The sequence below is a fragment of the Numenius arquata genome, chromosome 12, assembly GCF_964106895.1.
Source record: "Numenius arquata chromosome 12, bNumArq3.hap1.1, whole genome shotgun sequence".
NCBI classification, from domain to species: domain Eukaryota; kingdom Metazoa; phylum Chordata; class Aves; order Charadriiformes; family Scolopacidae; genus Numenius; species Numenius arquata.
Genome location: NC_133587.1, coordinates 27,128,323 through 27,272,501, shown reverse-complemented (window position 1 = coordinate 27,272,501; position 144,179 = coordinate 27,128,323). Strand labels below are relative to the sequence as shown.

The 144,179-nt window shown below is 42.1% G+C and overlaps 2 protein-coding genes across 2 annotated transcripts; both read right to left on the bottom strand.

Moving 5' to 3' along the window:
- Positions 1-40,974: 40,974 nt before the first annotated feature.
- GAD2 (glutamate decarboxylase 2) lies at positions 40,975-80,058 on the bottom strand. The gene is made up of 16 exons (XM_074156841.1): positions 79,983-80,058; positions 79,671-79,730; positions 79,369-79,518; positions 78,002-78,235; positions 73,022-73,112; positions 72,096-72,208; positions 68,135-68,250; positions 58,209-58,288; positions 54,461-54,515; positions 52,905-53,021; positions 51,717-51,781; positions 47,797-47,875; positions 45,562-45,711; positions 43,667-43,774; positions 41,827-41,916; positions 40,975-41,148 (listed from the first exon to the last, which is right to left on the bottom strand). The coding sequence occupies exons 1-16, from the start codon at positions 80,056-80,058 to the stop codon at positions 40,975-40,977; spliced, it is 1,758 nt and encodes a 585-aa protein (XP_074012942.1).
- A 3,105-nt stretch (positions 80,059-83,163) lies between these two features.
- On the bottom strand, positions 83,164-137,912 carry LOC141471205 (myosin-IIIa-like). Its single transcript, XM_074157626.1, has 20 exons — positions 137,836-137,912; positions 136,108-136,207; positions 133,662-133,778; positions 132,425-132,529; positions 132,257-132,340; positions 131,279-131,481; positions 128,662-128,776; positions 125,217-125,343; positions 124,015-124,225; positions 122,454-122,601; positions 115,165-115,318; positions 114,008-114,096; positions 107,382-107,587; positions 97,663-98,596; positions 96,994-97,014; positions 96,721-96,859; positions 88,781-88,890; positions 86,236-86,276; positions 85,085-85,225; positions 83,164-83,278 (listed from the first exon to the last, which is right to left on the bottom strand). Exons 1-20 carry the CDS (start codon positions 137,910-137,912, stop codon positions 83,164-83,166), a joined length of 3,237 nt encoding a protein of 1,078 aa, XP_074013727.1.
- Between the last annotated feature and the right edge of the window lie 6,267 nt (positions 137,913-144,179).

Genomic DNA, 144,179 nt, shown 5'->3' with positions numbered 1-144,179 from the left:
GATTTCAGCTATTCTGCCTTCCACCCTCTCGTCATGGTTAGCCATGGAGCTGAAAATCCACCGTTCCCACATCTCCACCCCTGACACGCACCTTTACTTCTGCTCTCAGGTTTTGCTGTGTGACTGTGGTTTGAATCATTGTTTTGTTGGATGTAGGCTTTCCTCTCACACTCACCACATTCACGCACCACTCAGTGTACGTGTAGCACCACGTACACTGAAGCACCACATACGGATGAGAGGCTTAGACATGCATAACCAGAGATTCATAGATTCATAGATTCATAGATTGGTCCAGGCGGGAAGGGACCTCCAAAGGTCATCTAGTCCGACCTCCCCGCAGTCAGCAGGGACACCTCCTACTAGACCAGGTTGCCCAGGGCCTCGTCGAGCTTCACCTTGAATATCTCAAGGGAAGGGGCCTCAACCACCTCCCTGGGCAACCTGTTCCAGTGTTCCACCACCCTCACGGTAAAGAATTTTTTCCTAATATCCAATCTAAATCTCCCCTTCTCCAGCTTAAAACCATTGCCCCTCGTCCTGTCGCTGCAGGCCTTTGTAAACAGACCCTCCCCAGCCTTCCTGTAGGCCCCCCTCAGGTACTGGAAGGCCGCTATGAGGTCTCCCCGGAGCCTCCTTTTCTCCAAGCTAAACAACCCCAGCTTCCTCAGCCTGTCCTCATAGGAGAGGTGCTCCAGCCCCCTGATCATTTTGATGGCCCTTCTCTGGACCCGCTCCATCAGGTCCATGTCCTTCCTATATTGAGGGCTCCAGACCTGCACACAGTACTACAGGTGAGGTCTCACCAGAGCAGAGTAAAGTGGCAGAATCACCTCTCTGGATCTGCTGGCAACACTTCTTTTGATGCAGCCCAGGATGTGATTGGCCTTTTGGGCTGCGAGAGCACATTGCCTGCTCATGTCCAGCTTCTCGTCAATCAGCACCCCCAAGTCCCTTTCCTCAGGGCTGCTTTCTAATACCTCATCCCCCAGTCTGTATTTATACTGAGGATTGTTTCTTCCCAGGTGCAGAATCCTGCACTTGCTTTTGTTGAACCTCATGAGGTTCATCTGGGCCCACCTCTCCAGCCTGTCCAGGTCCCTCTGAATGACATCCCGTCCCTCCGATGTATCGACAACACCACACAGCTTGGTGTCATCTGCAAACTTGCTGATGGTGCTCTCAATCCCTCTGTCTATGTCTTTGATAAAAATGTTAAACAGTACTGGTCCCAGGACGGACCCTTGAGGGACACCACTAGTCACTGCTCTCCATCTGGACTTAAAGCCATTGAGTACCACCCTCTGGGTGCGACCATTCAGCCAATTCCTTATCCACCGAACCGTCCACCCATCAAATCCGTATCCCTCCAATTTGGCAAGTAGAATGTTGTGAGGAACTGTGTCAAAGGCCTTACAGAAGTCCAGATAGATTACATCCATAGGTCGTCCCTTGTCTACTGACCTAGTCACTTTATCATAGAAGGCCACTAGGTTAGTCAGGCAGGACTTGCCCCTAGTAAAGCCATGTTGGCTGTCCTGAATCATCCCCCTGTCCTCCATGTGCCCAAGCATGGCGTCCAGAAGGATCTGTTCCATGATCTTCCCAGGCACAGAGGTGAGGCTGACAGGTCGGTAGTTCCCAGGGTCCTCCTTTCTACCCTTTTTAAAAATGGGTGTGATGTTTCCTTTCTTCCAGTCTGCAGGGACTTCACCTGACTGCCATGACTTTTCGAATATCATGGAAAGTGGTTTTGCAACTTCATCAGCCAGTTCCTTCAGGACTCTGGGATGGATTTCATCAGGTCCCATGGACTTGTATGTCTTTAGATTCCTTAGGTGATCACGTACCATGCCTTCAGTTATAGTGGGATGGACTTTGTCACCTGGATCCTCAACTTGTGGGCCATCAATACAAGAGCTAGGAGGAGAGGGGTTGCCAGTGAAGACTGAGGCAAAAAAATTATTGAGAACTTCCGCCTTCTCCTCCTCTGTTGATACAAGTTCCCCACTGCTGCTCATTAGGGGGGGTACATTTTCTTTAACCTTCCTTTTCTGGTTAATGTACTTGTAGAAGCCTTTCTTGTTTTTCTTTATGTCCCTTGCCAAGTCCAATTCTAGCTGTGCCTTGGCCTCCCTGACCTTATTCCTACACAGCTGGGCAACATCCCTATACTCTTCCCAGGTTGCCTGTCCCTTCTTCCATTTCCTGTGTAGCCCCATCTTGCCCCTTAGTTTGACCAGCAGGTCCCGGCTCAACCATGGTGGTTTCTTGCCTTCCTTACCCAATTTCCTACATGTTGGGATTGAGATCTTTTGTGCTCTATGGAGAGCATCCTTAAAGATCTGCCAGCTTTGTTCTGCTCCCTTGTCCCTAAGGGCAGTTTCCCATGGGGTCCTATTTACTAACTCCTTGAAGAGTTGGAAATTCGCTTTCTTAAGATTTAGCATCCTGATGGTGTTCCTCTTGGGCTTCAAACTTCTTAAGAGAGTGAACTGCACTAGAGCATGATCACTGCAGCCCAGACTGCCTTCAACTTTGATATCCCTGATGGCCTCACTTGCATTTGTGACCAACAAGTCCAACAATGCATCTCCTCGAGTAGGGCTGGTGATTTCTTGTCTCAAGAAGTTGTCGTCTAGGCACTCTAGAAGCTTCCTGGAGTGCCTGCAGCCAGCCGTGTTGCTTTTCCAACAGATGTCAGGGTGGTTAAAGTCACCCAGCAGGATGAGAGCCTGTGATCGTGATGCCTCTTCCAGCTGGAGTAAGAAGGCATCGTCGACAGGCTCTGCCTGGTCAGGAGGCCTGTAGTAGACTCCTACCACAAGGTTCCCTTTGTTGTCCCGATCTCTAATTCCTACCCACAAGCTTTCTACCTGCTCATGGCTATTCTTTAGCAACAACTCTTCACACTCTAGCCATTTCTTCACATAGAGGGCAACACCTCCACCCCTTCTTCCTCTCCTGTCCCTTCTGAATAGTTTGTAGCCATCAATGGCCACACTCCAGTCGTAGGACTCGTCCCACCAAGTTTCCGTAATTACTACTATGTCGTAGCTTTCCTGTAGCATGATGGCTTCCAACTCATCCTGTTTGTTTCCCATGCTGCGTGCGTTGGTGTAGAGACACTTTAGTCGGTCTGCTGGCTGTGTCTCCTTCTTAGAGGGGCACTCCACTGATCTCCCAACATGTTTTGTGCCAAATACACTTCTGTCCCCTATTGTCTCAGGGGATCTCGGTCCCTCTCTGCAAGACCATGCCTTTGTTACAGTATTTACAGCATCTCCCACTTCAAGTGAGATGGCAGGCTGAAGGCTCTCCTTAGGCTTATTTCTGCTGGACTCGTGTTTAACCCCTTCCCCCTTCGAGCCTAGTTTAAAGCCCTTTCAACAAGCCCTGCCAACTCACATGCCAGTATCTTTTTCCCCCTCTGAGAAAGATGTATTCCATCCGTTGCTAGGAGACCTGGTGCCGTATAAAGTTCCCCAAGATTAAAAAACCCAAAATTTTGTTGGTGGCACCAGTTTCTGAGCCACTTGTTAATTATGCATATTTTTTTATTCCTCTCAGCATTCCTACCTGCGACTAAGGGTACTGACAAGAAAATTATCTGTGCCCCTGATCCCTCAACCAGTTTCCCCAGTCTCTTAAAGTCCTTTTTGATTGTTTTTGAATTTCCAGTGTTGACTTCATCGCTACCCGCCTGAATAACTACTAACGGATAGTAGTCAGAGGGCTGTACCAGACTTGGCAGCCTTCTGGTAACGTCTCTGACCCGGGCCCCAGGGAGGCAGCAGACTTCCCTGTGGGAAGGATCTGGCCGACATATGGGGCCCTCTGTTCCTTTCAGAAGGGAGTCACCAATAACAATAACCTTCCTCTTTTTTTGTAGTGTAGAGGTTCTGATGCGAGGGGGAGACTGAGTTGCTTTAGGTGAGTCCCCAGATGGTGCTTCTTCTACCTTCTCGTTTGCCTCACTCTCAACCTCCAGTGCCCCATACTTGTTGTACAGGGGTAAATGGAGAGAGGAGGCGGGCTGTGAGGGTTTTCCCTTGCCTCTTCTAACAGGCACATGTATCCATTCCTCCTTCTTCCTTTGTTCACCTCCCTCTGCTACAGGGGTCTGCAGTGCCTGATACCACACATCTAGTTCTTGTTCGCATTCCCTTATGGATCTTAGTCTACTGACTTCTTCCCTTAGTTCGGCCACCATGTTAAGCAGATCGCTGATCTGCTCACACCTAACACAGATGGTGTGTCTGCCACCCTCTGTTGCAAGGTTCCAGCACTCACTGCAGCCAACTGCCTGGGTGCCTGCATGTTTGTGTAGGGCCTCAGTTTGGGTACCCACAGTTTTTTTAATAGCCTTCGGCCGAGCTCCAACCATGATTCAAAAAAATCTCTTCTGCCAAGTGACTACTTTTTTTTTTTTTCCTGTGTGTCGCGCGCCGCCTGCCAGACCGGTCGGCTGCCGCCGCCTCGCCGACCGACCGAGTGTCTGCTCTGACCGCGTTTAAATCCCCGCGGCCGCGCCCCCTCCGCGCCTGATTGGCTGACGCGGACTTCCGGGTTCCGGCTGGGGCTCGGGCTGTGAGTGGGGGGTCCCTGAGCTCGGAAACCCCTCCGTACAGCGCGATCCAACCCTCCCCGCGTGCTCACCTCAGTCCTCGTCGCCGGTGCTGCTGCCGCCGCCTCGCCGACTGACCATGAGAAATGAGACCAATATGAGATATTTTGTCTCATTTGGACCTGCCTACACCCTTGGGAGACCAGGGTGGTGGCATTTTGCAGGAATGGTGGGAGTCATAACAGCAGCATTTGTGAAGAGCACAAGGTGGTTAAAGCATGCAAACCCCCTCCTCTGGTCAAAACTGGTTTTGATATTCTGTGTTTTGACTGGCCTCAGAAGTTCCTTTCTTTGGTTAAAAATGGAGGTAAAAACTCTTATAATGCTGAGAAAAAATCCATATTTTTATCTGCCTAGCTTTTCTCCCCTTTATTTGTGTATCTCAAACTAAGGCAGCAAACAGCCTGCTTTCCTTTTGTACTTTGTGGACTTTGGTGCACCACTCACCCGTAGGCCTTGTTCTCAGTACACTCTCTAGAAGTATATACATTCACTAACAGATTCCTGGAGTTCTGGTTTTCATACCTGGAAACAATCTGGAAACAATACTCCTGTCCAACTTGACCTTGAATGTTTCCAGGGATAATGCATCTACCACCTCTCTGGGCAACCTCTGCCACTGTTTCACTACCCTCATTGTAAAAAATTTCTTCCTTATATCCAGTCTAAAATGACCCTCTTTTAGTTTAAAGCCATTACCCTTTGTCCTATCGCAACAGGCCCTGCTAAAAAGTTTGTCCCCATCTTCCCTTTAGGCCCACTTTAAGTACTGAAAGGCCACATGAAGGTCTTCCTGTAGCCTCCTCTCTCCAGGATGAACAACCCCAACTCTCTCAGCCTGTCTTCACAGGAGAGGTGCTCCAGCTCTCTGATCATCCTCGTGACGCTCCTCTGGACTCACTCCAACAGGTCCATGTCCTTCCTGCGCTGAGGACTCCAGAGCTGGACGCAGTACTCTAGATGGGGTCTCACCAGAGTGGACCAGAGGGACAGAATCACCTCCCTTGACCTGCTGGCTATGCTTCTTTTGATGCAGCCCAGGATACAGTTGTCTTTCTGGACTGTGAGCACACATTGTTGGCTCATGTCTAGCTTTTCATCCACCGGTACCCCCAAGTCCTTCTCGGCAGGGCTGGTCTCAAACCCCTCATCCCCCAGCCTGTATCGATAGTGGGGGTTGCCCCAACCCAGGTGCAGGACCTTGTACTTGGCCTTGTTGAACCTCATGAGGTTAGTCACAAATACCTTTTAAAAAAGCTATTTTGCTGAAGCCTATCATAAAGATGCTTTTTCTCCCAACCAGACTTATTTAGGTATGGGATTATTGCAGCTACAACATCTAGAACAGTTTATGGCTTTTTTGAAGTTATGCCAGAAGCCATTTTATTTCTAGTTGCTCTTAGGGCCATGAAAGTGTACAACTGGATTAAAATTTTCTTTCTAGCAACCTGCTCTGCTCCACACAGCTCATCTGGTATAAATCCAGCAGCATTATCAGGTTCTGAGTTGGATTTATATACAGTAAGAGTTCCAGTGGGCAAAATAAATGGAAGAATCCTTGATACGTGCTAACAGTGGTTGGACAGTTATTTCACACGAAATATGCTCTTAGCAAAGTTGCTTCAAGTGAACTTCATGTGATGAAGAAAATATTAAATGCATTCATTCTACAAGGAGTTTGTTTGTATAAAAGGTATTCTTATGGGTAAATCCCAGAAGTAACAGGAATATTTGTGTGCACGATAAATGTGGCTGATAGGACCTGGGAGACTTGGGTTTTTTTTAACTTGAGTTCATCTTTTTACTTGAGTAAATACCAGCATTTTATATACATAAGGCAAATGTAGGAAGTGTATGATATGACTGGGTTTTGACCCTTCATCTCTTGGCTTGACACTGTAATTTGCTAAAAGACACCTTAAGTGTTAAACACTGTAAATTTGCCTGCGGACACAAGGACTAATGAATTTGGCCAGCTCTGCGGACAGTGTTTAAATCATAGCACAGGTATAAAAGTCTTTGAAGTTTTGTTTCTGACCAAGCTGGGCACTATTCTTTGACCAGAAACAGGTCAGAGAGCACTTGGAAACACCAAGTGGAGAGGTCAGGCTGGGTCTGTGAGAGGGACCCCCTGATGAAGCTCTGGTGTCTGCATGACAGAGAGTCCCTCTGCAGCCTGGCCCGCGCAGGAGCAGGAGTACATGGGACCTGACCAGCCTCCAGGAAATGCTAAGCTTTAGGTATGGCTGAGGTGTGTTGAGGCTATTTTGCTGTTGTAGCATTTTTGTTGCTGATTGCTCTACTCCTAAGGGTAAGTAATGCTTTGCTTGGAAGGTTGCCCACGTTCAGTGCTGTATCTAACTGCAACTTAAGGGAAATTTGTTCCAGGAGCCCAACCTGTTTTGAATATCTGAGCAAAATGCCTAGAAACTAAAGACACTGTAGCATGGAGATATTCCTGAAGCGGGTTGAGTTCTCACAAGTCACTAGATGCCGTGTCACTTGACAACAGAGACTTAGGCTGGAACTGTAACATATACTCGTAATTTTTGTACTGTAAAAATGCCACTCTGGTGGCTTCAGCCTTCGGTTGGTAGCTGTCTCAGGGCCACAGCATCCAGAACATACTCAAGGTCAGCTGCCGTAGCTCTGTCATTGTGTGCCTAGTGTGAATACAGCCAGTTCAGCTAGAGAAAGCTCACTTGAAGCACTAAAAAGATAAATCTATCCGCACCATTTGGTCTTGGGCTCTCTTATTTATCAGTGTAGATGCACCCTCTCAGGCTGAACAGGGTGGACAGGTAACAAGTGGATATTCTCATCCTAACTTTTTATATAGGCACTTACGTAGTGATGTGCTTGTTTACCTGTGATCTTCTTTCAGGTGCCTGAGAAACTACATCTAAAGAAAGATTTGTCCAACCTCCTGGCTGTGCCTTTGAATCTCTGTTTTTTACTGTTCTGTAAGGTGTTTTGGCAAGAGATGCTGGTGCCTTGGGCACAGCAAGCAGCATGACGTGCTAAACTATGCAAGTAAGCAGTCTGAGGTCTGTATAAGGGCTGGGGGTAATCTTGTGGGTATAGTCCTCGATCGATAAATAAAAACTCGTTCTGGCATAACTCAGTGAAGACCATTCATTCTGTGTGTGCTGCAGTTCTCCACATCTGTAGCATGTGCTACATACCATAGTTCCTCCCAGGAAACCAGCAGATATAAATTCACTGGACTTCACTCTGATGGTGAAGTGTTGAGGTCTCCTAGTCACATGCATCTAAATTTATGGGGTGAAACTTATGAAATCTCTTCTGCAATCATTATTTTCTTTCCAGCTATCTAAAAGATCCACATGGATCTGCTTGCTTCTAATAAATAACCACTTTGAAATAGGTATTTTAATTACAGTATTTTTAGTAAATTGAAAATCCTTACTTCAGTAGCACTACTGTCACTAACTGACAAGCTTCATCACTGAGGTCTTATCCTTGCTTCGACAGCTACTCGAGCTCTCAATCCAGGCTTCAAAACTAAAATACCCAGACTGATCACCAAAGTAGCCCTGTAGCCCTATTAATGACAGTGTCTTAGGAGCTGGGCAGTAGCAACGACTATCACTAAAACACCAGGAGAGCAAGCAGCTATACATGAGTGGGACCTTGCAAAGAGTAACAACCTCAACCTGAAATGTCCCCATTTAATAGCAGAAGCTCGTGCACGTGACAGCTGCCACAGCGGCCCCAGCCCATGCACAGGAAGATCTCCCCATCATCCCAGCCAGCCAGGTGGAGGGGAAAGCCAAACCAGGCTCTGCCCGCCGCCCAGTGCAGCTCCCCCTGACCCAGGGAAGGCTGCGGACAGAGGGGTTGCGGCAGCCTATTGAGAAACAGAGACAGGAAAGAAGTTTTCTGATTTCAGGGCTCTTAAGTGCTGATGGCATTCACGTTGCCCCAGAGGTGTTTCTGTACCCATGGAACCTGCCAGTAGCAGATTTGACTACTAGAGAGGATTTTTTTTTTTTTGTTCCACTGAAAACCTCTAAGCAGGGGAAGGTCTTATTTATCACTGTCTCGGCTTAGCAGTCATAAAAGTGGCAATAATAGTTAGATGATAAGGGCAGTAAAAAGGCAGGTCTCTAAGCCTGGGGAAGGTTTTGACAAATGGCCACTCACTGGATTGGAGGTGTTGCTGGCTTGGAGACAGATGGGCTCATCAGATGAATGTAGGTAATGCTACAGGTAAATGATAGAGAAATTACTGTAGGTGTAGTTGAGGTAGTTACAACAATCTCTTCATCTACTGTTGGCATCTTTTGCCTTCATAGTTAACTCATTTTTCTTTTAAAGAGGCCTTCAGAGACCAGGGATTGAGGGATGAGTGAGGTCTTTGGGCACAAAGAAAAGGATGTCTTTTGATTTTGGTGCCATACATTAAACAGCTGTGTTTGTGACAAATCTTTGCCCCAGATTGCTTTCTGCAAATTACATTGGCTTCTGATTTGCAATCAGTTCATGACAGATTTTCTTTGTAGTCCTTGCTTTTACAAATTTTTGTCTTTCTGTTTCCTTAAGTGTATCACAATGTGAATCAGCTGATATTCACTGCAATCATTTGTTAGATATTTTTGTACAGAATTAGATGAGTGCTAATTGAATGTGAAACCCCCGTACGCACTCATTTTCAAAAGGAAAGGAATGCATAGTCTTCAGTTTGCCTTGTACAATGTTTTGAGCAATACAGATTTTGTTATATTTCTCCTCTCATATTTCTGAATGATCAAATCATTGTAAAAATAAATGTTATGTTTCAGGTAGAATTTCTTTTGGACTTAAGTCTATTTCTGAATATGAACATCCATTCTAACTTGCCTCAGGTGCCCTGAGGTCAACACTGAAGTCTTCAGAGACTGAATTAATCTGATAGAAGAAAATATTCAGACACAGAGGATGTAAGAATGAAAACAGAGGAGGTCACAGTCACCCTGTTCCCTCAATTTCTGTGGATTCCAGCTAAACTCTTAACCTCACTTGATACAATGGGATGTGTTGGTCTGCTTTATTAGAAATAAAAAGTAAGTGTATGGAAAGAAATCTGGGAATTTCTACATCACAGGCCTTGAAAATATTTTGGGGATTAACCTTTCACGGAAGAAGTATTGAAGAGCATTTCTACAGGCAAATTAAATGGGATTCTGTACTCTTGACATTTATTTTTATCTGTCTTTTTGCAGCTTGATCATATTTTACATTTGAGAATAATCTGAGAAAGATATTTCTCGTGGGCAGATAATGAAGTTCCTTAAACAAAATTAGACAGTAGATATCTTCAAAGATGATTTTAGGACATGGGTATTTTCCCTTTTTGAGGATTATTGAAGTCAGGTCTGTATTAATAATGACAAAAGTATCATCTTCAACCATCTAAGTGAATTAATGCTCAGTTACCTACTTGTCCAGACCAGACAGTCTGAAAGGAAACAGTACCTTTGACAAACTAATAACCAAAGACTGGCAGAACAGGACATGCCATTCCTCCTTTCCATAGCTCGTGTTGTGGGACTGAGCCGCAGCTTAGAGAAGTCCCCTTTTTTGAAGAAAGGATGTTGCCAAGCTTTTGAAACAGGTTTTCAGGACAGGCTCTGACACAAAGAGCTTGTAACAGTGACTCTGAACCCGTTGCCCAACCTGAAATCACTACGAACTACTCTATTCACTGTGGGCCATTTAGTTTTTTTCTGGGGCTCTTGCTGCTTATCTCCAGATTTCTCAAAAGGGACTGAAAGCCTGCTACCAGGGCCTGTGTTTTCAGTGTATTCCCTGTTATCCACAGCTTACCCTGAGAGCCTTGCACTGTTTCTTCTGCACTAGGAATGTAAAAAATGCATGTCTCAGCATAGCAATTTCTACTATAAGAATAATGAGAAAGAATGATTGTTCTAATTGTTTCTTTGTTCTAATAAGAACAAAGTTTGCTGGGCATGTGATAGACTAGAAAAGAAAATTAAAATAAAGGGCAAGGAAAACACAGTCTCACCATTAGGTAAGTATATAAAATAATCTATTTACCTATGATTGGGCCATTCCTTCATCTTCCCTAAGCAGAGAAGACCTCCCATCCTTTCTTCTCTTCCAAGCTTACAGTGAGCTGGTTTGAAGGCAGAAGTGAACGGAGCATGACAAAAAATTGGGGTTTGATGGGTAATGTCTGCTCATTTCTTTATCTCTTTCTATTGAATTTTTAATAAAATTACGAGTATGCTTATGATAAGAGATTTTTTCCTACACCTTTATTTGATTCTGAAGCACAGAGCTGCAAACCACATCCATGTTTCCCTGATACATTCAGGGAAGAAAGTGTCATATATCCTTGGAAGTGAACCTGGCACCATTCCCTGGCAATGGTCTGGTGGCCAGTATCAGGAGCTGGAGTTTTTTTTTTTTTTATCTTTACATTCTTCTGTAGTAGTTTATTGTTGACCCATATCAAAGTCACGACACTGGCTGGGTGACAGCTACAGCTGCTGTGTTCTTGTTTAGATTTCAGGGGTCTGACCACAGAGTGCTGCTATGACTGGGCAGGTGGCTCAATCTATTTGCTTTCCCTCCTTTAAAAAGGGGATAAAGTGCCACTGTACTACAAGGGTGTTATGAGGGTAAACCTCCTTGTTAATGACTGTGAGGTATTCAGATGTGGTGGTAATGAGGTTCTATGAACGTCTGGAGTATGTGCTTCACTGCACATCTGAAGCAAAACATGTCTGTTTCCTTGACAACCCCTCTGCGTCTGTACCATTGTAGCTGCCTCCACCCTACCTGGAAATATCAAGCTACTGAAGCCTGCTCATGTTTTGCTCCGTTCATATTCTGCTATTAAAAAAAAAAAATCCATTTGTTGCATTGACAGTGTTGCTGCTCTGAATGGTGCAGGTCTATTCCTCTGTATTCCTTCCTCTTTTCCTCCCTCTCCCTCCCCAGGGCTGCAGTCCCCCCTTTTTCTCTGCCATCAGGATCCGGGCTCACCCCTTCCGGAGGCCGATTTGGTTCACTTGACTGCTAGCAAACTAACCTCATGCAAAAATGAAACAAAGGAATAGTTTTCTACTGAGCTGCCTTTCAGAGGGGTCAGAGCCGTGCCTGGTGCTGCGGGGGTAGCAGGGGCCAAGTGAGAGCGAAGAGAGAAGGAGAGAGGGGAGCCGTGGAGAGGGAGCTCAGCTTAGCCCCTGTCTCTGCCTACAGCAGAAGCCTGGGGGTCACCCCACCAAAGGTGGGAAGCAGCAGCGCTTCCCTAAGCGGTGCACAAGTGTGGTAATATGGAAACTCATCATGTCCATGTCCATGCACTGCCCTTGAGAAAATTAAAACAACGGGAACTTTCTGAACAACAATTAGTGCTGCCATCTGTTACTGTCAGCATACATGTGTGAGAATGTTGTGTTCGCCTCCTTGGAAAGAGCTGTGTGTATTTCACTTAACGTTATCCAGAGATGTTTTCCTTTTAGCAATGTAGAGATATGTGATATTAACTAACAGTTTTATCTTGACGTGTGTCATGGTTGTGTGAATGCCTTTACATAAAACAAGTATCAAAGAGACCTTCTGCAGTTCTGAGCCACACACTGTCAGTGTTTCTGTACAATTGAGAATTTATAGCCCAAGGACTGCTCATGTAAGAAAGTGCTTGCCACGGTGCATGACCTTAGTGCAGCCTCATCCTCCTAATGCAGCAGGTATCTCCATCCTCCTTTGAACTCCCACGTGTTAAGATGATTCGTGGCTGCCAAAGATCCAATCCTACATATAGAGAAAAGCAAGTATGGTGTGTTTAAATAGTTGTCACCAATTTCAGAATAAAAACTTCAGGTTTCAAGAGGTCAGTTCTCTCACTGTCAGTCTAGCCAGATTACCATCTAAAGATATAAAGAGAATATAGGAAACAGAGTGGTGGAAAGGCACCTGAGTTCAAACTCTGATGCTCCCCCTGTTCCCAGCACCTACGTCTCTGCAGCTGGGCGCCCCAGGGGTTCATTGCGCTGAGCAGTACTTCACTTGCTTGCACCTCTCTTCATGAACAGGTTTGCAGCTCTGTGCATTTGCACTGGGTGATGTCCCAGGAAAAAAAACGCCAAAGAAGAGGGCTAAGGTGTTGCAAAACTGAACATGAAAATCAATTTCTGGTTAAGAAATGTTTTATGATTAAAAGGAAAAGGAAGCACAGACTGTGGGCCACAAAGTCTGTCCTGTAAATCTGCCCTTTCATTCAGTGTTTATGTGAGCATGATATCACCACAATTATATTTTTAGTGTGAGATCTCCATCCATTATCTAAAAGCTGGGATGTGAATAGATGCAAAAGAAAGAAGAACGTTTCTTATTTTTGACAAGAACTAAAGACAGGTCAAGGAGACTTTTCTCTGTAAGATCTAGGAGGATTATCCTGGGAGTTCCTCCTTACAGCACATGCTCTATCTCTTTCAAGTTCATACATCTCCTTTTGCCTACGATATGTTGGTTCCTACTAAAACCTGTTTCTTCGAGTGGTATTTGTTGCAAATTAAGACATAAGGAATTGCTGTACAATATCCGGGGAGACCATTTTCTGTTTTAAAATCAGTGCTAATTAAGTGTACATACTTTAATGTTAACATAAATTGATTCCAAATTTACACACTACAAATACCTTACAAAACATCATTTTCCTTGATTCTAATGAGATTTCCCCTCTCTGTGTTTTATGCAAGTTAATTAATTAAGTGCCTTTGTTTTTACGTAAACATAAACACACAAATGTAGTATCTACACATGAAGTAGAGTGAAAAAACAATGCGGATTTAGCTTTTTTTGGGCAGATGTGGGTTGAAATACCCTTTAGGTATAGGACCCCACTGAAACCAAATCTTCTAAAACATCCTAAGTAGACTGTTGTGGAAAATGACAAATGTCCTGATGTGTGTTTGCAAGAAAGCACTGACACAGATGTCTAATTCCAGGACGGGGCTCAGAGTCGCTAATCCATACTGAAAATAGTTACTTTCTGGAGCTTTCATGTAGGAGTTAAAACTCCTGGAAGAGATGGAACTTCTCTCCTCCCCATTTCTTACTGACTGTTTCATGCAAATCCCCAGTCTTCAGGCACACTGATTTGTTTTAGGGATGTTCAGTTTCTCTGAAAATTATGAAGGACCTTGAGCACTTTCATGCCTAGCAGGTATTTTAAACAGCAGAATGTTCTTTGCATTTGACGTAGGTATCAAGAAAGCATTGGCTACGTGACAAAGAGATCTTATGGTACACATGTTTACTTTAATGAAGGGCAGGGTAGGAGAACATATATATATATCTACAGACAAAAATACACTCCAGAAATATGGAAGCCATATGGGGAAATGCAGCAATTCCCTGTACTGGGAAAAAGACTTAAGTCTGACAGAGACCTCGGTGAAAATAAACTTCAGGATTCAGTAGGCACTTCTGCAAGGGATTAACGAAGCAAATGTGGACTTGCCTCTAACAAGAATCAGAGTCCTAAATTCAATACAAACCAATTAGCCCATTGTATTTGGGTCATGGCATAACTATGAGAAGCAGGGAAGCACACCCCTTTGTATTATAGTTTGCTGTATATAGTTTGTATACAGCAAACTGTGTATAGTTTGCTGTAGCACCACGTTTCACACTGATTTGACTTCTAGATTGCCTCTAATCAATAAAAAGCCCAGGACTCTCCACCATACAGTGCCTAACAGACTGCATTTCTGTTGGAAATCAAGTCAAGCCTCTGTGCTGGCTCCACTGGGAAAGCTGGTTTAAGAAGCTCCTTCCTTTCTTCATAACAGCCATGAACAAGTGTTGCAATGCTATGCTGAAGTTCACTGCCTCCAAGTTGTGAAGTTATGACTGGTTTTGAGGCTATGCTGTAAACTAGGTCACTGAAATGTTTAAAATAGTGATCAGAGGCTCCAGGGCAGATACTTCTGAAGCCAACTTTGTTGTCACAGCCAACACTGCATAACTGCACAATAAAAATATCGTAGCTGAGTGAAACTCCATGAAAGAAACATGGAAATCCATGAAAGAACATGAAGAATGAAGAACGAAGAATGAAGAAAAATGAGGAATGAAGAATGAAATATGCAGCCTACCTGTGCCTTCCAGCTATATGATAAACAGTTACTGGCCATAGCTGCAAAGAGGAAATGGAGCAGCCTCCAGAGCTCGGTTCAGTTGTTTACAGCACGTCTGATCAAACCACACTATTGCAGCTACAGATTTGTTAGCAACCTGCAGTTGTTTCACAATTTCATCTTGACTTGTAGAACTGTTGGTGAGAAAATCCCTATGTGATTATCCTCGGGATGCTTTCTTTTGGCTCTTCCTGAATAAAATGGTTGCATTTAATTAAAATGGCTTATTTCAATTTATTTAAAATTAAGAAGAACCAGCAGCCTTAAAATGCCCCTACATCTAAAGAGGTGTTTCATTTCATCCCAGCTCATGTCCACCCTTCTGCTGATAGACTTTGGCAACTATATGGAGAAGGAAGGGCTTAAAAACAGATGTAAAATCCCTCTTGTATGGAGATCTATGATTGTTCTTTCAGAAAACTGCCTTCTTGCAAATCCAACAGCGATCTTTAATACATCGACTTATACTTCTGACCTATGATTTCGGCATCTTCTAAATAATAATCTGGAATAGCAACCTTCTTGTTGGTGAACCTCAAATGCTTCTGTAGGATTAAGGAATGTAGTCACAGTGTCTAGACTTCTGATTTTGCAGGCAACTCTGCCAAGCTCTTAGAAATGTACACTGAAAGCAACTCTGGGACACTCTCACTTGAGTTCCTGCCCCTACAAGAGGATCTGGAGGCGCATAGAAGTGAAAAATCCCTATCATCCTTCAGAGCAGGAATCACTTAGTACAAGCTCAGTGATGGGTATGCCGTAAGATATAACCTACAACCTCTGAGTATGTACATTACCCTGGAACAGAAAGAGATGCTTGATACCAAGAACATGGGGACTCTGTGTTGCTCACTAGAAGTCCACAACACTCTACACCTCAGAGGACTTTTGGTCTGCTTTAATTTAAACAAACTACACAGTCCATGACAGCTCAGTGTTAGAAGGCTGCAAAGGTGACTTAAACCTCATACATCTGTTGTGCTTTACTGTATTTCCCCCCCCTTTTTTTTTGCCTCCTGTGCTTGGTGGTTAATGATTATATTTACTTCGAATAGATGCAATCATGTTGTGGTAACACAAGTCCTTTGTTGCTGCTGGGGCTGCAAAACTCTTCATGTCTCAAAGAGATTTCAGTGGGTACAATGGAGGCAAGGTATGGACTCTTTAGGTCACTCTCCGTGAATGTGCCTGGTTACAATTTTGGGTCACCACCGGAACACTGAGAATGGAAATGTAATCATGTACTAAGGGGTATTGCCTTCAGGCTATGTTTTCCTTAAGTTCCTATAATTTTTAAGTGACTGTCAAGGGTTACAATCCATCAATTTGAAAAATATTACTCCTTTGAATCTATCCTTAAAGAGGGCTCATCCATTCCAGGAGGCTGAAAGAGATGAACATCATCAGCTGCTCTATTCCTGGATCACCACGTGTGTGTAATTGCCTGGAATCCCAGGCTTTCCCATCTGCTTTCACTAAAGGACAGTACTTTTCTGCCTTAAAGAGATTAAAACCAGACCTTGTACTTTTTTGGGGTGTGACCATCAGGCATCAGAAGGAGAGGACACTAAAATTTTGTTTGAAACAAATTAAATGTAACAGGAGCTTTCTTGGGGAGAGTTGCAGTGTCTGTGTGTATTTAACACATAAATGATGCTTTGTGCTTCACCAAAGCCAAAAGCCAAAAATATCCATAGCATTTGCACTGTTTGAAAGTGTCTCTGAAGGGGTACCCTAAAAACTTGATGGGGGAGTAAATTTTCATTTTCCAGTTTAAGAATAGAGTGAGCTTTCCAGGGTAAACTCTAAAAAATACAATCATGAAGAATTTCTGTTAGGATATTCCTTCAATTCACTTGTCTAAAATTGGTGTACAGCAATAAGGAGGCTAAATGCCCAGTCGGGTAGAGACCCTGCCAACACAGGACACAACATTCCACAGACACACACTGAGCCCTTGACTGGCAACAGAAGAGAAAGTAAAAGACACATAACAAATATTAGCTGCATCACTTGATGCACCGGTGGAAGATGTTCAGATTCTGTGGTGTTATAAGAATGCACAGAAAACAGCATGTACGTTTAACTCTTCTGTTTTGGTTTTTTTTTTTTATCACAGAAATCACATTTTCTTGTTTTTATGGGTGTGAACTTATCCTCTGTAATCTAATTCTTCTTGACTCCAGGTAGAGGCAACTATATCCACTCATCCAGAGAAAAACTACATTAGGGCACAGATGATACATAAACAGATTACTGAAATCTCTGAGTTTGGAGACTTGTACTGTGGACCAGTCCTGAGTTTCAGTCTGTCTTTGCTTCTGACTGGTCCTTTTCAGTCAGACCTCCAGGAGATATTACGTGTCTCAGAGACACAGCTCTGTGCTTGCCCACCAGCCTCCTTGCATTTGCATTTTCTGCTTTCTGAAGTTGCCTTGGGGTATCGTTGTGAAATAGTGGTGATATTCATGACAGTGATACTTTTAAAATACCATGATGCAATTCTGCTTTTATGAAAAAAAGATATTCATTGTCTTCAGTAAGCTTTGAAAGAGGTGCTAAAATAAATTGGTAATTTAGTCATTCACAAACAAGATAGTGCAACACATAAAAGCTTAATTCTGCTTCCAACAAAATTGATAGCAAAGTCCCCACTGAAGAAATTCAGTTTGTAATACAGAAAGGACTATATTGAGCTAAACACTCACCTGATTAGCTACACCAATATATAGGTCCTTCAGGGCATGCCCAGAACACCACCTAGTAGCATCCTACAGACTGGCTGTAGTGAAGACGTGTGCCTCAGAATTTCTTGTGTTTCAAGGTGGGGATGCAGAGTCTGAGGCTTTCTTGGTTGCTTTTGTGCCATGTTTCAGTTCAAAATAAGCCTCTAGCTTGCAGTGCTGCATTGGCCACAAGTGTTCCTGTTAATCTATCTACAAATTAGGGATCATACTGATGTTTTAAGAGACAAGGATTTCAAATGCTAATTGTTGTTACAACCATTAAGTGTACAAATATCACTATAACTTTTTCATAAAAACCACTGCTTACAGTTAATATCATACCATAAATATGTGGGTATGAGATGTTTTGTTTCATAAATGGGAAGCAATATGGTTCTGCAGTGATGAACCAGGATGCCTTCTTGAAGGAAAGCACTGGCCAAGCAGCTGTTGCTGGCAGGATTGTGATTGCCTTCTGGATACACAGAGCCCCTGGAGAGCCATCTGAATAAAGATAGCTTAATACAGCTTCTGGTGAGAAAGTAGAGTATTTTATATTGCCCTTTATCGTAACCTTTTCTTATCCTACATTCTTTTCATGGGTGAGAATTTCTTGGTGCCCCCCTGACTCCATCTTGCTGTTGAAGCAGCACAGGAACGCAAGCAGCGATGCCCTCCTTACGTGCACCAGTAACAACTTACAAGGGGAAAAAATCTCAGCCCAAAATATAATTTTCATAATGGTGTAATTAAGAACGATTTGCAGTGAATAATCACCCTGGGTTTTTGTATAGTTTTGGAGATTGATTTTTTTTAATGAAGCAATTACTTGCAAAATTTTGCAAAGCAAAAGCCATCAGTTTTTCCCCACCTAATTCTTCCTGTTGGTAGAAATGTATCATTACCTTTGGCAGAGCCTGAGTGTGTTGACAGTTGCCTTTGCACAGCTACTTGAGCTTTCTGCAGCAGTAGCAGGTAAGATGAGGGTCAGTAACCAGAAATTGGGGTCAGTTCTCCAGATATCACATTACATATCTCAATCGCTAGCTCTTTCTGGAATGTTTCATCTAAAGACATTAAAGTTTAGCTGCCTTTTAAAACAAGGTCACTCAGTTTCTCCAGATTCTTTCTCCATCCTGTGGCTTTTTACACAAAGACCCAAATAGGGTTTGCTCACAGCTGGTTCTTAGCACATGAGTGGGCTTAGTTTGCTGGGAGGCGGTTTGAGTATCGACAGAAAGCTGAAACAATGCTGAGTTAGTGCTCCAGCCCAGTGCCTTCTTAATTTAAAGGAGAGGGAATTGAGCCTGAAAAAAGCTGTAATATCACAGCGCTATTTCTACTGTGGGAATTTTGCATACAAGTCGCAACAAATGTGTGCGATTCGGAAAGCAGCATTTCCTGCTGCCGGATGGGAGGGATCAATGCGCGTAGTAATTGGATTACGAATGGAGCAATAGCAATGAAACACTTGTTTGCAGTGTGTGAAACTACAGGGAAAACAGAATTTTCCCTGCTGTGCCATAATGTTTGACTTTCCCCCCGGGGAAATCCCGAGCCCCAGTCCCTGGTCCCTGCAGAGGAGCACGGAAGGCTCCATAGGGAGCGGCTGTGCAGGGATCTGCTGCAGCCAGCCAGGAGTGAAAGGCACAGGCAAAAGAAGGGCTGAAATATCTGTCTGACGTGACTCAGAGGAGACCCATGTAGCCAGCTCCTGTTTATTTGCATGCTAGTCCTCAAACTAGTCGGTATTTTTCACAAAAGTTATATGATGACAAAGCCTTGAAATATAGTCATTTGGTGACATCAGAGCAGTGAGATACGGCTCCTTGCCATTGCTGTCCACATGATTTGTGCTTTTCATTATGGCAATACGATAATAAAATCAGAGTCCGGAGAAGGAAAATGACAGACAAAAGCAGACGCTTGCCAGTAGTGTGGTATAACAAAGTCCCTTGCTCTGTCTGGAAATACAAGACTTTTGCATCAATGGAAAGCTATTTAGCTCATTCTCATTAAATTTGTTGGTAGGGTGAGTTTATATAGGTTTGACACAATTCGGTAAAGCTGGCCACTGCATTTTTCTAAGTGTTTTTTCAATCACTGAAATGCCCCATCAGGCAGTAAACCTGCTTTAGTGGTCAACTTCAGCAATTAGTGGCAGAAAATATCCAGAAGATGCTGAGGTCTGCAAAGCAATTCCTTTGCCTATTTTTAATCAAACCTTATGGAGAGACACTGAAAATTTGAGAACGTGCTACTGGGAAATTCAAGCTCCAGCACTTTTCCCTGTATATGTTAGGAACTATACTAGGGAAAAAATAAACAAAAGTAAAAAATGTTTCATGATTAAATGGTTTGGGCAGAGAGGAGAGGCTTGACCTTGATTTAAAGCAGAATAGGAAAAAAATTGAAATTAAATAAGGGTCATTTTTTTGCAGTGTAAAAAAAAGCTGATGTCTAGTTCACAGCAATTTGTCACCTTCATTTGCAGGAAAGACATGGGACTGAGAATCATGGTCAGAGTAAAACCACAAGGAGGGTCTGATAATGCTTAGGAGGGATTTTTAAGGAGACGGGGGTATCTTCAGAGGCAGAAACAGAAGACAAGAAACTTGGGTAAACATTTGTAATGCAATAATGGGCTCAGGAGGGCTCAGGAGTCTGCCAGGGGCAGAGTGCCTATGGTTTTATATTGCACATGGTGGAAACACACCTTAGTATGGCATGAGTACGAGTTACGGAGGGTAGAGATGTCTGCCTTTGTGCTAAATCTCCTGTGGCTATTTAAGTGGACAGTAGCAGTTTTCACCTCCACAAGGGAATCCCCAGGGTATGGGGACCCAAACCTTTGGCACAGTGGATAAAATGAGACCATGCCTTGCTGCAGCACAGCTGGGACAACAGAGCTGCTCTGACTCCATGGTGCTCCAGCCCCCAGCAGGATGGTGCTCCAGGGAGCAGTGAGATGGTCCAGCCTCGCCTTGCTCCAGCCCTTGGCTCTTCCCACATATTGCTTTTCGTGCTCACTGGTCCATGTGTGTGTGGGACTGAGCCTGAAATACAATATCTCAGTAGGGCCTGACTTTCCAAAAAGTTGTCAAACCGATGTTTTTAGATCCACATCTGTCACTACAATGTATTTCAGTTGACATGACATTTTTCAGACTGATTTCAGTAGCTGCCTGATAGCTTTGAAATTATCGACATTTGTTTCAACAGGAAAGCCTGTACTTGTGTGAAGAAATAGCTTTTCTGATTGGTATCCTGAAAAGGGCAACAGTGCTGATGACCATGCTGGCCTAGAGAGGAAACGTAGCATGGACCCACAGCAAGACCTTCTAGAGCTCCCAGAGATACTGCAGAGGCACTCAGAAGCACCTCCAGGATACTCAGAAGCAATAAGTGAGATGAGTTAATACTGAATGATTTCTTGCTGAATATCAAGATGTCCCACTTAATTTAATGTTCAGTGTGTTGCCATTTTAGGGCTTGGAAAAGGAAAGGTGGGAGAAACATCAATAGTGTTTTGCTGTAAGGCGAGGTATGCTGCTGATTGCATTTAAACAGCCATTTGTACCTGAAGGGAAGCAGAGATTATCTCCTTCCTATTTGTAGAAGAATATTAAAGACTATGAAGCACCAGATAGAAAATGAGGGTTGGTGATCGCTTCTAAAACGTTAAGCATTATAGAGCAAATTACTATACATAGTATGCCTACACATTTTCTGCAGGTGTCAATTACATGCACAGAGTATCTATTCTCACTCGATAATTGTGGTTAATAAGTGTACTTAAGTGTTGAGTTTTGCAAGTAGATTTTGCTTCTGGCTCTTTATCCAAATAAGAAGGAGGAAAAAAAAATACACAGTAGACTTTTGTTGTAAAATAGGGGATGAATGTGAAAATAAATATTTCTCATGCACCATTTCTCAATAGTTTAGTTTACAAAGCAGATTAAACAATCTGAAATCTATTCCTGAGACCTATTACAAAAAATAGAAAACGTATGTCTGAGAAAGTAATTTCCCACACTAGAATCAGACTAAGACAATAGTTTCCATTTACAACTACATATGCAGCTAAATCCTTATAATTTTCTTAGAATTCTGAAAACTAACCCATGACCACTTCAGAAACATCCTTGTCTTCACTAGGTTTACAGAAGACTATAATGAGTTTAAAACCATCATTTAAAAACTGAGCCACATGGGTTTTTTTCAGAATTTTGGAACTGGGAGGTTGTTAAAACTACAGTTCTTTATTTTTTTTCCCCATTGCTTCTCTGTGTAGTAAGGCTTCTTGCTTACTAAACATTATGAATCAATGCAGCTGTGTTTATTTTTTTTTTTTAAACTACAGCTGTCACAGTAGCAGCTTGATTAAGAACATGTAAAACTTTCATTAGAGAAAAAGTCTTTGTTGTCTTTTAATTCACTCTTAGAAAGTGTAGCAATTTCTTTGTAGTCTTAGCAGATCATAAAAAGGAAGAAATCTATAGCATACTTTAAGAATTTTTCAAGTTATTTCTCTAAAGATACAGAAAAAGTAGCAATTAGTTACTAGCCGTGAAATGCAGCTGGCTTAATGGGGTTTGTGTAAATGCTAACAATCATTAATGCCTGTTGAATAATGGGGCATATGTGTATAATCTGCTTTTTTGTATACAGAAAGGCACAAGCTAACACAACATAGGCTAATGTGTACTTCAAAGTTTTCATCATCCCGGTTAATCTTGTCTTGATCCCTGTTCTGCTTAAAAGGTCCCAGGCACATTCCAACTAAGGCTCTTCTAATAGAAAACATCAGCTTAGGCTAGTGAATGAAAGACAATGTCTCATTGACCCTGCTAGAGTTACCTTACTTTCATTTTTCAACAAATGCTTGATGTCCATATGTGTTTTCTGTATATATATCTGAGAATGAGCGGAGCTGATGCCTATTCATGATACATTTTCAAAACACTTCTGTTATCCTTGCATTACAGATTTTTGCAGACAGTAAACCACGCTGAAGAATTAATAAAGAATGTAATCCCTGACACGGAGGTCTGTAGGATGCTTCAAAAAACATAGGCAAGATCTTGCACTCTCCTTTGACTGTTCCAGTTTCTTTGTATTTACACATCAGCGCTATATAAATAAAGTATTTTAAGTATTTTAAAGCCATTGCATGCATTCTACTCATAATCAGATAAAACACAAACACCTTGCTCAATTTTTGGTGAAGAATTGTTTTGTCATGCCACAGTCCACCCAGAATAAGGGGCAACAACTCACTGTTGTGTCCAGAATCTGCACAAACTTATACAGTTTAAATTCTTCTTTCTCTTTGATTTCCTTGGGGAGTAAATCACCATCCATCTTTTTGGAGGGTGACTGGCAGCCCTCTCTTACTACTAGCCTGGGAGGATGGACCCCCAGTTTGCCCATCTCTGTGCTAGCCTGCAAATTTCTGCCCATCACTCTGTCTGGAAGCAGCAGGTTGGAAGCGGATAATTTTACAGCCTCAGGTCCTTTCTATCCTCTGTGCATGCTCAGGGTGGCTTTGCAGTTTAGCTCAAAAAAGGCCAGATTGTCCACCTGTGGCAAGCTTGTCCTCTTGAGAAGTGCAGGGTCCAGAGAGGGTATCACCTTACCCACTGTCAAAACGCAGCCCCTCTGTCACTGTGGCTTGTGGATGCACAAAAAAGCAGCATCAAACCCAACCAGCTCTGACGGGAGCAAGAAGCAAAGATGGTCAGTGGGCTCCTGGGACTTCTGGAGTCAACAGCGTTTTCATCTCTGCCTTCAGCATGGTCAGGCTTTCAGCCACCAACTGAATTGGGTTGTAGGAACTGGAGCTAGCTCTGAAGCGCCTCCAATACTTGCAAGTTTTTTTTTTAATGTCATCTTCTGACATACACTTTCTTGATCTAGAGGGAAGCATTGCACCAACAGCCAGGTCTGTGGTGTGCTGGGATGCTCAAAGGTGCTGCAGCTCAGCCCGGCTTCGCAGCAGCAAAGCTGTAATTGCAGCAGAAAACTTGGCTGGAGGTGGTAAAATTGCAAGCAGACATCATCTCCTCATCCCAGAGCAGTGTCCTCACATCTACTTGCCTCGACTTTCAAAAAACCTTCACATTGATTTGTACTGGAGCAGGATTGAGAAATAAAAACATCAGAAAGCTCTCTGCTCTTCTTTTAGTGCCCACCAAAATCATCCCTCCTCCTATGCTTCAGCCGTTCCTTCTTAGTAGACAATTAATGCCTGAAATGTGAAAGCTTGACTTCATGCCCTGCTATAATCTCTCTGACTCACTCTTCCCCAAACCAGTCCAGGTACCCGTGCTTTGAGCTTTTCTTTTTTAAGCTGCATTATGTAAAATATCCTCCACAGAAAAAGAAATGTTTCTGGGCAGAAAGTTAACTACAAAGTACAACTAAGGTTTCTTTTATTCACAGCTTAGTAGGTTTAATTCCACGTTGCTATTCATCTCTGATGTGTGCCTCATTGATAAAAATATTATCTTTATAAACATATGGCAGTAAAAATTGGATGAAGACAAAGTATGATATAGGTATAAACATGAGAGGAAAAAGAAAAAAAAAGAAAACAAGGTACTGAGGAGAGACACAGATTCATGCATTAGAAACATAAGAAAACAAAATGAGAGGAACATTTTTATCTAAAGAATTTAAAAATGTTGTTCATTCAAATGCTTAGATGAAAATATGTGACTAGGAAAAAATTAAGAATCACTGTAATCATATATAAAATTCTGTTTAATTGTATCAGCAGCTTTCTCTAGCTTGCTAGTAATGAAGGGTAAAGTATATCCCAACTGCTACCAATGTATTATTAGTCTGTTTACAAATTTAACAATTTAATTGCACAGTCCTGGGTCAGCTTGTCTCTTTTTAAAAATACTGACATCCAAGGTGAGGACGAAACAAAACATTTCAGGTTTTTAAATTAAGCCACCGGGGAAAAACCTGTAAGGTCTCCTGAATACAACTGAGGTACAGAGATATTACAGGAAAGACTAACAAAGAAATCCATCTTCTTAATAATGGCAGTCGCTTTCACATTCAGTCGCCTCCCTGCATGGGTCCCAGCGTGTCAGGTAAATCCTTCCCCTCTTCTAGGTCAGTGGAGCTCTGCATTATTGATGTCTGATGCCCACTGCAGCTTTTTGTCCCTTCCCCCGTCAAATTCAGTTTCCTATTAAGCAGTCAAACCTGCCAGTCACTGGAGGGCTGATTCTTGTGAGAACAACCAGGTAGCAACTGTGCGATTGTAGAAAACAACTACCTACTCCGGAAACATGGTCCTTTTCATGGAGAAAACTCGATCGAGTTCAGAACACCGCAAGGATATTGGGGAAATCCTGCGATCCTTACAATAGATGGAAGTTCTACTGCTGACTGCTGCAAGGCTGGGATTTCACCTAGCAGCTGGACGGCAGAATCCCTTCCCGTAGCCAGGGTGCCACAACTCAGAATACTGTAATTTCTCATGAAAAGACAAATCTTAGCTTGGTACCTCTTTTCCCCCCTTCTAAATGGAAAGTCTTGTAGTCAATAAAAATTGCTCATTTTCCATATCATATACCATATACCAGCAATTGACCTATAGATTTAAAATATCCAGCCTGCTGTAAGGGCTGCACTTCCACTCTTTCTGTACAAATATAAGTTGCCCTTGGCTGCGGGAAAGCCAAAGATTTGCATTTGTATGAAATAAATTTCTGTGTACCTAACTCTTCTCTGCCCCTCTAACTTGACCCCCAGTCTGAAGCAAGGGGGTCTTTTCTGATGCCTTGAAGAGGTACCTACCTTTCTCCCTGAGTTTCATGAGGAATTCGGGCATTTAGGTAGTTAAATTCAAAAAAGCTGGTATTATCACATCAGAGTGGTCAAACCTCACTGCTGTTTGGTACTTAGCTGTTTTACCTTGTAAACACTGCTTGCAGACAGAAGACTGTTGGAAACCATTACATGTATAGCTGTGATAGGGCATTTATTTCCAAATTAATGACCCTGTGCTCTCTCAGGATGCCCAGAAGCAGAGATGGCATCACACCGGTTCCTTCGCTGCTTCCGAGGACAGTGAGAGAGGGAAAATGTCCCCAGAAAGGCAACTGCTGGACTCCAGAGCACGTGGTAGGCGTCTCAGCCAGCTGAAGAGACTATCGCAAGCCCCAGCGATGTGAAAAACAGGCCAGCTCTAAAACAAGGACACTTGCCAGAGCCAATGGGCCAGCAAGTGGTACCTTTCATTTCCCTCCACACCCAAGTGCTACTAGCACGCTCACATGGCAATTGCCATTGTTTGTCTCAGTGCACAGTTCAAAAACACGTTGTGGTCTGCAGTTGTAAGGGGAGAACTTTTTTCTTCCTTGGTAAATGAGTGTTCTCAGTATAATGTGATATTGCAGCATTTTCTATCAATATGAGCTTTTCCTCTTCCTACTCCTTCATCCAGATTCTTGAAAACAGTCTCAGTGGGAGATACCTGCAGAAAATCAGACATCTTCCCCCACCTGCCCTTTTCCCCATTTAGTAGAAAAAAATTACAGTAAGTTAAAAACACATTACAAGTAGCAGTACCCATGGGAACGTCTGCTGCCCTCTGAACCGCCCTGTCTCCTGCCAGCGCTTGTGTCTCTGCTGTGCATTTCAGCTTTCACCTCTGATCTCTTCCATTCTCTGATGAGAAGTTTTGACATTACCCAACAGCATTTGGTTAATTTTCTCTCATTTCTTTTCAACCCCGAGGAGCTGGGTCCGTTACCCAGTGGTCTGAGCAGAGGGAAGGCTGCACGGTCACACGATGTTTCGCTGCTTCACAAAATCCACCATTTCGTGTGGGACGGCTGCCGGGCTGCTCCCGCCTCTACGGGTACACCTTAACTGTCGCGAGGAGTGAGAAACAAATCCATGACTCGATGAGACTGAGATGAGTGAATTTACACACAGAGTAACTCTGCTTTGGTGGAAGTTTTTATTGAAGGCCAAGTTTCCAGACCGAGGGTGAGCAGGAGGAAAAGCCACATCCATTGCAGAGTACTCTGGACTCACCTCTCGTCACTGTGCAGTGGCTGGTGGGTGGTCAGGTTTAAACTGCTGCTTCCCCCCACACACCTTTGCCTTACTCTCACTGACCTGTCATGGGCAAAACGATACAGAAAGAGAGACCTGACTCACTTTATGGCAATTAATGAACTAATACGGTCCCATCAATGAACCCATCAATGAACTAATACGGTCCCCACCTGGACAGGCTGGAGAGCTGGGCAAGGAAGAACCTCATGAGGTTCAACAGGGAAAAGTGTAGGGTCCTGCACCTGGGGAAGAAGAATGTTAGGCACCAATACAGGTTAGGTGTGGACCTGCTGGAGTCAAGTTCTGAAGAGAAAGATCTGGGGGTCCTGGTAGACAGAAAAATGACAATGAGCAAACAGTGTGCTCTTGTGGCCAGGAAGGCCAATGGAATCCTGGGCTGCATAGGGAAGAGTGTGGCTAGTAGGTCAAGGGAAGTCATTCTCCCCCTCTACTCTGCACTGGTGAGGCCACAACTGGAATACTGCATCCAGTTCTGGGCTCCCCAATTCAAGAGGGATAGGGAACTACTGGAAAGAGTCCAGCAAAGGGCAACGAGGATGATTCAAGGATTGGAGCATCTCCCTTATGAAGAAAGGCTGAGAGAGCTGGGACTCTTTAGCCTGGAGAAGAGAAGGCTGAGGGGAGACCTTATCAATGCTTATAAGTATCTGAAGGGTGGGTTGAAGGAGGAGGGAGCCAGACTCTTTTCAGTGGTTCCCAGTGACAGGACGAGGGGCAACGGGCAGAAGCTGGAACATAGGAGGTTCCACTCAAATATGAGAAGAAACTTCTTTATGGTGAGGGTGACAGAGCACTGGAACAGGCTGCCCAGGGAGGTTGTGGAGTCCCCGTCTCTGGAGATTTTCAAGACCCACCTGGATGCAGTCCTGAGTAACATGCTCTGACATGCTCTGGGCAATCCTGCTTTGGCAGGGGAGTTGGACTAGATGATCTTTATGGTCCCTTCTAACTCTAAAAATTCAGTGAAATTCAGTGAAATCAAGAGGCAGTGCGAGGCCACCTCAGTCTCCAGCTACCACACAGCTGGCTGTGATGGACTCTTTCCCAATGGCTTGGCAAGTGTGGGGGGCAAAGGAAAAACTCCTCCAGAAATTAAGTGAGGTCTTGGGGGACAAAAAGATGGGCTCCAAATGTACCTTGGATCAAACTAACTTTGATCACCTAGTTATGCTGGACAGAAGCATAGTTATAATCTGAACGTGTTTGAGAAACGTAATTTCTGCATTTTTAAGCTGAAGATGTGACATTAATTTTGAAATAACAGTTTTTGTTGAAAACCTCAGCTGTGTTTAAAAAACAGTAGGTTTAAGATACTAAAAAATCCCAAAAGAAAGCACAACATTAGTTTTAACATCATTTGGTTGGCCAGAAATTAAACTGCGGAGGGACACATATATAGTTTTTGTTTCCACAATAAAAATTCATTTCAGGTCAACTTGAATAGATTTTTAAAAAAATCTTTTTCTTACCATTGAACTGAAAAATCTGTTATTCCTCCTCCAAGTCTCTTCACTCTTATTTCTTAATTTTTCCCTCTCCATTTTTTAAGGTAAATATGCTTTCTTAGTTGGATTGCCAGAGTGTAGTAGGTGTTATCCAGCTTCTGGTGCCTATTTTAATTCCCTCATGCATACAAACTGAATGTTTACCTCCAAAAAATAGGTGCAGGTCAGGAACCAGGTTGGTTTTTTTTTAATCCTGTAGACATTTCTAATGGTTTGGCAACACCTTTACCTGTCTAGAAAGCAGATGAACACCCATCACCATCCACCACCTGCCATGGGGTGTGAGGACCCGGCAGAGCGGAGTGATGTGAGGACGGTCAATCAGCTGCTTCCTCCCTCTCCGGCTGACTCTAAAGGCACCCCCTGCTCGGGTACCCCCTCGGCTGGGAGGTGAAGAGCAAGCAGGTGGGTGCTGCTCTGGGGAAGGCTCCCTGAGAAATGGCCATGTCCAAAGAGCTGCTTTGCAGCAGCAGTGACGATCCGGGTTTCCATTTGGCATTTGCCTGTCAGGCCCTGCCTAGCCCCCAGGCTCAACCAATTTGTAAGGTGTCATAAATGGGATTGAAACAGATGGACATTAGTTCAGGCAGACAAGACATCCTGTAAATTATGTGGCTCATAAACTCGGTCCAAGTCCATTTGCTGTCAGTGGGATTTTTGCCATGGACTTGGGCAGTGGCTGGATCAAGCTCAGCTTGTGTGGGTGTAGAGGAGCAGGATTTACAGCTGCCTTCCTCCAACACATATCTGTAAGTAACTAAGGCTACAGGGATATTTTATCACCTGTTCACCACTGCATAGGGTTAATTTTCAAGGCGAGTCAGGGTGAGAGATCATCCAAGATCACCCAGCTGGAAAGATGAATTAAAGAGGAAACGCCACCAGCCAGATCTGGCTTCTGTATCTCATCTGGGACTAGACCATGACTGTCCTGTGACCTGCAGCATCAGCACCTGTCCCCCTTCTCCAACCCCAAGGGAAATTGCCTTCCCCGTCCAGCCACCTTGCTCCTACACCCATCTCTCCCTTATCCCTCCACTGAAGGCACAGTAGGAGGGCTGCCAGGTCCACACATTATTTCATCTACTTAAAATCTTGTAAAATCTGTATAAACAAGTTATGAATGTGCCAGTGCATCGTGAGGTGAGAATCGTTAGGCAAAACAAGCTGACAAATGTGCAATGAACACAGAATACTGAGTTTGCTTCCCCAGTCCTGGCTTCAAGGAGTCAAGACGAGCACCCAGGTTGCTCCTCCAGCAGAGCTGGTGGGAGCGAATCCAAACTCACCTCCTTCTCTCTCTCTTCCTGTTTTTACTTTGTTACCTTCAAAATTCAGTCACAAGTGTAATCTGGATTTCTTGTTCTGACCTCTCTCACAGTATCTAGACTTGAGAATGTTTTTTAGGAATTTTCTGCCGTGTTTTTCAACAGTTAATGATTTAGGAGACAACTAACTGGATGGTTAGTGTAGGGCAGCAGCAGTCCCCATGGGGAGTTGGCAGTTCAGAAGGTCACTGCCTTTGCCAAAGGAGGATAACCAGTGCAGTTCCTTACCTCTGTTATGACACTGATTGCCTGAGATCTCTACAGCTCTCTTGCTACAGTGGATTTCCTAGAAATGAACTTCACGTTCATCCACAGCACTGACACTGTCTTGAAAAGCGTCATTGGAAGGAGTTACAGGTAGTCACAGATTAACCCAGGGCTGCTGCCTTGAGTCACAGAAAAAAACAGCAGGAAGGACTTAAGGAGGGTCCCTGGTCTGCCCCTCTGCTCCAAGCAGGATCAGCTGTTCCTTGCTTAACATTTGTCCACCCTGTTCTGAAGACCTCCACCATCCCATGATCTCCCAAGGTAAGCTGTTTTGAGGCTTTATTACCTTTACCACTGGAAAGCTATTTCTAATATTGAACTGAATATTTTCTGCTGGATTTTGAACACATTATTTCCTGTCTGAGCCTTCATGGCCACAGAGAAAAAAAAAAATCCCTTCCTCTATATAGCAAACTTCTAGATATCAGAGGACTTTCATCATAATTTTTGACATGTTTTTTAGGCAGACAGTTTGACTTTCAGTATTTCCTTGCAGATTGTACGCTTTCAGATTGCTAATAATTATTGCTGCTGTTGTCTTAATGTCTTCCGGGAAGTGTGATGCCTAAAACTGAGTATTATGTCCCCATTGAGGCTGTACCAGTCATCACTGGTGACCAGATCAGAGGGATGACTCAGACTGTGGTGCAACCCATTTTCCCACTCATATATTCCAGAATGACTACATCCTTTTTCTCTCTGATAGGATATTGTTCACTAATAATTGAGCCCCCTTTTTGAAAGGCTGCTGCATAACACACACCACCACCCCCAATCTATGACTGTGATTAGTCCTGCTTGAAGCGACACCCTTCACTTGCCTTTCCTGAGCTTTAACCTATTTTTCAGACTATTTGTCCAGGTTGTCAAGATTGATTTGAATTAAGCTGTTGCCCTTCTCCTGTTCTTCCCAGAATTCTGCCCCTCCTTGCACCATACCATCTAGGCACTTGATAGATGTAGTCTGTATTTCACTGTCCAAGTCATTAGTGAGAAGCTGAACAAAATCAGGTCTGGGACAGGCTCCTGCAGAGCCACTCTCTCTGAGACCTACAAAAAACTCCCTGGACACATTTATTAACCAGTTTTGTACCAACCCCATCATAGCTTCATCCAGACCACATGTCAGCAGAAGGGATTAAAAGCATTCCTATAAGCACCAATGAGCACTTTATTGGAGTGTGCGGGTGTGGATTCAGGTCTCATTAGACAAAATTAGAATCAGGACCTGAGACCTCATGGTGTTTTTTGAAGGTCTCAGCCACCAAATGAGAGGTGAGATCTCCTCTTCTGTGAGGCTTTCTCGATCTTCAGCCTATTTTGTCTTCTGTTTGTTGCTCTTCCTGTGGCAATCCTTCAATCAACTTTGACTTAGTTCACATGCAATGACTAGGTAGTAATACAACAAAGGATGATGAGCAACAGCCAACAGCTCATGCGTGATCCTGTGCATTGAAACTAGGAATGGATGGCCAGAAACAAGGATCCACCCTTAGTTTTCTAAATTTCTTCTTACAGAATTACTGTGGACAGTAAGAACCTTGCGGTAGGATTATATCAGCTCAAGCAGTAACAGAGACCTTTGCCTCCTCACTGGGACTTACTGCAGCTAAGAACACAGATGTTTTCATTCAATTATTTTATGGCACTGAGCTAAATCCTGGAGCCAATGACTGTATGCATTCATCTTCCTACAGAAGGGGGGAAAAGTCAACAAAGAAACAAAGTGCTGGAGTCCTTGCTGGGTGGAGAAGCAGGGGTGATTACTGCAGGACAGAGCCCTGTGCATGAGCAAAGGTCCTGTGACGAGGTGAGTAGTGCTTGGGCAGGATTAGCTCTGTCTTCCAACAACAAGGGGAGCAGGGAACTTTTTGGTTGGGCTAGAAAGCGGGAAAGCACACAGAAGGGAGCTATCTATGACGTTGCTCCAAAATGCTGTCCCTTCTGCTCTGCTCTAAATATTCACGTGCCAGGTAACAGAGTACAGCCATTTGCCTGCTACCCGTGAGGACTCCCTTGAGCAGCAACACAACAGTCTCATAAGAGATGTTGCCACCCATGAGGACAAGTCATTCCCCATTTCTAAGGACCTCTTTCCCATCAGGCCCAAGACAGCCAGAGATAAAATGAATCTACTCACCACCATCGGATACCGTATCGGATACACTTAAACAAATATACCCTGGCATGTCCTAAACCCTGCTATGAGGCTTTTGTCTGGAGCAGGAGAGTGCTTAGATTCATTTAACACATTGGTCCTGTCACTATATCTGTTGTACCTCTGTGGACTGAACTTAAAGATACCCTGAGCTGACTGGCTGGGCTGATTTGTACCCAGCCTGCTGAAGACCAGCATGTTACACACACCCACACTGCATAGCACTTCAACCAGGTCTCTTTGGGGTACCATGGGGTAGTCCTGAGGCATAATTATTACTTTGTCAACACTTCTTGAAAGACATGTAGATACGGCACTTAGGGACATGGTTTAATGGTGGACTTGGAAGGTTTACAGTTGGACTCAATGATCTTAAATGTCTTTTCCAATCAAAACAATTCTATGAGTTCTGAGAGGGCTCTGCTACAGCCTGCAGAACAATGTCTTTATTTTTTTGTGTACCCAAGAGAGAGCAGGAGTATTTTTGAAATTGCAGTGTCCCCTGTGATACAGAAGTCAAACTTGGTGCAGTCTGCATCTATGCTGTCTGCTTGGATCAGAGTCTGTGGTGACCTATCCTGTCAAACGTGCCCCGTTTCCCATAGAAAAGGATTAGTTGGTTCACTTTAAAAACAAGCCTGGGAGCAAGTGAGGCTGCCTACAATGTGAACAAAGAGCCAGACTTTCTGTGTGGGAAATATGAAAGCTAGTGATCAATAGCTACAATTTATTTGAGATTCGTACCAGAGTTACTGCAAGAAAATTGCTTTCAAGAACTGTAATACATCAATAATTTCAGCAATTGAGGCATCTACAATCAGATCCAATCACTGCAAGGTTTTTTTGAGTTTGATTATTTTTATCTCTTTTTTCATAATGACTGTAGCTGAACCAGGTGAAGAAAAGGAGAAAAGTGATTGCAAATTGTCATCTGTAGAAGACAGTCTATCACAGTGGTAAATAAAAGGCAGACTGTTTCGGAAGCAATGGCAAAGTAGTGAGATGATCCGTGCATACCCCTTGGGTTGCCAGTGTCATATCAACAATACGTGCTTTGCTTGTAGATTTTCTGCAGCACCAGCTCATAAAAACATGACACTGTGAATTAAGCGAAATGGCAAAGGGAGAAATGAATCAACGCAAATTGAACCATATTATGCACAAACAAGGCACTAAGTAAAGTGTGTGCATCAACTGACGTTTTTGAGCACTGCGGTTAATTGTATGTATTTTGTATTTCACTTTAATATGATTATTTCTTTCAACTACTGACATCTACAGAAATTTTAGTAAATGTGAGATGTAAATAGACAGATCTCGGTTTGGTTAAGCGTGGAAAACATCTCATTGCAACTCATTTGCATTGAAGGTAAAAGGACAGAGTGAGATATGGAGGCACTTCCGCTATTTCATAACCCTGCCATTTATCATTTGCCTGTTGGATACTAATTCCCAAGACAGCTTATTGGGTCTGTAGACTGCAAACAGGAAATTATTATATTTTTATCCAAAGTTATTACAGAAAATAACCCAATGATAATCTTGCAGTCTAAAAATTTCTATTGAAGCTTCTATTCAGAACTGTCATGAATCTCACTGAGTAGTAGGTGCTTACTTGAGGCACTCTGCATTTTATTAATATCATCCTTGCCAACTGTCATTAGTATCGCTATTAATACAGTTTAATTCTCAATCTCCCAAATTTAATACAGACAAGCTTGTCTGGAGTAGCAGCCCAAACTGTTGGTGCAAGTGCCATAGTCGTAGAATAAAGGATGGGGGGAAGGTATGTGGAAACAAACCTTTTCATAACTCGTCCAGACTTGTTCTGTGCCCACGTGGGACCTCAGTGTCCACTGCAGGAGGAAGGTTTACTATCCCACCTCCCCCAGGAAGGACAGCTTTATTGGCCCAGTCTCTGAGAATCCTCTTTGCAGGCACTACGCAGAAGTGTTGTCCTGGGTTCCTTGAGCTTTCTGCAGCCAAGAGGATTTATCAAACCTGCTGGTGGAAGTCAGGCATCTGGGAACTGGTGCAAGGACACTGAGCAGTTCTGAATACCCTGTGTCCCAAAGTCAAGCTCTTTGAAAGATGAATCCAAACAGAGAATTGCCTGAAAGCTTCATATTTTATTTCCAGTCTCTCCTGATCAGAAGGAAAGATTGGTGAAAGAGAAAATATAGAAGAGAAAATGGTATGAGACAATGTCCTGAGACAAGCTGTGCACCAGGTCTCTTCCATACTTTCAGATCTTGAGCTGACAGAGTTATAGCTTTTCTTGTTACAAGGCCTGGGCTTCAGCTGGTTGCTAATGTAATATAAACAGAAGTGGTTTCTCTGAATGGGGAAATTAGCTGGATTAGCTTTAGCAGAGTAAGCTGTTTGGCAGGGACTGTTGTGGAGTTGCTTCCCATGGTGGGCATTGCCTCTCAGCACAGGAGCACCTGGGGAGTTCTGCCATGCCGTCCCAGCGTGTGTGCAGCCCTCAACCACACTGCCTCATCACTCTTTATAGACTGCCTTCAAAAAGCTGCAGTCTACAGCAAAGTATTTTAACACAAGCCATTTCCTTTTAGTTTCTCAGAGCAGCAAAACCATGTTTACATCAAGTCCCAAACATCTGTACTTTCTTCCAGAACCGCTTTCATTTCCAGGACAGAGGAGGATGGGTAGGAAAATAGAGGTCCGTCAAACAGGCAGTGCAGAAGTGTGAGAAAATGGAAATTTACTGATACAGGATTATATAAAATAATAAGTTTCTAGGGTGATAGGGCAAATTATGCATAGCTATTCTTACACTCCCTGTCCTGCATGTTAGTTTAGTGCTTGTTGTGCAGAGCATCTTTCAGCTGCTATATAATGAAGATCTTGTATGCTTGTAGTGCACAGTGCAGGTCAGATGCCAGGAGTTCATGAGACCCCGTTACTTGTAATGGACAATGAAGTGTTTTAGAAAGAAAGGCTGCCTAGTTTGTGGTTTTCAAGCTCTTTTGAGTCGTGAGCCTCTAAAATCTTTCTATGGAAGGTGAGGACCCCTTTATAAGTTTCATATACTGCAGAGCAGTACATGAACTTGTTCTTCCTGGTTATTGGTCACAGACCTCTGGGAAATTATCCATAGGGGCTTATGGGTCACAGGCTGAAAGTGAGTAGTCTAGAGGACTGAGATTAAGCAATTGGAGTTCACATCATGGAAGTTTGGTACCTGAATGCCTTTGGAAGACTCGGCACCAGGCATCAGCTGGAGTGAGAACATGCACAGGGGCAGCTGTTGCAGAGGAAACTGCAGGTTTCCATTCTTGCTTGACTTGTGACTTTTCTGTCCCCTGAGAAAATAGCCTTTACTCTGTTTATGCAATGTGAATTTATAGAACAGATTTTTTCATCTTTCTTTGTAATGCGAGAATTTCAGCAACAACATACATAGGCTTTTATTCCAACACAAAAAAAGGTACGTATTCCTTTGACTCTAATCTCAGACCCAATTTCTTGCTCTGAAGTACAGTGTAAAATCTGTACACCTGCATCCTACAGTGCTGTAATGAACAGTGCCACTACCTGCAGCCGGTCTGTCTTCTCAGTGAAGGGCAAAGTCAGGTCTGTAATTCTTCCAGCTACAGCACTTGGCTTTCCCCTAAGGGCTGAATTACTCCCTTTAGTTAGGCTGGTCAGGTAGAAGCTGATAGTTCAGACACTCTAAGTCCAAGACATTAGTCCATTAAAGACAGTATCCCGTGGCTTTCTATGGGCCTCGCTCTCTACCTGGAATGATTTTCTACTTGGCAGTTAGCCTGGCTAAGTCAGATAAAAGATACACATTTCCTTGAGCTCTGCCTTGCTTTATTCCTTCCTTAACCATGTTGGAACGTGAGTTTAATACAACTAACTTGATATTTAAACTTCCCTTCCATGGAGACGTGGGCTGTAGGGGTAGGTGAGGGCTTCTCTCTGGGTCCCTCCTGGAGGCCATTTGCAGAAGAACAAGCAGCATTCGTGACTAGCCAACGTCATTGAGACCCAACCACTTCATCAGCCACGTCTTTGGGTGGTCCACCTTGTGTTGTCTGGCCCGCTGGGATGAGAACTTCTCCTGCCTCTCATCTGCCCCTCAGCCACTCTCAGGGCCAAAAATTTGCAAAAGCTGTAGGAGAACCCACATACACTCTTGCTTCTGCATTAACCTCCTCCCCGCCAGCAGCTGTTAACTACTGAGTATCGAGGTGAATATCATGTCAAGAAATTGCTTTTACATATTGTCTTGCTGCTCTTTATAGCTATGGACTTCACAATCATGTGGCAGTGTTTGTGCACCCTCCTCCCTCCCGGGAATAATCAAGAACAGAAAAAAAAACTGCAGGGTTTATGTGATGTGAGCTGTGACTTGCTTTGGTGCAGACACAGGTCTCGGTCTGCAGTTCTGCTAGCACTGGATGGTGCCTGCCTGTAACAGCTGTTTCAACAGCCGAATTTGTTTCCTAGATCCCCATAGCACATAGGCATTGCCAGTGAAATATTCTGCTGTATTGACTTGATACAGTTTTGCACTCTGTCCATTTCCCAACACCACATCCATTTAGGCAAGACCGGATGTCTTCAGAAGTGGAAAGAAGGTGTCTCTGGATGAAATTATGCACCACAGATTAAAATCCCAGAGGATACCACGTACCAGTGTGTCAAAGCTTCATGAGGCCGTGAACAGGCACCATTGGGTTTGCTCATTTGGCCAGTCTCTGCTTCACAGAAACCAGGTTTATCTAAGCTTTATGAAACCACATTTTATTAAGCCCAGTTTTAAGAAGTGAACTGCAAAACAATTTATCAAGAGCACTAAAAATAGCCAATGAACTGTGGTTGTGAGTCAACTGGGATGGCTTCAGGCAGGTTTTGAGGTCTCCCTGAGCTCTGCTGGGCTCTTCTTTGTCGCCCTGTCTCCTTTCACAGCAGACCAGTTCCAGGATGGGGTCACCCACTGATACAGTGCTTCTCGTGGGGTTAGCTTGGACTAGGACAACCCCATGATAAAGAACAACCACTTCTTGGATTGAGGGCCCCAGTCTTCTTGTGGGGTTTTAATTGAATTTGTAGGCTGCATTTCAAAGGAACCTTAATTTTTTGTCTTTAAACAAAAAAAAAAAAAAAAAAGGTCCCATCAAGTTATAAAGATGGTTAAGATGTTCACATACATATTTGAAGGTCTTTTCCAACCAAAATGATTCTGTGATTCTATGTTGTGGAAAAGGGTCAAGAGGAAAGAGAAGCATGAGAAGGTGGAGGAGGAACTGGTGTGGAGAGGCAGAAGCAGCATGGTGGAGCAGTGAGGGGGAAGATAGTGAGTTCCATGGGGACAACAGCTCCTGGGAGCTTTATGGGACTGTACAGCAGCATAGGAACCCACAAGTCACAGATGTGAGATCACTGTGCCAGTATGCTGCTGCATCGGATTAGGTCATCTCTTCTAGATCAACGATTCTCCCTGTGCAGGATGCTTTTTAGGGATTTTTGTGCTAAGCAGCAGAGAAATAGCAAACCAGAGCTTTTATTTTCCTAGGAGAATGGTAAAGGAACCAGCCTTTGTAAAGGGCAGGCACCCAGGCTGCTGTGTGAATTCCCTTTTGCTCGGCAATTTTATTTTGTCTTCCTTGAGCACAGCCAGGACTCTCTGCTCAACTTGGTTGGGCAAATCCGTTCCAGCCCCCTGTCTCTCAGGGAGACTCCATGCAGCTCTGGGTGCAATGGGTTTACAGCAAAGCCCAAGCTTCATGCACTCCCATAGGGTAGTACTCAAAAGTACTAAACCAGCGCTCCCTCTCCCAGTGCCAAATGGAGAGCGTCACTGGGGTAAGGACAATCACTTATCCCTCACATCTTCTCCCTCTCTGTATTTTCTTACAGAGCTCCTAGCCGGGCTCTGTGCCTGACATACTCAGCCTAGGCATTCATCTCAAATTCTGCTGCAGACTTGAAGAAATGACACAGAAAAATCTCATTTCAGGCATGAGCTTTCTGACCGCTGCTGCTTTCACGGCATCACTTCATTTTCTTTCTCTGCTGCTGGCACTGCGCTCGGCAGCTCTTCAGAGGGTGGAAGGAAAATAGAGCAGAGGGGTGGCAGATTTTGGAGGGATGAGGCCCGGGGCCAGAGGAAACATGAGGATTAAATTCTTAATTTTCATATTGGTTGTTTTGTCTTTTTTACTTCATGGCCCCTTTAAACTGTTGCCATTGTATAGTCTGTGTCATCCTGGAAAGTGCCCTGACTGCTTTCACTGCTGTGCTGGAGGCTGGTTAGTCTATGGTTAATTTGGGGATAAGTACTGGTGGAATAAAAAGACAAAACAAAACATAAAAAATTGTCGAGCCTGTCTGAGGAGAATAAAGCAACTAAATCTGACTTGTAAAGATAAGGTAAAGGAATACCAGATGGCAGATTTACACTTCTATGCTGGTGCCGAGTTTCACCTCGAAAAGGGTCTGGTGATGGAATTGTTTTTTTAATGCTACAATAATTAACAGAATGCACCACGACATGAAAAAAATCCAACAGGAGACATAAAGTTACAATTAAACATTCTCTTTATTGGGGCCTTGCTCCGAAAGGGCACAAGTGACAAATGCTCACAGTGCCCATCGGTGCTGCTAATGAAAAGACCCAGAGTCACGTTTTACACTTTTATTTGGATTTAGATCAACACCACAGATAAGATACTTTGGTCATACACAAGAATAGATTGCTATGCCGCTCTTTCCTGGCTGCAGTAAGTACAGTAACGTGGAAAAAAACCAAAACGCTGGTTCTCCTGGAACACTGAATGTAAATCTTGGATTGGCACACACAGCTAATAAATACGTTGTTTGCACTTAGCACTTTAAACAGAATTGCACATGCAAGGTGTAACCAGGCTACCGATCACCTTCATCATTGTCCCTCTACTGTTTTTACTTTTCATGCTCTTTGCTTGCCTTTTTCCCAGCAAGAAAAAAGAATGTAACCTGCCTCTCTACTCAGCATTGCAGTGATTAGTCTGCCGATTTTTACATGTTTAGCAAAGGTCGCACCGAAGTCCTTCCTGACAGAACTGGTGCCTCTTCTATAGCTCGACTTACATCACTATGCATCGCAGGTAGCAATGGAAGTCCACTGACGTGAGGTGAGAGGTCTGCCCAAAAGCCGACAAGGAGAGGTTCACACCAAGCAAAGATATAGTAGAGGGACCGGCATGAATGCAGCTCTTACAATATCAAGAGTCAATACTACTACCACACAAATAAATGACATTATCAATAATATATTGTACAAGCTTATACAGCAACACATGTTGATTTGCAACATTGTACAGTTTAAATCTAAAGTGCACAGCCTCAATCTGAGGTGACAAAACAGTACTATCAATATAATAAAGGCAACACAATTACAGACACAATTTATTTCCTCTTACTTCATGTCCTCGTGATATTACATTGAATCAATACTCCATTTATCTATTTTAGATGAAATTAAAACCACATTGCACTTTTTTTTTTTTTCCTCTTCAAGTATTTTAGAGACAGCAAAACAATATTGCTTTACAAACAAAAGCTGGCCATTTAGGCAAAGTTAAAACCAAAACTTTAGTAGGGTTATAAGTAGACAGGCCCGAACTGCAGAACTGTCACCAACACTTCCAGATGTTGGGGGGAAAAGAGGATAAATTTCAGTTTCCATGCCAGAGTCACTTCTAATGTTAAGGAACGATGCAGCACAAGAATTCTGCAAGAGCTGTGCTCGTGGTTTCTGAAAAGACTGTGAGGCTCCGCGGGGGCTGTTTTAGGCAGATGTGGCCTTATCTCAGTGTTTTCTGCAATTTCAAAAGCCATTGCAGACAAGGATGGAGTCCAGTGCTGGGTCCAAAGGTCCAAATGTCCAAAACCTTTGACCAAGCAGTTTGTTACTTAGACCCCATCCTTGTCACTCACATTACTGTCACATTTAATTTAGGCCTCGTCTTGCAGACCTGTACATCTGTAAGAAGTCTTTATGCTCCTAATGTAGCTATTTCTTTAATAAGAATTTCAGTCAATTTTAATTTTCAGTATAGGTTTGGACTGTTCACAGAAGAAAGGGTTACGAGATAAGCATTTATTCAGACAGGTGACTTTTTTTGGATAGGCTTTTTTACCACAGAACACAGAAACCATCCAAATACAACCTTATTTCAGTCTTGGTTAGCACTGTATATTGATTGTGCGTCTGCTTAGGTAGGCCAAGTGGGAAACCTAATTAGGAATAATAGCATCCTATTGTTGTACTGTAATTGATGTTATTAAGTGGTTTTAAGAGCTGCAGTACTCTTGAGGTTTTTCAGTAATCAAGCCTGGAAATGTACAATCCATATCACATGGAGAAATGAGGTACTGGTACCTCTTAAAAATGTGGTATGTGGGCTTATATTTTAAAATAAGCACTAATAAATATTTGAGGCACCTCCATCAAAAGAAAAAGAATCCTAGCTAATTTTCAGCTTCTGTCCTTGCAGTTTTATAACCCATATAAAATAAAAATATATAGTTTACAAAATAGGATTTTTTAATATATATATTTCCTTTTGTAAAACTATACTTATTTAAATACATTTGAAATGTTGCTATAGGTAAATTAGAAATTCTGTTCTAATACTACGAAAAAGGCAAAATACTTTCACTTTTGAACATACAGCTTGTATACTCTTCTTCTCACCGTCCCCTCCCACATCCCCTAATTTGATTTTGTCATCATTTTGGGCAAATTTGGCATCATTCAGTCTGATTGCTATTAATTTACAGTAGTTGCTGTGTTAAAATAGGGGATAAAATTGTAAGTATCTTCTGTTCTTCCTTATTTGTTTCAATGCAGCTTTTTGTGCAGCTAATTATTAAGGAGGTATTCTAAAACTCAGGAAAGGACTTTAAAGGAGCCATGTTTCTTGATTTTAAACTGTACTCTACTCCAACGCCACAATATAGAAATAGATTTACTTTGGAACAAACTACAAATACATTCGCACAGTTTGTGACAACTTAATTGTCTCCTTAGAGGTCCAGGAACAGACTTTCACACCCGATTATTATAAATCTTGTCCCAGGCGTTCTATTTCATCAATCAGGAAATCAATGTCTTGGTGAGTTGCTGCGGGGTTTGAGATGACCATCCGGAAGAAGTTCACTTTGTCTCCCAGGGGCTGATAGCTCACCATGGTTGTTCCATACTCCATCATCCTGGCTTTTATCACTGGAGCCACCTGCAATGTAACAAAAAGCAGGGGATGGTGATCATGATGATGATGATGATCAGTATTTTTATTATTTTCCTTATTACCATCATTCTTATCAATACAGAGTATGTTTTCTTTTTAAAAAAAGATGAAGAGCTAGAAGCAGCAGTTCAAATGATATTGATAAAAAAGTTAACCTCCATTAAAGAATAAATGGCTCACTGAAAAGACATTGGGTTTATCCTGTTTCTTTGTCCTGCTCTTAAAATCACTGGGGAATGTGCCACCCTCGACTTTCTCAATATTGGATATTGCTGACAACCACACAGTAGCTGTTTTTTGTTGTGCTCAAAGCATATTGTTACAATCGTTTTCCATCTTCTTTTCGTATAGCAGAGTGCCATGTTATTATCAAGCTATTGTTGCACTGGCTGGGTTTAGCAATTGCAGTCTACAGGAACTTCAGTAAATATACACAGAGTTCAAACAAGTGTTCTAGGGACCAGGCAAACCCAGGGAATACCAAACTTGGAGACCAGAGCAAGACTGTGCTAGCGGAACCTGCAGTAAAACGACCACGGAGATGTCATTTGCCAGAATATCGTGAGGCAACCTTGCCCTGTGCCCTGGGAGACCATTGCGAGGACTGCCTGCCTACAAGGATTTCACTGTTTGCTACATGATGTCCTGGAGGACGCTGCTTACCTTCATAAGGCGGCTCATTCTTTCTTCGTTGTCTTCCATACTGCGCAAGCTGGGAGGTATATACCAGAAGCAGACGTTTGTGTGCTGGGGCTAAACACAGAGTAACAATGGTTTACACTGTAAGAAATGCTCATAATATCTCAGTTGCAATTAAGTTCATGCCTTTCCTCCCTCTCATACATCATATTGTGACAGCAGTCAATGGCTTTCATTATTCTGGTCCACTGAGAGTCATCATCATTATTAATGCAGAAAAGATAATTTTAGGCAATTTATTCCCAGGGTGTCAGATGCAGAAACACATCATCCAGCTGTGCAAATTTATCTATCCCCTACTGAGAGGCTTCTAGATTTTGTAGGCACTGTCCCCTCCAGAGGCTGAAGGGATTGTGTGACTAAGGCAAGAGTCTATTACAGGTAATTTAGAGGTGAGGACCATGTCATTTACTTTAATACATGACAGAATAATACAAAATCTGTTCTGTAAACAAGAGTCACAGGTGGTACATAAGACAGTCTAAGATTTTCTTACTTTAATGAAATTCATTACTTCCCAGTTTGATTCAGCTAGCTGCCATTAATATGCATGCACCGCAGTGTCTTAGCTAGTTTAACTTATATGGGAGCACCAAGTAGAAAGGCATAAAGAAAGAACCAGTTGACATTTTGTGTATTTTTGCAGTCTCCCAGCAGCTGCCTGCCTTGCTACATTCCTGTTTGCTGGATGCTAAATGTGTGAGTTAACTCCTACTGCTGCCGGTTCCTTTACTCATCATCAGACCCAGTGGACCAAATTCACTGATGATGTGTGAGATGCAGGAAATAAATCACACAGTGGCATGTGGGTATGAGCCTGTGACCTCTGTTTGAAGAATCATGGTGACGTTTATCCTTGTGCTGCAGAGCACTTAGGCACGCACTAAGTGATTGCTACCAGGGAGCAATGTTCTGAGAGACAAAACCTTCCAAGGCAAGTACAAAGAGAAAAACCCATCACAAGTAGGAGGAAAAAAGCTAAACTGGGATTTTTTTAAACTCTTTTACAGGCAAAACACCAGTTGACTTTGCAACAGAGGTCTCTACCAGGCCTGTCCTCAACTATCACAGCTGGAGAGGGCTGCCACGAAGAGATGACCAAACACAGCTGGCCATCACAGTTGAGAGGTACAGCCACACAGCCCAGGCTGCACTACCTTGCCCTGGGCACTGTGCTCCAGCTGAACACCTGGCACCCAGGGCTCCCATCTCAGCCAGACTCAACAAAAACAACATGCCCAGAGATACCTGCACCCCACATGGTGGTGTAGCCTCAGCCACATGAGCCAGCCGGGCTCCTGAGCAACATCAGCCCCCTGCCCTGCTGTACCGTACCCCAGGGCAGCAGGGACTGCAGGGCAGAAGGCCTCCCCGGGTCACACCAGGTCCCCTGTGACTGCCCACCTTAGGATACTGATAAAACTGCTTTGCACGAACATCCTTTCAGAGTTGCACGGAGCTCTGCTAACCTCCCACTCGTAACAGACCCTCCTATAAGGAAAGTGCAACTTGTTTTTAGTACTTAAGATCTGGTTCTAATTGTGTGTGTGCTGTGTTAGCCCGGGATGCCAGTGTTTGGTTTCAGTGGGGTGAAACTGTGCAAACTGAAATCTTACTCACAGCTGCCTCATCTCCCCTGTCCCTGGATCCCATGAGGAAGAGAGATACTGGCACAACAACACGTTTTGTTACAAGGACACTGCTTTCTGTCATGTGTGGTTGGTCTGACCTGTTGGTAGCATCCCAACAAGTGACAAAGGCAGGTGCTGTTGACCAACTAAGAAAAACAAGTTGTAATACGTACCTTTCCATCAAACACCATTTGATACCCTTCTCTGTTCTTTATTTTATTGTATAGGTATTCTGCAAGTTCCAAGCACTTATCAATTTGTGCTTCAAATCCTGTGGTTCCCTTTAAAGACAGAGGGAGAAAAAAATGTTACGTGACTATCTGCTCTGTGAACCGAAGCAGCCAAAGGACCATGCAGCACTTGCCAAAGCACCAGCACAAGTCCCCTCTCAGAAGTCTCTGTGGGACACATTAAGGATCTATGAGATGAAGAACACATTGCTCATTTGTCTGTAGCTCCTGCCACTCCCCTGTAGCCACCTCTGCCAAACAAGCACCAGGTACTAACTTGGTTCTCAGCAAAATACTGCTAACACCTCCGATGAAGGGGGCCCTCGTCGGCAGATTTTACAGAGAGGCTGGGCACGGTTTCAGACAGCCTGGGCTGGCACAGAGGAGAGTCTCTAGAAGGCTTTTAGTTCCAGACATGGGGATTTTCCTCCTATTTTTAGAATAGGGGACTTTAATCTTCCAGAGGTGATGTGCTGGGGGTTTTTCCAAGAATAACTTGTATTTTTTAGTTAACACAGAATGGGCAGATATGCTTTTAGAGACCAGTCTGATGCTTGTGAAAACGTGCATTTTGTTTAGATACTGCCCTGCCTCTGTAGTGTTTTTCCCTCTTCTTTTCTAACTGACACCATATAAACTCAGAAGCTGTGTTTTTAAGAGCTGCAGCAAATCCTGCTTTTTCTTCTCGGGCAGAAGTCATAATCCTCTCTCTGTGACATCATAATTGTTCCTGCAATCACCAGCTGTGATGCCACAAACAAAAGATCCAGCTTTATGAGGGAGGAAGGGGAATAAACAGCTGGAATAGATAAACTGTTTAAGAAACACACATCCTATTTTGTAATGTTAATATTACAAGTGGAGTGTGAGAAGAGAAAAAGCAGCACAAGGCATATTGAAAAAATGGGGTTAAGAAGAAATGTCTGTGAGTAATGGATGCGTGTCCCTACTAAATCTATTCTGGCAGTGCAGAACTGACTTAAAAGCCCACGTCATTATCCCCCTGTGTAGAGAGATTTCAAAACAGGGTAGGGCCAGCACAGCCCCAGGAGAAAGGTTTGGAGTTAAAGAGACATGTGGCTAAAACTGCCTGCCACTCTGGAGACCCCAGTTCGCACAACAGCTATTGCGACCACAGAAACTTGCACCCTCCTTTACAGACTCCCACGTCTCCAGCTACATTTGATGTCTGTCTCAGAATTGTTTTCAGAGTTTTAATGAAGCACATGAGGATCTTTTAAGGCTTTCTGGAAATGAAAACAGTGATGTCATCTCCTCTGAACAAACCTGAGGCAACTTGACATAACAGATTGGATGAATATATGGAAGAACTTATTGAGCAACATTCTACAAATACAGATGAATTAGAGTCAGTGTTTTCAGATTTCCCAGAGAACAGATTTTGATGAGTTTTCCTCTGCTTCTTCAAAAGATGACTTCGTATCTACTGCATGCAATGAAATGAGGCATTCCAGTCTTGATTTGCCATGTTTAATTTCTGAATGTCATTAAAACATCTTTTTATTTCCAGAAATCTTCATAACAACATTCTTAGGTATATGATTTATGCTGTTAGACTCCTACAGTTACACAAAGCAAATGCTATGCAAAGCCATGCTATGCAAAGCCATGGAGTTGGAAGTTTCAAAATCATCTGTGCTGCTTTGAAGCTAAATTGTTAAAAGTATAAAACCCCGGAAAATAATAATGTTCTTTCTTTCATGTTATATACGGGAAATCCAGGTCAGATATTCTCTAAGATGATGATTACAGAAAAAAACCCCCATATCTGGTGTGCATTATTTTAATACAAACAAATATACTGCAGGCAGTCCTACCTTTGCCCTCCACATCAGCCATAGCTTGAAGACATCAACATGCCGTCCACATTGCAAAGCCTTGTCTCCCGTGTCGTAAGAGAGGTCATAGTGCTTGTCTTGTTGAAAGAGGTAGGAAGCATGCATTTGATTGCAGCTCTGCATCAATCCCTTATAGAAACAAAGACACAAAAAAGTGATGTAGGCACAGACGTGACTACTGGTTTGAGGGTTGCTTTGGGCAAGAAATTACAAATGTCCAAATTCAGTAGAATATGTGTCCAAGCGCAAAAGGAAGATCAAAAAATAAAAGGACAAAACCAGACTTCCTTGCTCAGTGGAATGTTTTTCATAGCCCATTCAGTGCCCAGGACACCTTGGTACCTGACCCAGCAATGTGTGATCTATTCCCAGAGCCAAGGCATTTAAAAAAACAAACCCTGGACATTGTGCTTCCTACCATCATTATGCCTAAGTTAATTTTTGGATCTCGCTCGGAACCTTGTTCTGGTTCCTCTTCCTCCTTTCCTTGGAAGGCTTCTTTTCTGTTTGAGTCAGACCAAGGCAATCTGGTGACTAATCTTAACAGCATCACACGACTCTTCTAATTGCTTTGGTGTCTAAAATTCTGATTTTCATTGTTTTCTTTCTTTGTAGGCACAGTTCTTTTCTGCAAAGCCCTCAGCTGCAGATCGGATGTTTAAGTGGTATAGAAAGCTTTGAACAGAGAGAAGAGCATATGGCCTTTAAACAGCCAGCTAGAGCTATTTCTGGGTTGCACGATACCATTTTGAGAGGCAGCTTTGTGGGAGGGCCAGAAGCCAACAAGGTGAGGAAACCTGGCTCACAAAAGCATGAGTTTTCCTTTTTAGCTTTTTAAGTGAAGTGCAGAGAGTCATGTTCTGGCCCTAGTTAAGTCCTCAACCAAGTTTAAGGTATACCTTAGGGCTGTTGCCCAAAACTGCAATTTCCAGTCCAAGAAGAAACAAAACTTGGCTGTTTATCAAGTCTAATCTTTATGTGTAACTCAAAACTGCGATAGTAAAATGAGAGGGGGAAAAAAAATTGGCTTTCTCTTAATCTGAGCCATCTGTTCTCACTAGAGGTCAAGGATGGTACTGACTTCAACCAGGCAGGATTTGTCTCGGGGAACTGACCCAGAGGGCAAATAAAAGCCATCTTCTTTCTTCCTAAGTGCAATCACTTTGTATACAATCTGTTGTACAGCTGTTAGCAAAACAGCAACCAGCTTTTTGATAGCTGGTCAAGTAAGTGGTGGTTGTATAGCAGCTGTCCCGGTAACTGATGGTTATAGGAAAATTGCAAGCTTGAAGGGTAATTCAAATTCTAGTCCTAAACACAATGTCCACTTTTTATTCCAAGTGAACTTACCCTTCCCTTTTTATATCCAAGTGCCCCAAAGAGGATATATGCATCAGAGCTGGGCTGAAATATCATAAAAGTCTAGAAAGTGTTATCATACCTAGATTCTGGACCAAATGTCATGCTGCATGTCCACCATACCATTCATCCTAAGAGGACTGGAGTTTGCCTACACTTACAATTTATATTACACAAAAACTAGAGGGGTTACGCACTCACAGCTCAACTATGGACACAAAACTCGGTAAAGACACGATTAGAGGACTAGAACATCTCTTTTACAAGGAAAGGCTGAGGGACTTGGGTCTTCTAAGTCTGGAGAAGAGAAGACTGAGGGGGGATCTGATCAACACCTATAAATATTTAAAGGGTAGGCTTCAAGAGGTGGGGCTGGTCTTTTTTCAGTGGTGCCCAGTGACAGGACAAGAGGTAACAGGCACAAACTTGAACATAAGAAGTTCCATCTAAACATGAAGAGCAACTTCTTTACTTTAAGGGTGGCAGAGCACTGGAACAGGCTGCCCACAGAGCTGGTAGAGTCTCTGTCTCTGGAGACATTCAAAACCCACCTGGACATGTTCCTGTGCAACCTGCTCTAGGAGGACCTGCTTTGGCAGGGGGGTTGGACTAGATGATCTCCAGAGGTCTCCTCCAACCCCTACCATTTTTTGATTCTGTGCCATTAGTTGGATCTATCATTTCTGCTAGACAGCTACTTTAATTTCTTTTGCAGCCACAGCCTGAGCCTGTTTATTTTCTAATCCTCATCACATTAGCAAATATTAGCTATGACACAGTTAGGAAGAAAATATCCAGGATTTTCAGAAGGAAAACGTCAGAAAGGATCAAAGAAGCAAGCATACTGGGACATACCTCTTCTCTTACTAGCAGGGCTGAACACTGCAGTGGGACGCCCATCATCTTGTGAGGGTTCCAGGTCACCGAATTGGCCCTGGGACAGCAAACCACACAAAACTCAGACATTGTACTGTTGTGGTGAAATCATGGAGACATTTAGTAATAATAAGAATAATAATGAACACGTAGCAATGTACACCTTCTTATTTTTCTGAGCAAGCAAAGCTAAAAGTAATTATGGGTAATACTAGGAAAGCAATGCCGTCATAAGGGATCTAATCCACTCTAGTTGGTTTTTGGATGACAATTCTGGCAACTTACCGCAGGATAATTGCTCTATGCACTGAACTTAATCAGTATTAAACTTTCTGGGGAGTCATCCATACTTCATAAACATAGGGCAAACTTCCTACAAGCACCCACCTGGCTGATGAACTTTCTAAAGGCACACAGCTGATGACAGTTGCAGATAGGAAGCTGACAAACTAGCACATTCCCTCATGTTGGTTCCAGTTACAGTAAGATTTTAGTAAGTAGCTCGCATAAGCATGTTTGAAAATTCCTTTAAATGCTTCTGGGTATCTCTAAATCTTTGAGTAACTTGGAAAACCTGGCTCAAAGTAATTTTTTCTCATCGCTCTGCTGATGGTAAATTTTCATAGCTCCTTAACTGTAGCTTGGCTATGAAAATTCACACAACTGGAGGGTCCAAAATTACCACAGTAATAAACATAGAACTGATCCCCCCTTCCACAAAAGAGTCTGATCCCGCCTCCCTTTAGGACACATTCACTGCAAAGACAGCTGTCAGCCCAGATCTTGTGAACGAACAGAGCGCTGTCACAACACAGCTCACAGATGAGACATTTGGGACTATGGTGAGGGCTGAATGGAAGATTGTCCAGTTGTTTGTTATTTTAATTTTGTGTTATGCTTGACTGGCTATTTGTTAATTACTATTATTACATATGATGATTAGCTGATAGATGTATACATTTGCATCCTATTTGGCGGGCTGTCAAGGATGCACAGTGCACAGGGTTTCATGTAGTGCAGTGATTTGAGTTTTGACGGTACAAATTTGCATAAATCAGTCAACTGGGGCACGTAAAATCTTAAAGGACCCAGGACACGCTTGCAGGTAACATTTACGTGAACAGAGCTGAGAATGCTGGAATCTGGCAGTATTTTCCTTTGTAGGATTTGGAGACAGCGCTACAGGTTTATGCATGTCCTTATCATTTCCTGCCAAACTGCTTCCACTCCTTCAAAGTAAGCAACTCCAAACTTCACATGGACACCGTGCAGCACTTCTGTGCTTTCTTCTTTGCTATTTAAATGGGACTGCACAAGTGCCTGATGCAAAATCTGTAGGGAACAGTCTTCCACAGGCAACATCTGGCCACTTGGCTGGGCTCTTCGAGTATCTGGCAGCTTTTAATCCGCTCGAAGTCAGTCATCTGATTACAACACCAAAACTAATGATTCTGAACATGCATTCAGGTCTATGAATTTCCTTTGATGGGATACTTTTTAATTTTTATCTGTGCTTATGCAGAATCAGGCAGAAATACTTCTAGGCAATAGTAGTGGTATGGGTTTTCTCAAGCAAAAGGATTACTTACTGACAACAGCCAGATCTTAATTATCTACCTAAAACATTTAATTTACCCTAAGGTCATTTTATTTCCCCAATTACATCCCAATTGCACACAGAATAAAATTAATTATGTAAAATAAAAATCCACCATTTTTCATTTGTTATCAGTTATTCTTGGCTTCAGCCATCAAGTATGTGCTTGAAGAAATTGCTGACCGAGACAAACAGTGAAGGAAAAAAGCTATATGGATCCACATACGTTTTTTTAAAGCTGTGAGTCACAGACAGGAAAAAAAAAAAGAGGAAAAGTTTTCCTTTAGAGATTTCAAATGGATGTCAGGAGAGATTCACAACTGGCAGAATCTGGTCCTCAGTCATCATTAAAAACACACAGAGGCACATTCACTGACCAGCGGCAGCTCTGGAAAGGATGCCCAGGCCCTGTATGGGAGTGCTCATTCAGCTGCAAACATGCTTTTCTCACATAGCTGCCACCCCCTGCCTGAGCCTCTGGGAGACTGACACCAGACTGAAACTCCTGATGGTGGCCAGACCTATCTGCTCCAGACACCAGGGGACATGCTTCCTCAGAGCAGCTTAAAATCTGCCATGTGGAGACTCAAGGGCATGGTAAAGATGGTCCTGCAACTCCTCCTGCCTTTGACCGGACTATTTTTGCTGGACTGCTTGTTAACCAGGAGGATGGAAGTACTCAGAGCACAGAGTGCTCCATTTAATGCTCCCTCCTTGTATCTTTCTCCCCTACCAAACATGAGTACCAGCTCCAGTTCTCTTCTATCCAGATCTGTGATGACTGCGCTGTACTTGAATATCTACCATAAAACAAGAACATCCATAAAAGTTGGGTCTAGTAAGTCTGCTCTAAAGGTGCCATATTTGAGATACGGACAAACTGTAATGAGCTGCTGTGTCCATCAAGCAGTAGAACAGCACTGGAAATTAAAAATGTCATTACTTCATTGCCAAACATATGGAGATGGTGCTTATCAAAGCACTAGATAAAATCCAGTGGAGTTCTGGGTCTAAAGCACATTATTTGGAAAATTCTCCAATATAGATTGAACCTGAACTTCTTATTCCAGCAGAATTTGGACAGCAATTTGGGAGGCAAACTCTTTTTTTTTCATACTCTGTCCTCACCAGCAACTGGGTAGATTATTCTAACTTGCTAGGTATTTTGATGTACGTCCTTTTAATGCACAGTATGTATGTCGGAGTGCTGAAGGCAGTCTTAACTAAATCAAACTCATAGAACTACTGGCTGCTTTCCAAATTTTGCATGTGAGATGTATGAGAAAAAAAAGTGAATCATCAAGGTATCCTCCTAATCTTCAGGAACAGGATAAGGAAGTTGTTTGTAATTTTAATTGGTGAGGAACAGCAATTCGATTTAGAGATAAAAAAGGCAGGAGTAATAATTTACTCTTGAACAGCATGAGCTTCAGAAAATACATGAATGTGAGAGTGACTCCATCTATCCCAGTATACTGCCTCTAGCCAGTGGCCTAAATAGGTGCCTTGGAAGAAGACAAAAGAGGGCAAGCATATACAACTTTCCTCCATACATTCTCTGAGCACCGAGTCACTTATGGCTCACAGAATCCCAACTAGTTTTTGTCTGTCTTCCCTTGAATGCAAATAAATCTTAACAATCCATGGCAAGGAGTTCCACAGCTTGACTAAAAGTTTCTGAATAAGTAGCTGTTTGCAAGGTTAAGTTCAGTCTTTCCAGACTTTGAACTGGACTGGCATCACTTATATTCATCTGTGTGTATGTGCAGTGTTCATGAGCTCATGCCTACAACTGTGTATCCAAGCACAGATTTACTGAGAAGTCACTAACACAGCCTGGAGAGGGATGTTCTTTCCAGAAGTGACAGAGCAGCAGCGACTACCAGGACACCTGTCCGAACTGCAGGTGCATCTACCTTTAATACTTACTTAATAAAATACTTTAATACTTAAGACTTCAGCATGAAAGATCTCCAAGATTAATTTCTTAGAGAAATGCAACTGCTAATCCACGTTGGACACTGTATCAGAGGATGCTGCAGAAACCACCCTGGAGCTGCAAATGTATGCTGGAAGGAATGAAAACGCAGACATGTCTGTTGTTTGCACTCCAAAACAAAGTGCCACACAGAACAAAGGCACTTAGCAACGGTATTTCAACTGGAAGGACAGTTTACATGATTTCTTTTTATTGTATCTTGGGAATAACATTGATTTTTTTTTTATTTGTAGACATTGCTATCGTATCACAAGTGTGTTAAAATGCATTTAATAAACGTATTTAGTTACCAATAAATCTTACCTTTCAACACCATTTAACTTCCATTTGTGTTTTCTTGACATCAGGAGCCCACCACCCCATGCTCCCTAGAAGGTAAGACACATTATCTTAGTAAGAGAACTCTGCGTTTCTCCGCAATGACATCTGTGCCTTCGCATCAGTTTGGGGCCCTTTCTTTTTCCCTGCTGATGTGGCACATTCCAAAATGACCAGGCAGATGGGGCCTGAGGCATTAGCCGTGCTAACAATTTTCTTCCAATAGCTTGGAAGCAGTGGTTTATAGCCCATGATCTGAGTGCCCACCCTTATTGTCTGCTAACCCCTCCCTTGCCACCTCCTCTGACACTGACGCACTGGGCTGCCCCACGCTGCAATTAATGACTTGCAGAGCTGCTCCTGGGTAAGCTGCCTTTTCTCTTTTAGTGACCAAGTGATGATAATAAACCAGACTGGGATCTCAGCCGCTCTGCTGAGTTTTCATCACATTCCAGACCGCTACTGCTTGCCCCCTACTCACTTGCTTTTGCTTACAGACATCTGGGACAAGCAGGCATTTCACCTGACTGAGAAGTAGGTTAAAGTAAATATGAATTCTTCCTTTGAATTGGACTGATTTTGGCTGACACAGTAATCCAAAAGTAAGATACCCAGACCTACGGAAATTCAGTTACCAAGCCTTTTCGGAGAAAGGATTTGCAAAAATGACACAAAAGCTATTCTAGGGCTGAAAGATGATCCTTCAGAAAGATTTATTGGCAAGAGCCCAGATAGAGCTAAGTAGCCAATCTGATAAATTTCTCTAGCATTTGCATTAACCTGCTCAGCAATTTACAGTGCTTTATTCCTGACAAATGTAGCGTTTTCCTTATATATTTATTTTGCAGCTGCTGCACAAGCTAAGCCAGCGCTCAGTATGGTTCTTATGTATTTCTTCTACTAACAGCATTTAGAGATAAAGCTGAAGGCCAAAAGCACTCAAACTAGGTCATTTTAAGTGTCCCAGTTGCTAGAAGTACCACACAGACACAGCTCCTAAAACGTCCCCCTGACCTGAGCCTTTCAAAGGAGTGGGAAGTCAGTGTTTTGATGCTGGACTTAATTACAGGAATCAAATACAATGGGGTTTGTACAAGATCACATGGTTCAAAATGAATAAATTAATGCTAATACATCTTGTAATCCAGGCCCCCCGCACAAGATGATACTTACATCCACGTGCATCCAGATTTTGTACTTCTTGCAGATGTCTGCAATAGCTATGAGAGGATCGAACGCCCCGTACACTGTTGTCCCAGCTGTGGCACTCACCAGAAAAGGAACGAATCCCTGCAAGAAAGCAGAGGCATTAGGCAAGGTCAGAGTGCTGCAGCCTCAGCCCGCAGCAGCCCCAACTCCTCTTGTGCTGCCTCCACAGCGAGCCCACAAGTGTCTCCTAGAGGACATCCCTGCTACTTTACACTGGTTTCCTCTTACTTCAGATGCGCGTGATGTTGTACTTTCTACCTTAAGGTGGCAGCAAACTTCCAAACCAGCATCCCCCAGTTATTAGGTAAGGGCTCAAAAGAACAATTCTGGCCCACACCACCTGCCTGAAACAAAAAGTTCTGATCTGCATGATGTTGCACAAAAAAGCTCCCATTCAGGCACCACAGTGCAAGAAACAGGTGGACTGTGCCCTGGGCTGTACTATAATCATCCATCCAGTGTCTGGTCGTGCGGTGGCCCAGTCCCCAGTGGGAGCATCTTGTCTGGGGGTGTCTCCTGGGGGCAGTGCACAGGGGAGGTGTGGGGCTCCCCTCCAGCCCTATCCCTCCTGCAGAGCAGGGAGACAGCAACCTGCGTGGAGGCCAGGGACCATCTCTCGGATTCCCTCTGCTAAATGCTGTGCCTCACAGAGGAACACTCGCTGACCGTCACGTGGCTTTTGCACTACGGGGTCTTGGGTCTGCCATAATTTATAGCAGTGTTTAATTTTAAATTCATTTGTAGTTCTGTTGATTTCATAAGCAGTTCTCACAGCAACAAAGGTAAAGAGTGGCTACGTTTTTTCCACAACTGGGGTTTCAACTACCAAAAAAGTCTAAACTTCCTTCTCCAATGGTCAGTAGGTTTGAGTGGCACTCTGTTGTCATTTTGCCTTACTTTTTATCTATTGTATTGCTTTTCTTAGAAAAAATTAAGCTTTTAATGAAGATTTGTGTTATTAATGAGCTTTGAATGCTGTATGTCTAATTACTATTTACATAAGTGTTGTTGAAGGCACAGGGCTGAGTTTCTTGCGTACTTTAAATCTTACGTTTTAATTCTAGCTTCTGCTAATGAACACATATAAAAGCAGTGCATTTTTAAAGATTTATGGATTTTAATTTATCTTCCATTGATTTGATGAGTCTATGAGGAATATTTTCAATAAATTAAAATATATACACATTCCCCAAATGATTACCCTGTTTTTGTCAATATTCAGCTGAGAAACTGTACCATGGGCTGATAATACAAGAAAGGAGGACGTTATTTAGAACAACATATTAAAAAAAAAAAAACAAGCCAAATAGCTCATAGAGATTATAAAGTAGCTCTAAACCTATTTTTGCAGCAACTCTTGCCTCACTAATTGCCAGGCTACATTTCTGAGAAATAAATCAAAACGTAATGGGCAAGCCTGTATTGTTTTACCAAGCTGAGCCAACTAGCTGTATCATTCTTGGGGTGGGTTTTGTTTTTTTTTTTCTCCGTTTTGGAAGCAGCAAAGCTAGTAAACTTACTTTTTGTTTGGCTTCAAGAATTCTTCTTTCAAGGTCTGATGGGATCATTTTCCCTCTGGAGCAAGAAAGAGTTATATCAGAAATTTGATCTTGAAATCAGCTCTTGCTGTTACTTCCTTCACAGGAAACCCAAGCAATGAACAAAGTTACTTTTTTGTCCAAGGCTTACTCAGCATTGAAGAGCACAGAAAGACTCTAACCATTAGTCTGAGTTTTTACCCTAATTATTTTGTCTACCAGTTTGCATCAATATGGTAATGGTAACTGAGAGAAGTTATCTCATGGCCACCCCCATTAAAGACTGATGCTGCTCCGTGGAGCATCCTGGTCCTGTTTGATGTTACAGCCCTGGGAATACGCTCCAGACTCGCCGGGGGGGGGGCTCAGCCCAGGGTCCCAAGAAGCTCACTGTGTGTCAAACCCAATGGTCCATTTTCAACAGGCACAGAAAATGCCAGCTGAGCTGGTGGCCTTCAGCAGCGCGACTCAGCTCTGGTGTAAACTGTTGTCTCCGTGTTTCCATCTGAGGGATGAACTCATTTCACAACAACTATTTCACGTTTGGTGCATTACATGTTTGCATTTGCTTGAAGCAGGCTATGAGAAGAAGTAACCAGTCTGGATTCATTAAATACACTGTCAGGCCCTTTGTATTGACTGTATATTGTGTTTGCAACACCTGTAGTATGAACATTTTACCTGAGTTTCAGACTCAGTGTTGTAAGGCTTGAAGGCTTATCTATGAAATCCTGTAAACTAATTAGGCACAATATGAAACAATGCTGATACTGAATACCGAGGTTAAGGTTTTCTTTGCTTTAGCCACAAGCAAGACTATCTGAGAAGAGACAGTATGCATAACAGCAATACAAACAAGACAGCTCCCCATATTGCAGGAATAAAGTCTTCACTGGCTTTGAATGTTGTCCATTTAGATTAATATTATTTTTTTAAGACTTTTCAGTTCTCAGTACAGTTGGACATATTTTTTCTTTCACTAAGCACTGATTTCCTGTTGCTGTAAAAAAGAACAACCTTTACTAAAGCTCAAAATAGTAGTTTCAGGGAAACAAATAAAACTATTAGTTTTAGTTTTGATTTTGCATATAAAGTGTTTTCATGGCATTTACATGAATGTAAATTAAAAAAAAAATGTATTATTAATTTCTTGTAATAAGATACTGCTAGGCTTCTCAAGTTTTTATCCTTACACAGTTCACAATAAGACAGTACTTCAGCAGAAATGGGTTTGTACTGCTGAGTTTTTTCAAAATCCGTCCTGCATTTTACTTATTCAAAACACTAAAAGAATACTGAAAAGAAAAAGCTCTACTGAGTCTAAAAATTATCCCTGATTTTTCTTGCAGAAGTTCAAGATCTAAGGAGTATTCAACTCATTGTGAGTTCTCACCAGTTATATGTACATGTTCAGAGAAAAGAAGTAATTGTCCTCTCTTCAAAAACTATTTCTTGGATCATTAGAGGAATAAAGAACAAAAAAGCATGCCAAAGAAAGGCAATGAGTTCTTCCTTCAAACACAGTATAGATGTTGGTCTTTTAACAGTTTCTAATTTGTTGAGCTAGTGCACAGAAACACACATGAAGCTGGGCAGACCCCTTCACTGCTAACATTTTTTTACCAAGACAAGTGATTGTGCAGCCCTCGGCCATGTTGAGTGTGTGCAGGGATTCATGGCCAGGAGAGTGCAATCCCAAGCTCTACCAAAGGACCAAGCGGCAGGTTGGCTTTCAGTATAGTCCAAACACATGCTGGAGCACACAACACCCTACTACAAATCTAGCAAACTAGCCATTGCTTAGTTGCACAGCGTTTTCATGTGTTACCACCTCTGATGACCTGCAACACTTAAAACGCATTGCAAAACAACAGGCTTCTCCTTAGACAAATCTCACCCAGATAATGAGGGAAGGGGTCACATGAGATGTGCTGGGCAGCATCAGAGGCAGGAGGGCTACTGGGGGAGGCGGAAGAGACTCAGCAGCAAAAGGACACTGAGGATGGAATGAGGGTTAGTGTCAAAGTGTTCTTGTATTACCCACATCTGTACACAGTCTTCCTTGATGCGACACCAGACTGAAGTGTTACGACCCCAAACCTACAGGTAATACACTACTGCAACCAATATGTCTGGGTGGCAGCAAAAGAGGCAATGGAAGTGTACGGTTGTCCAGTCTCGAGCATGACCAAGCACATGTTTTTCTACATATTTTCCTGGCTTGAAATTCACCACACATTTCATAGTCCCACGATGCTGCAAAACCAGGCAAACTTGGCAGGTGTGGGTCAGGGTGGGGAAGAGATGAGCCACCAAGAAGTGTGTTTGGCCATGCTGGAAACATCAAAAAGGTCCTGTGGTGCTCCCTCACACTCACACAGGTCCACGTCTTCACAGAGGGTCCTCTCCACCACACCAGCCCACCTCCTGTGCAAACAGCCTGCTTTGTCCTGGCAGCATCTGCTGGGATTTGGCGAGACACGCAGTAAACCTGCTGTTTACTCCAGGGTGGGTAGGGTAAGCATTGTAGTCTTCACAGAAAATCATCATGCTGAATTTGCCCAAGAAGAAAGACACGACTTCATTGATCCACACCTGTCTTTAGTGAATAGAAACAACTGGAGGTTTATTTTGATGTGTTGGTTGTGTTGATGTCACTAATTCCTCTTCAAAGAGTGCTCAGTCTTTTGTTAATAAAGAGATACTAAGTCCATAAGTCAATATGCAGGCACTGTGATTAGCACTGTAAATTGCTTAGTTGGTGCTCTTCTTTTAATGTGGGAGCAGATTATTTTGATAGCAGTAAAACCTTCCACTTATGCTACAGCCATAAATAATTCAATACCTTATAACAATCTCGTATTTGGGACTCAGAGCATTTTCTATTGAAAAGATTCCCTCTAGAATCAATAAGGACTGTTCTATTAATTTTTGTCCCATGGAAAGTTTTTTTTTCTCCTAAAATTGAAAAACTTCATCAGAACATGTTGATTTTGTTAATATATCTTTCTTTTTCTCAAAATTGGTTTTCACAGAGAATCAAAATCTTTTAGCTGGGCAAGTTGAACAATGTTATCTACTGCTGGTTTTGTGGTGCCTATGGGATCTGTAGGTTACGTGCCTGCTGTGTTCCTCCTTTCCATGGGCCATTTCCCTCCTTGGCTTGTGCTGCCCATGATGCTGCGAAGACCCTTCTCTGCACACCCCATTGCAAGAGTGTCCCCATCAAGGCCACTGTGGGAATGTAGTCAACACGAGAAGGATGGGGGGGGGCATGAAGTAACAGAAATACATTAGCAAATGTGCCTCAATATTTTATTCCTTTAAATGGCCCACTTCAGCTCATTTTAATGGATCAAACTGTGAGAGTATTGAAATGTTTCATTTTGACCAAAACAAGCTCCTTCCCTCATTTCTTAGCAGAACAGGTAAAGAATGATTGTTAGGTCAATACTTCGTTTCACTTCAGGATGAAAGAAGAAGTATCAGAAAAACCTGAGGAAGGGAACTTTAAGACCTTTCATGAGCTCCAAAAACTGACTCGTAAAGAAGCTACTGACAGAGCCAGTTCCTTAAGCGGGACACATTAGTGTAAGGTTGCTGGAAATGGTAGCCCTACAATGAACTACACCAACTGCTGACTGCCTCCTATACGCTCTCTCTGAGCTGAGCACCTGATGATCCTCTTTATGTACCAATAAAAAGAGCTGTATTTGGCATCTTTACTTACCTTTCATCACATCTAATCAGAATCACGCTATCTGTACCAATACCCAAGGCTGCAGCTCCTTTCTTCACAGAAAAGTGACTCTGAAAAAATACATTTATTATTATTTCTTACCCAATGTAATATAAAACACTACACTCTTGCAAGCTCTTCAGCAAGTAGTCCCACACAGGCAGTAATTCTATTCATAGATTTTTAGAAACTGATCACTGTAATCTGAGGCTTCATATCAGCCCACTATAGGCAATTAGAGAAACAGCAAACACCCTAATCTGGATTTGCTCCTGGATCATTAAATACACAACTGTGGCTGATGATGGACCCAAATTTCGTCCTTGATGTATACCTGCAGCTTCTATTGCTTGTATGGATTCAGCTATGAACTTGATTTACTGAAACAAAAAATTCTCCCCTAGAGAATTAATTTAGTTTGTGGCATCCAGAGTGATGTGCTTCTGTTATGCAACTTCTGGGCAAATAATATACTGAGAGGAATTAAGATAGGAAGCCTAATTGTGATCTCATGCCAGTGAAAGCTAGTAATAACTCCCAGTAATAAATATTACTGCAGTTTAAAATCAAAACTGGGCTATTAGTAAGACTATTAGTTAATCTGTGTGTACAGAATAAAATGTGGAAGTTAAATACTGGAGAGCAAGTGAGCCTCATTTTCTCTAGCTCATAGGACTTAACTCCTGAGCCAGTGTTGGTTTATAATTCTAATTTAAAACCTAGTGATTATGATAATGAAATAGTTTTATATCAAATTATACCACCAAGAATCTGATTTTGTATTAACTCAAACCCAGCTATAACAACATTGTCCAAAGTAATTTTAACTACAGGTGATTAAACTTTAAAAAAAATGGAAATTCTTTATGTATACTACAGTACCATTAGCTTAGGATTTAACACTATAAAAAAGATTGAGGAAATTCAAACCTAACAGGGTTTTTCAGGTGTCCATGACGTTAAAGGAGAAAGGAAGACATAGTCTGGAGAAGACCACAAAGCAGAGAAGTGAACACTATTGCACTGTCAGCGGGGCGTTTGGCTTCAACGGTAACGCAGGCAGCAGAGAGCTGCAGGGCAAGTGGTGGACACGATGGCTCCACACGACTGCTCCACTTAAAGGCCACAAAGTCAGTGGGATTTCACTGCATACTAAAGGGCTGTGTACAGAACGAACACTTTTAAGAAATGAAAATCAATTCTAAACCAACTTTATGAAAGAGAGAGGAAGAAGACTAGAACTGCAACATGCATGTTCAACTTAACAAGTGAAAAAAAAAATAAACCCTGTGTTTTAAAAATTGCTCAGGGGGTAGTTTTCGTTCAGTCCCGACTGCTATGGTTAAGGCTGCATAAGCGTTTCCCCTCCAAACTCCTTTTTTCATATGCCTGTATCTCACCATTTTGGCTGAAATGCTTCAAGTTTTCATGAGGCCCGTTGACTTTTTCAATATTCAGACATTTTGAAGAAGTTCAGATTGCTCTTGAGCCATGATTCACTGATGACACATGGACAATTTGAAAACACTTCAGGTAAATGGCATTTTTCACACTACGTTGATTTTTTTTTAAGGCAGTGGGTTGATATAGCCTCCCCCCATGGGGCATGGATGCAGTACACCAACAAAGTGCATTGAGCAGCCAGTGACCCTGTTGCCTAGACTTAAAATCAGCTTTTAAGGCCCTAGTACAGCAAACCACCCTAAGCCCCTGAACCAAGCAAGTTCTGAAATGCAAACATACGCATGTCAGACTGACTTTTTCATGATCAAATGAAACATATAGCCACGCATTTAGAGGAGCAACAAAGAATCTGTGCCTGTACTTAAGCGTTTTGCCAAACTAGACTGGGTTCATTGCAGCTAGTCTAATCAGGCTCTAGGCATCAAGAAAATTCCCTCTGCATTCTGGAGGGAGCAGGCACCTCCAGGGAAGGATTCTCATCCAGCATGAGGGTTGCTGGTTTGGAGTGGGTGCCAAGTGACATCAGGTGAGATTTCCACCCCTTCCCTGCAGACCAAGCCCTGTGGTATCTGCTGTCTGTGAGTGGGAAGCATACAGCACCTGCAGGCATCATCACTCTGGAAACTGGGAGATGGTTAACACCTTGTTATTGTCCAGCTTATTAAAACCACAGGCTAGTGGTATGCTCAGATTACACAGGGAGTTTGCCCTGCTGTTTTTCTAGTTGGAGACACAAGGCGCTAGGAAGTATTTACACATTGAACATCATGGGCCTACTCAGCACCACACTGATATTTTTCATGGCACGTTTTTTATTGCCTGAGACTGAATTTCTGAACAACTGCATTTCCATGAGCTTCATGAGATTATCCAGTGGACTCTTCCCAAGTACAAATGCACTATAGATTAAGACTTGGACTGTGTCACAAACCTCTATACATGGAAGATACTTTAGTCTCTTCCCAGCCTTGGGGGTTTGTTTCCCTGAGCTCCATGGTGCAGCAATTCAACTTTATGAGAGCAAGGAGCAGAAGAGGCCATGAGAAGGCTACTGCCATCAGGAGGCTTATAAAAATTCCCAAGTTCAGGAAGGTATCTTTGAACTTTGCAAAAACTGAAACAGTGGTAGAATATTGCTAGAACAATGTATATACTTAAAAAAAGCTAGAACTGAATGTATATACTTAAAAAAAAATTGTTCTGTTTTTTATTCATATGTTACACAAGCTGTTGTGCACATACTGGGTAGTGTAACATATATATACAGGTAGAGATATAGGAGGGAAGAGTCAGAGATATATTTCACTGGGTTTTGAGTGAATGGCATTACACTGATTAATTTTGCTTCTTATTCTATATTAGTTAAAATAGATTTACTACTGCAAATCGTTTTTCTAATAGAAAATAGAACTATTCAAAGTGCCTTAAAAAAAAGAAAATACAGATTTGAATGGTTTACTATGAGGAAGAAAATTAAGCCCATGTGCTCAAAGGCATCCACTGGAATATGGCCAAGTTCAGCTGCCTCATTGAGAAGTCTCATGGCACTGCTAAAACAGCATTGGGGAAAAAAAATGAATGTAGTGCTGATAGCTTGGTTGCCTGAAAGCTTTTTACAGACGGAAGGGATTCAGCAGTCAGGAACAAAAACACACTTAGGGATAAATCGGGAAGAAATACTGAATTCTGTGCACAGAAGGGCAAATGCAATTACGATTTCTAAACAAACTTTTAATATGAAATTGCGCAATCTGTGTATACAGTCACAGATCTATGACTGCTGTTATGTTTTTGTGTCTCTGGGTAACATCAGAAGAATTACTCCAACTGCCCGAGGGGCTCTGAAAAAGCCAGGATGAAAGTGAAAATGGAAAAAATATAGTTTCAAAAGCAAAGAAAACTTTCCTAATGATGATTAATATTAAACTTTATTTTAGTATTCCTGGGATGGTCCTGAAAATTTGGTTGCCTTTGTAATATAAAGGTATATATAGAAAAATATAAAGGTCAAAGAGAAGGAATTATTGTAGAAATAAGCCTGGTTAGACAGAACTACTGACAGATTCAGCCGGGCTAACAGGGAAGAAGGACATTAATTGTGACCTGTTTTGGAATATGGGGGCTACAGACTGTTTAGCCATGCAAGGAAATGAGCCTGAACGCCATCTTTCATGACACAGTCACGTAGCGCAGATCTGAAGTCTTATGATGGGAGAATCAGGGTCAAAAATGGAGGACAAGGCAGACTGCCTGAACCAGTCCTCCAGGAAAAACCAGGCTAGGAGAAGCCGGCACGTCCAAAGCTTCACCACTGTCCTGTGCTTGCCAGAGACAGGAGGACATGTGGGTGGGAGTGGGCTGTCACTGTGGCTTTCTCCCTCCCTCCCTTCGTGCTGCAAAAGGGTGCATGGAAGAGTACAAACACATCCCCAGTAGAGATGAACCTCAATCTGCCTCTAAGATCTGGCTACAACTCAGTGGTGAAGGAGGAGGTATAGAGTATTCATCGGCATTAGCCACAAAGGCATATTATCGGTTAGGAAAAAAAATGGTGATTTTGAGCCAGGGGTATCTTCCCTTTGTCCAAAATTTCAAATGCTGTTAGGAATAAGTTTGTCTGCCTGATAGCCAGTTTTTCATAGTTAGCTTTGTAAAGTAAAAACACACTGTAAATTTATTACAGGTGCAATATTGCAAAAAGGAAGAATTAGATAACTAAAAATGTTTTGATGCTGAAAAATACGACATTGTTATCTTAAATGAACAGTGCTTCAGTATACAGATGCTCCTATTTTCATACCTTGCTAAATGAATTGCTTATACTGTGGCATGGCTGAAGCTGTCAGAAGAACCATCCTCCTGCCATGAGCCCAAAAGGCCATGGCTGGTTTTTCAGATTGCACTTGCTCCCTGCTCACATAAATCCAGAGCGGCACAAGCTTTGTGGAGGGAGCTCATCAGGAGCGAGTTCCCAAATGCTGAGCAAGCCGAGCCATCCGGCAGCCGAAACCTCTCTGAGATCTGCAGGTTTGATCACTGGCAGCCTGACGCCCAGCAGACCTGGACCCCAGCCTCACCCCATCAGCCAAACGCCAGCACAGGAGGTGGACAAGCTTTCCTCTTCACCTCTTCTGGGCTTTAAACAATGTGGCATGTCTGGAGGTGTAGGCTGGGCTACTTCTCTCTTAATTTTAACCATCTAAGAATGTGGGGCTGGTCTAGGTTTGCTGTTTGGGCTTCCTCAATAGTGGGGAAGAAAGGGTACTTCCAGAAGCCGCCCCATTCCTGAAGTTTTGGCACTCATTTTAGACTAGGACGGGCTGTCTTCTGCAGATCCTGCTCTTTTTATTGGCTATAAAAAGTGTATAGACAAATTCAGATTAAATGTTTACACTTTAGGTGATTAAAGTTAATTGACATGAATCCTATCTTTAACATCTAATTGTAAGCTATAGCTTTTCCTTCAATTATCCACAAAAGGAGTATACTGTGTCCCACCACATTTTTAAATACACTGTAATGATATATATGTTTGCTACTGTTTCCTTTAGCTGCTGCTATTCAGTTTGTTAATGTTGGGAGAGAAATGAATATATTAACATTTCTGCACAACATACTAATATTTCCATCTTTTGCGTTTTTTGAAAAATATAACTTCATACTGCTTTTCTAAACCAGCAAGACTAACTTGTTTTTTTCCAGTGTGGGTAGTTTTACAGTATTAACTGTGGATAAGAAATTTTGCACTGAGCTCAGGAGGATCCTATGGCAGTGTAAAAGTCACGAGATATTAACCACATGAAGGATTAGACCCAAATGACGAATGTCTCCTTTGAGATAGGTTGCCCTAGAGCACTACTTTTTCTGGAAAATGGTTTTACTTTGATTTGAATGGTGTTACTTGAATTAAGTTGCTCCTCAAGTAAGATCAACTTTTCACTGTTTCCTTGTGGCTTTAAATACCACCAAAACATACCTTTCTAGTTATTGTGCATTAGGCAATGCAAAGAAAGAACGTGTGAATCTATTAGTTTGATTTTTAGTTTCCTTAGGTGATCAACTCGCTACTTACTCTGCATGCTCAAACATAAAACTTAACAGCTTTGTAATTCATGCTACCAAATGGAAAACATGATCTCCAGGCTCCTTGAGTCCTTCCCTGGAAGCCCCACCAGAGAGGCCACCCCCTGGACTGCTTCTTGCAGGTGGCAGTCCTGCAAACTGTCTCCTAAGTTGCCTGGCCAAAGGGCAACGCTATGTGCCATGGAAGTGGTGGGACTAGAGATCAGCTTTTCATCCTACACAGAAAACAACCCAAAATCTTCTGTAGGCTGTGTGAAATGGAGGGCTATCAAGCTGTCTGTGTTGAGACAGAAGTCACTTTTTCATTTCCTTCTGCCTCAGCACCAAGAACCTCCACATTAGGTTTCAGAAACTGCTCAGACAAAAACTTTGCCAAAGCCCCTCTTCTCCCACAGCTATTGGTGTAGTTTGCCATATTCCCTGCAAGTAATGGGGAAATCAGCATGCAAGAAGCTGAAGTGGTGACTGATGGCAAACTGCCTCTGATCTAGTTGCTGCGTGGATGCTGCATGTGCTATTGCTGTGAGGATGCTCCCCTACCATCGCAGACAAGCTCACAGGTGCTCCCAGAGCTCCCCCTGAGCATGAGGTCCCTCTCAGTTATGTCTGGCTGTCTACAATGCTGACACCTTATCCCTGAGCAGCCAACAGACCCACCCGTCACAATCAGTGCACGCTGGAGATGCACTATCAGTGAAGCCTTGGGCAGGAGCTAGTTCACCACAAGAGCAGTGCAGATGGGAGGACGCCAGAGGCAGGGAGAGCCTCTCTTGTGTCCTCTTGGGTCTCTAACTGGGTGCAGAGGTCCCTTACTGTCAGATCAGACTCAATCACCTCCCAGTTCTTACTCTGCATTTTCTTTTCGAAAACAATGACAGAAGTTGTATGGCTATTCCCCTGGTGAGCACCTGACAAGACGTTTCTCCTTCAGGGGCTGCTAGAGGGGTGGCAAACCGAGAAAGCTGACGTGGACTACATGAGCATAGTCTTGCTCGGTTGGAAAACAGAAGAGATGAAGAAATTTCTATGTTTTTCCAATTATGCCCAGCTTTTTTTTCATTCTCTGAACCGTGGATTGAGTCCGTACAGCCCCTAATTAAACATCAAGTCTATGGAAAAGCTGCAAGTCTCTTAAGCTATTTTTATACTACGAACTAAGAGGCCAAAAGCTGTTTTGTAACCTGAACCCAACTAGTTCTCTACATCTAAACTCTTCTCTTCTGCACCCCTTTCCTTCCCAGGGCAAGATGTCTTTGTCTTTTTTACCTGCTAAGGGTGATCCCTGCTCCACGCTATTTCCAGCTACTGTTGCATGCTGTTTAAGACAGTGCTAGTTGGCCAGGTCAAAATCACAACAGGGAAAGGGTTAAAATTCAACAGGACTTGCTTTGTAGACAAATGGATCGACTGAAGTATTCTGAGAAGGCAGCTCTGCCTTTCAGCTGCTTTCTCCATACTGAAGTAGGAATGTGCTCAGCTGAACACTCACAGCAGCCTAAAGCTGATGCACTGGGACATAGGAGGAAGACTTTTCACTGTGTTTGAAACGATAGACTAAAATAGCCTTTTACAACTGGCATTCATCACTTTTACCCCTCTGAGTCAAAGTCTCTTGCGTCATATGCAGTCCAGAACAGCTGCCCTGAAGGACATCACTCTGCTCCTGCACCAGTGCAGATGAAAGAACCACTGATGATGCACTGGTAAATACAGAGGATTGAAGTAAGTCCTGAGTGCAAGTACATCTCAGTAAAATTATACGAGGGCCAAGACTGACCAAAGCAGTGATAGTGTATTTCACCATTCCTAGTGAAACAGAAATATGCAGAAGCAGAGTGAGAGATAAGTCATGGTCCTACTGAACAGCTCAGGTTCTGCTAACCATGCATGGTTAGAATAGTCACATAACCTATTTCAGGCACCTAATGTAGGTTGCGTGTGTCAGGAGGCTGATCTCTCTGTATGGTCAACGCACAGAAGTAGGTGAACCCCTCCCAAAGGTGATTTAGAACATCTAAATTAAGGAATATTTAGGTTCCTAATTTGGATGCTCCGAGTTTCTCTCCAGAGGTGCCTCTATTCACTGGTTCTGTATACAGAGAGTGAGGCTCCTAATTTAGGAACATGAGGCACTCCTAAACTAGGAAGGAAATTACCCAGAAGCTGTGAATTACTCCTCCCTTCCCTTCTCCCCCACTGGCAGCTGAACCTATCATGGTGTCAGACTGAGGCCAGATTCTGATTACAGTAACAGTGGTGGCAATTGCGGTGTAACTTCATTCATTTATAGCAATGGAAGCTCTAGACTGGTAGAAATGAAAATAGAGTCTGGTCTGTGATGCTGAAATTCTTGTCTGAGAACTGCTGATAGTGGAATCTTTGCTTCTGAATGAAAATTTTGAGTCAAAAATCTCCACGGTTCCAAATACATACAATAACTTTAAGCTTTGTTTACTATCATGCCACACGTGCAGAGCATGTGGAAATGACAGTATCCTGTTTATACTTATGCTTGTTCCATGGCCATCGTCTTATTAGAGCATCCAACTGTGGCAGAGAGAAACTGGAATCAAACTGAGGAGTCTAAAAGTAAGTAGAAGATCAGCATGACAGGATAAATGAGACAAATGATGTTCTCATATATTAGTGTCTATTCAGGTTCTGCATGACATTTCCTATCTAAAAAACGATTATATGCCTGGGCCTCTGCAATTCCTGTACCAGCCTCTGCTATTTTGAGGGTTAAAACCTGATCCCATATCCTTTGGGCGATTAAGGGTTAAAGGTTCCTGTCTTCATGTAGTGTGGTTTCTTAACTTCCCTAGGAGATGTGCCATTACATACTTCATTAAAATCTTGATTGAGGAAGGGACAAAACTGTAATTTCAAGATATTTTTAAAATGTAACAGATTTCAGATGTTGGTCCATGGATTCTCTAGTATATTTGATTTTGGAATGTTTAATTTACTATGGGAACTGCTTCTTCCCTGGCATGAAAACACAATTATTAAAGCTCATTTCATTATTTTGAGACTGATAGCACAATTTGTTTCATTGTTTAACATTCCATCACTATGAATACAATGAAATTCTCCAATGATTAATAGGATTTGTTATTTTAAATAATCATGCTGAATCTTATTTGCAAGACTTATTAGGTCTGTAACTTCCATATGAATAATGCATCTCTAGCTATACAGCCAACTTTGGAGAGTTGCTCCTCATTTGTAGAATATCCTTCTCTTTGACTGCTTTGGGGACAATCATTCTGCAACGCGGAGCCCACAGTTGTGTATCGCATCTCATCCTATCGCCATGAAAGGCATCCTCAGAGGGATTTCCTCCCAGACATTTCTGTCTGGTTTTTAGGACACTTTGCTCTTCACACTTGCACAAAATGGAAACACGGTGTCTGAGAAGTCAAAAAAGGCAGCCAGGAAGATGTTGTTCCCTAACATAGGCGGTGTCCTGCTGAGTCTCAGCCACCAAAGAGTCCTTTCTGGCTGTGACCACACAGCTGGAAAGAAATTTAGAAGGGGACCACGGAGCCCAAAAAGACCTCACATCCCCTCCTGGATATAACCCTTTCTCTTCCCCTTCCTCCTGCACACGCATTCTCCACTATAAGCTGCAAGGAGTTTTAAACGGCCATAAAGCCAAAATACCACCCTCCCACACAATACAGACCTAAATATGACTTCTGTATGGCTCTTCAAAGAGCAAAAAACTCTGCGTTCCTCCCCTGAGGACCACTCTGATTCCTCCTGTGCCCACCTCCCCTCACCTTCCGCACTGCCAGACCGCATCGGTGCCTGTGAGGAACCACAGCGTGCGGAAGCTTTTGCTCACAGACAGAAACCCACAGCAAAGCCCCATTCCCCACCATATACCACAGCTGCTCTGCTGTACACACACGGCATTTCCACGCTACTGTCTTCATGTATGTTATCACCCTCTCATTAAATAACAGCAGGAGTGGTTTCAGCTAGAAACGTTTTGACTCCAAGTGATTTTCTGTTCTCTCTCAGTGACCCAAACAAAAGACACTCCTGGAAGAACTGAAGTCTGATGATGAGCTCTCATCATTGGATGTGGTCCTTTCCACTCACATTGACATTTATACAGACACAAGCGAGAAAAAAAATATGGCAGTGGTCTGTAGAGCCTGCTCTCTCTGGGCTTCAGCCACAGAAAACTGCACAGCTCATCCCCCTATATAGCAAAAAGCCAGCTCCTTCCCATTTTTTTTATTCCCAGTGAAGGAATAACAGAAATGAAGACAGTCGGCTACAAATTCCCGCTCATCTATCCTCTTCATCATAAATTCATACAAGCAGATGTAAACAGATAGTAAAAAACAGAAACATACATGTTCTGATGTGAAGGCAACCAGTCTGGGAATAGCTGCCATTCCTTTTTCTTTAACTTCTGGGAACATCTTGAAACGTGCAATCAACATAGCATACATGTTAGATATGGCACCACCTGGAGTCCACAGTAATATACTGTTACTTTTTCTATGCATTGTAATATTATTGCAGAACAAATGACAAGTCTTGCTATAGTTTTTCTAACTCTAATGCTAATATTTTTGCCTAATGGCAGTCTTCTTCCTGGCGCTCCTCACAGCTGGGTTGTGTAATAACAGGATCTACTACACCCAAATAACATTTATGCAAAAAGTACTGCTGCAAAAAGTGATGGGGGTTTCCCCTCATCCTCATTTTTGTTACCATTTCTCCTTTAGTCCCCAATCTTATCTTTCCGTATGCCATCAACACATAACCCCACTCTGTTCCACCTCCCAAGCGGATGCCACCACAAGGCAACTTCCTAAGTGGCTTCCGAGGGCAACCTAATCTGTGCTCTCCCCTCCCAAATTAGGGTGGTGTTTCATGCCCTGGCTGTGAGGAAACCCACACAGTGAGTCCCAACAGATACTATCTTCTGGACAACTGGAGTGGAGGGAGAGAAGAGAAAGGAATAAGGGCCACTCTAACAAATATTTTTCTTTTTGTTTGTCCTCTGATGGGAGCAAGGGGAAAAGGTTAGCTGTCCCTAGCACTAGCCTTAAAATCTCTGGCATACATTGATTTAAAATACCCTCTTCAAGATGGGTACCAGATGACAGCCCAACAGTATTCTGTTCCCGTATTTCAATTGTCGATCCATAAATTAAAAACGAGCACTTTGTTTTTCCCTTTTGAGATTGTTACAAACTGAGCCTCTGTGTCTCTGTCGAACAATGTTTGATTATACATTAATGCTGCATGAGCACTATGGGAATATAATGCAGAACCTGAGGCAGAGTCTGAGTACTTTTACATATGTACACACATAAACACACACAGAGACATGTATACATAAAATCCATCAGTTTTTTCCTGTATATATACTATATATATATACAGATTGATTATATACTGATGTTTATGCACATACATTTATATAAAGCAAAGTTGTATATTGATCATGGTTTTAGGCTTTTAAATGAGCAGGTCAGAATGCAGCTGAGGTAGAGTTCAGCTGACCCAACTTTCATCCACCTAAAAATGGGAGTGAAGAGCACAAGACAGGCACTTCCAGAAGATGGTTCAGCTAATCCTAAAGCAGCTGCTTGTGGGAGGTGGGATGACTTACCCTGCCAACGCATCCACCCTTCTACCTTCGATATATGGGAGCTGCTAACTAGCCCAGCGTAGACACCCAATTCTTGGACAGCCAAAGTGAGGCAAGATAAAATCCACCCTTTAAGCAGATCAAGGTAGCTCTGCTGAAAGCAGCGACACCACACCACGTTACACCAGCAGGGTATATATGCCAGCAAATTTAACATCGTTCTGACTTGTGTAAGATTTGTATTTATCCCACTGGAGACACATACACTGTTCCACGACCCACAGAAACTGTGCCATTCACATCTAACCAGTGTCCCCATTCTGCTCTTGCAGTGAGGCTGCCGCTGCTCTGGACTTCCCCTGACCTCACTGTCCCTCCTGCGAATCCAAGGAAAAATGCCACAGAGGAATGGCATCGCTGGCACAGGGGTCGGTACAGATCGAGCTTTTTCTTCCCCTTTCAACTACCTTGAGAGGTATGAACATATTTCTACACATCTTTTCACAAATGACAAAACAAGAAATGGAGAGACTAAGAATAAATGTTCGGATACCTGTCCCTAAAAGTTGCAGATGTCATGTAACAGCTGCTCTTGATGATTTAGGTGATTCAACTAAGTTGAAGCAATTTGGCCTATCTTGTCCAAAGTCATTGGCTCAGTGTCAAAAGAATCAAGACTGAAACATTAAAATTCTTCAATACCAGGCTTTCCTATTAGTATTTATTACCTACCCATTTAACTTTAAGCTTATTAATAAGCCCTCATTCTGCCTTTAATTTTGCAGCTGTGTTTACACCCACGGTTAATTGCAGGCAACAAAACACACCTACGGAATTTGGAGAACCTAATCAGGCCTCTATACTTTGCATGTATTGATACTCTAGATGCAGAGAGCGAGAACCTTTTCTTTGCAACAGTAAAGTGCTGAAGCCATGACAGTTTGAAATGAGAAGACAGCAGAGATGATTTTGGTTATTGCCTAATAAAGCAGAACCTGAACACTAGGTATTGCTGAGTTAGAAAGATTAGTGAATTAGAAAGATGCACTTTGCACAAACCAGAAATTGCAGAGAAAGTCAGGATGAGAGGGGGCAGTGCTGCAAAGGGCCAGGACAGGTACGTGACACCTGCCAGAGAGCCCGTCCCCATGCAGGGTTCAGCTAGACGAAGTGAGCTCCAGCATCTGGTTCTTCCTGAGGTATTCATCTTTCCTGACTCACCCTATTTGTCTCAAGCACAGTTTGCCAGATTTGGGCAGATCTGACGCTGGCACTGAGCCCTTCACCCCAGCCTGCTGCCCGTGCCCAGCCTCTGCCTACCAGGTCTGGCTGAGCAGCAGTGCTACTGCACTTTTCTCCCCACTTAGGTCCCTGACCACCCCGGTGGGGTTCCTGTGGCTCAGGCCTTGCAAGGTGAGGAACTGAAGACCAGCTGTACTGAGCCAGGCCAGGGACTGGACAGTAACCAGCCACTGTCCAGTTTCCAAAAACTTTGGCTTAGGTCCTGGGTTCGTGATTCACATTTACATGCTGCCCTCTGTGATGGAGCCATGGTTTCCATCAGGACCTCCAAGCACTACAGTAAAAGCTGTCAGAGGTTTTGCTCTCAGTGCTTTTAAAATAAGGACTCAACAAGACATAAATTCTTCTCATCTTTTTCTCCACCTCTGTGGAAAGGCCCAGGACAAAACTCCTGCACCACTTCCCATGTGTGCATTCAGATGTGAGAAGTTGAAGATGAGCCTTGTCTGACCTTCTGCACAGCATGAACTGTACCCTTCACGCCCTTGGAGGGCTGAACATCCTAGGCTGTTATCAGTGAGGCCCGTCCTTTGCTCGATAGTCCAAATGCTCTTTCCTTCTCCATTAGGTCAACGAACTTTCTTTCCAGGAGGGCTCCTTCCCCACCAGTCTGTTCTCTTTTGACAAGCCAAAATGCTATGGCCAATGTCAAGTCTTTCTAGTTTTTGCAATTTGGTGATATAGACAGGCCAAAATTTTTAGCAATGAAATTCCAGAGTAAGATAGGAGGTGACAAAGAATATAAATCAAAAGACTAAGTGTGATGATTAAAAAAAAAAAAGGTCTTAATGTAGTGTTTGTCAGGAGTCAATGATTTCTCCACAGTTAGTCACACACTATTTTTTTGCCTTATTGGCTTGCCCTGAAGGAACCAGGTTTCTGAGCCTTTAAGCACTCAGATTAACCAGCTACCCAAGTACCCCACTGACCTCAAGAGGCAGCTCAGACATGGAAAGCTAACTGCATACTGTAATGTTGGCAGGATCTCACCCACTCCACTAAAATTACTTAAAGGGATGCTATATCTTTCCCTCTGCTCCAATTTTCCCTGCGGTGATGGAGAGCATTGCTGTGTTTCTTCCCCCCATTATTAATACAAAAGTCCTTCTATTTCATGTAATCCATAAAAAGCGGAGACAAAAAGAAAATGCAAGGGAAATGTCTCTTCTGATTATGTTTCCCATGTGCCATTACAGCTGCTAATAATGCAGTGCAGTTTGCTCAAACAGACCCTTGTAATCACATCCCTGAAATTCATAAACATGCAATACTTTATCTCAAAGAGGCCACTGGTGGTTATTAGCAAGTGTCCTCTCAAACATGCATATTTAATTATGTTTACTTTTTAACTACAGGGGATGTCATATAGCATAGTCTGAAAAATAAAGAAAGCTTGAAATATCATGTACCAGGTGAAAATATCCCATCGCCACAGCCCCCTGGCCAGCCAACCATCTCTCTCATTTTCCTTAGTGTGACATATTCCAAAAGTACAAACACTGGAGCAATTTCATAGGTGAACCTGAAATGTAGTAATGTCCATATTTAATGCTTTCATCTACAACACTAACACATCTTCTTCCAATATTACATTGTATTATAGCCACAATACACTCTATCTTACACTGGGTACTGTTCTGTTTTACAATACTTTTGACAAACTTCCTTTTGATTTGATGTCAAATGTCTAGAAAGAGAAATGCTGAGAGCACTTGAGACTCCACTTCCACCCATTTCAGTGAAACAAATCTTGCCACCTCTTCCAGGCTCAAGGCTTTGCCCTGCATTCAAGAGCTGCTGGGCAAAGCCGGACCTTTGCCTTGCAAAAATCTGTGTTCGTGTCTAGCTGGATACACATTACTAGTTCTACTCATGATGACAAGACAGAGCACGAAGCCAAGCAAGTGCACAAAAATGCTTCCTAGTCCTAAAGTGAAAAAAACCCCACACTTTAAATTCTGCACCTCTTAGAGAAAGCAATGCCTTTAACTGCTCTGAGTACAGACTGTCCATAACCTCTCTACATGAATGCCTTCCATTTTACATATTTATCCATGCAAAATGCTAAAATATTTTTTTCTGTATATTTTTTGAGGGCATAGAAAAACCGACATCAGATTAGTATGATGACATCTAATAGGAGACAATCTACAAGACAATTTCGAAAGTCTTCATGTAAATAGCTATAACAACCATTTTAAAAGCAGACAACTGCTTTTCCAGCAACCTTAATGTAAAAGTATTCTTTCTTTCATTCAGCTACAGTAACTAATATTTTACAGTATAACTGTAAAATTATATTAAGTATTACTATGGAAAAAAATCTGCTACTTACATATTAGTATTTGCTGCTGATGTCAGCCAGTCTGCTGCCAATCCAACCATGTCCAATCCAGTTGAAAGCTGATTAAAATATCTAGGGTGCCCTGCATAAGATGGAAAATGTTATCAAAGGACTGATGACTCTGAATGAAACTATTCAGTGCTGAATGGTATATTTACCTCCAGATTTCTATAGAGAAGGAAGTGCTTTCAAGGTATGAAACAAAGCAAACAGCAATAAATACATTTCTCGGAAAAGGCAGGATTTCTTTTCTTTCTCATTCCAAACTCAGTAAAATCAGAGTAATTACACTGAACACAGAATAATAAATTCCAACGTTCCCTATTATCCTCTCAATATGCCGTGAAAATTAGCACGATGCTGCGTCACAAAAATAGCTGTTTGCTCCCGTTAGTGTGTCACGTGTTGCCACTGGATGTGTTTTTGCCTGGCTAGGTTTGAAAGGCACGCACGAGACACCATCTGAAGAGCTTGCCAGTACATATAACATCAGTGATGAATGGCTAATGATTATAATAGAGTGAAATGAGAAAATGGAACATTTTGGTGACTGCTTTGCACATGACTCAAAGGCTGATGATTGTTCAAAGATGGCAGGGAAGGTGGCAGTCCTTGTCATTTCGTCCCTGTCAGAGTGCAATTATCAACAGCCTGGCTGCTCGCAATTGTGACTTTAAACAAACCCCATGAAAACCAGAACCACTGCCCCAGCAGAATGGTGCACAAGAACATACTCAATGAGCTGATAGTCCATTTACCTGATTAATCTAATTGGCTCCTGATTTTTTTCTAAAATCCTGTTAAGAGGTTTTCTTAAAAATATGCCTAGAGCCATTAAATGCAGGAACCATTAAACCTCAGTATTTACTAGCCGCTCCCCACAAGCCCCTGTTAAGTGGCATAATTTCCAGTACAAATTACAGACAGTTCACAATTACTTAAATGCTGTCCGACTCAAAGGAAGGCAGCTTCTGCTTGGAAAACACCTGTCCTGACCCACAGACGATGTACTGTTACTGCTGTCACGGAAAACAAAAGATAGAGCAAGATGACTGGAGAAAATGCAGACCCAGCACCAAAAGAAAACTTATCTTTGGTCTCCGGTGGCCTCTTATCAGGCGCGGACACATGGCTGGCAGAACAGCACGGGGAATTGCTCCCCAGCTCTCACCTCGCAGCACACAAAGGCAGGGTAATTGGGATGTGTGGGCAGAGCGGAGCAGGGCAAAAGGAGACAGGGGACGGGCACAGATGCAATATCCTGCACCCCTAACCTGAGATGAGCCCCGTGCTACTGCCATCCAGCCTGTGTTCTGCACCAAGCCCTCCCCAGCAGTGATACGAACTGCCATGTTCCCCTGTCCACACTACCCAGGACACGCGGCCAAGCCCATCAGGCAGCGAGGGATGCTGCTGAGACCCGGCAGGACCAACAGGATCCAGCCCCTGCACGCTCTCGAAGGGGGCAGGTGGACCTGGGGCACATGTGCATCCTTGCCACCACTGCCAAAGCCACAGCAATCCTGCGCCACGGGCTCTGTCTGCAGAGGACAGCATCTCCCCTGACGACGGGGTTTTGAGAAAGGTTTCGGTATTTATAGCTCAGGTTCAATCTCACAGCCGGGCTCCGAGTGAGCTCCCAAATTCTGCCAGAAAGCAACAGAAAATCAGGAGCTGAAAGCCTTTGGCGAACGCGAGCCACAGGAAGAGGCCAGAAAAACTCCTGCTTTGGAAATAAATCCACACTGAAAAGCTGGGGAATAGCAGAATTCGTATCTGCAGCTGCAGTGTCTCGGCGGCTCTCCGTCAGCGCCGTACCCAGCCCCAGGCGACAGCCCTGTTGTCACTGCTTGTTTCTTCAAGGAAACCCCACACCACACCTCCTGCTTTAGGAACCGCCGCAGGAATGGGGCTGGATGCACGCGGGGGTCGGGCAGCCGTACCCCGGGGGGAGCTGCCTTGTGCCCTTTCACAGATGTGACAACAAGGAGGGCAGGAGCTGCCGCGGCGGCTGATGGCAGAGCCCCCAGCGCCTACACTACACCTGTGACACGGTCCCCTCCACCCAGTGCCCTTCCCTCCTGCAGCGTGGCTTTAACACGCCACGGCAGAGAATGTAATGCCCCGATCTGACCCCAACCTCAGCTGCAAGGGTTTGTCTGTCCAGGTGACACCCTAACAGGTGAGCGAGCTCTCTTCCCTCGGCCAGATGGCGGCCACGGAAAATTGCAGCTCTGCTTAAAACACTGGCTCTGACCGACCAGGCAAGAAGAGTTTGTGAGAGACGCTCAAAAATCACTCTGCCTGAAAGGCACATCCTTTGTCGCGGTTGTCACCGAACAAAGAGGTGACCACAAAAGAAACCGACAGGGTGCAGGGAGCAGGGGGAGGGGGTGTGTGTGTGTGTGAAAATAGGAGATTCCTGGTTGATTTAGCAATAAACAACATATTTACACATATTCCTGAGTAAATCGGGAGATGATGTGCAATTACCGGGGCTGAGGCACTGGGATGGCCAGGGCTGGGCTTTCCCTGCCGAGGACGTGCCTTTGCCCCACGCACCCTCCTCTCAGACCCGCTCCTGCCTGCACGGGGTGTCAGGCACAGACAGCCCCCAGCGCGAACACACAGCATCCACCGGCGCGACAGGCAAGCGCCGAGAAGGGCTGGGCAAAGACGGACAGCACGGATAAAGGCATGGCCTTTGGGTTTGGCCTTGCCCGCAGCCCCATGGCCTGCTGCCGGCATCAGGCCCTGCCAGGGAGCAAGGCTGGGCCAGCGCCAGCTCCTCGCACCCTTCCTGGGGCTTCCAAGCCATTTTTAAATGCTCCCATTTCAATTCCCCCAGCAAGCCTTGCACAGGAACTGAATTTCACATCCACCTCCCCCTGCATTTGCAGACGCTGCCTTTTATATTCTCTCAGACAAAATTCTGGCTGGGGCTGGATGGCGGTAGCCGGGCCAGTGAGGGGGTGGAAAACCGTGCGTGGCGCCCCCGGAGCACCCCGGCAAGCCCTGGCACTCAGGCAACACCTGGGAGCATCGCACGCCTGCCCCTCGGCCAAAAAATCAGCCAGCCGGCTCCTCGAATCCCAACCGGGGATCAGTGCTGGGACATGGGGATCCAGCTGCGAGACTAATCTAAGCAATACAATTTATTTTCCAATCAGCCTCCCGGGCCCCTGCAGCACCCCCCCCCAGCCCAGGAGGGGCCGTGTCCGAAGGGCTCCCACAGCGGGAGGGGAGGCAGACCCCCGCTGCCAGAAACCTCACTGCACTGTCCCTCCTCTGAGGGTAATTCCAGCGTTTTACTCCGAAGCACGTGCCGAAGGGCTCCGGGTGTAAATCCTGCGTGTTTCGGGAGCCCCCGCAGGCTGGGGCAGCCGCTCCAGGGGGCGGCAGCCAGGCAAGACGGCTCTGCACCCCCCGGCCGCATCTCACACACACACACACACACACACACACCCCCCCGGCACCTGTCCTTGGAAAGTGAAAACTCTAATTTCATTAAAACGAAATAAAAAATGCCCAGAAGGAAAAGCCTTACATATTTATGGGGAGGAAGGGAAATGGTAACATTGTTTTACAGGGTCTTTTTTGGATGCACAAAATGAACTAGGTCCATTATGTGAAACAGGTTATGACAATAAAAGCTGAACAAAAATCGCTTAAGAAACCCTATTCTTTGATTTTCCACATTCACAGATCCTGTGTTTCAAAGCATTCCGTGAAAATATGTTTCCTATGCCCTACCCAGACACATCACATGGATCACCGGACTGATCGACTTTGTTCCTGTGGACATCATCTATCTAACTATTTACTCCAATATTTTACAGACGTTTTGGCAGCACCCGACTCATGCATCAAAAACATTCAGCTGGGCATTTCCACCTCTAAACGAGGATTACACAGATCCCCCTCAATCTATTGGAATCAGTCTGTTCTGTTCCCAAAAGGTGACAAAACCCGGTTTTTCTTTTCCCCTCAACCTCTACTCACGAAATCACGAGCCTTTTGTCTCTGTCAGTAATTGCTAACGCGTTTGTTTTTAAGCAATTTCTCAGTAATTCAAATTCCCCCGAAGAGCTCCCCCCGCACTTCACATCGTTTTTCAATCACAGCCGTAATTATAGCTCTGCTTTTTGCCTGCTCCGCCGCCGTTTATTTAAGGTGGCCCCGGGTGCGCCCCCCCCGCCCCGGGCCTGGGCGACCCCCGGCGCTCCCCCTTATCCCCCCCCCCGCCCCCTCCTCCACGCCCACACGAAGCCTACACTGGGGCACGACAAACGGGGGTGTCCCAGACAGTCGGGAGTCAACCCATCCCTGCCCTCCCCCGTCAAAAACAACAACAAAAGGCTGTTAAAGCAATCCGGGCTTTGTTTATATTGCTCGAGCCTAAAGTTGGAAAAAAAAACCCTCCTGCGCATAGTTCTGCCAAATTCTCCTATTTTTCTGTCCTGCAGGTAAGGGGAGAGACACAGCAAATGGCCGCTCACAGCTCCCACGTACAGGATATTTATTGTCATTTTGGCTGCTAAATGGGTTTGTCCCTGATGCCCCCCTGCAGGAACGACACCCCCACCCCGACACCCCATCTCCGAGCCGGAGGCAGCCCCGGTCTGCGGGGAGCAAGGGGCAATCCCGGGGGCATCACTTGTAAAATGGATGAAAAGGAAAGGGGGGCAAGTCGGAAAGGTGGTGAAAAGGCTGCTCGTCGGCAACTCCCGACACACAGAAACATCAATTTTAAACGGGAGAGGGTGTGCGAGGCTGCACTGACAGCTACAGAGACGGGGCCGCTGGAGTATTTTATCATTTAAGAAAACGATTTCTGACTCGGCTAGAAATTGTTCGGAACTGGCAAAATACAGTCGCTGCTTCAAGCTTTAACGTTTCAAGACAAAATGAAATGACACCTTTAACGAATGGATGGGATCACATAGGGTAGAAAATGAGCATGGCTATTACCTGTTTTAATTGCATACTTCAGAGTTGTTCTGCAGTTCAATAAAATTTCTTCCAAGGTCTGTGGCTGATCTGCCAGTTCCCAGTTATATTCCTGGAGCAGCTCATTTGGGTAATGGAAATCAATAACTTTTGTTGATCTATCAAAACTTTTCGCCACATACTGAAGTAAAATGTCCACAACATCTTGTAGGAAAGACATAGTTGTTATTTCTCCATCGCATGCCGGCAGAAGATCTGGGAACGGAGAAATGGAAAGTTCACTTCGTTTTACGACCGCATACACTGAGTTCAGACAAAGGCTTCTCACGTTTATGTTTAGGAAATCTTGTCACTGCGTTCGGTACAAATAAGACTTTGTTTTCATTTACTAAGCAAATTGGTAAGACTGTATTTTAAGGAATGTTCTGAGAGATAATAGTTAGGTTTTAATATCCTATCTAAAATAGCAAATTTTGCCCACAGTGTTATTTCAGACCAATTTTTAATGAGAGCGAGCAGGGAAACAAGAAAAAAAGGAAAACGAATCTCAGGAAAAATAAAAGATCGGGGAAACAAGGGCTACAAAAAGCGCTCTAAAAACTGTCATTTGCCTTGCAATAAAATACCTTCATTGTGACTCTCCCAACGCGAGTAACTTGTTGATAATTTAATGTCTTTTCCGAGGCGATGCTACACGGTCTCTCGGGGCACGCACCGACAGCTTTTGTTTAAGCGCAACGGCTCCGGCAGAGCCGAGCTGGAGTGGAAGCCCCTGATTTGGGGTGACCCGGGAGCGGTCAGACAGGCGGCAGCACAAGCTCCCACGGCGGGGCCAGCGGGGCAGAGCCTGCCCCGGTGCCCCCGCGCAAACGGGAGCGTTTCTGGGCAGCGCATTTCTGCGGGGAGCGGGGATCTCTTTACTAGCGGAGACGCCACCTCCAAGGTCAGAAAACATGAAGCGCAAAAATACCTCGAATTAAAATCAATCGGTAAGACAGCGCTCTTTCCCCCTACTCCCCTCAAACCTTAATTACATCGCAGTGACTTCAACGAGAAGGTCGCTGCTGGCGGTGCCCCTTAGAAAGAGCAACCTGCAGGCTCCAATTTTATTCGTTTTTGGTTTTGGTTTGTTTTTTTTTTTTTAAGGGATTTTTTTTTGTTTGGGGTTTGGGCTGGGGTTGTTTTGGCGGGTTTGAGAAACGCCGGCGAGTACCGGGTGCCGGAGGAGCGGGCCGGGGCGGGGGGCGCGGAGCTCCGCGGAGCCGCCGCGCACCGTCGGGACCCACCCGGCCTCCGCGCACCGCGGGCGGAGGCAATTTCCCGACCGAACGGCGGTTTTTGTTTTTGGTTAGTTTTAGAACTGCAGCGTGGCCCGGGAGCGCCGTTACCTGTTGAGTGCAGAAAGGCGTAATTCACCTCCGCTTTTTGGCAGCCGCAGGGTTTTTTGTCGCAGGTACAGGCCGGCCGCGGCTCCGCTGCCCCCGGGGCTGCCCTGGCGCCGGTTTCCACGGGTTTCTCGGCATCTCCGTAGAGCAGGGCTTGACAGCGACACGGACACACGGCCTCAGCATCGCGGCATCAGCCCCCGTCCCGTCCCCCCCCCCGCCCGCCCGCCCCGGGGCAGGGCCCGCGGCCGCCCGTCAGCGCTCCGCGGGCGCGGAGCCTCGCCTGGGCGGCGGGCTGCCCTTACCGCAGAGTTTGTTTCCGATCCCTCCCGTGAACTTCTGGGCAACCTGACACCAGGCTCTGGCTGCAAGAGAAAATGGAGCGGAGGGTCCGTGGGGACGGGCGCGGGTCGGGGGCGCCTCGTCCCACACCCGGCACCGCTCCCCAGGAAACCCCCAGCCCAGCCCAGCGGGGCCGCGCCGGGCCAGACCCGCCGTCGTCCCCCGCCGCTCCGTCCCGATTCCACAAAGGGGTCTCCGGCGAGCGGGCGGCGCTGCTACGGCGGCTCGGCGGCTCCGTCGGGCCGGTCCCGCTCGGCGGCTCGGCGCTCCCTTACCTGTGCCGGGGCTCTCGGCGGCCGCGGAGCCCTCCTCGGCCCCGAAGGACCAGAAGCCGGAGCCGGGGCTTGCCATGGCGGTGGCGAACCGGCAGGGCGGGCGAGGAGCGGCGAGCTGCAGCCCAGGCGGCCTGAGCGAGAGTGCGTGAGTGTGAGTGTGCGGGTGTGTAAGTGCGTGCGTCTGCGCCAGGCGGCGGCAGGCGAAGGGGCGGGGGCGCCCCGGGCACGCGTGGGTGGGAGCGTCTCCCGTGGGGGCCCCCGGGGCGCGCTCCCCCGAGCGGCCGCGGTCGCTCCCCGCAGCAGTCGCGCCGCTGCCCCCGGCCTGTGACGGGGCGGGCGGCGCCGGGGGAGGTGCCCCCGCCGAGGACGATGGCGACGGCTGCCGTGAAGAGTCCCCCGCACCCTGCTCCGGAGGGGCGGGGGGGGGCGCTGGGGGCAGAGCCGAGCACTAGGTGAAGGCGAGGTGCCTTGTTCCGCCTCCACCCCACCGACGACCCGCGCCGGACGGCCCCGAGGCCCGAGTTCGGCGGGGCGGGAGCAGGGGGCCGAGCCCCGCCCGGCGCCGCCGAGCGCTGAGCGGAGGGGAAGGGTGATTTTCCGGGCCGTGGAGGGGGCGGACGCGGCGGTCCACGGTGCCCCGAGGGGAGGGCTGAGACACAGGTCCCTGGGGCTACGGGGAACCGTCCCCAATCCTGTGAGCTGCAACGCGCCGAGAAATTCACCCCCACGCCCCTCACCCCCTGCACCGGGGTACCCCCACGGCTGCGAACAGGGGACTCCCGGGCGGCGGCCCCGAGGCCGGGACAGCCCCTGCGGCAGGCGGCGAGCAGCGGGGGAGTCCCGGGGCGGGGAAGGGACAGCCCTCCCGAGCCCCCACCACCCCCCGGCCCGGCCCGGCCCTGCCCGCTGCCACCGGCGGGGCCCCCGTCGAGCCGGGCCACCCGGAGAAGGCGCTGGTGGCGAGGCCCGTACAGGATGGGGCGGCTCCTGCTCCCCGCTCCCGGGCTGGGCTGCGGGGTCCCGCCTGCGCTCCCGCGGAGGTGGCGGGAGGAGCCCTGCGCGACGCCGCGGCTGCTTGGGGGCGGCCCCTGGCTCCTGCGCCTGCCAGCCCCGGCGTCTCTCCTGGCCTCCCCGGGCCGCTCCCGGGGTCTCCCCGCAACCCCCCCGGGGATGGGGAACCCTCCGGAGCCGCCCTCCCCGCTCCAGCCCCGTGGGAGGCGGCAGGTCTCGGAGGCGAGACTGGAAGAGAAGGCAAGGAACCGCTCCCTCTCCCGCCCCGACGTCGTTTCTGAAGGCAACCAAAGCTCCCCCAGCCACCCAGCTGGTTCCCCGCGGGAGCACAGAGCCCTTCCTTGCCGTGGTTGCCTCTTCTCCATCACAGGAGGGATTTCAAGCCCTAACCCTGGAAGGGAGGCAGGCGAGGCCATGCCAGGCCAGGATTTGGCCCTGCTGAGAGCACTGGTCACCCAGGACCCCCACTGCTCCTTGCAGCCAGGCCCTGGGAGCTCCCAGGCCGTCTTCAGCCGAGGCCATCTCTCTCCGCTTTCTACACGCACCCACATGGTTACTAGGGCTGTCCCTCTCTGAAATCTCAGAGCAACGTTTTGATGTTTTTCAACACTCTCCTGGTGGGAAAGTAAAAGAAAACCAGCCCAGCCCAGGCATCTCTGGAATTACAGGTCTTTTCCAGCTCCCAGATCACATCGGCTTTAAGGAAACGCAGACGGTAATTCAGGCTCTCCACGGCGAGAGGCTGCTGTGAGCTCTTCCCCACCTCGCTCACTCACCCCCAGTCCACAGTGCTTCGTCAGTTCTGGGTGTAATTCAGACGCAGCCAACCGTACCACTGCCTTGTGCATTTTTATTTACTTTACCATCTTAATAATACATGAGAAAGCAATTTTAAAACAGATTTCAAATTTAAACAATGTATTGCAAATTTTACATTGCAGCAAATCTTAATTCGGTGCACAGCCTTATAACTACTTAAAGATCAGGAAGCAATGGTTACCTGTCTCTGGGGAAAGAGCCAAGTGTTGGGGGGAAACAGACAAAAACCCGACCCCTGTGGCTCGCTGCTGCTGCCAATCGTAGGATTTAGGAGATCTAAGCACGGGAGCAGGATCAGGCCTTTATACTGGCATCATGAAATTTGCCTTCTCTTGCTTTGCAGCTGGGAACATGCAATTACAAATCCTGAAAGGAAGCGCAGCAATTATCTGTGTGGTTTCTGTGAAATAAGGTCCTTTGAATAAGGAATCGGGGGAAAATTTTAACATGGTGGCTATTGCTTTTATTTCCACTTAATTTCTAGTGGAACTGATTAACAGTGATCATTACATTTAGGCAGCAATCAACCAGAGAGCGTATTTCTTGGCACCCCAGAGATTTAAGATTCCTAAAAATCTAATGCAAAGGAGAACAAAGCAAACATGATTTAAAAGTTCATCACTTAGTCACAAAGCTCAGAGGCAGAGGAGAGGGCTGGATATACTTCTCAAAAATGGACATCTCCAACATAAAGATTATACACACAATATTGACCTTTAAAACTGGCTACTAGCTTTAAAGTCAATAATGAAATAAACTGCCATAGTATGCTATCCAATTAATCATTTATGTTTGTTTTTATTAGAGGGACACTTGCCACAAACAGTTCATCCCAAAATTTAGGCATTGTAAACCTAAAATGGGCAGAAATTCCCCTATGGTGTTCTTGTTATATTTTTTTTCCTGTAAAACTATTTATTAGAAACAATAACTAAGGTTTTCTGAAGGTGCGTGTAGAAATTTGAAAGCTTAACTAGGGAACTAGAAACTAAATGATCTACTTTAATTGGATGAGACTCATGAAATGCAAAAAAGAAAGAAATATACATTGAGGAAAGTAAACTAGATTTAAGCTGCTTAACGTCTAATAATTTTCATATGTAGCAGTGGTATCTGAAAGAAAGCTGATTTTTGTATTAGGTATTTTTAAAGTATACGATATGTGACTGACAGTGTCCCTTTGCCACGGTGTTGGGCTGTAAACCACAGTAATTCATACTCACATGAACACACACGTTGTAAACTTGAAACATCAGAGATTAAAAAAAAAAAAAAAGGAAGCACATGGTATAAAATGATAAAAAAGATTATGCTAATAAAAGCCAAATGGCAGCAGGAACAGCAGCAGCAGCTAAAACTGCTGGATAAGGCGCCGGCGCTGTGAGGTCTTCCGCAGCAGTCGTCTGTAGTCATAGGGATTATCTTCGGTTTTACTCTCTTCCAGGGGGCTTTCTGCAACCCTCGACCTAGGGATTAAGCGCAGAAGTGTTTTAGAAATTAAAGTCAAAACATTTACCTTGGCAAACACTCCTAATCGACTGCTTAACCTCCACCCTCGGGGGGAGGAAATAAAAGGAAAAAGGAAAAAAAATCCACTGACTTCGCTAGGCCTCTTCCTGTGCTACATAAAGCAGGCACCTTGGAACAAACATATTATATACTAAAAGCAGATGAACACAGAAGAACAACATGTTCTTCTATGAAAGGGACATAATAAAAGGACATAAAACCATTGAGAACATGGGGATGTTTTGCAGTAGCATTTGCCTGATGGTTACTGAACCAGATTTTCAGTTGGCGTAAATTTGTTTGCTCTGTTTTTAACCTGCCTGTGGAGCTCACTGTATGTCCATCTCTTCTTTTTTTTTTATTTTTTTATTTTTTTTTTCAGATGGGAAGATGCATTTTGGAAGTCACCTCTTCACAGGCTGGATGGTGACCTGGTAGCAGGCGTTACCATGGAGCAAGATTAAAAATAAAACTCAGTTATTTTAAAAGTATATTACTCTGAAATAATAACTCTGAAGATAAACTGCCAAATAAAAAATACTCAGTGCTTCAGTTCTGGAGACTGAAATGACTGTATAGTCTTTAGATCCAGGTGACCCCATTTGAAAGATACTGAAGCATAGAAATGTTTATTCATTGCATTCATCTGCCCTCAGAGGCAACAGTGTAAATTTAAAAGTTACACAGATTATTTTCACTCTGGCTAGTTAGGATACAATCAGAGCAGCACACAGCAAAAGGTAAGAAATTCCTTTTAGTAAGCTCAGTGCCAAAGTTCTCATTCATCTAAACCAGACCTCAGGGTTCAGATTTGGTGTAATTAACCACCCTAGAAATGCAACATTTTCCAAGGGATGTAAACTATATGGTAATTCCCTGATACTATTATTTTTTATTCCATGCCTTCACAACACCATCCTAAAACTAATTTAGATCCTACCTGAAAAAATACCAAAAATAAAATACGTAAGGGGCACAAAATTTTCTATAAATATTTTCTCTATTTCTATGGGTACATTTTCAAATTCAGTGAATATCCCAGGCTTAGTGTTTCCCTTAAGCCTTTGACCTAGATATTTTCCAAGTTTTTCTTACATATATGAAGACACAAGAAGATGCAAATATATAAAGATATAGAAATATGTGTTTGCACGTGCAGTGTGTGTGGGGGCACTGGCAAGAGTGAGAATATCAATTCCCTTAGCCCAGCAGAGGTCACCCTCTATGAAGTCTACGTGGGAACAGAGGAGCTCGAGCAAACCCTCCTTTTAGGGTTTTTCTCCTGGCTGCCCACTTTGGTGAGGTCCCACCACAGGCTATGAACACACGTGCTGACACAGGAGAGCAGGAAAAGGAGGCAGTCAAGCTGGTGTCTTATCTGCAGAAAGCAGGCAGAAAGGTCGGCGCGCATCCACCCTATTTAAAACCTAACTGGTCAGAAATACAATTTTTAGGTTCTGCTTTAGTTTAATTTGATTTTTGATCAGAGATTTACTGCAGGATTTTTGTCCATCTCACCTGGCACTTGGGAAGCAAAAAACTAGCAGGTAGGCTGGACACCAATCGTAACAGCATTTGTCCCCGCTGCATAAAGATGGGAAATTTTCAGCTATACATTTTACAAGTTAATTTGGCAAGATTCCGTGAATAAAAAAATAGATTTATGTCTAATTTGAAAGTGTGTCTTTCTTTTTATTAATCTTCTGAATATATCAACAAGGATATACATTTATTTTTTCCTATTATTATTTTGTACGAATTACCGCTCAGTAGCTCTTAAAATTGAAGTCCTGCGCTCAACTGAGTGTCTCTTCTTTCTTGTGGTAGAACTGCTGTCCTTTGAGGTGGAATCAGTAGATGAAATTTCTTGGTAGTAGATATCTAAATCTAGCACTTTGCTCAGACTGTCAATAAATAAGTACACTAAGTTAACAGTTTCACTTTTCAACATGATATTCAACATTCAAAAATAAGGCATCAAAAGAAGAGCTGTAACAGACCAGACATGAGGGACAGGGACATTAAGTGAATCTTTCAAGCCGTGGCATAAACAAGTGCAATTCAAACTGTGGTAAAATGAAATTAGATGCTGTGAGCGCATATTATGTGCATATAATGTCACGTAATTTCCTTTAAGATACATATTTTAGATACAGAGTTTGTATTCTGCAACCTCAGCCTAGGATAGTGCTAAGGGCCCGTTCATCTTGCATCTATGACCAGGCTACCATAGCACATATGCTCTAGTACCATAGCAGCGACGCTTGGGAGCAGCAAAAAAGCTGAAGTATAGAAACACAAATAAAGTAAAGCTGTGATGTATGTCAGGAACTGCAAACCAGGTCTACAGCACATGTAAGAATCTAAGATACAGAAGGACAGACTATATCTATTGCTTCCTTTTATTTCTGCAGAGATCCATCAAAATAGTTACAAGAGACTTCTGGTTGCAATTTCAATGGCTACTCTTCTTTACCTGTTATTAATAATTATTGTTTTAATGTCTTATGATCTATTTCCAAACAGTCATATGTTTTTTTAGGAGAGAATTTTAGCAGTCTTTGTATTTTTGCTAACAAAAAAGAACTGGTTGCTCATTTGCTTTGACTGGAATTTTAAGCACCTTCAATTATTTTCTGTGTCAGAACTATCTTTGATGTGGACCTTATCTTAACTTATTATTGTGCTTGTGTTGCCATGGTAAAGGGCCATGCTGTACTAAACTGAATGACTGAATTCTATAATGGATTTTTGTTGCTGAAAATTGCATATTTTAACTTCGTATATGATGCCCTGCCTGTGAATCACCAAATTATCATGCTTTTTTTAATGCTTTATTCTCCTGGTTGAAGTACCGCTAAGAACTATTTCTAGAGTACTGAAATGACAATAGTGTGATAATGAAAAAAATTACCTTTCTTTTCTTGGTTTCCGTTTTTCATCTTGTATTGATTTCTAAGAAAATACAAAGTAATTTAAAAAATACTAAAAGGAAAGCTTATGCAAAGATACAAGTCGTCAACATGTTAGGTAGGAGTGTTGTACATTTTTTGTTAAAAGAAAATATAGAGAATCTAATTTGTGAGCAAGTGCCCCAGAAAAATCTATTTTCAGAATCTTTGAGGCTGAGAATGGGATTAGCATTGTTACTCCCAAATTTCAGTTGCCATACTGTGAAAAAAAGCTAAAGCAATCGAGATCAGAAAACAAAAAGGAGATCTAAAACTTTGAAATATCTATAGTTGTTTTAATGAAGTTGACAACACTATCTCACTGAGGGAAGGTTACCGTGATGCCATGAGAATTTCCATAAATACCCAGTGGGAGCAGGCAGAATCCTCCTCTCATTAATGTCAATGCAGTCTTGTCACAGGTTTTAGTAGAACAAAATGGACATTTAAAAAGCAGTATATACTAGGTGGCAAAAGCACCTTTAGGACACAAAACATCCAGAAAGGCAGAGGAGAAAGATTCATAGGGAATGTGAATAATTTCTTATCCCAAATAGATTTCTGTCCCTACAGCCAAAACAATGCTATGCTGCAGCATCTAAAGCATCACACTTCACAAGCAGTATTATTAAGTGCAGATGGTCTTAGTTGTGTTTCTTGCAAACAAGCGAAAACTTACTACAATTAGTGAATTGTCCCACTGCAAAATCACTGAGAATCAGAAATCCTGATGGACAGACACTTCCTATGCAGGTAAAGGCACAAGACATATAATTTCAAAATGCTAAGCTGATCTAGAAAAATAAAACCCAAAATGAACTTTTAGTGCCCTGTATGAACAGTGGGCTATTGTCAGACTTCATTTAGATCCATACACCACTTTAGCTCGGTTGATATGCAAGGAGATGAGTGAGAATGGTGTCTAATTAATATCTGTAACATACTGTGAGAGAAATATCTGGTTTTGCAGAAGACAGAGGAAATTTTTCAAAAAATGCATTCATATTGTGTGCCTTCACTTTCAGGTGATCTGGGCTTCATAATCATCTGCAAATACCTGCAGGTCACGGAGATTTTTAATAAGGTAGAAAAGTCATGATAGCTGGAAAAGCTGACTACCCTCAAGTTAGAGCTCAATGACTTGCCCAAGCTCTAAGAATTTAAGAACTAGTAGGTCCCCTTTCCAAGCTCCAGTGTATAGGTGTTTATACTGAACCTTTAACTTACCAGAGTTAGGAAGATAGGCTTCTCTTTTTCATGGCTTCTTGAAAAAATACAACTAATTGAAGGTAATATTGATTAACAACTTGAAAAACTGCTGCTAAAAATTTGTTTAAAAATTCCCCAGCATTACTGCCGTTTTTGTTCTCACTGATGTGATGGCTGTTTTCTGACAATGAGCTGGCCATGTCACAAATTAGCTTTCAGAAAATACTATGTTCCTGACTCTGTAGTCGCGGCTTTCAAAATCTGCATTTACTTCAGAATTACACTTCACCTCGGAAATTTCCTAATACAGAATTCAGTGTCATGCCTTTCATTTCAGTCCTTTATCTCACCAGTCTTGCTTTCGCAAAACAAATCTTATTCTTACGTGCCAATTTATTTTTAAGAATATCATTTTCTTTCCAGAATATCAGTGTTCCAAAGCTGTGTTATGTCAAAGCCCCCGTAATAAAACATAGCTGTGTCTTTTTTGGTATGCCAGGCACAACTCTCCCTAAAGGCCCTGGTGACACCTTCTGTTGAAAGGAGAAGCAATTGCTACGCTTAGTTTATTAGCTGGGCTCTCACCGGCTGTTAAAATAGGTCACTAAGATACAGGCACCTCGAGCAAATGAGTTTAATTGCTTTTTTTTTGTTGGAACTGCTTTCTGAGCTGCTTTTACATTTTCTCTCTTTCTGCTTACTTTCTTGCCTTTTTTTTTCTATGTTTAAGGGCACTGAAGTCAAGAGCGAAAAGCAGCCCTCGGTATCTGAACTTGGACCAAAGGCTATATATAAAGACACTCAAATCCATTAGTCTCCTGAGCTGTTGGTATTTGCCAATTCCTTCATAATCACAATCTGACACATTTGTAAAGGAAGTTACAGTGTGCATACTAATACAGCCTATTTTAATATTTGCTCTCTCTGCAAGATCAAGCACTAATTTAGACACTCAAAATAGCTCTCTGAACAAACCTGTTTCTCTCCCATGACTTGCAAAGAAACTACGGAGACCGGACACTTAATTTGGGTATTTAAAGTGCAAATGCTGCTTCTGCATATAATGTATGTATGTATGTTTAGGTAGAAAACTAAAAATTGGTCTGACCTAGGGCCCAACTCTGAACCTTAATAATTTCAAATCTAGTTTGAAATGTGAATTTTCTGGCCTGCCTCCTTTCAGCAGAACACAGCTTTTATGTTGTATTAGAAAGGAATACGGGGAATTGGGCAATTAGAATTAAAGTTCAATTGGGAATTATCTGACAGTCTTAGCCCACAAAAACTTGCTAAACTCACATGTATTAGAGTGTAGTAGGTGGAGTCTTCTGGATTATTTAATGTCTTAGGCTTCCGTGGCCTTCTTGGGGGTCTCTGCATTGGGCGAGAGTCTTCTACTTTGGCCGCAACTGTAAAAAAGCAGAAGATAGCAACGCTTATTTCTTCACAGAATGGTAGGCTTTTACAAAAACAGGAGAGAATTTCACCAAAGGAAAAAAAAAATCCACACAGGCACTTTTACTGCTTGCAGAAGCTCAAGAAAGCAACTGTTTGGGGCATTTCCATGGCAAGACTGGAAAGAGGAATGGGTTTATCCATTGGAGTGCTGACTACCACATAGGCAGATGACACATAATGAATGTCAGGCTGGAACAGCCCAGCAGTCTGCCTGTCACAGGCTTCTCCTCCTAAAAAGGGCTGATGCTCCACATTCAGAAAAGGACTCTGAAAGGCAATGGCTACTGGAAGGCTCGTAACAGGGACCTGGGTGGTTGGGATGATTTTTTCAGACTTAAGTCAATCATTAAGGTGCTGAATAAGGGAACTAGCATTAGACCTCTGATTCAGAGGTTGGTCCTCTATATTTTCATAGTTTTGCCAAGGTCTCCTGCAGAGGCTGTTCATTTCAAGCCAAACCCTGTACCACTGGGCAACACAGCGTGACCACCATATCCACTGCATCCAGCATAATCTAGTTTAGTGTACTCAACTTCTGGTCTCTATTTCCACAAAACCTTTCTGCAAACATGCAAAAAGTGCTTTCATTCTAATGGAAGCAAAGTCAAGATTTTAACACAAAATGGAACTGCTGTCTTCTGGCAGTCTCCAAGCTCAGTTAGACACTGACTTGTGGGTTACAATGGCTGGCACATGGGGAACTAGAAAAATGTCTTGGATATTTGCTTTTTAAAAAATATATCTGCAGTTCTGACAATGCTAAGATATAGGGCTGCTAAGGGCTCATAGGCTTATAGGTTCTGAGACCACAGGACTGACTCTGGGGAACCACAGATGTACAGTGTGGTGAGCATGATCACCATACATCCAGCTTCAGCTATCAGGAAAGTTAATAAGGGGCTACAGCAATTCCTTCATGATGAAGGGAGCAGGGGTTGCAGGGCAGCAGTACACCTAAGACAGAGATAGGTCACAAGGACACGTACAGGACGATGAATGAAGTCACAGCACGAGGTCTAGGCACCGTGAACTGTGTGTCCAGGTATATTGCATTATCCAGTGAGGTTTTAGATTGTCCTTGTCCCTTCACAGAAGTATTCAGAGGACAGTCCATGAGAAAGAACATCTCCTTACTCATAAATTAATATAGTGTGAAGGTGGAATGAGGATCTAGCTCCCAATGAATTACTAAAGTGTGTTCTGCTGATCTAATCCCCTTTCACATGAAGTGACTTTAACTCCATAACCCCAATGTGCTAATGACATGTGATTGAGTCTTAGAAGGAAGACTGTATTTTGTTCTCTAATGACCATCAGAAACCCTCTTACACGATAAAAACTGTCCCATGTACATTAGACATCTTTTTAATTAAGGAGGTGGCACAATCATTTAAAATGAGAAATGATCAGTAATACATCAGTGTTGACTCCTGCAAAAGTAGCTGTGTAAGTTTTTTGTTATGAGTGATAAATAAAGGCTTGTAAAGGTCATGGATATACAGAGGAGGCAGGATGAATAATGTTAATTTAAATTGTAGCTGGATAATGATTACATTTATTGTTTTAGTTTCTTATCTGAGATGCAGACTGCTGCTCATGTAATGAATGAACAAGTATCTTTTAACATTTTGCACTTAAGAGAACAATGGTGTTTTTTGAAGCCAGGGTACAGATAATTCATGTTAAACAATGAAATTTAGATGCAATAAATTCAGTAACCTGTATTAAATATAAATAACATTCTTTGATTTGAATAGGTATAGCAGGTCTGACTGTGCTCTTATGTGGGCTGTTGTTACCCTGCTGCATTTAAAATGGGCCACCTGGAGTTATCTGAGTTTCCATTTGTGACAGTGTAGAGGCATATCTTCCCTATTTTATTTTTAAGCACAACAGGAGCCTAAACTGGAAACAATGCCTTTAAAAAAAACTTAAAATTCAGTGTAGTTCAATAGAAACACCAAGTCCCTTGTCTGTAGGACATTTAAAAAAATTGTGTCAAAGGTCATGACTGCGTGGAAATCTGGAAAAAGAAAATGAAGCCAAACTGGGAGCCCTTAGGAAAAGGCTCTCATAATACCTGAAAAGTTTTTATTGTCCCCTAAGAATTCATCACTATGTATGCTGTTACATTATTTAATTCATCACTGTTAAACACATAAAGCATTATTGTATTCCAGATTACAGTTATTCCAACTGAAATTACTTGTTCACTTCTTGTGTACGTGCTCTGCAAAGAAGATTCCTCTTACATTCAGAAACCATCATTTTGACAATGATAAGGGCTTCAGTAAAAAACATCTTTTCATCTCAGCTCATGCCTTGTACATGGAGGGGCACAGAATGGAGGGGACAGAAATACCACGTTGAGCCAGACAGCCTTCTAAGCTTGGACCTCCACTGTTCCTTTTTAGAATTACATGGAGGGCTGAAAATGCAATTCTGAGTTTTGTCTCCAAATTACACAGTAAGTAAAAAATAGTTTGAGGGGTTTAGCTTTGTTTCACCAGAAAGTGAACCTGTGATTTCCTTCTGCACTTAGATTTGTGTGTTCATTGCTACTGAAACGCAGCTGATGTGGTAGTTGCTTGTATTGGATAACACTGCACAAAGTAAAATTTGCTTTCTCATTAGTTGCTGATAATCCCAGAAATCATTTACTTTGTAGAGTTACAGGTGGAAGGCAAATTAGATACCCAAGCCTGATAAATGGTGAGTTTGATGCTCTTATTTTCCAGATGGCCTACACCTTTCTGCAGTAGGCAATGAAGCAGAAAGGAAGAGTAAAATAATTCACTTATTAATAGGCCAATTATGTTGCTTCTAGAGTCCATTACAAAGAAAAGGTTTCTATTGAAGCTTAGGCTCTCCATAGTAAAAATATCCTACAGCCTATTTTTCCTTAAGACTTCAAGTATCTCTAGCCAGATCTGGCCGTGTGCTTCAGATGTAAAAGCAGAACTGATGCTTTCTATCTAACAAATATTTAGATACATACGTTACAACACTGATACAAGAACCATTCACAGCAGTAGCTGTCAAAGCACTTTGGAAATATCAGGTTGGCACTATCATCCCCATCCTACCGGCAGGGTAAATGAGATGCACAAAGCAAGACACACAGAGATTTGCTTAAAGTTATGTCCCAATTAGTCATTAACACAGCCCAGGCACTGGATGGAAGGACTGTGCTGAGACTCCCGGGATTCTGCAGCCTGCCCTTGCCCTGTGGTTTTATCTACCTCCACAGGTGCTGTCAGTGCTGCGACACATTCCTGCGCCCTAGAAGCCATGCAGGAGACATTGGAAACAAAAACATTTGATGTTACACAGTCATTCCTTTTTAAAGGTTTTACCAACAGGAAGATGAGTTGAACAAGTTGAAAGGGAGAAGGATTTTCCTCCAACTGCTTAAGCGCATGCAGTCAGTACTCACTTACTCAAAAGAAAAGAGGTTTTGCTCTCATGACATGGATGCTTTGCTTTTGAACCTTAACAGTGAAATGTCAGCCATGCTGTAACCCATGCCCAGGAAGGTATATCTCTCTGCCGCCCAAACCTGAAGCAGACTGATAGAACACAGATTCGATCAAGTGATTATGGAAAGTTTAATAAAAGTTAAGGTCATTCTCCATGAGAATGGATGAATTACAGAGTTAGCAAAGGTGTGTGAACAGTGTTGCTGCCAGGTAAGATGAAAGAGCGTTTAGCAAATCTATGGAAAATTCCTTATTCCTATCAGTATCTCAGCTAGCTTGTCTAACACTACCTCAAGGCTCCCACATAAGTTGCACACGCACTCTGACTCTGTGGTGTTCATTTACAAGGTATTACTACTTTATGTTCATTGAAAGCTCCAAATACACTGAAAAAATAAGAAAAAGGACAACGAAATTTAGGACCAGCTCATTTGATGTATATGTATCCTGAACACCACCACAAACTAAGGAAACTGCAGAGAGATGCATGTGCTTGAAAGACTCAAGTATGAGCAAGAAATGCTTGAATAAAGATGAGTCAGTATCAGCCCTTTAGGTTGAACTGTGTCTGCACACCCTGACATACAACGATAAGCCTGGAAGACAACAATCTGGAGGAATCAACATCCCTGGACGCTAATGTAAATTAATGTATGACTTACAACAGATCTTATACTGAAGACTGGAGAAATAGCATGGTTACAGCTGGGATAAGCATCTAAGTGATGAAAGGTCTCTATTTATTAGGCCACCTGGAGAAATGGATAAACCCATCTTCAGGTCATTTAAGTGAAATGTTACATGTTTGATTCAGTGCTGTTCCACATCTACGGGGACAGGAAGCATAAAGCCAGGCTCAGAATAATGCAGGAAGAAAAACAAGAGTAAAAGCAGTAATTGTATGGGTTTTGTAGAGGGTCTTGGAAGTAATCAGGAAAATGCAAATACAGTAACTGGAATTCCAGGACTTGTTAATGAGAAGTAAACACCTATTACTGCTTACAACATTTATGTGAATACCTTTTTACTGTCCTAACTGTACACAGTATGAGGATGTAATTACTCAAGTTTGGGATTTGCCCATAAAAAAAGCACTGCTCTTAAAACATTCTGGTTAGTAATTTTTAGGCATTGCTTATTCATGGGACATTTAACACAGTCAGATTTGGAAATTAGAGTTTATGAGTGGTAACGTTTAGCAATCTGGAGAAAACAGAGAGATTATTCTGGCAGAGATTTAGAACTAGGAACTGTAAGAGACCAAGAACTTTTCAACTGGATCCAGCAGGAGTTGAGAATGTTTGGTCTCTCGCACCTAAGTCCTGCTCGCCCCACTGAGGGAAGCAGTTTCATTCTCTGGCTGACACTAATACTCTCATTTTGGAGAGTCTGGTGACCTGGGATTATTGCTATTGAGGAGAGGATGTTTAAGGAAAACGGCTGCACTCCATTTCTGTGACCTCCCAAATCTTATGCTCTGCATGGATCTGACCAGCTCCCAGCACAAATCTTCTATGTCCTGGCTGCATGGTGTCCAAAGGGCCACTACAGTAGCCAAGAACGACCAAACAGCAGAAGCACTTGACTACCCTGCTTTTCTCCAGTCCCATGCCTCGGTGCTCCCTGGCTGGCCATTCACTTGCAAAGAAGAAAGACCAGCCAGCGAATACTGCTCTGTGCACCCAGTGCTACAGGGGCTTCCTTTTCCTTGCAAGGGCTGCCCACAAAACCCTACAGCAGGAGGAATCCTGGATGAAAACCCTGCCTGTCTCACTGCTTCATGGAGCTGAAGAGGTCCTCAGCTGCACCAGAGTTCCTTGTACCACGTGAATTTCATGCTAAATATAGAAAATTCTCTTCCTGATATTTTGTACTTGAACTGTCATTTAATTCTTGCAAGGATGGGTGCCATTATTCATCTTGGAGAAAAAAATAAAAAAATTGCTCCCATAATGATCAAATTCCCCTCACTTCAGGCTTTGCCCTCAAAAAAACCTGACAGTGGCTATTTGTGTATTTATTCTGACACCACCGTAACCCAAGGCTCACTAGCAGTCCAAAGGTGCAGTCCTGGGATGTAGCCATTATGCTTAGCTGAAAGCATTTAGCAAGCAAATATAACCTACTCAGAAATTCGAGCCACAGGGAATATTGTTTATTCCAGGAACCTTGTGCAGCTTGCTTTATGCATTTTTATGAATACAAATAAATTCACTTAAGAACAACTTAACCTTGGGATTTAAGATTCATTTAATCTTTTTGCTCATCTGTTCTTTAAACTGTAGGCTTTGTATTTTTATGAAAATAAACAGTTTTGGAAATCTGAACATTTGTCACAGTATGCCGTCCAGCTGCCCCCCAGTTCCTCCCCTTCTGTGGGCAGCAATGTAATGAAATATTTCATCAGAGGAGCAGGTAAATTCTCAAACTGAACAACAGCCACCTACCCACAGATGAGGGAAGACAAGTATTCCAATCTGGCATACAGCTATAAAATACAATTCACGTGTTATAGCTGTAAAAAGACATATAAAACTAGTGAAGCTGAGGAATAAGTGTAAATAAATGCAAATGACCAAAGTAATTACAAATAGGTAAATACTACATGATTTAAAGAGCAGCTAAAGCTCAACAATCCTTGCCTTCATAAGGGTAGGAAAACAAAGGTACCCCTAGAGGAAAACCTGCAGTAAAACCATATCCTTCTGTAAATGTGTGTGTATAAATTGTACTGTAACACATAATGTAAGCAAGAAGACAGGAAGGCTCCTCCCTATTTAATAGACAGTTGTTTGCTCACCACATCTACCTGCTTCACTTCAGCATAATAGTCTGCAGCACATTACCTTAAGTCTTTGTTATATGTAGTTATCTTACTACATTGCATACAGGAAGAAAGAACGATACCCAGAATGCTGATAACTCCTGTGCTGTAGGCAGCACAACCTAAATGAACTGAACACAGGCATATTTTTGGAGATAAAGGGAAGTGAAGTGGCTGACCGGTCACCACTTTAAGCAGGGCTGCATGCACAGGTGACAAGCCCTGGCATCCTTTTGCCTCCTGTAATGTGAAGGGTAGATTGCTCCATTTCGCACATGGCATGAACATACCGATATGATTTCTCTTGGTTCACTTGTGTAAGTAATGAGACCTTTAACAGGGATCTGTGTATTCCCTTTCCCTCTATCTACCTGTCTTCTCTAGCTTCTATAGGAAAACGTGTAAGAACCAAGAGTTATTTTCCACAGCATGCATTTTTAATTCCTCAGGGTAATCTTGTAAAAAAAATGGCACAATTTAATAAAGAACTCAGTACAAACCCATTAATAACAATCCCAAACATTGCTCTGTCTTTAATGAAAGATCAGGGTGCTTAGTTTTCCATTTAACATTTGTTTTCTCACATTGGTCTTGGAAACAGGCTGAACTGCATAGATTATCTACCAGCAGCCAGTGTACACTTAGAGGTTTAGCTGAAGAGGACTGAGCAGCTCAGACAGCTCCCTGAGGACCCCTCTATGGGGCACAGGTCTTCATGATCTGCTTGCTCTGAATCCCACGTCTTCCACCTTTATTCTCCCAGTACTCCCCACTGCCACCTAACCTGCTCCAAGTGTGCTTCCACTTTGGGAACCCCCACTGACCACATTAACTGGAATACAAATAACTTTGGAGTGTATTTTCAAAGGTCATGTTGTCCTAAGTGTGTGAGTTAAATGGATGCCAATTATTCATAAAGCTTTACTTGTAACTTTAAGGACATATCGACCAACGTGGGTAGGAGTTACAAGTTTTGGTAGCTCCAGTTGCACTTGTGGATAGCTAAAACTTTTCTCAGCATATACATGATAAACTTTAGTAAATTGTTTGACGTAGTACCCCAAAAATATTTTGTTTTTAAACTATGGTCCCATATCTTACCAGTAGCACACACAGTTGAGCAACATATGAGTAAAAAAGAGCCAATGTGGATTTTTTACCAAATAAATGTATTCTTAGAGATGCTATGTCTAGGTCTCACAAGGATTCATTCACCAATTTTAAACAGCACTGAAACAAAATACCAAGAATATGGTAAGTATGTAAATCCCAACCAGTGTTGGATATTTCTCTGGAAACTATGTTCCATACATATACTGATATGGGGCTTAGTACAAAAATGTACGGCCTGCGTTATATGATAAGCTAGAGCCAACTCACCTACTGGTTCCCTGGCCTTTAAAAACATGACTAGGAGTCACTCCTTGACAGTCCTGTTTACAAATGAAAATTCTGCTAACAGTAAGGTTCACCATTACCTGACTGACAAACATGAGAAGAAAGTCGGCCATTAGCTTGCTTATCTTTGGACAGCATCACGGGTCTCAGCTGATGTGATAATATCATTTCATTCAATTTTTGCTGCAATGCTAAGTAGTCTTCGGATAATTTTGATATCTGAAAAATATAACACAGCATTTTACAACGTTATGTGAATAAGTATATGTATTCCAAGGTTATCAAAGGTAAAATAGTTGTGCAGAGAATGAATTTAAAGGTATTGCTCCCTCTACTGCAGTTTAGAACCTTACCACATTTATCTCCCCAACCACCTTAAAAAAGAAAAAAAGGAGGAATAAAAAGAGAAGAAAAAGAAGAAAAAAAGAATAAGAAAAAAAGAAGAAACAATAGAATAAGAAAAAAAGAACAAAAGAAGGAAAAAAAGAAGAAGAAACAAAAAGGCGAAGAAACAAAAAAGGAGGAAAAGAAGACATGTAGGAAACTCCACACTGCAGCCCAGTCCTGCAGCTACTTCACAGTGGTTCACACGTGCGAGCAGACGGTGCCTTGCTGATGCAAACCAGCTTCTAGAGCTGTAGGCATATTTCTCTGCACATGTGTGAGTCCCTGACATTGGCAGCACAACTTTTAGCTTCATTTAGAGAGACATTTTGCGAGTTTATTGAATTAAGGACCTTGCCTGGTAAACACACATTTCAACAAACAAAGGCAAAGCTTCTGCACTTAATCTAAACCAGGTTAAAGCTAACATCATTTTTTTTGCCAGTGCTCTTTGTCTTTCACTACTTTCTGAAAAGGGTATTTTCTCTTGCAGCCCAAAATACGCATTATTATAGAACGTTCATTACAAAATCTCAGTTGCAGTTTAAAGACAGCCACGGAAGCCGGTAAAATAACTTTTCTATTCTGTCATTGCTCAGAGTATTATACTCAACATACATAGCTTATAAGGTTCTTACCTGCCGCGAAAAGGCTGCCAAATCACAAGCCTCTTTCTCCGAGTCTCCCTTCAGTGTCTTAGAGTCTTCAGCCTCCGTACCGCTGCTTTGCCTATCTTTTGTTGTTTGGGGATCATTATTTTGAATGTGTGCTGCTTCTGTTGGCTCCTTTATACTTTTCTCTTGACTTTTGCAAGGCAGTTTCCCTTCTTTTCTGAGTTGTCCCCTCCTTCTGTAACCCCGGTAACTGCTCTGAATAACCACTGCTGCCTTCTCTTTGTCTTCTGAACCTTGTTTTTCTGTATCAACTTGCTTCCTCGAGCCTCTTAGTGACTCTTTTCTTATAATTCCTTTACATCCTGTAGGCATCACTGCTTCGTGTTTCAGGTGCTTTCCTTCCACAACCCTGTCAGTCCTGTGCTGGACCACAGCAGATTCTTGATTTTGCCCATCGGCGCTGAGCGTGCCTCGGTTACCTTGCTCCTGCTGGGCACCAGGTTCAGCTGTGATTTTGACAGAAGATTTCCCGGACAGTTCTTCTGAAGAGGCCTGTTCTTCACCCTCCCCAACATGTTCAACTGCAGGGTTCTGCTTCACAGAAGCTCCCTCTCCTTCGGTGAATGTTTTCTGTTGCTCCTGGACATTCCCTGTGTGACTGTACCCAGAGCACTCGCTGTCAGTAACAGCACCAGCTTCATCTTGAGTCTCCTCATTTGCTGCTTCTTCCAGTGTATCATTTTGAGCTGGCTGCAGTTGTGCTTCAAGGAATTCCACAGCAGATAATTCTTCCTCTGCTATTTTTTTGCGCTGTTCCTCTATATTTTTACGGACTCTGTAGCCTCTGTAATGGCTCTGAACAATGACAGCTGCTTCTTCTTCTGTTTTAGGAAGGGCACTCTTCACTCCAGCTGGACTTTCCTCATTATCTTGAAGTTCTTCATCCTTTTCCTTTTTGCTAGAGGATGCTGCATTTTCAGTTTGTTTCTTTCTCAGTGATTCCCTGAATGGAACAGAGTTTTGGGCAAAAATTAGAGCTGAAGGAGATGAAGGCTAGTGACAACTTTACAACTACCTTTGGCAGTGTTTGTGTACTAAATGCCAATTTGATATATTGCAACATGGGAAAGATTTAGTTCATATAGCTGGAATTAAAGACAGCAAACAAATCTCTGTCTTTCTGATTATTATTATTTCTTAAAGTGAAAAGGGATATCCCTGTTAAACTTCTCAGAGAAAATTGCTAGGGGGACAATCTAGGCTGCATGAGGGCTGATAAAACAGTAAAAGAATTCATTTAAATGTCAACAAACACATAAGGCAGAAACTTTTTAACACCTCAAATATTTATAAATACACACAATCCTAAATGTATTCAAGAAAGAAAACTTCCTCAAGCCACACTAGGAATGCAAAAATAATTATCTTGGGCATAGGTTCCAGGTCAAATTTAAAAGACCGAGTCTGTAACCTGTCTTTGGTACCAGCAATAAAACTTCAGTTCCAGGTGAAATCTGCCAACCTGTTCCTTCCCTCTGAAAGACTCTGGACTCCTTCACAGCTGTCTTCCACCTCTCTGAACTAGTCTCCACCTGCTTAAATGCTATCACTTTTAAAAATGATGGTGAAGAGCAAAATGCTACTAGCTCCATTTCAGAGACTGGGACTATAATCACATTGCAGAGATATTTTGATTGTGATTCACCTCACCTAACTTTTAGCTGTTTGATCTGAGCAAGATTTAAAATGTGACTTAAAATGAGAACAGTTCCTTGCAGATAGACACCTATTTCTTGCTCGTCTGAGCTTTTTATGATGAGCTAGTTCCAAAAATAGACTAACCTACAGATTACATTAAAATTACAGGTAAGCACAATATTGTTGATCTTTCCCCTAAATATGCCTTTATTCCCTGGCCTTAAAAATACGAGAAAATTGGCTACTGACATTAAAAACCTCCACATAAATGTGTATTACCTCTGCATACATACCTAGAATAATCCTAATTTGCTCCACTTTTAGCTTACATCGCTGTTCTTCAGCAGTATAGTTACTGAAAAGGAACACATCTGAGTGACATAAGAGACAGAAAATAACACTACCTCCTCCTTTTGAAGATCTTCCTCTCCTTATATCCCCTGTAGTGAGACTGAATTGTTATTGCTGCTTGGTTTCTTGTCTCAGTTAGTTCTTTTCTCTTCTTCCTGAGTAAGTATCCTCTGGCAACTGATACAAATTGTGATATAAAACAACCTCAGGCAACAAGCAATGCATGTCCCATACATTTCAGAGAGTCAAATGATAACAGCATTAAACAAAAAACAATAAGGAAATATGGATTGGGGTGGTTGTTACGATTATGTTTCATCTGAAATTATTCTCTCCCACAAAACTTTTTTGAGATTTCAGAAATCTGTACCCATTCTACATGAGGATACAAACAAGCTCTTTCTTCGTATTTTATTTGACTAAAGAAAATACAGGAAGATGCAGAATGAAGCAGAAGCATAGTGCTATAGAAGTGCCTCTAGAACACAGTGCTCTCAGCTTCATGTACCTGCTTTGCCTGATTCAGGCAATTGATCTGACTCAGTCTTTCATTTCCCTGCGAAATGCCTGATTATCAGGCTATAGAGATAGCCAGGCTCTCTTCTGGCACAGACTTGGAATTAGTTGAACATCCAGTGAACGATCAGAGAGAAACTGAAAATTTTATAGCTCAGCAGTTACAGAAGACTTAGCTCATGCTCCTTTTGCAAAACCTCGTTATTCAGAATGAAAAAGGCTCAGCATGAAAGGTGTGCTAAGCTCCACAGCAACCAGGTGCACTGTGGCAAGGGTACTCGCTACTTGTGCTTTGTGGGACGCACAAGTTCAACGTTCTGGTCCGAAACAGGATGAATAAAGACTCAAATATGGGTCTTCCCTGAGACATGTAGGCACTGACTAGTCACTAGGGGCTTGATGCAGTTGCTGGCACGTAGGTATCTGGTGCCATCTGAAGTGCTCCAGGAGAGCCAAGGCATCTGCACGGAGCTGGCAGAAAGAACAAGACAGAGGTGACTTTCTGGAGAGAGAAAGTTGGGTATACCACATGAAATAAAGCTGGAGGCCAGGCAAGATAACCCAGGGCATCTCAAACGACACTAGATACCAACATGGGGGTAAATGAGCCCAGCTTTTGGTGGTTTTGAGTAAAATGTATCAAACTCTAGGCTCTGCTGACTGTAAGAGAAGTTTAGACACCTGGGTCACTTTTACATGTCTTAATCAGAAACTGAATTGCATTCAGAATGTTGCTTCAAAAATTCCTGAACTTGCAAATAGTTTCCTAATGGGAATTGGCATAGTCTCCACAGTGCTATGATTTGGACAAGTCTGCAATTCCAGGAATTCAGCACAAATCTGCTAATCCTTGGCAAAATAAAAAGAACATAGATTTCTGTTGAACTCCGATTCCAAATGCAGTACCAAGACTATATGGATAGAGGACTCCGGTGATTTAAGTACCCTGAGGAGATGGTAGATACGGGAGCTCTTACTCAACTCTGCTGAGAGCGTTTTGCATCACAGGGAAGGGTCAAGCTCACTGAAGACTGGGAAGGGAGCACAGGCAGTCTATTCTAACACATTCATATAACAGAGTGCTAGGTTTTATTTGCTTTATAAGGCATTCCCTACTCATAATTCAGACCAGCTTGGGCTCCACTAGATGCAGTGGTTCAGTGTAAGAAGCACTGTATAAAAGGGACATAAACTACATCTTGATATTGGATATATAGTAAAGGAACCCAAATACTTATTGGAAGTGGCACAATTGGGTTTTATACTGCAGTCTGACAAGGCCTTAGAAAAGTGAGAGTTGTAAAGCACTTGTAATAATTCTAGAGTTTCTTGGGCTTCCAAGCCAATCCTCATTCCATTTTCATGTAAAAGCAACTCAACAGGAGTTATTTTGAAATAACTCAAGTTACATTGTCAGTAGACATGCCAATATAAGCTAAGTCTGGTCCTTTTAGAGTTATTCTGGTTCACCATTGAAGTTTCCCAAGAACTTTATTATTAGATAGTAGCTGTCTAAGCTTTGTTTTCAAACTGGAAGAGGAGTTTTATATTAGTTTAGAAATAAATGAGGGGAAAAAAACCTGAGAGAGCTAAGTAAAAATGGACTTCCATTTTGTTCTGGCTTCTCATGCATTGAAAAAAATTGAAATGAAACTGCACACGGGACAGAGAAGGTGGACAAGAAGAAACATTGGGGAGATCAAGAAACAGAGCAAAGTGGCAAATTCATACTTTCACATTTGCTAAATACCCAAATATAATTAACAACTTTCAGATGTGTAATTATTTTTGGCACATCACTCGATTTTATTCTGGTTTTAGATTGTTTTGTACACCAATGAAGTTCTACTGACTGCGGTGAAGTGCTCTTCGGTACACACTAACATCGGCTCAGCACAATTAGCAGATGCATCTGACGGATTAAAACCAGCACTGGTGTCAGTATGTCCTCATGAAGGCATATCTGAGGTAGTTTAAATCTAGATAGCCTGGGTACTGGCAGCAATAGCTTATATTTGGGGTTGCCATCTTTGTAATTACTGAAAGTGCTGTGCAGATTTGTGCCAGCTGTTTTCAGACCTGTGCCTCTCTAGTTGTCCTGCTGCTGATTTCAGAGCTGCCTAGACTGCATCTGGCTCGGGGACATCTCTGCAGGGATGGGGCAGACAGAAATATAGGGAGTAAAAAGGGATGTCACATAGCATACATCTGGGCCCAAGGTGATTACTGCTGCAGAAGAGAAGGAATATTTTGCTAGCTTGGATTGGGAGATGGCAAAAAAGAACCCGAGACATGAGTGAAATTACAGGTTGTAGTCTTCTCAAACATAGCCTGCTCCTAATAGAACAGCATGCACACACACATTATAGGGAGACAGTATCATATGGGGCTTCTACAATACCAGCTGTAATACTTAAGACATACCAGACTAGGAGTGAAAAGGCTTGCTATAGCATTTAACCAGCCCACTTCACAGCTGTGGAAAGTGCCCCTAAGCCACTCTGAGGTACAGGTAACAGAATACATCGACCCATTTCAAGCACTCTATATAGATACATAATAGATAAATTATACCTCAGAATGCGTAAATGAGCATAGTTAGTAAGTGTAGCTAGGTAATAGCAAAGAATCTGGATCAACATATTGTGTATGGATAGCACATTAAAAGCCATGAAAGCAAACAATTCTTACTTGCTTGAAGTCTAGTAATATATTCTTCCACTTTTTTATTATGTTTTGCATTTGCGTATTCTTTACGAGCAACAAAACCCCTGTAAGCTGAAAAGAGACGTCAAAAATTAAATAATCTATTAGGTAAACAAAAGTCTGTAAGAATAAAAAAAAGTCTGGAAGGAATTACAGAATTCCATTAAAATATTCATAAGTATTTTGCAGGCTTCATCTTTCAAAAAAATGGCAAACGAGCACAAGAAGTAAATCTATATAAAAGCTACGTTTTCTGGTGAGTAAAGTTAATATGAATGAAATTAATAGAAAACACAAGAGAAGCAGAATGTAAAATAAGATGATGTTTTAAATGCATTAAAAATTTCAGTTGATGTCTCCATCAACAGTGTAATTGGTCTTATTATCTAGGATGGTTAATACATTTGATTTTCATTATTATATTATACAACCTTGTCAGAGCATGCCAGAATATTATTAACAACAGTATCATCTACGCAATCATGTCCTTCCATTGTTAAAATTGCCTTTTAAATGTAACATTGATAAACGTAACTTCAGTAAAGAGATTGTCTTAATCTGGTTAAAATAAATTTTTCTTCATAAGAATAGATATGACCAAGTGTATAATATTTTGTCAAATGTAACACCAGGAAAACTGCAAAATCCAAATCCAGCATGCATACTCATTTATGACTTGTACACATGCACTAGCTTTAAGTAAAATGTTAAACATTTTAAACTTAATACCTGATTGTATTTTAATAGCACTTTTTTCCCTTTGTTCCTTTATCTTTTTGTATCTCCTTGAACCCAGCCACCCTCTGACACAAGCTTGAATCAAAATAATCATGTCAACTGTCTCCTTCCGCATTAAATTTAGCTGCTCCACGTGGTAGTATTTGAGGAATACCTTAAAAAGAGCAAGAAGACAAGTAAAAGTTTAAGTTACCCTCCAAGGCCCTTTATTTACTCAATCTATTTAACACCGACAAGAATTACAAGTTGGTTTCAAATGATGAACAGATGCTTTAGCTGTAGTACTCAAAGGATCATTCTTAAAAGATAGCACTTTGATTGTCTGGGGTATTAGTTTACCTTACTCTCTCCTTCAACATCTTTTGCCAGTCCCTGCTTGTTCATGCTTTCATGAGAAGATGTTTTGAAGTCCCAGTGCGAAACTTCAGCCTGTACCTATAAATCTGTTTTCAAAACTATGAGGCTGTCAGTTTTGCTAACCTCACAAATCTGATGTAACTTACATAAACGTGATCCAAATTTGGAACCTTCAACCTTTCTGCTTTCCAATTTTAAATCTAAGGCATTGTTTATTTACTAAATTGCTTTTATCAAGCATGAAGCTCATATAACCCCTGGAAAACTAGTCCAGCACAAGGGATACAAACACATTCCTGGTGTATATTAGGATAAAATAAAGTGTGTAGAAAGAGCTTGTGCAATTAAGGCAATAAATATGCTTATTTTGCAGAATTTCCCCGATCTTTGATCACTTGTTGGTACAGGTTAACCCTAATCAAAGTAAACGTAAGCTACAGATCTCACATCTCAAGACATGGTTCCTTTGGCTTTATGTTGTCCATTAGCCTCACTAAGACAGCACAGGGATATGAAGACAGAGGAGGAGGTAACTCCAGGCCTTCTGTCCCACCTATCCAGGAAGCTGTCTCAGTAGAAGAACAGTTGTTTCTTCTACACTGAGGTGATTTCAAACAGTTTATGATCCATCTCTCTCTCTATCCATATCCTTCTGGGCACTTCTGTTACATTAGCAAACAGAGAGACTTGGTGCAGTAGTTGTCTGGTGCTTCTTTTCTCTGGCAGACCTCCCGAGATCTGTCAGTTGAGGTGGGTGGGTGGGTGTCCCTCTCTGACACACGGGGAAGACTAGTCAGCTAGAACCAAAAGCACGAGTATGGGAACAGACATGTGTTTCTCTTATACTAAAATCTTCACCCCATTTCACATATATGGGATGATCCTGCTATCTCTTCCCCCAGTGCTCAGTGAAGTGTCACAGAAGCCTCTGGCCGGAAAGCCAAAGCCTTTTCCTCTCCCTTTGTGAGTCCGATTGCTCCAGGGAAGAAGTAAAACTTCTTTTCCTTAAGAAAGCTTGGACTAAGCTCACTGGGACCCTAACTACCACATTTTTTGAAAGCAAATGCAAGCAGTGTTGTTGTCACATACTGCTTTGCACTGTGGCCTCACTAAATTTTAACACTTCACAGGGTCAGGACTTCAGCCAGATATCAGGGAACAGTACCCAGGAAAGGGTGGGTTTTTTTAAACCAATAGAGACCAAGAGCTACCACAACCAAATGGGTGAGAAAAAAATTTGCTTGATAAGTTAACAATGACATACTGCAATAATGCAGATACAGTATATTTAAAAATTACTTTAGTTTTTCCAAGAACCCAGTTGTCAAGGCGGGCTTTTTCCAAGATGGCAGCACAGGTTTCCGGGCTGACTGGAGGATCATCATTTGTTTTGTAACAGATGAGGTAATACCTAAAGACAAATATATGATTCTTTATTCCATTAATAGCGAGCAGTAGATGCAAATACATTTAAACCATTGATTTAAATAATAAAAGCAGTTGCATGGAAGAAAACATAGCACTGAAAAAACCAAAACAGCATATGAAAGAAATTGCTGTGATTTATATGCAGCACTGAGAAGCTCAATCAAAAGTGGATAAGTGACATATTGTGCACCCTGGATGGTTGTTTAATTCTATATCAACATCAGAAGGCTTTTAAAAAGTGTGCAACCCAAGTAGAGTTGTGCACCAGGTCTTTGCTGCTCTGACTCTCTGCATCCTGTGAAAATTATTTCAGTGGCAAAATAAAAATATTTTTAAAGCTTTTCTGCATAAATTAGCTTATTTCATATCTAGAAATGTCATGAAAATTTCATACCTTATCTCATGTACTAGACCATCTACCCTTCAGATAGTTAACATGATGTGAGATGCATCCCAGCTCTTGTTACCTCATTGGACTCAGCTTTGCAGATTCTTTTGGAACATACACGTGTTGTTATGACATATCGTATGTAAGCATTTCATCTGACAAACTCATTAGAACTAATTCTGACTGGAAAAAGAGGTCAGGATGCTCATGCATAAAAACTACCTGTAACATACCAGCTCAGCTGCTGGGTATGAAAGTTCTTGTGTGTTCTAGGGCTTTCCAAAATGCTCCATAACAAAATGAATACCTATTTTTTTTTTTTTTAATTTTTCTTTTTAAATTCAGGACAATTACATGAATTATGTGTGCTTCCTGACAGTACATTCTGGTTTTTTCTTGTTATTCAGCCTTTATACACAAAGCTTGGGTTGTACCAGCTTTAAATAATGGTAACAATTTCCTCATGGACAAATAAAAAAAGAGACAATGTCGATTCCTGCATTATCACCAATTCCTACCAGTCCATTTTTATTTTTTTTACTACACAATGAACTGGCTTATTTTTATTCTAACAAAATAATTTTGCTGTTATCCTAGGTCTACCTGTAATTCTAAACTATTAAAAAAAAAAAAGACAAGGACACAGATACTTAATAAAAATCTCCTTTTGTTTAGGGCCATATCCTCAGTGCCGGAGATCTGCACAGTCTCACTGCAATCAGGGGCATGCTCTCTGGAGAGCTACCCTGTTTTGTTCACCACTTTCCTCTCTTTTACCTGAACAGTAAAATTTTTTATAAAAAGCATGACCAAAAGCCTCAGCACATCTTGGTGCAGTGCTAACTACCTTTGCCCATGCTGCACTTTTCCAAAACAGTAATAGTGTTGCTTGCTTCTTTCCAGTTTTGATCTCCATTCCATAAACCTCAGTTCTGATTGAGGCAAATACCCAGGGTCTTTATTTGTAAGACAGGAGCACAGATTAAGTGCTCAGGATTAATTTTTGGGGGCAGAGGAAGAAGAGATTGTTAAAGGAATTATAAAACCATCGCAAGTTCTTTACTCTTAGCAAGTTACTAATACTTAGAAATTATATTTTAAACAAAATTATGCACTTAATGAACTTCTCAGCCCTAGATTAGCAATACCAAATTATCATCCACCCTGCACAAGCAGATGATGCACAGTGCTGAACGTCAGGAGCTAGAGAAACTGTTGCGCTCCTTGGATGCTATTGCTCCAATTTCTTGGCTTTAATTTGAAGCATTACATTTCTAAATCGCAAAAGTCTTTGAAGAAAATAAGCAAGACAATTTTTACCCAAATGTGCAGGGAGCCTGAAACAATCATCCTGAGATGCATCATCTTTCCCTACCAATGCAAAATGGGTCACTAATCTTGAGCCTGAACTACTCTTTGTCATCCAGTCTGTGATCTTCTTTGTCACATGAAATGTCTTTGTATTTTTAATTTAAAGACCATACTAAAGACACTGCTGATGCCTAGCAAACACTGGACAGCAATGATAGGAGAGAAAAAGGTTTCTTCACATCAGTGTTACCGTTTTATGAAGTTAGCGAACAGTATACGGTGTGAATAACCCTGTCTTCGAATTCTTGCTGTCTCCAGAATTCCTGTGTAACGCAGCTGAACCAACACTTTTTCTTTATCAAACTTGTTTGCCTGCCGGTCGTTGTTTGGCTTGATGCACCTGACAAAATGAGGCTGGCCGACGACCATTTTGGATAACAAATCCATCAGAGAATACTGCAAGAAAGTAACAAGATATCTGCCACTGGGATGTTTATAAAACTTGTATATAGGTCCACGTGTAGCTGAAATTTTATTTCATATGATCAGAATTATGTCCAAACCCCATTTACAGTTCAGTAAGCTTGTACTTTAATGGAGTAAATGATAAGGTCTCTAAGTCACTAGCATATACTACTTGAGAGAAACACTGACTCCAAAAGGATGCACCAAATTCCACCCAGAACATTCTCACAAACTGCCATAACGTCTAACATATGATGGAAATTCTCCTTACATGTAGTTGCTTCTCTTGGAGCCTTGTTAGGTATTTACAGCCCACTTTTTCTTTTTCCTGTTGTCACCTATTTGAAGATCCTTACTCACTCAGAGAGTAAATATCCTTCTAAAGATGGGAAGCGGGAGAGCAGCAAGCCAGTAAATATTGCCATCCCTTCATTAGACTGGAGGAAACTAAGGCCGCCCTAGAAGAGGTGCTGCTTAAACTGCTCTGATCTAGCATGTTTTGTTCATTGTATAGGCTGATGGTGATACTTTAGCTGCCCTCTCAAGAGGAAACCTTTGAGGAGGGAAAAACTAGAAGTAAACAAAATCACAATTCCCAATTTGAACTTTTCCCTCCTCACCAGGGTACCAGGCCAGCAGAGGGGGTGCAGTTTGCAGCTCCCCATGCCAACTGAGGTCAATCTGGCTGTAAACAACTCTGACTGGTGTTTTGTAAAATTGCTTCATGGGAGGATCTTATTAAAACACAAATGAAGGGGCTCATTCCTCAAGATTCAACCTGACTCAGCAGAAAGAGGCAGCCAGGAGGTAATGCAGTTCAGCAGTAGGTTGGATACATGAAACTAGTGTAGGACGTCAAAAGCCATATGTTTCCTATTAAAATGTGCAATTCCATTCTGGACAGACGCTGCACCATGAAGCAAAGTGCTTAATTAGCTTCATCACTAGTGTGCCAATCGAACACAAACAAGTAGGACACGCTAATGGATAATTTTTTTTTCCACTCAGTCTGAGGTGGCAGATGCTTTTCTCAATCACCCATAGATTTCTGAGTACCAGTAAACCAGTGGGGCTGAAGCTGAATCTTCATTTAAGAACATTAGCTACCATGATCTGAGCAAGGATTTCCACTACAGAAAATAATAACAGAAAAGTGTAAATATAATTAACTCATTTGCAGCCTCTGATACTAGATGTGCTGGCAATGCACTGAATAACAGACATTAGGTTTGAATGAGATTCACTAATTTTTTCCATCTAGAACTGTAACACCATGTAGCTTTGGGCCATCACGATACCTTAGGCTGAAATTATCCTTTGCAGTCCACAAAGCTATGCAATTGTCTCTACTAAACAGAGATCTTGCTCCTTACTGTTCTCTGTCATAGATGTAAATGAACTCTTATGGGTCAAGAATATCACCTCATCCATCTTTATGGTTTTGCTGGGAGAGATGACTAAGTAAGAGTTGGAAATTCAGAGCTGGGCCCGGTGAACTAACTCTGTGCACCACTTTGGAGGAAAGAATGCTCTTCACAGCTATTTTCTGTTCAGGACGAACAGCACAGCCAGTGCTTGGGAAGACCAAGAACACTGCTGAAGGAGCCACAAGGATGGACTCAGGACAGCCTTTGAGCAATGACCATTAAGGTCTTTCGCTGGATCTCCTGCTTCAAATTAACTTTGCCCTCTTGCTTCTTAAACTCTTAAAGAAATGCTATACCATTAACAACCAATCTCCCTCCCTTTTTTCCTTGGTGGAAAAACAAGCAAGTGAAAGATTAATATTGATCACCATACATCATCATGACAGAAATGTGGCTGTGTGATCAAGTACAATTAAAGATGAAACATCACAATCTATCTCCACTAGATATTTGTACTGCACAGACTGCTGCACCATATACACAGTTCACAAACTCCAAATGGATCACTGTTGACTATAAGTCAACAGGTGCACTTCAAAAGGTGAAAGAATAAACATTCGTGCTACTCTAGAAAAATTTATTAAAAGATCTGATAACTTACTCTAAAATAAGAAGCAACTGTCTGTGTTTTCATGCTGGTTGTCTCTCTTGGATGATGTCCAGTATCTCCTGCTTCATTCTATAAGATGAAGAAAGAAAATCACTCTTTTTATCTCTGTTGAGCATGTCATGCCCTTTCCAATGCTGCAACAAAGTACCCCTCAGAAAATATCATTAATTTTAAAAAAAGTATTCTAAACACAAACTTACAGCACGATCACTAGCACAAATCAGTTACACCAGTACATTACATTACTTTGCTACACAATACACAAATGTTCACAAACAGAGGACACAATTTGATAACAGAGCATCTAAATAATTGCCACAAATAACCTGACAGTGTCTGAGGTCTTGTCTGTTATTTCATCATCACTGATATTTTGGAAGTTCTCTAAGGAACTTGACTATACTCCACACCAATATTTTAATTTCTTTTTTTTTGCTACAACACAGCTAGGAAATAATACTTTTTTCCCCTGAAGTTACAAAACTATAGCCAGAAAGAAGGGAAATGTTAGGTTTTTACCTCACGGAAGGAATATGAATTGCACAACACAAAGATATCCAGCTAAACAGAAAAGAAAATAGGAGAGGGAGAAAAACCAAGGAAGGGGTTACTTGCTTACTTTTAGTACCAATAACAGTATTGCCTTTCTAGTTTAAATCAGGGTTCAATGCAGAGTCACAAAATCAGTTTTCTTACCTTTGTATGACTAATTGATTTCTGGGGGGTCCACATTTGGTAACTGATTGTAGTTTTGCTTTTAGTGTGTGCCAGGTTACCTATGGGAAGATGAAAGAAAGCAACCTACCAAAATGCTTACATCTCATCTAAACTAAAAACTGTGCTGAACCACCTTATTTGTGCTCCCAGTGTAACCATATGACTACAAAGTTCATTGACGTTTTGGAGTACGTCCTCATTTCCCCTTTCACCCTTGGGATGGAACAAGCTCTGAAGAAGTTGCATGAAGGTGGAACACGGGCTGAATTTTCTTCCTTCAGCACTTATGTCACCTACTAGAGCAAAAAAATAAACAAACAGACTGCTGCAGAAGCTAAGAAAGATACATTTTAGAGCATCTGTGTGGTTTTACCCTAAGGATGTTGTTGTACTATTCTAGTTCTAAGGCTACTTAAAAGTGCTTCTCTGGCCCTAAGGGCAAGTGACATGGCATGACTCAAGTCTATACAGCTAAACTCTATACTTCACTACTCTTTTAACCTGGCAAAAATAAGGTTGCATCTTTCCACAGAGCTTGTTGGAAACCATCGCTGGCCTGTGCTTTCTCTTGAAGTGTGCCTGGGTATTTCTGGGAGACTGCTAGCTGACATGGTCCAAAACTGCCCCACGGAGGCATGCTAACAATTAATCAGAATGGGCAATGCTGTGGGAGTATTTCAGCTACTGCTCACTGGCCCTGTTTGGTTTACTAGCATAGACATAGTCTTAAGACTTTAACCTTGGAATTCTTAATCAAGTAATACCTTATTATGATAACTTGAAGGACTAGCTGCATTGGAGCAGTTTACACAGTGTTTTTCTATAGGAATAATGAAAATTCTGCTTAGTTTTCCATCATGTCACTCTATGTTGATAAACCCCAACCATTGCTGCACGCTGCCATTGCTTCTGCTAATAACGTAACACCTCTGGAATCTTGCTCTCCACTGGGAGAGCCTGTAATCTCTCTGTGCTTGGCTACTATCAGTAAGGAGTGGATAAGAGTTGGATAAACAGCCAAAACTATACAGCATGCTGAGCTAACGCATCATGTATTACGTGATGGTATCAAGTGCTAAACCTCCCTTGGGCTTAGCTGAATATCACAGGGTGGGAAGGAGAGAGGATTCCTCACACCTAACTTTAGCTATCTGAAAGTGAGGTATTTACAGGATCACTGCTGTATTCAGTGGAGAAAGGCACCTTCAGAGCAGATTTATCCCATGAGATACCATGTTAGGGAAAACCATGTTTTCCCTAAGAGAAACACCTGAGACAGGCAAGATGGGTTGGGCTCTGGGTAAACCTCTACATTTTCACTGATTCTAGACGAATAACGTAGATCTGAAATCTAACTTTTAGTTGTCTATAGCAGGATGGTTTGGGTCAGTTTCAGAAGGCTACACACAGTGTTTCATAATATTTAACAAGATCAGTTCTTAGGACCATTTTGGTCCGGACTTTGGCTCTACAGAGATTATAGCTTAGTATCTTAGCAGATATCAACAAGTCAAAAAGTTCAGGCAAGGACATTGAGCTCAGTGTTTTCCCAGGAACTCTGACTTAAAATAGACCTTCAAGACCAAATTTTGCATTCTACCAGCAAAGTTCCCTTTGTGAAGAACAGGAGCCTTGGCAAAACCTCAGTTTCTGTAAGCTATGATAACATTTTGGAGTAATTTCCATTAGGCTCTTCCAATTTAACTTTTCTGTTCTACTACAAGTACATCTCCCATGTAGTTGTAGAAGGAAGTAAAGTTGTAAAGTACTTACTGTATGGCATCAATGCCATCACACAGGGAGTAATACAACAGTAGCGAACTGTAAGGAGACTTATTCATCATCCTAAAATGGCAAACAGGACACTATGCAAGGACCTGCTTCAACTAAGGTGCAATTTAGGAGCAACTTCTGTAGAGCCAGCCATATTCCTCCACCCCAACTTATGAACTCCCAGAAGAAGGGCTCACTACTGGACTAAAAGATAGGGGAAATAGAGGAGTGTCTGCTCACTCATTGCAGCAGATGTTAGGAGCCCCAACCTTGGTTCTCTACTACTTTAGAGAAAAAATGCACTGAGACAAAACAGGCAATTTATATATGCCCTGTCCAAAAAAGGCCAGTGACTTACCCGATCTTTTCTGTTCAGTCCTCAACTCAAGGGATGTACTCCACTCCCTGTCTTGATCCCCTACCCTGAAGAGAGGACCCTGAAAGAAGCCTCTACCACTTGCTTGGCACTTGACCAGACCAATCCCTCCCCTGCAGCTTGAGATGGCTGGGGCTCCATTCTGTATAGATTCTAGGGTTGGAAAGTTAAGCCACAAAGTGTATAATGTCATCAACAAATGGTCATATGAAACCCAGCAGTGGTCATCGCGAAGGCTAGAGAAGAGTAAGAAGGTTACTACAATAGCAATACCTGTTTTTGTAAGAGGATGGGTTACCAACTGTCGCGTCAGATTGTTTTCAGATGATCGCAGTAGCAGCACAATATCAGCTGGCAGAGTATCTCTATTTTTGGCTAGGAATCCACTGGCATTATATAGAACCTGTTTAAAGAGTACATTTATGCATCTTCTGGGCTTTTGAAAAGTAATTATAAATTTAAGCAGTCTGGCATGTGGCTTTTAATATATCAATATACACAAATAGTTCTTCAGCCATCAGTTCCACAGTAAATAGGACTACGAGTAATGAACTTGCATCACAGCAATAAACATATGTTAGACAGTAGGAGAAACTTCCTAATGAAAAAGTTTGTTGAACACTGGAAAGGGCTGATGGGGCACTGGTGGAATACCCTTCTTCAGTGGCTGGTATCAGGAATGGTACAGGAACAGCTGGCTCTCCATTCCTCAGCAGTGAGATACGCTATGCTGGTGAAGTGTAATTCAGCCGCAGATGAGGTTCAGAGGAGTTACTGCAGGCCTTCTGTAGCTGGCTGTTTTATGCAAGGGGCAAATAATCTTCCATCAGCTGATGGGCAGTATGTTCCCTCTTTACAGGCCAGCTGCTCCAGCACTGCACAGACCCAACACAGTTTCCTATGTGAGACAGCAATGCCCACTCCATACCCCTTGAGAAGAGCTCAAAAGGACGTGGGAGCTCCACCTTTCACAAGGCAAGGTTCAGGTGACCAGTGGCATCTTGCTGCGGTGCGTCAGCAACTGCTCCTAAGTTTGAAAGGCAAGTCACCTTGTACAAGAGGGCAAGACACTGCTCATCAAATGAAGCAGAAAGCAGGGCCTGCACTATCTATCTGGCTGATGACAAAGTACAGAACTGAGAAGTGAGGTTGATGGGGTGTAGGAGGTAGTAGAAAGAATGGAGCTGGATCCTTATTTGAAGCATGACACAGGGCTTTGAGGAACTAAGGGGAAGAGCACTGAGTTGCATTACATAATGGTTATTTTTTGGTTCTTCTATAATAATAATTTACCTGGTGACATTTAAGAAAAATACACTCCTATTATTGCTTTTTTTTTTTATGAGGGAAAATAACTTTTCAATTTACTTTTGATGTGTAAGGCACTGCCAACTTTTCCACGTCAGGCCTGAATAGATGAAGGTTGAGAACCAATTTGGCTGACCTCTTCTGTTTCCTTCTAGCCCTACCATTCCACAATCCCCAACTGATATCATCAGGTCTCTTACCTTTCCTGCATAATGATAAATCCCAAAGGTTAGATCTACTCTTTTGGGTCTCCAAAAATATTTTGACTTCAAATTATCTTCAAATTTTTCTGAAAGGAAACACATAGCTTATCTTACTGGAGTTACTGTAAAAGAATTGTGTTCTGAAGCTGGATCCCTCTAAGGATATTGCATGAGTTCTCAGAAAACACAGAGGCACAAACCAGACCCTGATATTTTTAAGGACAAAGATACCATAATGGTCTTGCAACAAAAGGCACTGGATAGAGAATATGGGAGCTCTTGGTTGTTACTTACTTTGTACCAATTTTTTTCTGTGAGACCTCAGAAAATTGCTTGCCTTTCTAAGCTTTTGATCTTCATATATGAAACAATGTAGTAAACCTTCCTAAGGATTCCTTGGGGAATTGTGAGGAAACATTTACCAATTGATTAAGGGCCTCTGTACTGTAGACTATAAAGCATGAGGACAGGAAGACAATAAGCTCTTGTAATTGTTTTAGCATGGGCATCGTTACTGGATGTTATTAGGTTTTGTGATTAGATGTTGGTTAAAACTCTCATCTGACACTTTGCACATTCAAAAATGAGTAAATCAAGGATTTATCTGCACAGAAACCCCACTGAATTAACTAAATCGACTGTAACTGCAACTACTCAGCAGTACTGAAATATTCAGGATCTGAATTACAACATATTTAGGTGTTTTAATTCCCATTTTTTAATAGAAAAACCAGGAAGCATAATTTGCTGAAAGGCTCTGTGGCAGGTTTGTAGCCACTACCCTTAAAAAGTACCAAACCGCTTGTTCGGATATGGCTCATCAAAAATCTCAGAGCTGAACAAGACTCAACTTTGAAAATAGCGTTCTTGGCATATGAACCTAGAGTTTTAACTCAGTTTGGCCTTTATCTTTCAAGCCCTGCAGCTAAAAATTCCTGAAGGCAGGAGAATTCAAAACCTGTATCAGCAGCTTAGGTTCATTTGTACTTTTGATGTTTCTCTATCAACTTCAGAGACACATCCATCCCTGCATGCACGCCTCCCTCAAACATACTGTGACACTGGAATGTGCGCTCACTAAAAACATAACTAGCATATAGCCTAAACTGGACAAGCCAAACAGAAATCCTGCAAAAAATAAACCATATACTTACCTACAAGTGTCTGATCCGTTGCTTGTGGGAATCGACTTTCCTCATCCAGCAGGGACAACAAACCCATTGGTTTCTGCAGGAACATATCTAAGAGGGGCCTATTGTCCTCATATTCTATAACTCTTGCATCAACACCTTCATATAGGTATTCATTCTGTAACAAGCAACAGAAGGCATGTTTTGTCTATGTATGCAGAACCACTTCAGAAAATAATTCACAAACTGTCAATTGTAGCAAATTAAAACTACACTGAAAAAGTATGACCCAGGGCTAAAGACATCAAGGTTTTGCAGGAACAAATGTCAGCTGGGATGTATCACACTGTCAGGCTATAGATTTTAATTTGCCTGTGGATATGGAAGTGCTTGCTATGGCATATTTGCTAAAGTACGATGCTTTTCAGGAATATGCAAGAATTAAAGAAACAGAATTCAAGAAGATAAAATACAGTGTTTGCAGATGGAGACCTCAGTGTCTATTTACTTCCCTGCTCTGGAATATAAAAAATATTTCTTAATCATTTAGAGCTACATTTACATTCCCAATTCATTCCTCAGATCTATGTAATGTACAGTGGCCAAGATTTATAAAAGTGACTACAAATTACAGAGGCCTCACTTGTTTGATTCCCTCTCCTCAAACACCTGGAAAAGTTCTTATGTGGAAGATAATGGTGCACACACTTTCTAATAATTAAAGAACATATTTTCTAAAATTTAAATAAATTACTCAAGTTGGCTTCTACAACATTTTCACTCCTTTTAAGGAATTAGGGAAAGATATTAGAGAACAAGTCATATGAGGAGAGGCTGAGGGAAATGGACATGTTTAGTTTGGAGAAGAGGAGGCTGAGGGGGGACCTAATTGCCCTCTACAACTACCTGAAAGGAGGTTGTGGAGAGGTGGGTGTTGGCCTCTTCTCCCAAGTGAATAATGACAGGATCAGAGGAAATGGTCTGAAGTTGCAGCAGGGGAGGTTTAGATTAGATACTAGGAAGAATTACTTTACTGAGATAGTGGTCAGGCACTGGAACAGCCTGCCCAGGGAGGTGGTGGAGTCGCCATCCCTGGAGGTATTTAAGAAACGTGTAGACATGGCACTTCAGGGCATGCTCTAGTGCCTGAGATTGTTGGTTTGTGTCTGTTTGTGGGTGGGTTTGGTGTGGGTTTTTTGTTGTTTTGTGGTTTTTTTTTTTTTTGGTTTTTTGGTTTTTTTTGGGGGGGGGGTGGTGGTGTTGTTTTTTGGGGGCTTTTGGTGGGTTTTTTTTTTTGTGGTTGGACTTGATGATCTCAAAGGTCCCTTCCAACCATGAAGATGCTGTGATTCTGTGTGATTCTGTGATATTCAGCAAGATTAAAACACTGGTGTGTTTTTGTTTTTTTTTCTCCTGAAGACTGCAAATACCTTTGGATTCCTAACGGACTGAGAAAAACATGACAACAAATGCTGTGTTCGCAGTGTGTTGTGACAGTTTTATTTTGAAAAGAATTTAAATTATAGCTGAAGAATACAAGAATTATTTTCTTCAATCCTTCAGTCCTTCAGCAAGGCCGAAGCCGTAGATTTACCAAGAGAATGATGCTCTAGGGACTGCCACCCCTCTGTTATTTTCGCCTGCACTAGGTAATGCAATAGGAGTTATTCATTGCACAGTGCTCCCATATATAGCAGGGCTGCTTTTAGTCCTGTGTGCAGGCTACGCTACGGTCTACTTTAAAAATCATCCCTCTTCCAAAGGATAGGACTTTATAAAATTGTTGTATTAATACACGGTGTTAACATCATGGTTGTGCTATCCTGAATTTATTGTGAGAAGCGTGTCATAAAAATGAATAATGGCTAATATTAATGAGTTCAAAGACCTCTAACCCTGCAAGACCTCTACTTATGTGTCATTCACTTGAGTCTGAATGATAGTCATGGTTGAGTGAAGAAGACAATACATTAAGTGTTTCAAAAAGGAGTTAACTGCCATATACAACAGAAAAGCACATATTATTAGACTTCATAACTCTTTATCTCTAAGCCAGAGAAAAACAGCAAAATGAATAAAATCAGTAACACTGTCCTGGAAGCACAGGCCCAAATAAATAAATCTGCTGATCCATTTGAAAGAGAACACAGCACATATACCTAAACACTTCCAGTGTCCAGACTGATCTAATTTCCCAGGACACTCTTCACTCTAAGGATAGGTTATGGCTCAGTTTCTATGCTCGTTCGAGGGTGTAAGCAGTAAGAATCTCTCCTACAGCCCCATGAGGGCTCCTCAGACACATAACATTAACTTCATTCATGTCTCCCCTGGAGCAGTGGACAGGTGGAGATTTGCTTTTTATTTTAATCAATGACCTGAGTAGCAGGACAAGACAGGAGAGTAATAAATGTATTGCTGATATAGGCAAGAAGTTAATTATATACCTGTAGGAGCTAGTGGCAGAAAGGGAATGAGTCCGTGTTATCTCCCAAAGATAACACTGGAGTAGGGGCAGCTTAACCGAGGACTACGGCTGTATCGACACACATAGGTTAAGTTCATGAAACCAGCTGTTACTGCTTAGGATTATCAAGAGTACACTTATCAAGGGGGAAAAGGGAAGAGATTTCTCAGGATGAATCTATCAGAGAAGAGGGCTTCTGTGACACTGAGACATCCTCAAACAAGCTCTCAAAGACAACCTATCTTTAGGCTATAAAGATATATATATAATATATATATAGGTTATATATTAGGATATATATATATTTTTTTTATATATATATATAAATAATTAACTTTTTCCAACTTCAAGTGCTTGTGAGAGGGGTTGGGTTAGAGAGCTGATAAAAGAGTTCTCCTTGAAACTGAAAGGAGGTCTGTAGTAGCTGTACTACTACAACGTAACAGCAACATCTGCTTCTCTCCCTGCCCAGCCAGTGCACAGGGCCTGACCTCCAAAGCCTGCAGTGAATGTGACCATTCGGTCTTTGTGTCTGCACCTCGACAACTGAATGAGTATCAATCAGCACTGAGGGTTTCGGTAATGCTGCCGTCTGCCCAGTAGGATATGGCAGGAGTTCACTCCATCACTTCCCATGGGCTCCTGGAGGACGGCTGATAACCAAGTCTTCCAGGCATCAGTGTGACAGATGGCTCGAAATAAGATACCATATTACATTTTCTTATGCAACACTGGTCTTCAACCATATTATTAGAATACAAGCAGCAAGGATAAAAGCCTTAACGATGCACATCATAAAACTGTAATGAAATAGATCTTATTAGAATTAATAAGTTGAATCAGCTATAGGATTCTGTAATCCTCCATGATGTTTTATGACAAGAAAGCTCCTAAAAATAGCAGCTGCTCATTGAAATTCTAAAGCATAATCCACTAGAAAGTATTCCTATGGATGAGATGTCAAAAGGAATGACTGAGTTACACTAACGCTTGGGCTCCTATCTCATCTCAGTACGGCATGGTACCTTTTCTATGATCAAAACTAGATAATATTAGCTTGTGCAACCTGGTTTCACTTAATAACAAAAGAATTATTTAATGCATTAGGAAATGGTCTTCATGTTTAATAAAAAAAGGTAATGGCATTTTGCTGAGAAAGCGTTATGATGATGCTTTGGTTTAAATGGGAACACCAGAGACTTACTCAGAATGAACTTTTTCCAGCTTAAAACAGATTAAACTGTCATATGAATATAAAATAAACATTGCATATATTTAATGCAAAAAGTAGCATCCTTGCAACTGACAGTAAATTCGCTACTTTCCAAAATATTTTAGGTATTTGACATTACACCTTTTACTTTTTATGGAAGAATCACAAATGAGAAAGAAATGGGAAGGTTGTCTTGCTGTCCAACATTGCCTGCAGATCATGGAGCTGACAAAGAATGACCGTACATCGATACCTTATATGTAAGAGAAACAACTTGATGACAGGACTGAAGGAGCAAAAGTTTTGCTTTGCTTAATATTAACGTAACAAAAGCTTGTGCTGGCATTCATTCCACTTAACTATAGACATATAAAATAAGTGCCTAAGTGGAAAGCCCACATTTCCACCCAGTGGATACAGAAACGTATCTACTTGTCTCCACTGATTATTGGGAATCTAAACTAGCTCTAGCTTAAGCTGTACTCCCCACTTCAGCCTTTCTGTTAAATTAGGGAAAGAAGATGCCACTCAGGCCTAAAAGCCTTTATTCTTAAGTGCAAATATTAAGTTAACAATAAAGAATAAATTCCCTTAATTTTGACTTGAGTTCTCCACTTCAGCATACAGACCCTCTGCTCTAACAGACACCCTGTGTCTCAGGAGGTGATGGTACCACTGTTCCTTCCTACTATTCCTGTCGCTTCTGAGGCCACATTTTTATAGGTCACATTTCCAAAGAAAACAAAACTGAACACTTTTTAGATTCAGATACAGAAAAGAAACCACTGCCACAGCTAAAAACATGTCACCTGCAACACTGAAAGTACAATTTAGCATTATGAGTTCATTTACTGTTTGGCTTCATTGCTCAAGTTGCCAAGAAATTATTCCCCTTCCCCAGTTCACTACTTATTAGGTTGAATTGGGTTAATTAAGAACTAGACTATAATCAGCTGATTTATGCCTTGACTTCCCACTGTCAAATTTCATCTAATTGCACATGGCATGGAACTGAACTGGGCAAAACAGGGAAAGAAATGAAGAAATAAATGTACCTGTGAGTTTTACTTCTCTTGGGGGAAGTACAAAAGAAATTAAATTCCCCAGTCGTCTTTGGTTAGATCTACTGGGTGCAATGCAGTGTCGTGTCAGGGATTTCTGAGACAGCACGCAGCAACCTGACATGTCTCTCTGGCCCTGCACAGGGCTGTGGAGAGATACGAGCCTGGGTCCCCAGCAACAGGATGGCTCCGTCAGCATGTCAGTCAGCTTGGGTTAATGAAAAGTCAACTCAAAGGTCTCAGCGACTGATGGCACAAGCCTTCTAAACACAATTCCTGTCTTTTACTATTAAAGACTCAAACCCTTACATGTGTGCAAAGTCAGGCAGACACATCAGCGAAGGGCAGGGGTCACCCTGTTGTTTGGCTTTTACATAAGTGATACTTTATATCATTAGAAAGAACAATGATCTGCTGAACTTTTAATTTCAGTCACATGATTTTGAAAATATTTTCTTTTTTTCCACATATAGAAAATTTTGGAATTATATTTTATATTTTCCTGCAAACATCTTTCTCTTATTTGTCTGCAGGGAGGGCCTGTATTTGCAATTAAAGGACATTACTTGTGCAAGCACAGGAGAGTCTGAAGATTCTGAAGCTACCTGCTTTCTCAAAGGCTGTTTTTATGATGTAAAACTGGAACAACCACGTTATAGATAAGTGAAAAGTGATGTTTTATAAAGATTATGAATCATACTGCAAATCATCCTGTGCCATGGGGTTGTAATGCAGAATAATATGTTTGTCATTTCCTGGTTCTGAAAGCAGGGGGATTTACACCCACACTTGCACAAACTTCATCTATATAGCTCATCCTGCACTGCCGTAGTAATACCTTTGGAGACTACTACAAGATAATATAATGAAGCTTGCTATAATCTGGTGTAGTGGTGTCACGTGAATTAAAAGTAGACCTCTTACTTGGTCGGAATTGCAGGCAGGATGTGAACACTCATAATAGGAATATTATCACTGGTATAAATGAAATATTAATGGAAAAGTGCATATAAGCACCAGAAGAATGAGTATTAGAAGAATGGCCTGTGATTTGAATGAAGAACATTTGTTCACAGCAATAAAATTGAGGAAAGTGTTCTTTACATCAAGACCAGAAGGCCTTCACTTGCATAAAAACACAGCACAGACAGCTAGTGAGTGGAATACCCTCTAAATCTGACAACAGGAGGATGACTGCAAGGTTATGGCACATCACTTATGCCTTTCCTTTTCCCACTAAGGAAACAGATGGTAGGCATAAGGATGTATATATTCCAAACAAGCAAAAACAGATACTGACCTTGCCTAAAGATTACAGAGCCAGAAATAAGTAAGGTTCTGAGGCAAAGAAGCGCCCCATAACAACTGCTGATTGCTAAAGGGTGTAAGAGATCTGTCCAAAAACTATTTCAGCAAGAAACATGATGACAACTTGCTAGTTGGTGTTCCTTATCCTCCTTATCCACCAATGATCCTGGCCAGATCACTTGAACACACACATCTTGACGCTTTCTATGTGCATGTGAGTTAATGAAATCTATGAGAGAATGAGCAGGAGTGGGTAAAACCAACATACTTAGAGATTCACCCTCCGCTTTCATAAGGTCTGTAATTGTCGTATTAATTTCTCACAAGACGAAATGAGTAAGCTGTATGTTGTCAAAATCAGAGGTTTTTTTTTTCCCCTCACCTCCTCAGGAGCAAAATAACTCCCCTGATTTCTCTGCAGTGGGGCATGTGCAAGAGAACAAATTGCTCCTGCCAGACGGTGACAGCACAAACCTCTACATTAATACAGGTCTGGCCAAAATGTTCTGTATCTACCTGGACTTACGCAAAGCGTTTGACACTGTCCCACATGACATCCTGGTCTCTAAACTGGACAGACACAGGTGTGGAAGACATGGAAAAGGCTGAGATACTCGATGTCTTCTTTGCCTTGGTCTTGACTGATAAATATTAAATAATGATTTAAAGATGGTTAATTTAATTCTCAGGGAATTATTTACAAAGTTGAGATGATCTTTTTTGAGGTTTTTCACTCTCCACTTCAATTTCATAAACTTTTATTAGTACCATTTTATTCCTTTTCTCTGTTTTACATAAAATTCTTTAGATGAAATCCCTCATTAATTAGCTTAGATGATCTAGTTCCTGAAAAAGAACAAAATAATTGCGAGATTTTCTGGTTTTAATAATGGAATTTCAGTGTTCACTAAGCTTCTTAGTAAGCTATTATGAACACTGCACTTTAAAAATTACGCTACCACTCATTTATTTTTTTACTGTAGAATCATACATTACATCACTCGTTACTCCTCAAGAAAACAACGCTGCATTTGCATCAAACTCATTATCACTGTATTATGTTGCTTAGTTACTGTAAATTTCAAGTTCAATGCATTTTATGTAGGCATTTTACTTGCAAATACCAAGCACTGCTTACAAATACATACTCAGAAAACATTTGTTATAATTCGCAATTTGCAACCTACTATGGAGAAGTAGTTTCTTGAGACAAGGTTTTATATTTCAACAACATTAAACCTTTATCAAAATATTCAACACATACCTGTTCCCAGGCAAAGACATGTTGATTGAAGTAGAACTGAATTTGTTCATTGGCAATGTTGATGCAGAGTTGTTCAAAAGAATTTTTTTTGAAATTCTCAAAGCCAAAGATATCAAGAATTCCAATGTTCAAACCATCACCGTTTCCACTGCAAAGATTAAATAAACTTTCTATTGTTTCATCTTTACTTTACAGTGACTAGCTTCATTATTATTTCACAAAAGGAAATAATGGGCCAAATCTGTATGCCACTTAGGATAATTTTTGCTAAACCAGTTATCTCTTAAAATATCAATCAATTTTTGTTTGAAATAAAATAAAATAAATGCATATAAATTCAAAGATGGCTGTATTTGCAGACCAGATACATTCCATCACATAATGACTGAATCAACTGATAAGTGTATAGAGGACTTAAAACTTTATTTTTAAACTTGTATTTGCTAGTTAATATTCTATTGTAAAAAAACTGACTACACTACAGGAACAACATGGAGTTCTTTTTGTTTCTCTTGAAATAAAACAAGCTTTACTCACCAGCATCTTGAAATTAAAGGTTGCTGTCATTAAATATGACTCCTTCATATTATTTATTCACAACAGTTAAAACTGCTTATTTTAACATGAAAGTAAAAAGAAGGAATAACTAGACCTTTTATGCATCAAATTAACACTTTAAGTATTTCAGTGTGGTATGAATTTAAATGACCAATTAAGTTCCAGAGAAGTACTACTAGTAAAAACTTCAGTTTGAAATTTTAGCTAAGGCATTCTGAGAGGTACATCATCATTTCTGCAACTGGAAACAAAGCTCTAATATTTGTATTTATTTGCTGAAACAAAAAATTAAGAGGATATAATTTTATATCAAACTGAAGTTGACATTAGCATTTTTTCTTAGGTAAATGGAAAAGAATAAATCACATTCTATCTATAAAACCCCTTTGAGGGGCTATCTATAACCACCAAGTTTGCCCCTTTTAACTGCTGTTACCAGCCATAGAGGGCCCTGACCTACGTGATCTACAAACGTAAGCCATACCATTTCTTTTTCTGATTAATTTGAAAAATATTTTATGTCCTCATTCCCAATATCTTTCTTGCCTGCATGTTCAAAATGTCACCCTGGGAGGGCAGGGTGGACTTTAACCTCAGCAGATGTGTTTGGAAACTACTCTCACATCTATATGAAACCACTGTCATAACAGGAGCAGCAGAAGCAACAGCATGGGTGCAAATACGAGCAGAATTTGACCTATGTAATCAACATATAAATGTCAAGAGTTGACTCTGCGTACCAGGAAAAATAGTATAAAGTAGTTAGTATGTAATTTACAAAGGGTTAAATGATCATAGGTCCAACAGGAAAACAAAAGACACAAAACACAAGACATCCATATCTACTGCATTTTCACTGCATACTATGAATAAGATAAAATGGTGTTTTGTTAACATGGTGGTGTCATAAACAAAAAGGTAGCAGAGAAAAAGTAGATGAGAACACTAATAGACGGTATTATTCCCACAAAAACCCTCTTTATTCTGGAAAAGCTTCTTTTACCTTAAATGTTTGTCAGGTTTGAGTAAAGTGTTGATGCGATTGACTATCCAGCTAAAGAGGCGCCCGTACAGTGCTTTTGCCATGGCATCTCTGACATCAGTAGCTTTTTCCACAGTGTTGGGACGAATAATTGTTTCTCCCCGAGTCACTACACAGTGAGAGGTGAGGGCCTCTTGCAGTTCATCTGCCTGAATACACAGCAAGGACGCACCTAGGAAGGAAGGTCACAGGCGCAGCTCAGAGGCAGTCTTTGGAAGGAAAAATAGGCATTTTTGCAATCAAGGCTGCAAGCGCAACATATTATGAATAAGGGCCAAATAAAAGTCTTGAACTATGACTAATGAGGGTGTTCACACCAAACAGCTGTCAGTATCTAATTTAGTCACTAGCCTTCCCAGCTTCCACTGCAGTCAATGAGTAAGTGATTCAAAGTAGAGGCCTTTAGGTTCTAAATTGCTTTATCAAGAAGGCTATTTCTCCAAACTGTCTATGGAGAAATGCTAGGGAATCTAGGTGACTATGTCAGGAATCTGTAGTTGTGAGGTGTGAATATCCCTCTCGGTTGTAATCCATCCATATAAGTCTTTGTTGTCCTCCTTTTGCTCCAAAAAAAGAGTGCTTCTTTCCCGGTTGCACAGTATTTTTCTATCTATGGCAGGAAATGTGTAAGAAGATAGCATGAAGTCTTCATTATCTCCCCAGCTGTAATTGCTGAGACAGAGTATCAGCTTCCATGAGAATCTTTGCCCCTTTCCCTCCTCTGCCTCCCTGTAGCCTATAATGTAAAGTATCCCTTGCAAAGAATGTAAGCCATATTTCAACAGGCACATATGGGGAACAAGTAATAAGTATCTGAGTAAGAAACTGGGGAAAAAACTATTCAAAGTGTTAACGAGGTTCTCCATCGAATGTTCAAATAACCTTGGAAAAATTCCAAAGATTTTCTTTTCAGGCATCTGCAGTATTAGTCATGTTTCCTGAATGCCAGGGAACTGGTTAGTCAAATAAGGTGTACAACATAGACAATTTTTTCTTGTTGGATTTGATTCAGGTGGGCTTGGAATTAATCTACCTTCAGCATTTAATTTTTCTTGCAAAATTTCCATGTGATACAGTTTTCATTGATAACTCTCTTGCAATAAAAGAAATATGCTATCAAAACACTTAATGAAAACAATCTTAAATGGAGAAAAACCACTCACAATTCTCAAGGGCTACTGGATTGGAAATGTTGCTCTTGTCAATCATATGTTCAGACACCACTGCAGAAAATTCAATGTTACCCACATTTAAAATGGCAGCCAGGACACTGTACACACTTCCAAGTTCCTGCAAAGTGTATTAAAAAAGATATAACATTTAATAGCTGGGGAGATTTGTCACTTTGGTTTGTGTGACAGGCATGCATGTGTTGTTCCTAAGCCTGGAACAATCACTGCCTCTCTTGTCTGCCACACACCCACGACTTTTAGGAATGCTTTTCTCAGCATAGTCTTTCAAGTGCAAGACATGCAAAGAGTGCAAGACAAACTGTAGCCCAATCTCTCTTCTATACTTGTCTACAGAACAGGACTGACATGGAGTAGGGGAAACACAAAACAGTGGTGAGCGTAATCCTCTTACACAGAAGGAATTCAGAGGCGATTTATACCCACACTTCACTGCGTCTGCAGGCATAACCCTGTCTAAAAATGTAATACCTAGATCAACAAAAGATAAAAAAATCTGCATCTACGTTACAAAGCCACTCCAAATAATTGGTCTGCAACAGCTTCCACCAATGTCATCGCAAAAAGTTTCACTGGGAGAAGAATGAGACCTCACATCTCTGATTTGGCAAAGCACTTTACCCTTCATAATGTCACACATGAACTGCATACTCACCAAAGCACTTTGGTATGCACTTTACTTAAACATATTTAAATTTCAAATTATTTAGTAGGTTCTGAAGAGGGATTCTGCCTTGAAAAAGGGCTAATATTAGTTTTGGAAGTGAAGGGATATATACAGTAAATGATTTTAAGTACTTATATATGACAGATAAAATCATATTTGCAATTAATGAAATAATGCTTTCACTGCAGGTTTGACTTAGAATTGAACTGTGAATGTTTATCAGTATACTTGATCACCTCTGAGTATTTTTGACTCAGAAGTGCTGAGGCGTTCCTGTAAAAAACTAGTTTTTAAGCTGGAATCTGTGATACGATATATTCTGAGGCACGCAGTAATAGTATATTTTATAAACATCAGTTTTAGAAGTTTTATAGTAGTTTTATAAGAAGCAGTTTTGTAAATTTGATTGGTATTTTATAATGATGGACTTCTCAAAATTGCACAGTGTTTTATCCCTACTATTCAATAGTTTGCTGGTACCACGTCACGCATCATTTACTCAGATAAAGCCCTTAATTGCTCTAGAAGACTTGATCTTGTTTTCAACACTTTCAGAAGTTAATCTAGCAGTTAATAAATTAGTTATTCCAGTGACAGCAAGGCAAGCTAGATAAGCACAATCTAAAAAATTATGCTCAGGATAATTGGCACACAGTTTACCTAGGTTTTAAGTGATCATTTTCATTTTAAGCTTAGGGTCACAGACGAAATGCAAAGAAATGGATAGCTTAACTTCTGCCATTATGCTGTACAGAATGTATAGCTGCTGACATTTCGGTGCCCTTTTCCAGTGTGTTTAAAATCTGGCTTGATCTGTCTCATACAGCATGATTATTGTTCACCTCAGGCACTCCTTTCCTATTAATTTTGCCATGCAGCCTGAAATAAAACAGTGTGATTTTAAGACAGGGAGTACTGACAGCAGTTACTATTAAAGCCTGCCAGTCAGTTACAAACAAATTTCAAAGAAATAAAGCCTTGTTTCGGTCTCAGTTTTAACTGGAGTGGAGAAGATATTCCGTACAAGGTTTTCTGCTAATAAAACATGGAACATGCTTATACAGAACCTCCTCTGTGCACTGGGATAAATGTCAAAGCTTACGGCTGCACTACTAAAACCTGAACTTAGAAAAGGAACTCACTGCCTTACGGTATCTTTTTCTCACTGAAAATAAATTGTCTCTGCACATGTACCCTATATCAGAACCTCAGTGGGGGAAGAAGACTTCTCTGTTCCTTCACTCTTGCAAACACTCAGAGAGGCTCATTCACCCCGTGGAGAATGTAAGACAGGCTAACATGGATTGGGCTCACGTGGAACCACAGTTAGATTGCCTGTGGTACTCAACCTGCTTTTGAAACTGTGGGGGTTCTACAAGTAGATAATTCTTCACAGATTCAGCTCACAGTGGCTTGCAGAGTTAATCAAGTGAAGATGCGTGCTAGAGCTGCACAATGCGGCCAGTGACCTAGTTCTAACTGGATCTTCGATACGGTCTTCTCTTTTGGGTGATCAGGATTATTGTTTACATCCATCAAAGTGAACAAAAGAACTGGGAATAAAACCAGACTTGCTTCTTTTCATGATATAAATTAGGGCTTATCAAGGTCTCCGGTGCTGTGACAAAACTGCTATCAGTGCTGAACTGTGCATATCCTTCCACGCTGCTTCTGGAAAGGTGAAAGCAGAGGTGTGAAAGGATGTGATAGTACAGGTATGATATTACTAAGTACAGTTGTGAATAAGCATGTAGAGCAGAAAGAGACTGTGAACTCCACTGCTACTACAACTTAATGCAAAATGAGGATGGAAGCACAGAATAGGTGAAAAAACGTTTTCTGCTGGCTATTCAAATATTTACATTGAGGGAAGCCAGAAATATTTAATTGAAGTGAGTCATTTTTCTGTGAAAAGCTCCTTACAACATACAGTTTTATCAAAGAAATTAAACCATACACCCATTCTGCAGCACTAGTGCTATATTTCACAGATACTGTATGGACCATACTCCTACTACTGTTTGTGATAAATAAAGTCAGTGGTAAACTACAGCTGTGATGCACCACTTCTCCTAAGAAGAGAGAACTAGGGTGCAGGGTGGGGTTTTCTTCCCTTGTATCCTACTTTATAAACCCAGAGGCCTGGTTTTATTTTAATTATACCAAAGACAGCTTGAGGAGAGGGGTTTAATGGCCAGCACAGCAATGATATGAGATCATAAAGAAAGAATGGGTTCAGTTAACGTTTAGTGATGAGATGATTAGCTCCAAAGGGACGTAAAAACTTCATTCAACTTTGCCCCTGGAGTTGTGAAAATGTATTGAGTTCATCAAAACTCAGATCAACTCAATGAATTTTTAGAACTCTCACCCTGGACTTCCTCTTAAAACAGAGATGAGGCTTATATTCACAGGGCTAAAATTATAGGGTAATAAATAGTTACAACATCATATTCTATGCATTTAATTTGCAAAAGCTTTTTTTACCCAAATTACTCAGCTGTGCTGTGTTCACTGATTTCAAAGTCTTGTTGACTAATACCATTTTATTACTTTATCAATGCCTTGAAACATTAAAAATGTAAACGTGGTAATATAACAGAATTGACCATGCAATATCCTAAAACATAAACACACTACTGCTGAAGGAAGAAAATAACAAGGGAGATTATTTGAATGCTTTATGTAAGTTTTTCCTGATTAAGGTGGCCATTAAAGATCACCAAAAAAAAGGGGGTTATCAGCACTCACCTCCAGTGTAAAACCTATGACTTTGAAGCACTGTTCAATTAACTCAAACTGAGACTTATAAAAGCTATTGTTCATGAAATCTTGCACTATTCTGAAATGATCATTTTGCAGATATCTGAAAGAGATGATGGATACAGAGATAGAATGTAAATGAGGCTGAGAATTCAACCACACCGCATTTCTTAGTAATCATTTTATGCGAAAATAAACTGCATTACCTGGGAGGTCTATATTCTGGCAGTTTATAATGTGCCAGTTTTTTCTTTTCTGCCAGACCAGCATAAATATAATAAAAAATATGGAAATTTTTCTCTCCTCTGAAACAATAGAAACAACAAACTGGGTTAGTAATGTAACTACATTACATTTACTGATGACATACTTGCTATTATTAAATGTTATTTTAATAGCAGGCAAGGCTCATGCAAAATGAGAGAGCACTCTGAAAGCAGCTTCATTACACAAGTTCCTGCGAAGTGAATGCCCTTTCTGTGCCGCTGCGTGTTTGCTCTGAAGCTGCCAGGGCGGCTGCTCGGTGCTACAAGCAGCTAAATGCTGCTCTGCCTTTGATGCAATTAGTAGATGCTGGGTGAGATCTTGCACGTTGCTCGCCCACTCGCATCAAATGGGCTGCTTAACCTCCAGGCATTTTAAAAAAATCTTCTGACCGTGGGAGAGCTATACACTCCTGATTCACTGAATGTGAATGTTTGCTGTGTCCTTTAGCCCTGAACCAAGACAGCACATAAGCAGACATTCAGCAAAAGGACCTTATGACTTGGCATCCTTTGATTAAATGTTAGGTGTCCAATCCCAGGACAGAAGGTTTATCTGCACATCCAAGCTTCCTGTGCACCTTATGAGGAAGAACTGGATGCTTAGGAGGAAATTCGCAACCACCACTGAACCCTGAGATGGCCAAGTCAGTCACTGTGAAAGGGCAAAAAGGAATTGTGTTCAAACCCCTGGTTTCTGCATGACCTGAGGCGTGTTGTTTCAGGAGCACCATTACAGCCTTCTGTGAAATTGGATGAGAGCCCAGTGCACTCCTCTCTGCATAGGGGTGCCTAAATGAGAGTCCAGTGCCAACTTAGTTTGCATATTTTACTGTGGACAGTCAGTAGCAGAAAACAAGACCAATTTATGGAGTAGAAGCAGATGCCTTATCTTCCCCCTCAGTGTTTTAACCATTAGGTTGCATAGCTGTGCTTTGCGTGCTCTCTGAAACCCCGCTGTGTCCTGACGTAGGGGAACCTGTAGGTTCAAAATCTCTTGACTTGAAGTGGGTCTGGAACTTAGGTCTCCCATTTTCTGGGTAATCAAGTCACAGGATTACTGCAAAAGTAATTCCTCGCTCTCCATGTGGGTTTGGGAGTCATGTTCTCCCAGAACAGCAGAACAGACTGCCCTTGCAATGCAGGCACCTGAACGGCAGTTCTCTGCTCTAGCATGGCTGTATGGAGCAGCCACACAGAGACCTCAGTGAAGAGGAGAACATGCCTGACACAAACAGCTTCAGGAGCCCTTGGAAGTTCATGCCTCAAAATTTAACCTCCTACAGTGGCTCGTACGCTAAACACTTTGGTGGCATTTCCTTGTGAATTCAGACATCTAAACATCTACCTAAACAGCACTGGAGGCACGTAAATGCTTTGCTGACTTCCTGACTCAGCATGTAGCTAAATATAAATACAAACTGACAGCAACAGAACAAACCCATGAAAAGTTATGAAAAAAAGTGGCATTTTACAGAAAAATCTGATTTAATTCTGAAAAATCAGTGTCTGTGCTTATGTTCAACTGGGGGAAAAAAGCACCATTTCATAAAATTGCATCTAACTTTAAATTGGTTATTGAAACATTCCAAGTGATACTTAGATGTTCTTCATACCACAAATCGACAACAGGCAACAAGGTCATGCAGAACTACAAAAAGAGTAAAAATGAGTAAGAGATCAGCATGGGGAAAAATTTAAATCAGTGACAACATTCCTTGTCTCAAACTTTGTTTTTCCTATTGTCATTATGGCAGAAATGGAGTTGCCAAAATATTTGTTATCTGGTTGTGTGGACTGAAAATATATGTCAATAATTTAAATTAAATGGAAATGCTATTTAATTTTTTTGTCATTCTATATTATGAGATACACAGATAGATCTGTTCTGCATTTGGTCCATAACCCTTTATAACCAAATCCTACTAGATGCTCCAAAATGGAAAACAAGCACTTTATAAACAAACAAACAAAAATCTACAATACCAGAGGAAACAGAGGAATTAAATCCACATGATATACTTAACATGATACTGCAAACTTCTACAAAGAAATTTATAACTGAACTATTAGAAAGTTTTTAGTTCTTTACACATTCTGATAGACTTTTTATATCACATATGCATTTTTATGAGATTTGTTTAAATAACCCATGAGGCAATGAAAAAAAAATCAGGAGTAGTTTTCAGCTCCCTTACAGATTTATTAGCTATTCATATATAATTTTTAAGAAAAAATCCCAGTACCTTATCCATCTTCATGTTGTGATCCAAGATAATTTCCTGCATTGTAGGCCTACTCTGTAACCTTCAATTTAGGTCAAATATAATTTGTATACTTACACTGCCTGGTGTACAACTCTGGATTTTTCAAGTAGATACTCTGAAATCTGAGCTCCTACTACAGTGCCACCGCAAGTGAATTTCATTTCCAAGTATTTTCCAAATCTGCTTGAGTTATCATTGATGATAGTGCCTGCATTCCCAAATGCTTCTACGAGGTTATTCACCTGGAGGATTTTCTCCTGTAGAGTCCTGTTATTAGCCTGGATAGGAAAAATATATTGCTTAAAATTATCAGCAATTACTGAAATACGTTCATTCTTAAGTGTTTCTTTCCACTTCTAGTTGGTATTCTGAAGTGCGACATCATCAGGGCAGCCATTCTCATGTGAATCTTATGGGAAAGAAGGCACGTATATATCATGAAACCTCTCAGAATATAGCAATCTGCAGAACTAATGGCTGGCTGGAAGAGATAACACACATAATGATAACAACAACCAGAACTAATCAATTTCTGTGGTCCAGCACTCTGAGCTGGCTGGCCTGCTTTTAGGATCCTTGTTAGCATCTGCTGACTGCTGCGCAGCACCATACCAACAGATCAGTTTGCTTGCATCACACCTGGGACATGCAAAAATGGCATTTTATTTAGACAGTTCTGGTGGTCGCTTCCCAGAATGACCTTGTCCCACTGACAGCAATCTGGTTGTGGAAGGAGGTGAAAAGCTAGAAGAGGATTTTATTTAGTACAGTTTGGGTGATTTGAAGACACTCAGTTAAACAAAGGACAGACTGAGTCACAGCCCTCACTGCAGTGGGTACTTCCTTGCGGAATGCCCCAAATATTTTCACATTACCCTAGCTCAGGAGGGAGGAAGGGGTAGATAGATCAGCATCATGTTCCCATCTGACCTTACAGAAATTCTTTGGCAAATGTATTACAGCCTTGCCCCCCTACCAATGCCCTGCCTGTAGGTTCACTTGACTGGGCCTAAGACAGCAGAGTCTTACAGAATAATCTCCTCTGAAACATACCTTGCCCAGGACAGTGAGCTGCTGAACCAGAAGATGGGCGCTCTGCGTCTTGCCAGCTCCACTTTCTCCAGAAATAACAATACACTGCAGAGAACAAGAGCATGAGTCTGAGCTCATTACATATCTCTCAGCCTAGCAAAGGATATAATTAAGACACCTCATCTTTACCTGATCGGAGTTGTATGTCACCATGGACTGATAACCTATGTCAGCAACAGCAAAAATATGAGGAGGGTTGGCAGTCCGTTTCGCTCCAATATACAGTTTGGAATGCTAAGTGTAAGAAAAATGAAAACATTATCAGTGTCCCTTAACAATTTTTTTTTTAATCAGATTTTGATTTTCAGATTAGTGTTCAGCATGCTGAGGTTACCAGCAGTGATGTTTTCTGAGTGACGTGTTACTGCACTCACTACACCATGAATCTGTGTGCGCTTAGTACTATAAGAACTGCTAAAAAAGATGAAGCATAATTTTGTATGGTGTCAGCCCTGATTATGCTATGAAACTCAAATTATTAGAAGAAAATCTAATGTTGCCAGACATCAAGGACCAATTTATAATTTCATTTCATTGGTACTTCACATCCTTTAGTATTTCTGCATGATATTGATATAGAAACTTAAGATCTTTTCTGTACCTGTAGTATCTGATAACCAATAATGCCAAATTACTGTATGATCAGACTTTCCCATCTGTCCCCTTTTGTATAATGGGGAGGCAAATTCACAAAAGTTAAAATTTTACAGGGTTGCTTTGTGAACTGCTTGATCAATTAAATAGCTATTGGCCTCCCCAGCTCTCTTGGAAGGAAATGCTCCCAGCTCCTACCTCCAGTCATTCACAGAAGTTCTCCATGGGAAGTAGAGGAGAAGAAATGCTCCCTCCCATAAAGAGGGGTAAGATTCACCCGAATAAATGCACTTATCTGTACAGATACTACTTCTGAACTAGCTGCTATGAGCGGCCAGCACCTTTACACTCCGTGGGGTTCTAGTCAACAAATCTCATGAAGTTTATCACAATTTATCTCATCCTAGAATGAATATTGAAAGTCACTAGAAGACTAACAACCTCAAAAATCCCGTTTCTATCCACTGGTTAAAATAGATGACTTGCTCAGATATAGATGTTTGTGTTTTAGACATGATATAGAAAAGATCTACACTAGAGATATATCAGAAATTATATCTTTTTGGAGATTTTTGTTTCTGTGCTGACATTCAGCACACAATAAAGATGTGTGTCAGCATGCACTTGAAGGGATAACTGCGTTGGTAATCCTGTTTTTCAGAGTGAACTGAAGTAAATCCCAAGAATGGTCTTACTGTATGCTTAACACAAATATTCTTGTTTTAATGGAAATGAGAGCTAGTTTAAAAGAACCAAACCCAGATTTTCATACCTGTGAAGAATAAATATCTATGTTCCGAAATGGATTGACAGCGATGAGAATGTCCCCAACATATGTGTAGATCTGATCCTTGGCGTAACCTTTCTGCAACTGCTCTGTTACTGTATTCTGATGGAGAAAGAATAGGAGCATTGAATCACATGGGGAAAAAAAGAATATTAGGACAATGTATAAAATACTTATATAGTTACAATGATTGAGCATAGAGAGGGAAGGTATTAATAGTCAGGAATGCAACTGATCACGATCAAAAGTGAGTAACACTTTCAAACACACTGGCATTCCTGATTTCTTCTGTCCAAACTCACAATATATATGTACAGATCCCCAAGTGGCTGTAGAAACATGAGTTAATAAGTACTGCTTTAATTCAATTAATCAAAGTTTTCCATGAGACAGTCTCGTCTTCATTTCTAACACTACAGCTTCATGTAACTCAAGTAAAAGCCATATGCTTGAATTCAGAGCTGCCATTACAGCTGCTCTAACATTACTCTCAGTTATGATAAAACACAGATGTTCAATTGTTTAGATTCTATTAATGTAAACAATCAGGCATCTTTCTATATTAACAACCAGTATCTGCTGTGATTGTTCTTTGCTGCTGTAGAGCCAGTTCTCCCTGAACCAAGAAAAAAGAAGGGCCCATTAGTGGTACACTCAATTTCTTGACATAATTTCCCTCAGCTTCTTCTGCATACAGAGCTGGGTATGCGAAGTGCCTGGTTAGGTTTCCAATCAAAACAGGATGAAGAGCTGGATGAAGAAATCCAAACCAGCCTTGAGACTATTCTGAGGTATATGTGAAGATATTTAGGCCCTATTCCCACTGGAACAGAATGACCAGCAGCAGGAGACTACAGAAGGAACTGCTATGCCTCCACATCCATCTGTTCACCGTGTTGTGCACTTAAAATTAAAAAATTAAAATTAAAAAAAATGCACAGGTTAATGCCCTTAAAACCTGAATTCTCAACAGTTGAAGAGGTTACGTTTCCTTCACAGGAAAATATAAGGAGAAAACCTTGGTTTTCCATTGCCTTGATAAACTCTTTTTGGTTTTGAATGCTACCTTGCTTTTGGCCATAACCAGATTCGTATTAACAGAATTTTTTAGGGGCACTACTGCCCTTTTTGAAATTATTTCTTGCACCAGTGGAAGGTCTCCTGTTCTGGTCTTCTGATGGGGCTATCTAAACTGGAAGAAAAGTTTGAATGGAAGAAAGGAGACAGCTCTGAGAAGCTGCCATTCATATGTGAAATAGGTCTTAAACTGGATTGCATTTAGAAAATATCACATAATCAAATGACGCCTTTAGGTGAAAGCTTCTCGAGGACTTCCCTGAGAATGCTCCACCTCTGAGGAGATGGATATATGTCTGGTTCATCTGGGGGTTTTTTGTGTCTTCTCTTTAGCTCAGATTGTTTTTTATCTGTTGCCACGAAGCATATAAACAGTCTTGCTAGCATATGGCTATTCCCAATACAAAAAAAAAATTGCTTAACTCTGAGCTTTGTGCAGCAGGTGAAGTTTGGGTTAGCTCAATTAGTATTAACTAAACATTAAGCTACTACAACCAAGCTCTTGGATGATGGAAGATGTTCTGTGAGCTGTTAGCACTATGCAGTTTACCAGCTCAGGAGCCACATTTAGTATTCCGGACTGACAAAGACACAATATACCAAAGAAGTTTTGCATTTAAGAGAATGTGAATTATAGTCTATGCACAGCCCAGTAGAGGAAGAATGACAGCTGTTTACAACCACTTATGGCCTCTAAGACCTGCAGATAATGTGCTGTGGCCTGATTCTTCTTTCTGGTTTTCAAGCTTAAAGCATAAACACAAGACTCTCCCCCTCCCTTATGCATGTTTCCCTGCTCCTAGTGGACTCATTTTTGAACTTTGACAAACCAGTGAGATTTGTATTGGTAATTATGTCAAAAGTTCACCAGAAGGCATTGACAGGCCAAAGCCTCAGCTGACATGAATTGATCTCAATGCATCTCCACACCAAAGGAAGTCAGTGAGAACCCAGTCTAGGAGAGTACAGCAAGCCAGTTTAAGATAACTCTAGATGTCCAAGCAATAGGGAAGAAGGTACTTGTTCTTGGACCTGGACCAATTTCAGGTTAACACATCACTGCAGATATTTAGCTGTAATAAAATCCAGTGATATAAATCCTGGTAAGCGAATAGTACTACAATACTGCTCAGTCTAAGGCTGTAACTGCAGAGGGTACTTTAGCTTTGAGTTGGAACCATTCCTGACACAGTAAATCTCATCTAAAATATTTCGCATAAACTGGTAAAATGCCATTGCACACTTACACAATTGAAGCGTCACAAGATAGTTGAACTTGAAAATCAACAGCATAACATTGTGTTTCAATACATGATTACCTCTCTTCAGGAAAATGTGAAAAGGAGGTTCTTACCTCATCCAGTACCTCCAAGGTTGCTAAATCATCTACCTCTTCCTGGTTTGAAACTAGTGACTTGCTGTAGTTCCCTTTCTTAGTATGAATACGTTCAAATCTAAAAAAGACAGACATGAAATCTCCTGACATAAGGAAACACAGAGCAGATCTTGCATCTGTAACCATCTTGAAGACAATTCAGCCAAAATGTTCCAGCTTTCCACTGTTCTGATTCAAACATATGAATGTTTAAATAACAGGACAGGATAAAACTTCTTAGTGCAGCACACCTGTACTTGACAATTAAAAATCTATGGTTTGATCCCACAACTGACACCATGAAGAACTTTTTCACCATACAGATCCCTGCTTGATCACACCCGTACATCAGCTGTAAGACTGGAGCTATGCAGTACAGGGGAAAAAAACCCCATATTTATAAAGCATATAACAGTCAAACTCTGTCACCTACCTGCAAAAAGAAAATGACCCAAATAAAAATTATGGATAGGACAAAACAGAGGTGTATGATGAAATAGTATGGCAAAGATGATGCAGACAAAGCATTCAGGATGGAAACATTTATAGCTTAGTAATGACAATGCTGTAAAGCCTGGCTGAGACGGCCACACTGCAAAGTGCTACAGAATCACTGGGGCATGTGAAATACATTCTGACCAAGAAGAGCTTTCTTGGACTCTACAGCAAAAAAAATCATACAAAATAAGGAAACAAAATTTTAAATTTTTTTCTTATCAGGGTTAAGCTTCAATTAAGTCTGTTTTAAACGGAAACTTCTTTTCTCTGTAAAAAGAACCAAAGAAAACTTGATGCAATCTTATAGAAATCAGCAAGAAAATTCCCAGAGCCTTGGATCATTCTCTATCCACGAGTAAGGGCTTCTGCTAAACAAAGCAAAAACAGCAGAAAATGCAAGGTTTACAACTCAAATTAGTTATACTTGCTTTATGAGATGGGGGAAAATCAGGGAAAGGAAAACTGGATAAGCAACAGCAGAGTTCACAAACTAAATCAAACTCAGATATGCAATACAGCACAAGCACAGAAAGATTACATCTCCTGATATGACCTCGCTCCCCTTAATACTAAAGGTAGGAAGGCACCTCTCAAAAACACAGAACATATACCTTGGAAAACCGAGACAGCAGGAAAACTGTGTTGTGTGAAACACATTCTTTACCTTGATTCCAGATAAGACCAGGGAAATCCTTTATTTAATTTTGACATTTGGCTCTATGGCATGAGTAAAAGCAGAGAGGTGTTTGCTACCCAGGCCAAAACTTTAACATACAATGAACAGAGGACAGGGAAAAGAAGGCAGTTGCACCAAGATGGGAAGTTAGAATGAATGAACATCACACTGAGGGAGCAAGCTGAGAGACTTCTGAGCTCCCACAGTAAGATTTACTGCAGAGTTTAATGGGCTGTACCCATTCCACAAACATCACCTACTTCATGGGTGCTCCTTCAGGTTACGCAGGCTGCGCACTCATGTGGGATGCAGGTGCAGAAAGTCAAGCAGGCACCCACTTGGCATTAGGTACTGATTGCCAGGACTGAGAAGGGGCTGGAAGAAATGGGCAAATGATGCCCTCCCAAACTGGGAGTGCAATCAAGATGTGAATGATGGAAGTGCGGGCATGAGTGCACTTATCTATCACTTCTTTCAATTTCTCTTGTCTCTAATAACTGTTCTCTGAGGGTGACAGAATGGCCTGTCCTCACCCAGGTGCCACTAATGGAGCAGTTTCTTCCTCCCTCAGGCAGATGCCAGCTAGTACTGGAGTCTTTCCATTGTCCATAGTGGAAAGGCAGGAGTTTAACACCCGCCACACCTGACCAATTCTGCAGCCTTAATACCAAGACACAAATGTGTAAGATTTCATTGCAAGAGCTAGCATAGTTTCACAGTCTCTGTGCCAATAACGCAGCCCAATACCCAGTGTGGAGGCTAAGTGACCACGAGGCACCATGAACAGTACGGATCAACAGGATCTGCGTTGCCCTGATGGAAGAGAGGGACCAAGTCTTGCCAGTTTTACACCCAGCTATTTTGCAGACTGCTCTCAAACTGTTGTTGGGACCCTGGAGCTGCACGGGAAAGCAACCCACTTCCAAATGTTTTCTTTCTTTCAGTATTTACTACAGGCCAAAATAGACTGTTGTAGATACAGTTATAAGGATGACAGTGAGGCTGAATTACACAGAGGTGAAAAGCAATGGGAATACTGCAGTGCAGTGCCAGAGCCTTACTACTGCTATGCAACATAGAACATGCAATGTGTGGCTGTATTTCCACATGAGCAGTGTAAACAGACAAAAAGAGATGCAGGAAGAGAGCATGACTATATGGGGGGAACAAAGGCAGCTTTTGCTGCAATAAATGCATAACCGGACTGTGATTTGGTATGTGTTTAAATATGTTGAAGCAGAAAACACACAGGAACAGAAGCAGGCAGCATCAAAAGGGATGGGTCTGGTGTGAAGCAGACCTCTTTCCTTTGGAACCCATTTGTATCGAGAGAGCTATCCTGGTAGTACTATCCTCGCAATAACACTGTGAGAAAATTTTTGGTTGTATGCACCCACTGGTTGTATTAAAAAAGATGTGGTAATATTAAGATTGAAATTAACTCTCCAGCCTTGCGTGGTCTGCTGCTACTTGATTTGCATTTACCAGCTAAAGGATATTACTGCATTCAAAGCCAGAGGTGCAGGCAAAATCCCATCCCCTCAATACTACCCCCCTCAAATCCTGTCCCCTCTATAACCCACGCTCCTATTTATACTTCTTTTTAACAGTTTCAGTTGAAAATTTGAATTCGGATAGTTGAAACAATTTCTTCATCGTTCCTGCATGAAGGCTATTTTGTGTCCAGAGGATGCATCTAACGTCAGTATGACTTTGAGAAAGACCTATCAACATGCACATGAGGAACTGCAGGACTATGTAAAGCTCTGCTGTTCTATTTTTTCCATTGCCAAAGGAAGACCCAAAACAAGACATCTGTCAAGTTATGCTTTCCATTTCTGGTGGAATTGTTACACATTGAATACACTTTTTTTTTTTTTTAATGTTACTGCATATCAGTGAGAGAGTGACATTTCCCAAGATTTGTTTCAATCACCATTTTTTGTTTAACGTAAGAAGTTAGAATTGCCTTGCAGGCAGGGAGGGGAATGCTCCAGTCATGGAGATTTTTCTTTCTTTTTTTTTTTTTCCTTTTTTATTTTAAGGAAATGATCTCTATTTATGCTAGGGAAGTTTAATTACATAAAATTGATTCTCCTGTAATCCTCTTCAGCTGACATTATGAGAACACTAGTGCTTGTTAAAACAGATTATATTCTCCATTCTCAAGAGTACAGCAGAGCGGCAGATTTGCAGAACACAATATTTTTCTGCTTTGCTGTCAAAGGGCACAGACCCCTCAAGGGCAGTTATACTGCTTCACTTGCTAAAACTCCAACCATTTAAAAAAACCACATCGGTGCTGTTGACATCAATGCTGCAATTTCGTTATTGTCATGCACACAGACATTGTGAACTGAAATAACCATGTTTCTCTGTTCTGTTCAGAAATTATTTGTTGGAGGCATTAGATCTTACAGCCTTGCTTGACAAGCAATTCAAACAGCTAAAGGCCAGAAACATCAACCTAGTATGGACAAGAAAATGAGTCAAGGCAGCATTGTTTCTGTGCATCCTCCTTCACACCCCTTGCTTATCTTTCAAGATTCAGTTAAATCAAAAAGAGGCAACTGCAGCTTTTTCTGCTTCAAATTGTCAGAACGTATTTAAGAGATTCCTGATAGATCCAAAAATACCATGAAAAGGGAAGTGTGACTCACGATGCCCTGTTGAACTCTGCCTAAACTGGTTGGAGAATCATCTACAGACTGAGAAGTGACAGGAAAAGGGCTGGCCTTAGTCTGGGTGTAAAGAAGAAACTAAAAATAATCAAGTTTTCTTTAAGGTGAAGGTGGGAACAGCTGTACACCTCCCAGCAGTTACAAACAGCATTAAAAGTGACAAACGGAAAAGAAGCAACACAGAAAAACCTGTACAGAATCTGTCATTGCTGGTGATTCTATTTCTCTGAAGGCTGCTCAGAGCAATAATAATTCACACTTAAAATCAAAATTTTGTCTTCGACAGATGTATCTGGTAAAATATGCTTAAGTAAAACTACATACAGTCTTGTATCCATGCAAAATCTGCACCTGAATTTAGAAAACTGTATTGATAGACTCCAGCTGCGTCTGCACAAAGCTTTGCAGACAAACCTGTGTTCCCTCTATGCTGAGATGGCTGCACAGCAGCGGCTGCAGCCTCAGGGAGCTGTGCTCAAGCTTATGCAATGCTGCTGAGAGGACAGTGCTGCCCAGCAGAGCTATGGGGCTTTTGGTTCAGAAGTGGCCCACGTCCAGCCAGGTGGGTCATGTCCTGGTCTGCACAATCTGTCTGTCAAAACCTCTGCTGGTTTACCGTGCCCTGCAAAAATGCAAATTATTGGTCTTTCACAATAGGCTCAAGAAATGTCTGCATCCCTGACAAATTTCAGGGAAAAACAGGTATTCCTAAATGAGCAAGTAAGATATCTCTAAAAGGACTCTTTGGGATTAGTTCTTCATTGCCCTCATGATTCAGGCCCATGCTCCACAGTCAGAACCATACTGGGAAGTCAAAGAGGAAGCTCCAAACGTGAGCAACACCTGGCTAGGTATCCCACCTTCAGGAGAAATGAGCTGCTGGGCAAGTGGACTGATATAACAATAAATTAGCAGTTGCAGAGCATTAATCTCAGAGAGTGCTGAATGCAGGAGAAACTTCTTTCTCCTGTTCTGCTACAGGAGGTAAACTATTCTCCATTCAGGCATTGCTTCTGCCCGTTGTATTGTATGGAAGAAGACTGGAACCACATTCTTACTCTGCTGTAGAGATGCGTATTAGCTAGCAGCATTTGGGACTGGAGATTTGCTTATTCTAAAGCCTGTGTTGCCAGAAACTTTTTATTGCTTCTACAACCTAGAGCAGTTTGCAGCATAGCCATCCTACATAGCAGTGTCCTCAATGCCAGAACGCATGGTCCTGGTTGGTACAACAAAGTCCACACTGAGTTACAAGAGAGGAGAAATAGCCTGAAGTGCTCAAGGATTACTCTGGAACTCCAAAGCCCCAAGTTTAAGCCCTTCTCTGACACAGATTTCATCGGGAGACCTTGATCAAGGCAGCACTGGACTCTGTGAGCTATCTTACTCTGCTCCTCATACTGCCTTTGTCAAGCTAGTGTGGTAATCTCCTACTCTTCGCTACAGCCTGCACTGCAGAGTTGAGCTTCAAGGATTGTTATCAGCTACTTTCAAACTCGCAGGATGAGTCAGAGGGAGAAAAAGAGAACACCCAGAAAATAAGTGACATAATTCGGGGCAATCAGGGAAAGTAATGGAAGAAAACTGTATGGTACTCCCTGCTTGTAATGCTGATGAATAAATTGACAACCACCGTTGTGCATGTTGTACATGAACGTCTATGAACCTACCTTCTTGAAGCATCCAAATAGTTAAACAGAGAAGTTCTTTAGCATCCTGTTACTGATTTCAGTGTTATCCTTACATGGCCAATATGGAAGTACAAACTCTTAGGATAATTCAGCTCACCCAAAAGCCCTTGCTCTCATTCATTTTGCATTAGAATGTCTCCCTTTCCCGTATTTATTTAGAGGACATAAAAAGTGAGGCTCTTAACTTGGGGACCAGAGCCAGTTGCTGAAATCTAGGTGCAGTGAATATCCCTCACAGCTCATTCTGAAATGAGTCATAATTCCCAGGAAATACATGTTGTACTAATCATCGCATACTTCTGCAGAGATTATTGTAAAAGCAGTCAAGTTTAAGACAGCCAAACAACTCAAGATAAAAGTCTTACAAGCCTGACTGTCAGGTGTAGATGCGACAGTTCTGAAGGCCGTTTCAAAGACAGCTATTTTGGTTGCGAAGTAAAACTCCTTACAGTGCATTTTTTTTCCCCTCATTCGGCCTATCGAGAAGGGTATTTTTAGAACAGTTTTTGGGTATATGCTGCAGCACTCATTTCTAATAATTATTTTCATCACTAATTATAAATTTTAACAGCTATAATGTGACTTACAACAATGTAAGTATGTGATTGAGTGATTTGCTAAAAATGAAGGGCATCTTAAGCAGTCTCCAAAGGTGAATGACCAGTCTCAAATGAGGTTATTGTTTCTTTGAGAATTTGTCTTATTTTCATTAAAGATTGTGCAATAAATTCCATTATCATGCTTTTTTTTGGACACTATCAACAAAAAGAATTGAAATACTGGATTTAAAGAGCTAGGTGGTCCTAAGGTCTGGAGTAACAGATACGGGATGAAGTTTATTTGTATAAAACCTCAAGATCATATTACTAGGATGTAACAGAATTATTTCTACCAGTTGTAAGTTCATCAGCTTGAAAGTACTGAGGGAAAAGTAGTATCAAGATGATTATGAGTCATCCACCACTCTGAAAAGAGGCACATACCACCTTATGAAGTTACACAATGAAACAGGCTTTTCTTGCTACGGCCGTGATAAAGGCAACCCCTACAGAAGCCCAAGACCCTTGTCACGAAAGTGATTCTGCTCACCAGGAATTCACACTTCAGTAAGAACCCAAACGCTAAACAACAACGAACACATGAAATACACTTAGTATGCAACCTGGCCTGCTTCACCTACTCCTTAACATGAATTTATCTGCCATAACTTACTTCATCATTCCAAAAAGCAGATTTTAGAGACATTTCAGTCAAGATGCTACAGAAAGATCTTAACCTATTAAGGGACATTTTTTCACGCTCTTCCCATTGTAATTTCTCCAGTGTGAGATCTGAGCTAGGAAGGGTTAAGTTGCAAACAGATTTTTTTAGCATCCAGAAGTGATGACTTTAAAGGAAAATGTATTGCAGTTGCTCAAAGTCAAAAAGTGGAATCTAATGAAGGTCATTGGTAGGATTCATGCTTTTGTGAGCCTTGAGTAGCACAAGACATGTTTGTGCTATAAGACTCAGTTCAGAGGCTACTGAAAAACAGGTACAGTCTTCCACCACCTTCATTAAGCCTGGAGAAGATCTAAACAGCATATTGCTGTTTAAAGTTCTGTCAGCGTAAGTTGAGATTTCTCTGGTTACTCAGGAGGTTGGTGGGCTCTATTTCTCTTATTAGGTGTTTGGAAAGGATGCGGCACAATGATCTAAAGCTACGTTCTTCTTCGCAAGAATAACAATAATGGGAATGCTCAGAGGGCTCAGTGCAATGCCTTAATGACTCAGTGACTCATAAATATTAGAAAATATCTCAGGAACAACGGTGCTAATGGGAGTGAGGGTGGCTCCACTCTGTGCCTAGAGATCACACACCCTTCCTGAGCAGACATGGTACATAAAGATGAGATCTGAGGACATAGCCTTCTGCAAAAACCTCTGAGAATGTGACATAACTAACATGATCTCTTCTTTCTGAACTTTACCAACTGCACAGTCAGCAAACAAGATGACAAGATCACAACTGCAATAACAAGACCGCTACTGCAGGAGGCAGTCAGAGCCAAAATACAGTTCAGCACAGTGGGCAAAGACAGTGATTTGGTATGGAGTGAGCACAAGAATAGTGTACACAGGAAGACCCAGTGACCGGACCTCAGCTATTAACTTCCAGACTTTTTATTTTTTTCTTTTGAAATACAAAATATTTATTAATAAAGTATAATTTGAAGAGGAGAGGAAACACATACTGAGAAAATAACCGGATTCCTTACTTTCAGCTTTAAGTCAACGTTACCAAATTTCTTGAGTTTATATGGCATGCTCATTTATACAACACAACACAGGTAGCAGAATTTCTTCCCTCAGTGGAAGGAAGGGTTCTTTAATCCCTTAAACTATCTGCCTCCCAGTGACAGCAAGCAGGAGAACTATGCCTTCTAATTATGGCCCAAGAGAGCGTGAGCTGGATATCAGGAGGGAGCTTAACAAGAAAAGTTGCCAGCAATTGGTGAAAGGTCA

Coding starts and splice junctions, on each gene's coding strand:
- GAD2 (XM_074156841.1), bottom strand. CDS start 80,058: ATGGCAAGCCCCGGCTCCGGCTTCTGGTCCTTCGGGGCCGAGGAGGGC. Junction 73,113..78,001: donor GAAGTATGCAATTAAAACAG/GTAATAGCCATG, acceptor CATCTTATGCAG/GGCACCCTAGATATTTTAAT. Junction 58,289..68,134: donor TTGCCTTCACATCAGAACAT/GTATGTTTCTGT, acceptor GTATTTTTTCAG/AGTCACTTTTCTGTGAAGAA.
- LOC141471205 (XM_074157626.1), bottom strand. CDS start 137,912: ATGGACAATGGAAAGACTCCAGTACTAGCTGGCATCTGCCTGAGGGAG. Junction 133,779..136,107: donor CCTTGGAGGTACTGGATGAG/GTAAGAACCTCC, acceptor TTTCTCCATCAG/AATACAGTAACAGAGCAGTT. Junction 128,777..131,278: donor AGAGTTGTACACCAGGCAGT/GTAAGTATACAA, acceptor CATCTCTTTCAG/ATATCTGCAAAATGATCATT.